We start from the raw sequence: 144,179 nt of genomic DNA on the forward strand, positions 1-144,179 counted from the left end.
ATTTCGACAATGTATTGCCAGTGGTTCAATGGCAATTGCAAACAGCAGTGGTGACAAAGGGCATCCTTGTCTTGTGCCACGCTCTAGTTTAAAGTAGTCTGAGCAAATGTTATTGATGCAAACTGAAGCTTCTGGGTTAGTATACAGTAATTTAATCCATGCACAAATGTTGGGCCAAACCCAAACTTCTCCAAAATAGTAAAAAGGTATTTCCATTCAATCATGTCGAATGCTTTTTCTGCATCCAATGATAATAATATTTCTGGGGTGTTTGATTTAGTTGGTGAGTATATTACATTAAACAGGCGTCGAAGATTTGAAGATAAGTGTCCCCTAATAAATCCAGTTTGGTCTTGTGATATTACGAGGGAGCACTTTCTCCATCCTTCTAGCTATGATTTTAGAGAGTATTTTAACGTCGTTATTCAGAAGTGAAATTGGTCTGTATGATGCACATTGTAATAAGTCCTTATTTTGTTTTGGAAAGACAGTGATTAGTGCTTGGCGAAAGGTTTGTGGAAGAGATTGGTTATCTCTGGCTTCTGTAAATGTTGCTAATAGGAGGGAGCTAGCTGAGCGAGAATTTCTTGTAAAACTCTGCAGGGTAGCCATCAGGGCCTGCTGCTTTTCCACCTTGGAGTGACTTTATAGCATCCAGTAATTCTGATAATGACAGAGGTTTATCAAGTTCCTCCACACTAAAATGTCAATTTGTGGTATCTGTAATGTATCCAGAAATGCATTAGATTGTATATTGTCTTCTTTAAACTCAGTAGTATATAGGATTTATAGTAGTCTCTAAAAGTGTGCATTATATTTTTGTGTTCGATGATTTTATCTCCATTCGTGTTAGTAATTACAGATTGCGTTGCACTTCTTGCTTGTGAATTTGTTGAGCTAAAAGCTTATTAGCTTTCTCTCCATGTTCATAATAATGATGTCTGGATTTGTAAATTAGTTGTTCAGTTTCTTTAGTTGTCAAGAGGTTTAATTCTGAATGTAGAGCCTGCCTCCTCTATGTAGAGTCTCACTTGGTAGTCTGGCATGTACTTCATCTATTTTAGTAATTTCGCTTTTTATCTCTGCTACTTTCTTGGTTTCTAATTTATTTCTGTGGGAAAGATATGAGATAATCTGTCCTCTTAAGAAGGCCTTAAGAGTTGCTCAGTATTCATGCAGAGATCTCAGAGGATGTATTTGTCTCTAGAAAACTGATTTGTTTGGATATAAATTCAGTACAATTCTCGTCAGCTAATAGAAGGGTTGAGACGCCATCTGCGGGTGAGTGTATGGGGCTTAGTAATTTCAGCTCCAAGATCAGAGGGCATGGTCTGAAATAACAATAGCATCGTATTTACAAGATTTAATCTTAGGCAAGAAATAATCAATCCTTGAGTAGCAATGATGTACTGGTGAGTAGAAAGAATATGTTCTTGAATTTGGGTTTAAAAACCTCCAGGGGTCTGATAAGTTGTGATAAGTTATAAACTTTGTAATTATCTTTGCGGTGTTAGATGTCATTCCCCCTGTGGAGGAAGTCTTATCTAAAAGTGGATTTAGAACACAATTGAAGTCCCCAGCCATTATAAGTTTATGAGTGTTCAGATTGGGAATGGATGCAAATAAATTTTGTATAAATTCCTTATCATCAACATTAGGTGCATAAACATTTATCAAAATCATTTTACAGTTAGATAAGTCTCCCATGACCATCACATATCTCCCTTCAGGATCCAATACTACATCTGATGCTACAAATGGTACTGTTCTATGTATGAGAATTCCCACACCTCTAGTTTTCTTTGTAAAACTAGAATGGAACATTTGGCCAGTCCAGTCTTTTTGCAGCCGGAACTGATCCTTGCTTAGTAAGTGGGTTTCCTGTAAAAATACTATTTTAGCATTTAAACCTGTTAGGTAAGAGAGTACTTTCTTTCTCTTTAATTCGTGATTCAGGCCTTTAACATTCCACCTCACAAAGTTAACTGTCCCATCATGGAGACATTGATTCTAAATTTTTGATGTCATTTTATAGTCTTAAATGCAAAATGCCAGGATTTGATGATTGCTCATTGACTGCTGCTGATTTTCACAGGAAGGTGATCGAAGGCTGCCATCAGAGTATGCTTCATGAGAAGGAAGGAAAGCAATCACAAAGACCATTTCCACACAGGCGGATCGGGCATAATTTTCCTGCTATGTATGATGACAAGAAGTATCAACCAGAATGCATTGTATTCAGCAATAGATTTCTGAAACAGTGGCGCCAGTACTACACATAATGCAAGAAGTGTAATGTGCCAATGCTTCAAACACTTCCATGCCTTGCAGGACTATGTAGGCCATGTACATGTAATAGATATGTGAAATGTGAAAAGAGAGGCTATTTCAATATGCAACACACTGACATTTGTCATAAATAAATATTTGTTGTTCATTCATGTATGAAACTATTGTTTTTTTTTTAAATATTCAGTCCTGGGGCAAAACTAGGAAAAACAAAATAATTAGCCCTCAACTACAAGGAGACATGATTGAAGTGTTTAAAATTATGAAGGGAATTAGAACTGTGGATCAAGAATGCTGTTTTAAAATGACTTAATCAAAATCACAGGGACCCAGCTGAAAACGTGTTAAGGGTAAATATAACAGAAACAGTAAGTTTTTTTTTCACACAGAGAACCAAAGACACATGGAATAAGTTACCCAGTAGTGTAGTAAATAGAACTTTAGGGAACTTGAAAACTAGACTTGATGTTATGTTGGAAGAATTAAAAGGGCAGGACTAGCGAGCTTTGTTGGACTGTTCTTGACTAGATTGTTCTAATGTTGTAATGCCTACTGTTGTGATCTGAAAATTGCATGTCTGTATTACTTAAGGCTTACTGCATACTCAACACCTCAGGAAGTGCACATCCTATTCTTTAATTTCTATCACACACCTTTTCCCTGAACTTCCTATAACTGCCTGTTGCAAAGTTAAATTTCTGCAAATTCAAATGTTCTGCACATAACATGGCACGTTACACTAATCCCTCCAAAACTATGTGACTCTGAAAGATTAAAAGTCACAAATTCATGCTGGCACTCTTCTCTAAAGATAATGCAGTGTGGATGGAATTTATACAGTATATTTGTACATTGTATATTTTTACTTGCAAAAGTATTCAGTACCTTTGCAAATTCTCTAATATTGCTGATTAATTAATCATACATTGAAATATTGTTCTCTGTGACAGTTTCATTTCAAAGCACTGAAACTCAAAATTATTCCTTAATGTGACATTGTATAATGTTAGGAAAAGTGTGAAGATTAAACTAAATGTCTTGTTAGCATAGGTATTCAATCTCCACCATTTCTGCACACTGATTAGCAGCTATTTTGCTCCAGGTTGCTCGGGTTAGATATATGATGCTTGTGAGTCACAGTTTTCAAATGGCGTCACAGATTCTCAGCCAGTATAGTATACATGCTATATACATAACTTACGTGGGTAGAGCAGCGAGACCCTACAGGATGCACTTTATTAATTTTATTACACATCTTGGTTCTGCTGTCAGTTTGTGGATCTTGGTCGTGTGGGATTTTTTTTCTTCTGGACAACGATTCTGGTTTCCTTCCTTTCATATTTAAAAGTCGTACTGTTGAGGTTGACTTGCAATTCTAAAGAAGCCCTCTGTGACAGTCGTCACGTCATTGTTGCTTCCTGCCTTGCACTCGATGCTGCCAGGATATGCTCGGCTTCTCACCACTATACAATTGAATTAAATATGTGTAGAAAATGGATGGATTCACGGGTATCTGTAGTTCTAATTACTTTTGTAATAACTTTTTTAACATGACATTTAGTTACAACTGACTTTCAAAAAAAGACCTTCGATTAATCCTTACTTTCAAAGGGCGTTGGCGGCAAAGCGTTTTTAGACAATCACAGTGACCAATCACATGGCAGAGTCAGTGACGTACACATACGTGTTCCTAACCTCCTTCCGTAGAGTGCACGCAGGCGTCGTTGCGCGCATGCGCCAAACGGCAGACGCAAGGTTGTGCTGTTAAGTGACTGTCTTGGCAGAAGGCAGCACGTTTCTTTGCTGCAGAATAATTGTTAGAAAGGCAGAAACATGGGTTCCGTTAGACTTCCAAGACAATGCTTTCTTTGGGGCATGTCGGTTATTTATTTATTTGCATTCTCCTCCCTATATGTGCAGATTCCGGGTAAGAAAAATCATCGCTTTGCACTGAAAATCTGTTTGTTTTCGATAATGCCGTAATGCCCGAATACACTGCAATTAATTGAGCAGTTATGTGAGTTTTCAGATTATGTCTCATGGATTTTGTGCTGGCGAGGTCCGCTTTGTAACGCGTTTTGCAGTCGCTTTTAAGTTTTAGGTTTTCGGAACTAATTAGAGGAACGGGAGTCAGACTTCTTTTTAAGTAGGCGCATGTCCCATGCCTTAATACAGATTGGCATCAAAGCAGCATGTTCACATAACCTGTCTGATATTTGTCTTTTTATAAAATTGGAAGGACAGTATTTGCAATTCAGTTAATTTGTGTCCTTTGTGTGTAAAAAATAAAATCGGTACGTTACTTCTTTCCATCCGTGAATAGACTTTAATGCCACGTGTATTGTGAGGATCTTTTGAAAGTCAGTGCCGTCATTTCCATCTCGTGCCTCTGATACAGTGCACTTCTTTTTTATGTAAGATTCAAATCATGGAACAAAAATGAGATTGCCAGACAGCAATCTATACAGGCAGTCACTTTAGGTATACAGTATAGTGGTCTCCACGGTAGGTATTCCGTTGCACGGTGTCCTTAATCGTAAGAGTCATTAAATAATGTGTATTCTAAAATGGCAGATAACCTTCTTGATGTTTAAATACTAAGATCACTACGGCTGTAGGGACTCGGAGAAATTCCCAACCTCCTGTTTTAAATAGTAACTGTCAGTTTTAACTAGTTGCAAGAAAGAAAAAAGTAAAAATGTGATTTTTCACATCCTCGCCTACATTTAACACAAGGAGGGATTTCAGACTCCAGCGGGGAATGAAAGTGTGTTTCTGATTCCAAATTCCGCAGTTTTAAAAACACTTCGATTTCAATATTTGAGGCAATTTTAATGTCACGATTTATTCTTTCTCATGTTTACAATAGTTTATAAAATAGATAAAGTTGAGTTGAACAGGTTATCAGCCTGTCATTCAAATAACATTTTATTTCTGCTATTTTAACTTGTCATATCATAGACCTGCTGAGGAAATGCTGCATCTGTAAGTGTAATTAAAAAATCCAAAGAATGTAAAATAGCCTGTGAAAAAGACCTTTTTTAATCCATACAATACTGTTTTCCTGTTAAGCTGTTTTCTGCAGCTTTTAGAGAGTTTAGCAGTGAACATAAGGCTGTCAGTGTGAATGCTTTTTATTTAATGCATATGAGGTAATTTGCTAATATATAGTTAAAACATTGTTATCTTTGGTGGCAGAGTAGTGCATACTGGGTTAGTACTGTCACTTTACTGTTCCAGCAATTTTCATTACGCAATATCAACGTGCAACGCAGGATGTTGGAGGAATTTGAACCGCCTGCAGTGCATAAGAACACGATCTCCCAAATCAACGAAATGTTTGACCGGACTGGTAGCGCCAATCACCCGAAATTGTATTGTTTTCCTGCATTGCATTAAGAGTTGCATAATTAGATCTGGACCACCCTGTACTAGGTACAAATCCAGCATCTGATTGTTTGTATGAAGTTAGCATGTTCTCCTTATGCCTGTTTTTTTTCTCGGCGGGTTTGAGAATGACTATAATTAGTTTGCCAGTGAACATATTTGCTTTCAGATTACCATGAACTGCTGACAAAACCAAACAACATTTCTGGACCATAAGAGAATGAAAAATGGAGTTGAGAAATTATTGAGAAAGGCATCCTATGAAGTCCTCACTGCTAGATTGCTGTTCTTGTCATAGAAGCAGCAACCTTATACAGCTGATTTTCACAATGTTAAGGTTATCCTTGAGTATTGTTTTGTAATCCATTTATTTGTGTCACTGATTTTTATGTTTTAGATTCAGTTTTAAAGGTAGTTAGCCCATTATTTACATTTTAAATAATGGGTGATTGTGTGTTTCTTTAAACTTCTCTACACAGCCATGAATTAACAGCTGTCATTTCCTTCTATATAAAAGCGGTCGGGATTGTCCTTCCGTCCGGTGAGTGCTACGCAGGCGCGGAGTTTCACACACCCGTCCATTTTGCAATGCACGATGGGATTTGTAGTTTCGTTTTTCCAGGTAAAAGATGATTTTTTTACTCCAGACTGTACGATATCTTCTTCTTTCTTACTATATAAAAGTGGTCGGGATTGTCCTTCCGTCATGTGAGTGGAAAGCGTAGCGGTATTCCGCTTATCACAGATACTACTTGCAGCTTGCGGTGCGAAGCGACATGATGTGAGCAGAGTTCTGGTGCTCCCATCGTTTCCTTGCTTTTGTGTGCGATGCGCTGAAAAAATAGACAAAATTATGTCACTGGAAATAATTAATGTTGATGGAGTATAAATGCCTCACGTGTAGTAAATATCAGGGGGGTTCAAAAGGGCGACCTCAATATAGAAAAAACGTTTAAATTTCATCACAAAAATAACAGAAGCAACGTGTGTTAAAGTAATACCGCTCAAATGCAATATAACCAAATTAATAAGTTTGTATAAAATATCAAATTGATCTACATATTGAATTGCCTTAAGAAGTGGTCAACTTAAAAGGCGGGTCAGCCTAGTTATCAAATAAAAATCGACGTACCTGAATATTACTTTAATAAGCAATCCAAGTCAGTTTCCTGAATTTCTGTATTACTTGCCCACAAAAGTATACTTCATCCTGTTTTTAGACTTAAAATTAAGAAAGTTTATTTGAGTTTCAGCAGTATTGAAATGTGTTTTATTTTACACCAGGATGTGGGGATAAAGTTATTATTACCTGAGGACTTCTGTAATTCTAGTCCTGTCTGAATTGCTCATGTCAGTAACGTTTCACAGACTGACTGACTGACTGACTGGTGTCTCAGAGCCAGTGTCTGGAGACTTTTACCTTGCATAATAGGTCCGTAAAAATAACCCCAAGTTAAATTGGTCCTTTGTGAATCGACATGTCAATAAATTTGTTATTTGAATGGGACTAAAATTGCAGAAGTCCTCTGGTAATAATTACTTTGCCCAGTGCCTGTAGTTGGGGGTGGGGGTGATAGAGGACGACCTTTTGTTATACTACTTTTTGTGCATGCTGATAAACAAGGGTGGGTAGGTGGTGTGTGTGTGTGTGTGTGAGAGAGAGTGAGAAGGGGTGTTGATATACACAGTTTATATGGAAAAGAGGGCGGGGTTTTGTCTGGGTTTGGATACGGTCCATCTGCAATGCCTCACCATCAAATAAAAAGTGTGGTATGAAGTACATCCATTATCCAACACCACTATGACCTAACTACAGGGTCACGGGGGTCTGCCGGAGCCAATCCCAGCCAACACAGGGTGCAAGGCAGGAAACAAACCCCGGGCAGGGTGCCAGCCCACTGCAGGGTGCACACACCCACACCCCAAGCACACACTAGGGACAATTTAGAATCGCCAATGCACCAACCTGCATGTCTTTGGACTGTGGGAGGAAACCCACGCAGACACTGGGAGAACATGCAAACTCCATGCAGGGAGAACCCGGGAAGCGAGCCCGAGTCTCATAACTGCGAGGCAGCAACGCTACCCACTGCGCCACCGTGCTGCCCGTGAAGTGAGGCAGCACGGCACCAAGTAAACGGCCAAATAGTGCTTGGAGGTATACCAGTTCATACCGAAAACCATTTTTTATTTTTGTTATGATATGGATTTTTCTTATACTGCAATACCGGTTTAAATAGTCTAAACATCATTCGGAACGTGGCGCAGCGGGAAACTGTTTAAAGGGGGTCTTTTTTTCACTGCTAGATCGCTAAACACGCATGCAACGGAATACATGCATTAGTGGAGGTATTGAGCGGTGAAAATGGACAGAGAACATTCCAAAACTGAAGCTGTAGCAGACGATAAAGTTGAACATGATGACACAGAAGAACTTTTGCCAAATAAAGGAGCTGCGTCTGTTGTCTGGAGATTTTGGTTTTAAATGGCTGGATGTGGCCCAAACAACTATTTAGTGCAAATGCTGTCGAGCTAAAGTTGTCGCCGGAGGCGGCAACACGAGCAATTTGCTACACCACCTTAGCTGTAAACATGCTTTGGAATACAATGAATGTATGGAACTAAGATTGGCATCCTCCACGTCCTCGGGTAAGCTGAAAAAGCTAGAGGACACTCAAGTCAGACTTTACTTGTAGACGCATTTACTAGAGGACTGCCTACGACAAAAAAAGCAAGCGATGTATCGAGATAACCAATGCCATTACAATCCATATAACTAACGTGTCAGTGGACAGCAATTGTTCACTTTAACAGAAAGTGTAGTTGGCTTACAAAAAATATTTACTATTTATTCCTTTTCTAACACATGTTCAGTGCAATACAACTTTTGACAAGTGCCTCTGGATGTTTTACTAAGTCTAAATGCCTCTTTGGATGGTTGAAAATATGTTGTCAAAATTATAGTTTAAGTGTTTTGCAAAATTTGTTCAGTAAAATGGTTCTATATTTTGCCTGCAACTGTAATGCAATGTGATTCCTTCTCTTCATTAGTGCCACCCCCTTGAAAACTATCACTTTATGGGTCCATGCAAACCTGTATTAATACTTGTGTACACATTAAAATGTTTTTTTGTATAATATACAATTCTCATGACAGTAGAATAGGTTATTCTTAGCCAGTCTACAGCAGTAATTGCAGTGGAAAATGTGGTTAACATCCACTCATGCATGGGGGGAAAAAATACAGTTGAATACCGTGAAACTGGTATAATATTGAAAAATACAGTGATATAGAATTTTGGTCACACTGCCCAGCCCATGCCCAAAATTAATAATTTGTGAGGATAATTTTGCTGAAAAATTTCCAGTGTTTAAAAAAGCTTTACCATTTGTTATTACATAGTGTATATCAGTGCTTCATTTGCTTCTTGACTTCTTCTGATTGCAGGTCTCTACGGTAATGATGGGATACTGCCTGCTAAGAGGATGTTGAAATATATGGGAAAACCACTACTGGAGCAATTGTGGGACTCTCCTACTTTTCTGTGGCTGGGGCCCAAGTTGGGCCTGGACACCCAACAGGGTATGGAACTAATTTGCCTTCTGGGAATCATCCTGTCATTTGGTGCTATGGTATTTGAAACACTGAGAGACAGTCTGGTTTTCTTCTTTCTTTGGACGCTGTATCTTTCTGTTTACCAGGTAGGTATCACTGAAATGTTCTAAATTAAAGCCATAATTGAAATGAGGGTAAACATTTTGTAGGTTTCATACTCATTCCTGCATCAGGGCTACATGCATTTTGGAGACTGTTGTGCTTTCTTTTTGTTTTTGTTTTTTGCAATTATTCAACTTTCTGCACTGGATAATTTGAAAAATTTTTGGTGTTTTTCAAATGCAAAGTGACTTTTTTATAATCATGGTACACGTCATTTGCAGTGGAAAAACTGCATTTTTAAAATTTTTTGAAAAGTATTGTGCCAATAGATCCTGTTAAAAGAAATCGAAGCACAGGCTTTTTTTATTCCATTCTCTCTTTTTGCTGACTGATGTAAGGCTGTAGTATGATGGAAGTATAGCCGTTTACTCATGGCAGAAGTACAATTGTGAATATTTTTCCTAGTCTTTCTGTGACTAAGTTCACTCACTGTAAATTATTCTTCTTCTTTTCATCTAAAATAAGGCTGTTAAATTAGCCTAAAATTAGGATTTGCATGTGTGTTTTTAAAAATAGATATATATTTTAAATACATTTAAATGGAGGTTAAAAGTTCTGTGTACTGCATTTACATTTGTATGGTATGGCTGTTTCTTTGTTGTCTTCATATTTTTAGTTTTGTGCTCATTAGTATGTTTATAAAGTATGAACTGCTTAATACTAGTGCAATGTAGATGCATTCAGACAAATTAACACTTGAAAACATGACCCCTCACCAAAGCAGTAGTGTATGTAAACCAAGTGAAGTGATCAAAGAGAAAATGGAACAGGGCACAGTGTTGTGTGCTTAAAAAAAACTCTTGACAAAATCCCTTGTGATTGCTCAAACATATTTAATGATTTAATGCAGTCAATAATTTATCTTAGTATAACTATAGTGCACCTATGTTGGTAATCATATTACATGGGAATTTAATAATCATATATTCTGGAAAGTGTATCTTCACAAAAATTATTTACCTGTTGTACCACAAAAGTTTGCTGACCTGCCAAAGGGTTTTTTTTTTGTTTTTTTATATAAATGTGTCCAGGTGGGTCTACAACCTCATTTAGAAAAAGTGGAGGCAGAAAGGAAAATGGCTAATAAAAATAAAACATATATAAACTTACTTTGACTTGTATTTGAACACTAGCAAAATTTTTATTAACAAGAAAAGTAAACTTTTTTAAACTGAGGGAAAATATGCCAATAATTGTTTGTTAAGGATCTCTTTGTATGCCACGTTGTCAGTTCGGCCCTCTGGTTGTAATCTGACCAAGCTGTGCGCTGAGCTTACTCTTGAGCATGCAACGTACAGTTGGCCATGTGAAAAGCAATCTTGTCTCAAATCTCATAGCTTGGATTGTTTTAATTACGTTAGTATTTGCAGGACTTGTTGTGGTGACATTTGGCATCTGTCAAGCATTGTAAGCATACAACCGGTTTCATCGATAACTTCGCATCCAGCTTTTGAGAGTTGAAACATTCATAAACATCAAAGTGTCCACTGCTCAAATCGTCACCTGTGAATCTACGATGTTTAAGAGGCATTGGCGGTTGTCCAAAGGTGTAAAATATTTGGCCATTTTGGTACACTTGAAATTTCAGCGACAACCGAAAAATTCAGCGGCAGCCATCAACTCACATGCAGAACCATAGGTGAAGGGCTTAAGCATTTCACTCTTATAGTGCTCCTGTGTAGTATAATTATCTCCTGTACCATCATCAGTCCACACCTTGAACCTGTCCCAGTCATTCAATACATAAGACACAATGTTCCTCTGGATATCAAGAGTGAGCCTGATATGGCCGTGTAATATGTAACACAGAGAATGGAAAAGGCAGGCGGCATCTCCGGACATGGAATCTACTCGGTAAGTGACAGTTCTTTGATTGATGGTGATCACCTCGAGAGACATGTTAATTGGGGTACGGTTGGAATGATAAAGGAAATGGGTACCTGAACAATGTAAACTAAGTCTAAAATACCTATACAATAGCTATAATCGTAATAAATAAACAATAAAACAGCGGAGAAGCCGTGGATTAAACAAAAAGGCTGCAGTTATCAGCAGGGAGATGTGAATACCATGGCGAAGCAAGGAAGGGAATGAAGAGACCGGAGCGACGGATGGCTTTATATAGACAGGCAGCTAACAACGTGGGAGGCGTGGGGATGCATATAAAATAAAATTACGAAAGCTTAGTTTAGGGTCATTCCATGTGAAATCAACCAATTGTCTGTGCCCTTTGGACTCAAAATATTCTGGAAAAATGACCAGGTACAGTATGAAGAGTATCCTTTTCACAGATATAGAAGATTATTCTAAAATGTTATCGATTAGATCCTGCTGTATTTTAAAGTTTTGAATAGATCCTCTGAGTGAGAATTAGATTTCTTCCAATTTCAGGGAGTATAGGACATCAGTTACCCACTAACTGAAAGGTGGTGGGTTGGGATTCTTCCAATTGAGCAAGATGTCTACATGATAGTAGTGAGGTAAAGGCAGTTATGATTGGTTTGTTCTTCTAGGACCGTTTGATTTCGGCAATGCGGAAAACACGGATGAAATCACGGAATTAACTCATTAAAACGGATGTTGGATTTAAAAATGGAAATGTACAGAATGTAGAGACTGAAGGGGTGACTGTAACAAAACTTCCCAATAAATTAAACAATTGAATAATCTGTAGTTCTGTCATTCAGATACTATTTTCTAGTTTGTTGTTTTTCAACCGAACGCAATTCTTTGTAGAAATTCAGTCGTGCCTCTGTCTGTTTGTGTGCTTGTTTCTTGTATGTTTTCTCATTAAAGGCATGAGAATTAGCTAGCTGCATGAGTCAGAAATGTCGAAGTGAGCAGTATCAGATACCCTAATACATCGAAAAAAGTAAGAAACACAAGATTAACTGCAAAATTGATGGCACGACAATATCCCGGCGACATTTACGAATCTGGACAACTTTTCTGAAAGTTTTGCCAGCATACCGTAGGCTGGACACAAAAAATATTGCAATGACCATGTCAAATCTAAAACCCATCTCAAGAACAAGGAGAAATTAAGATCAACAAGGGTTTCCCTTCAAGTAACAGAGGAAACAACAAAATCGTCAGATGATACACTTCAGTTTGTGGCCATGTGAGTCAGACATACCACTTAAAAAAATGACGAAGTTGCGTCCTTTCTTTATTAAGCATTTTAAACAAGGAGGTGCACTGCCAGAAGATAAGAGCAGTCTTCGTCAAACTCATTTGCCCCGTGTCTTTGAACAACATAGTTCTAAACACAGTGATAGTTGTAAGTAAACATTTGGCTGTATGGTAATTCTTTTATGTAGGCAGTTCTAATTGTACATGATGTATTTACTGTGAATCATTTAACCGATTTAAATTATATTGGTATTTAACCGGTATTAACAGTTTTTCCTATAGAAAAATATTATTAGTGAATGGCACTGGTTGTTAACGGGTTCCCTTTTAAAATTTAACAGTGCGGCTCGGGATCTGATAAATGTTTTGCCTCACGGTGACAAGCCATGCAAGGTCCACATTTGACTCTTCCGTTATAAACTTTGCACCTACAAACCTGGGCTTAAGAGCAGGCTTTTCCTCAGATGCAACAAGCCCTTAAAAGTGGGTCACTGTTTCTTTTTTCTAAAAGTGAAGCTAACCTTCATTTCCGAAGGATGCATCAAACTAGTAACAGTTCTTACAATTCTGGAAGGCACTTGCTGTCCTACGGCAATCTCTGCATACAGCATCGTGGAGGATCTGGGCTCCTACCTGATGAATGACTCTACAAAATAAGGTTCAATTGTACTAGTGTGCTGTTTCAGTAAAAGGAGTGTAAAATGCCATTTCATTAATGTTTATTTTGTTGTACTTGTTACTACTTTCTTACAGTAAAAAAATGTAAAAACCCAAAAATCCACATCAAGGAAAAATAAAACGGTGAAAACCGAAAATCAGAAAAAATAAAACAGAATTTGTGAAAAATATAAAACTGATTTCATAAGCCTCTACATTAGCCATAATGTTGTTAATCCTGTATGTTGTATATGATCAAAGTTTGTAAAATGTTTTTTTTTTGTATTCTCATAAATGGAAAACTTAACATTTAGCACAAGTATGTATATATCTTCATTTTTTTTTAATAGGTTGGACAAGTCTTTCTCTACTTTCAGTGGTAAGCACTTTTTAAAACTGTACAATGTAATTTAATTGGATCCATGTTTTGGACACAAGTCTGTTATGGTATATCTTAAATATTTAAGCATTACTTGATATACAGTTGTGCTTGAAAGTTTGTGAACCCTTTAGAATGTTCTATATTTTTGCATAAATATAACCTAAAATATCATCAGATTTTCACTCAAGTCCTAAAAGTAGATAAAGATAAGCCAGTTAAACAAATGAGATAAAAATATTATACTTGATCATTTATTTATTAAGGAAAATTATTGAATATTACATATTTGTGAGTGGCAAAAGTATATGAACCTCTAGGATTAGCAGTTAGTTTGAAGGTGAAATTAGAGTCGGTGTTTTCAATCAATGGGATGACAATCAGGTGTGAGTGGGCACCCTGTGTTATTTATAGAACAGGGATCTATCAAAGTCTGCTCTTCACAACACATGTTTGTAGAAGTGTATCATGGCACAAACAAAGGAGATTTCTGAGGACCTCAGCAAAATAGTTGTTAATGCTCATCAGACTGGAAAAGGTTACAAAACCATCTCTAAAGAGTTTGGACTCCACCAATCCACAATCAGACAGATAGTGTACAAATGGAGGAAATTCAAGACCATTGTTACCCTCCCCGAGAGTGGTCGACCAACAAAGATCACTCCAAGAGCAAGGCATGTAATAGTCAGCGAAGTCACAAAGGACCCCAGGGTAACTTCTAAGCAACTGAAGGCCTCTCTCACATTGGCTAATGTTCATGTTAATGAGTCCACCATCAGGAGAACACTGAACAACAATGGTGCGCATGGCAGGGTTGTAAGGAGAAAGCCACTGCTCTCCAGAAAAAACATTGCTGCTCATCTGCAGTTTGCTAAAGATCACATGGACAAACCAGAAGGCTATTGGAAGAATATTTTGTGGACGGATAAGACCAAAATAGAACTTTTTGGTTTAAATGAGAAGCGTTTTGTTTGGAGAAAGGAAAACATTGCATTCCAGCATAAGATCCTTATCCCATCTGTGAAACATGATGGTGGTAGTATCATGGTTTGGGCCTGTTTTGCTGCATCTGGGCCAGGACGGCTTGCCTTCATTGATGGAACAATGAATTCTGAATTATATCAGAGAATTCTAAAGGAAAATATCAGGACATCTGTCCATAAACTGAATCTCAAGAGAAGGTGGGTCATGCAGCAAGACAACGACCCTAAGCACACTAGTCGTTCTACCAAAGAATGATTAAAGAAGAATAAAGTTAATGTTTTGGAATGGCCAAGTCAAAGTCCTGACCTTAATCCAGTCGAAATGTTGTGGAAGGACCTGAAGCGAGCAGTTAATGTGAGGAAACCCACCAACATCCCAGAGTTGAAGCTGTTCTGTACGGAGGAACAGGCTAAAATTCCTCCAAGCCAGTATGCAAGAATGATCAAAAGTTACCGGAAACGTTTAGTTGCAGTTATTGCTGCAAAATGGGGTCACACCAGATACTGAAAGCAAAGGTTCACATACTTTTGCCACTCACTAATATGTAATATTAGATAATTTTCCTTAATAAATAAATGACAAAATATAATATTTTTGTCTCATTTGTTTTAACTGGTTTCTCTTTATCTACTTTTAGGATTTGAGTGAAAATCTGATGATGTTTTAGCTCACATTTATGCAGAAATTAGGGGTGGATGGTATGACCAAAATTCTATATCACGGTATTTTTCTAAATTATCCCGGTTTCATGGTATTCAACGGTATGTTTTTCCCATTCATGAGTGGATGTTAACCACATTTTCCACTGCAATTACTTTAGTAGACTGGCTAAGAATAACCTATTCCACTGTCAGGAGCATTGCACAAAAAAAATTTTAATGTGCACACAAGTATTAATACAGGTTTGCATGGCCCTATAAAATGATAGTTTTCAAGGGGGTGGCACTAATGAAGAGAAGGAATCACATTGCATGCAGTCAAAATATAGAACCTGTTTGTTGAACAAATTTTGCAAACACTTAAACTATAATTTGGACATCCAAAGAAGCATTTAAATATCCGGAGGTGCTTGTCAAAAGTTGTATTGCACTGGACATGTGTTAGAAAAGGAATAAATAGTAAATATTTTTTGTAAACCAACTACACTTTCTGTTGATGTTAACAATCTCTGTCCACTGACACGTTAAAGTGACTTTTTAAACAACTTTACCACTATTAAACTGCATGATATTTAAACTAACAAATAATAACAATAAAATAAATAATAGTGCAACTTCCAGTAATAATACTATTACTTCAAAACTTCAAACCCAGGTACCTTACACAGTATTCACCAAAATAAAACAAGTGCAAGTTGGTGATGACATCTTTACCAACTGAACCATTGTTAAGGCAAATTGCATTAATATGGACCTTGCTTCAAGTTATGTACATAAATAATAAAACTGCAACTTGCATTTATAATGCCATTTCTGGTATAGTGGGTCCGCAGCTTAAAAAAAAAAAAAAGGTCTGTTTTTAAATCCAGTTCGCCGTCTCCGTGGGCGCGAATGCACGACTGATGAGGTGATTAGGGCGAGTCGCATCTTATCGTTCTCTATTGCTTCATTGGCTTACTGCGGCATGTGAATAAGGTGCTGCGCCGACAGAGATGTATATTTATGGGCCAGCAGGATAGGGGGAAGCAAAAAAGAAAAGAGAGAACACAAGGAGGTTAAAGAAGGGAGAAGGCAGTCATGGACTGCATTTTAACCTCTATTTTAACAGATTTATTTATTATGGATTTTATCCCCACGTTTCACTGGTTTTATGGATTTGCTATTTATTTGGGTACTGTATTTTTCTGAACACTGCACAATGGACACTTTTGGTTTTACTTTGGACTGCTTTTAACAAAAGCACTCGAGTACTTTCCACCAACCCCTGACTTCAGTGAAATTTCTCAGCTCATCTAGGTCATAACTGTCGATGGTGTTGGTTCAATAGACTCCCATGTGGGAAGAGGGAGTCTGTAGGGAACCGGCATCGTCACACTATTTACACAGTAACCAGGTACATTACACAGTATTGAAAAAAAATAAAACAAGTACAACTTGGCTTGCAGTATTATCCAGTAGTATAGAAACAGTATTCACACATTTGAATATAATGGTCCGCATCTGAACTTTTAAAACCAAAGTATCTTCAGACAACAGACACTGCACCTTTTTTCATCAAAAGTTCTTCTGTGTCAACATGTTCAACTTTATCGTCTGCTACAGCTTCCGTTTAGGAATGTTCTCTGTCCATTTTCACTGCTCAATACCTCCACTAATGCATGTACTCTGCTGCATTCCTGTTTAGCGGTGCAGCAGTGAAAAAGGTCCCGCCTTAAACCGTTTCCCGCTGCGCCACATTCCAAACGTTGTTTAGGCTATTTAAACCGGTGTTCCAGTATAAAAAAAAAAATCCATATCATAACAAAAATAAAAAACGGTTTTCGATATGAACCGGTATACCGCCCAGCACTAGCAGAAATATAGACAATTCTAAAGGGTTCACAGCACAATTGTCAGCCAAATAGAGTATAGGTTATGTACTCCTCCTGCAATTGTGCGAGTAAATGTAAAATACAATGAAGATTATGATAGCTGACTGAAATGGTGTTAAAGAGTGTTATTCAACTGAGGATATGCAACCTGGTCTTTCCATGCATTGATTACAGATAATAGTTGCTTTTAAACTTGTTGATTTGGCCATCACTGTCATAAACACTTTTTGTTTATATGAGTTCTTTTTATTAGGTATTTAAATGTGGTAGCATTAGGATTAAAATGTTTGTGTCACTGTGTATGAATGGCTTAAACAGCCATTCACAGGGAAAAATGTGTTGCAGACTATGATAAATGAGCATGGTTCAGTTAAGGAAATTCTCACAGTAGCATATTGAAAAGTACACTTTGTTTAAAATGTAACTATTTTGGCAATATGTTTTGTAATACTAGTTTAATTTACTTTTCTGCATCCTGTTAAAGGGATAGCCTGTTGCTAGAGACTGGATTTCTGACTGCTTTGGTTGCGCCTTTACATCTTTTCAAATGGAAATCGACTCCAACCAAACATCATGATGGCATCACCTTCTGGCTTGTTCGCTGGCTTCTGTTTCGACTTATGTTTGCATCAGGAGTAGTAAAACTCAATAGTCGTTGTCCAACTTGGTGGAGCCTTACAGGTAATGTTGAAAATGTTTAAGATATGCTGAACATGCAAGTTAATTTCATACTGCTTCTGAAGTTCATTTATTAGGAAAAACTTGATTACATTTTTCCTTTCATTTTACTCCTTTTTTGTTTTTAATTTATTATGTGCGGGAAATAAACATCAACTGTGTGGTAATGTATTAGTGTTCAGAATAGGGTATCTGTTGGCGAAAAAATTTTGTTGTGTCAACAGCTTGTTTTCTCTTGATTTCCTTTTTTAACCCACAGGAGAGCAAAAATGACCAGCAACAACACCTTATTTGTGATGCAAATGTAAATTTAGTGGCCTGCAAAAAGATCTGCTAATTTTGTTGCTCTTGTCAAAATTAGCTATCCCCTTTACTGTTAGTGCCTAGGCTTTTATGATTTTAATTTATTTTTGAGTAAAATGAATTGCATCAATTTTTGTGTTTTGTTTTGTGCAATACAGCCTTAATGAAGCAAAAAAAAAAAAAATGAATTGCCATTGAGCAGCAATTTGTCACTGGTGATTTATATACTAAAATAGTCTCCATTATTTTTCTCACCTCTTCTTTAAAACCGTGACTTGGCTGACCTGGGGAAATGTATTTATTCTGAAATTAATTTGTGTTTAATTATTTTACCCTGCGATGCTTAAATAGATAAATGGGGTGAGAAATATTTCAGTGACAAAAGTGCTTATGGATACAGTTGCCTTATTCATTAGCTGGCAAATATGATTTCTTAAAGAATGTTGCACTATAATAATGCTGTACTTAGACATTAATAGCATATGTGCTTACAGCTTGTATTTTTGATTAAAAAAGGAGAAAGAATGCTCCTGGATATTTGTATTTTGCCTACGTATGTAAATGTATGTGTACAGTAATTAACCATTTTACAGCACCTAATTAAAAACTTTGAAATATTATGTTATTTATTTATTTCAAGCTTTGACATACCATTATGAAACCCAGTGTATCCCAACTCCTGTTGCCTGGTTTGCCCATCAGCTCCCTGACTGGTTTCAGAAACTGAGTGTTGTTGGCACTTACATCATTGAAATTGCTGTCCCCTTTTTATTCTTTATACCTCTTCGTCGTCTGCAGCTATTCTCGTTTTACTTGCAGGTATGTGTTTATTCTTTGTCCAAGAATATTTTTGACATGCCATTTGAGCTATTTCAGTCAGATACATTTAACAATTTTACTATAACTTAGGTTTTTTTATGTTTGAAAATGTAAATATTTTGATAACTGTTGGCCTAGATGATATATTGCTACTGTTGGCACTGTTGCAACTATGCCATTGTAAAATGTTGTCTATATTCAGGCATTTGGATTTGTTTTTGGTTCTCGAAATGTTTCGAATAAGAATGAACATGGTATAAAATAAGGCATTTTTAAGTATTGTCCTATAAGAGAGTATTCTTGCATTAATACAAACTAAGGCTCCCTCTCTGAACCAGTTGACAAGCACTTGAAGGCTAAGTTGTACTAAATTTAAAATCCTCTACACACAAAAAAATGAAGTTAAAGAAAAATATACAAGCGCACTTTCTTTCGCTGTTATTTATATTCTCTTAACACAAAAGATTTTGAGAAATTTGTGTCTACTACAAAATGAAACAAAAATCTTTGTTGACCACAGTTCTGATTGTTCAAACTTAATCTGCACTTAGTATGAATTTTTCTACACTGATATCCTGTAGGCAAAAAAAGTATGGTGGCAATGTATTGTGAGCATAATATTTTAAATGGGTTTTCATAATTCATCCCTCTTATTTCTTGTTTTACTTGTATGATTTGTTCTGGTTAGTTCAAGCAGAATGAAATATTTCATCATTTAAGATATAATTTTTAACTTCAAAATAGTCAAATAGAAAGGAATAATTGCATCATATCACAATATATAATACTGTATATTGGAAAACACCAAAAAATGGTGTATTATTACAGAAATTTCTTAACGTTTTTATCATGGTGTTAAAAAACTTGTGTTCTGTTACTTTTGAGAAATTAGCTGTCAGTTAAATTATTATGGCTAATAATGATTTAAATTTCAGATTAAATAGTTTCATGTTGGACAGATTGGCAGTGTACATAAGTTTGCTTAATTTGGGTTGCTTTTTATTCAGAAAATTTTAACTATTTAGTTTCCTGTTTATTTTTGAGATACATAATTTTAATATTTCAATTTATGAAAAAATATTTTTGCAGAAGCCTTGCAATGACTATTTGATAATACCTTGTTGCTTGGTGTCGGTCTTTATTATGTTTTTTTGTAGGTTTTGCTTCAGTTGCTTATTATATTGACAGGAAATTACAACTTCTTTAACCTGCTCACAATTGTATTAAGTCTGCCATTGCTGGATGATTTTCATGTTTACTTCTGGATGGGACAAAGCAAAAAGAAAAAATCTGAAAGTAAGTAAGACCATCCTCATTATGTAAATAATATTAACAGATTCATTTTCTGATATGAGTCTTAATATATGCATACCATGTACTGTATATGGTAATTTACTGTTAATTTTGTTTACTTTTTGCTAACTTTGTCCAGTCCTTTTGAGCTATGCCCTTGAAATCTGACAGTTCATGAAAGCAGCTTTATTATGTTTTTATTTTGATTGTGTAAATTTAACTTTTTAAAATGTCCAAATACTTATTGCAGAATTCTATTTCTGTGCACAACATTTAGATCACTGTTCAATGATGGCATTACTAAAGCACACAGTCAAAAGCGTGCAGTGACAACTGTTTGCAGGAAAAATGTGGACAATGAAAAATGTAGTCACATTTGATTTATCACCTTTACATGTTTGCCAAAATGTATCCTAATTTATTTTGGTGCATCAATCATTTTGCTTTTTACTAGTACAAACTGTCTCTTTGGAGAAAAGTGTAGGAATTTAATTTAGTGGAAACAAAAACTTGTAGTTCCTGACTTTTGCCCACTGTATGCTAGCACTTTCTCACATTTATCACCGCAAGCAAATGGCTCATGATTGAGTTCACCATTGATAACAATTGAAAATGGCTGCCAGACTTCACTTTTAGTGAGTTTTGCAGTCTTGTACTCTACTTTTTATTTTAGTTGTTTACACTGTTGTGGATGTAAGGCTGTTACTTGGCTCTGCCATTTTGGAAAGACTATGTGCAAGATTGTGTGTGTGTGACGTAGCTGCTTGGGTAAATGACATATATGTATATACACATGCTCACACATACAGTATGTATTAATGGATTTTACATGCATTCTGTTTTAAATTTTTTTTTCTGCTGGAATTTCACCTGCACATGGATGTTGACTCCTTCCACAATACTGGAAATCAGTCCTGCGGCATAAGAAATTGAATTAACTCCCATGGTAGTCCTGTGGGAGTTCAGAACTCTAGTTGGAGCACCAACTAGGTGAAACCTCTTTTAATGTTTAAACAAAAACATAATGGGTGCTCGATGTCACAACATAAGATGACTTTTATAGCCAAAGAACAATGCTCTCCTCGAGCGCTCTTGACAAGCAGACAGGGAGATACATCCTCTCAGATATTCAAGACTCCAATGTTCTCCTCCTTCCTGTTGGCATCCTTATTTTATAGCACTGGGTTCCAGAAGGGCCAGGCATATGCTAGAAGTCTAGGGAGGGACTAGGCATCTTCAATATGTGATTCTTCTGTGCAGTGGGCAAAGAAATATGTGACAACGCCCCCTCTCATCCCAGAGTGATATCCCTTACCTTGGCAGAATCCTGAAGGTGATTCCAGGCACATGTGTGTGAATATAGAGATAGGTATATAACTAGTTTTATACATACAGTGGCTTGCAAAACAAAGTAACATTTTGTCACATTACAGCCACAAACATGAATCAATTTTATTGGAATTCCACGTGAAAGACCAATACAAAGTGGTGTACATGTGAGAAGTGGAACGAAAATCATACCTGATTCCAAACATTTTTTTACAAATAAATAACTGAAAAGTGGGGTGTGCATAATTATTCAGCCCCCTGAGTCAATACTTCGTAGAACCATCTTTTGCTGCAATTACAGCTGCCAGTCTTTTAGAGTATGTCTCTACCAGCTTTGCACATCTAGACACTGAAATCCTTGCCCATTCTTCTTTGCAAAACAGCTCCAGCTCAGTCAGATTAGATAGACAGCGTTTATGAACAGCAGTTTTCAGATCTTGCCACAGATTCTCGATTGGATTTAGATCTGGATTTTGACTGGGCCATTCTAATACATGGATATGTTTTGTTTTAAACCATTCCATTGTTGCCCTTGATTTATGTTTAGGGTCATTGTCCTGCTGGAAGGTGAACCACCGCCCCAGTCTCAAGTCTTTTGCAGACTCCAAGAGGTTTTCTTCCAAGATTGCCCTGTATTTGGCTCCATCCATCTTCCCATCAACTCTGACCAGCTACCCTGTCCCTGCTGAAAAGAAGTACCCCCAGAGCAATGATGCTGCCACCACCATATTTGACAGTGGGGATGGTGTGTTCAGAGTGATGTGCAGTGTTAGTTTTCCGCCACACATAGCGTTTTGAATTTTGGCCAAAAAGTTCCATTTTGGTCTCATCTGACCAGAGCACCTTCTTCCACATGTTTGCTGTGTCCCCCACATGTGGCAAACTGCAAATGGGAATTCTTATGGTTTTCTGTTAACAGTGGCTTTCTTCTTGCCACTCTTCCATAAAGGCCAACTTTGTGCAGTGCATGACTAATAGTTGTCCTATGGACAGATTCCCCCACCTGAGCTGTAGATCTCTGCAGCTCGTCCAGAGTCACCATGGGCCTCTTGGCTGCATTTCTTATCAGCACTCTCCTTGTTCGGCCTGTGAGTTTAGGTGGATGGCCTTGTCTTGGTAGGTTTACAGTTGTGCCATACTCCTTCAATTTCTAAATGATCGCTTGAACAGTGCTCCGTGGGATGTTCAAGGCTTTGGAAATCTTTTTGCAGCCTGCTTGCTTTAAATTTCTCAATAACTTTATCCCTGACCTCTCTGGTGTGTTCTTTGGACTTCATGGTGTTGTTGCTCCCAATATTCTCTTAGACAACCTCTGAGGCCGTCACAGAGCAGCTGTATTTGTACTGACATTAGATTACACACAGGTGCACTCTATTTAGTCATTAGCACTCATCAGGCAATGTCTATGGGCAACTGACTGCACTCAGACCAAAGGGGGCTGAATAATTACGCACACCCCACTTTGCAGTTATTTATTTGTAAAAAATGTTTGGAATCATGTATGATTTTCATTCCACTTCTCAAGTGTACACCACTTTGTATTGGTCTTTCACGTGGAATTCCAATGAAATTGATGCATGTTTGTGGCTGTAATGTGACAAAATGTGGAAAAGTTCAAGGGAGCCGAATACTTTTGCAAGCCACTGTATATACTTGGACACATACAGTACATATCCACTAATATATTGCTATTATAGAACTAAGGATTTCTTTTTAGCCTCACTTAAAACATGATGTAGAATGAATCGCGTAATAAGCTGTGTACTTTAATTTTCTAACCTTCCTAGTAACTTTTTCACAGCCTTTAGAATGTTTTACTAATTGTTAGCTGTCTTTCTTACCTATGTCTATATAAGCCTAGGAATCTCATACATGCACTGTGCCTTTTGTAGAGTGACTTCGGAACAGTTTTTTTCAGAGTAATCCATAGCACCACATTTAAATCAAGAGATTGAATTCATATTGTTCTGACAGTGTTACAGGTTTTTTTTTAACTATTTAGACTAAACCTCCTTGTTTGAAAGTGTGAATATGTCTGTTCGGCAGACACCTGAATAATCACAATTTCTCTGTTTGCTGCCTTAATCCCATTTTGCAGTTTTACTTTATTTTGAACAATTTTTTTTTTTTAAATTCAAATTGAAGGAATAAAAACACAACTCTGTCAAATTACATACATCGTTTATATAATTTATCAGCTGATGCAAGTATTTGTAGGATGTATCCATTTTTAAATTATGTGGCTTTACTGTTTTTCCTTTCAAAGCTTGTTGCATTCTTGTGACATCAGTTTCCTTGGCTCTGATATGTGATGCTTTACCTTCCCACTTAGCTTGTTAACATGAATTATGGGACTGATTTGTTACTTGGGCTGCAAAAAAGACAATCAAAGAAACTGTATTTCTTGTGAAAATGAAATGCAAATTAAAGTTGTTAAATGTGAATCACTTTGCTCCAAACGGTGGATGCCAAAGCTCTAGAGAATTCCAGTAGTTTAGTTTTTTTGATTAGCCCAGACACTTAAGTGATGCTTAAGTTAGAGTAACTGAGCATATATCATTTATTTTCTTTGGTATTTTATTCTTAGATTCTTGAATAAAGTGTCATATTTTTTACAGGTCTGAAATAACTATGCTGTCTATTGTCCATTGAAACTGCTTTTGAAATGAGTATACTACCTAGTCTTGGTATGGGTGTAAGGTTTTACAAATTGTACTGTCTGGGCTATGAGCTTTTCCACCCTTAATTTATGATCTGATAGCATTAATATTATTCAGTTCCTCAGTTCAGTTCCTGCATCAGCTACAGTTTACGTTGCCCTGACAATTCAATAATATGAAACCAGTACTACTGTTAAGTAATCTGGGTTTACTGCAGCAATTTGTGCCCAAACTTGAAAAAGGCCATTAGCTGATTAAAGAGGATGCATGGAACAACTCTTCCTTTTTGTTATTGGATGCACAAGCAATGGTAATATCAAGATAAAGGAGTAAGTTAATAACCTTTATTAAACAAGTAAAATACAGTATAAGAAATCAAATTTTGTTCATATTATTGCAATAGTGTGGAAGAAATCAACATATTAATTAAAGAAAAAAGCTTATTCTGTACTAGGACAAGTTCAGAAACCAGGCAGTAGGAATTCTATTTATTGCATCCTTTATTATCGCTTCAGCAAATGCTGAAGAGGGCACATTCATCACAGCAGTCTCTTACAGAATGATCAAAAAAGTAAGGGCACAGGTCCATTTTATTAACAACTGAATTTGAATAAGAGTGCTGAATTAATGCTTACATATCATTTGGTGTTGGGATAGTTTTGATTTTGGGATTGGTGCAATTGTATCTTTTTCTTTTTCGTATATGCACACACTTAATTTTTTTTCTTGTGCTTTTTTTTTAATTTATTTTTTTCCCCGTTGGAGGAGCTTTTTAAGTCTGAGATAAAGGACAACCTTCATTGTTGGAGTGTGTGTTTGTGTGTGTAGTTTTTATAGGGGTGCACTGTTTTTGTAAATGCATCATATTTTTCCTTTTTTTGATGTTATTTATTTTTGGAGTGTCAATGCTCAAAGATTGTGAATCAAAGCCTGCCTGACACTACTGCATTTTTGTTGTACAGCACTCTTATCAATTAAACTTGCACCTTTTACCCTTCAATTTTTGTCTGTGTCTCTTCTCTATGCTGAACATTTTTGGTTCATGAACTATCAGATGTTCAGAGTGCAGGCTGGGGCCACTTTGCCACTACACGAGATATCACAATCATATTCTTATTAAGAGACATGAGGTGCTTTTAGCATAGAGCACAACCAGCCTAAAATAAGTCTTTTTTTTTAACCATCCCCTGGAACATTCCGCTTGTTTGCTTGACTATTTCAGAAATATCTTCATGACATTTCTAAACAAATGTGTATATATACTGCTCAAAAACAATTAAAGGAACACATTTTTTAATCGGAGTATAGCATCAAGTCAGTGAAACTTCTGAGATATCGATCGGTCAGTTAAGTAGCAGAGGGGGTTGTTAATCAGTTTCATCTGCTTTGGTGTTGATGAAATTAACAAGTACAGTAGAGGGGAAACAGACAACCCCCAAAACAGGAATTGCTTAACAGGTGGAGGCCACTGACATTTTTCCCTACTCATCTTTTCTGGCTGTTTTTTTTTCATTAGTTTTGCATTTGGCTATGGTCAGTGTCACTACTGGTAGCATGAGGTGATACCTGGAGCCTACAGAGGTTGCACAGGTAGCCCAACTTTTCCAGGATGGCACATGAATACGTGCCATTGCTGGAAGGTTTGCTGTGTCTCCCAGCACAGTCTCAAGGGCATGGAGGCAGTTACTCTAGGAGAGGTTGACAGGCCCATAGAAGGTCCTTAACCCATCAGCAGGACCGGTATCTTCTCCTTTGGTCAAGGAGGAACAGGATGAGCACTGCCAGAGCCCTACAAAATGACCACTAGCAGGCCACTGGAGTGAATGTCTCTGACCAAACAATCAGAAACAGACTTCATGAGGGTGTCCTCTAATGGGCCTTGTGCTCACTGCCCGGCACCGTGGAGCTCGATTGGCATTTGCCATAGAGCATCAGATTTGGCAGGTCCACCACTGGTGCCCTGTGCTTTTCACAGATGAGAGCAAGTTCACTTTGAACACATGTGACAGACGTGAAAGGGTTTGGAGAAGCCTTGGAGAACTTTATGCTGCCTGTAACATCATTTAGCATGACCTGTTTGGTGGTGGGTCAAGATGGTCTGGGGAGGCATAACCATGAAGGGACACACAGACACCCACAGGCTAGACAACGGCACCTTAACTGCCATTAGGTATCGGGATGAAATCCTTGGACCCATTGTCAGACCCTATGCTGCTACAGTGGGTCCTGGGTTCCTCCTGGTGCACGACAAAGTCTGGCCTACTGTGGCGAGAGTATGCAGGCAGTTCCTGGAGGATGAAGGAATTGATACCATTCACTGGCCCCTACACTCGCCTGACCTAAATCTAATAGAACACCTCTGGAACATTACGTTTCGGTCAATCCCACGCTGCCAGGTTGCACCTCAGACTCTCCAGGAGCTCAGTGATTCCCTGGTCCAGATCTGGGAGAAGATACCCCAGGACACCATCCGTTTTCTCATTAGGAGCATGCCCTGATGTTGTCAGGAATACATACAAGCACTTGGTGGCCATACAAACTACTGACTACGATTTTGAGTTGCTGCAATGAAATTTCGGCAAAATGGACTAGCCTGCCACATCATTTTTTCAGTTTGATTTTTGGGGTGTCTTTGAATTCAGGCCTCTGTAGGTTGATAATTTTCTTTTCCATCAAACAATGTGGAAACCTTTCGTTCCTAACACATTACCCAGTCCATATCAGTATAGATATCCAGCAGGATTTTTTTTCCATTCTGATGTGTTTTCGAAGTGTTCCTTTAGTTTTTTTGAGCAGTTTATATTTTGATATGCACTACAAACCAAAATACTTAACTGCTGTTCCCTCTAAATTATTCTCTCACACTAGTTACTTGAACTAGCCATTTTTATGCAATATTGTACATTACATATACATAAATAACTGCCCTCATTAGTCAGAAATATTTCATATCAAAAAATGAAGTTTTTAATTTGCTAGTGATGTCTTCAAAATCAGCTAATACATTGAGCTTCCCAATTCCTCTGTGTCACTTTTTATTTCATTTCTTTCACAATTGTCTTCTCCGTGCCTTCTTTTTACAGTAGCGTTTCTTCCGTGTATATCAGCACGCAGCCTCCAAACCTCTTTACCCAAGGCTCTTCATGCTTAACATTGATTTAAATAAACATTCACAAGATCTTTGACCTTTTTCCCCCTTCCATTAATTTTTCCAAATGTATAAACTTAAATAATTACACCTTAAGCTCTGCTTAACACATCCATAGATTTCTTTGAATCATAGTCTTTAATCGTAACCCTGCCAAGCTTACATTATATCATTACTGAAATACGCTCCAAATATTTCTGTAAATTGTTCATTGTCTCTTATCCTTATTTTCAAAATTTTTTTCCTCAATTTTTTTTCTGCCTGCCCCACATTCTTAGTTCAAATGTTTTATTCATTTGTGGTGCATTTGGGGAAATTGTATTCATTCTTTTGATTGATTTCATTTTCACAGAAATTAATTTAGCTGAAGACTGTTGCAATTGGGAGGAACTTTTTGGCAGTTAAATCAGAATAGCAGAAAATGGCAAAAATTGAGCACTGCTTACAGTATAAAGTTGACATTGATCTCTTGTACCACCGACCTTAATTTCTTGCCTATTTATTTTAAGTAACTTTTTTATTTTACCAGTTTGAATTTTTTACTACAGCATTTTAAATGCAGTTGAATTGTATACAATTGTAATTTCTTTCATCTTTGAATGTTTTGCAGATTTATTGTTGAAAGTTTTACAGTGAATTACACTTTGTTTTTTTAACATTATCTTATAGCCTATTTGGAAGTTTCAATTATTTACTTAATTTATTGTATACCTTTATGAATTTAATTGTATTTTTTATAGAAGTGATTTTTTTTCCCCCCTTATAGGATGGACACTAATGTCATGGATTGCATTTGTAATTGAACTTGCAGTGTATGGTGTACTTGTATACTTCACTATACTGTACTTTGAACTTGGAATAAATTGGGAACAAAAAGCTATAATGTCTTCTGTAGGTATGTGGACACTTTTTTTTTTTTTTTTCCTTTAGCTGGCAAAAACAGTTTGTCTTTTTATATAGCATGTCCCATGGTGGACAAGACCAGATATATTGACAATATTTATGATGTCTGCTTTTATTTTCTATTAAATTTATTATTTAAATTCTAAAAGTCAATAGTAAAACTATGGTGGTATAGTGGTGGCAATCTCATCCTAGTTATTTGCAGTGAAGGACTGGACATAAGGACAAACTGAGTCATTAAACGTGTTAGAGTGCAAAAGTATTAATAATTGGCAATGTCTTGCCTACTGTGAATACAGGTTCACTTTTTTCCAAAAAATCGGGGGGTTCATGGGTACCTTCTCTCCTCTCCTATCTTGTTTCACGTGTCTAACCGACCAAAAGTTGTTTGGCTGGAACTGCATCATGTACACTAGCAAAACATCCGGCTTCGCAGTGCCGAAGTACTGTATTAAAATTTTTATTAAGAAGAAAATTTAACCTTTTTAAACTGAGGGAAAATATGCCAATAATTATTTGTTAAGGATCTCTTTGTATACAATGTTGTCAGTTCGGCCCTCCGGTTGTAACATGACCAAGCTGTGCGCTGAGCTTACTCTTGAGCATGCAACTTACAGTTGGCCATGTGAACAGTAATCTTGTCTCAAATCTCACAGCTTGGATTGCTGCTGTCATAATCGGTTTGAGTTTCATGGTTTGTTTCAATTATGACAGTATTTCCAGGATTTGTTGTATTGAAGTGACATTCGGCATCTGTCAAGCGTTGTAAGCACACAACCGGTTTCAGCGATAAAATCACATCCAGCTTTTGAGAGTTTAAACATTCATAAACATCAAAGTCTCCACTACTGAAATCGTCACCTGTGAATCTAAGATGTTTAAGAGGCATTGGCGGTTGTCGAAAGGTGTAAAATATTTGGCCATTTCGGTACACTTGAAAACGACAACCGAACAATTCAGCGGCAGCCATCAACTCACATGCAGAACCATAGGTGAAGGGCTTAAGCATTTCACTCTTATAGTGCTCCTGTGTAGTATAATTATCTCCTGTACCGTCATCAGTCCACACCTTGAACCTGTCCCAGTCATTCAATACATAAGACACAATGTTCCTCTGAATATCAAGAGTGAGCCTGATATGGCCGTGCAATATGTAACAAAGAGAATGGAAAAGGTAGGTGGTATCTCCGGGCATGGAAACTACTCGGTAAGTGATAGTTCTTTGATCGATAGTGATCATCTCGATAGACATGGTAATGGGGGTTGGAATGATAAAGGAAATGGGTACCTGAGCAATGTAAAGTAAGTGTAAAATACCTATACAATAACTATAATTGTAATAAACAAACAATAAAACAGCGGAGAAGCTGTGGATTAAACAAAAAGGCTGCAGTTATCAGTAGGGAGATGTGAATCCCGTGGCGAAGCAAGGAAGGGAATGTAGAGACTGGAGCGACGGACGGCCTTATATAGGCAGGCAACCAACAACGTGGGAGGCGTTGGGATGGGGTTACCCAACGCCGCCTCACACGGTGACCGAGCTGCAGGCTATGGACGATATATATGTACGTAAGTAGGATTCAGTTAGCGTTAGGAACCTGTGTACCAAATTTCTTGAAGATGGGCCCATAAGTATCAAAGACTGCTGAAAAGTTCAATATGGCGGCCGACAGTGGCGTCATACCACCGAAATAAGTATGTACATTGGTTTCGGTTAGCGGAGGAAGCCGCCTACCAAATTTCGAGAAGATGGGGCCATAAATAAGAAAGTTCAACATGGCGGACGTTGTTGACCGTTATGACCGTTACGCCTAGAATTTCTAAATGAAACCTGCTTAACTTTTGTAAGTAAGCTGTAAGGAATGGGCCTGCCAAATTTCAGCCTTCTACCTACACGGGAAGTTGGAGAATTAGTGACGTTTGGAAAATTCAATATGGCGGCCGACAGTGGCATCATACCACCGAAATAAGTACGTACATCGGTTTTGGTTAGCGCAGGGAAGCCGCCTACCAAATTTCGTGAAGATGGGGCCATAAATAAGAAAGTTCAACATGGCGAACGTTGTCGACCGTTATGGACCATTATGTGTAGAATTTTGAAATGAAACCTGCTTAACTTTTGTAAGTAAGCTGTAAGGAATGAACCTGCCAAATTTCAGCTTTCTACCTAGATGGGAAGTTGGAGAATTAGTGATGAGGCAGTCAGTCAGTCAGTCTGAGGTCTTTGCCTTTTATTATTATAGATCTACTAGCAAAATACCCGCGCTTCGCAGTTGAGAAGTAGTGTGTTAAAGAAGCAATGAAAATGAAAAGGAAAAATTTTGAAAATAACGTAACATGATTGTCAATGTAATTGTTTTGTCACTGTTGTGAGTGATGAGTGTTGCTGTCATATATATATATACTAGCAAAATACCCGCGCTTCGCAGCGGAGAAGTAGTGTGTTAAAGAAGCAATGAAAAGAAAAGGAAACATTTTGAAAATAATGTAACCTGATTGTCAATGTAATTGTTTTGTCACTGTTGTGAGTGATGAGTGTTGTTGTCATATATATATATATATATTTACACACACACACATAAACATATATATATATATATATACATATCTATACATATACACATATATACATACATATATATCTACATATATACACACATATATACACACAAATACATATATATATACATACATACACACACACATATATAAACATATATATACATATACATACATATCTACATATATACACACACAGCTATTTCAGTATCAGTGCAATACGCTGTTTGTTAAAACGGTTGACTCCCGCTCTTACGTGCAATAACAAATCAAATCATTCAGTTGTCTTTGCTCATATGTCATTTTAGAGCTGGACGCCTGGCATCTTTTTGGCCACAAGTTCGTTTCTGTTTGGTGTGAGGTTCTGTGTTGTGGAGATTCTCAGGATGGATTGCAGGTGCTCATCAGTGAGGCGACGCCTGTGTGCTGTTTTGTTAGTCTTTATCACTGAGAAGAGCTTCTCACACAGATATGTGCTACCAAACATGCACAAGGTTCGAGCCGCATGTAGACGGACTTTTTTTGTTCTTCAAAGTCACCAAAGCGCCGTGCAAACTCAGTGCGCAATAACTCTAGTAAGCGGTAAGTGTTCGGCAAGGCAGCTGAAGCGCTGCATTATGGGATCTGTAGTTTATTGTGTTACCAGCGCTTCATATACCCGGCTTTAATAACAATAATACAGTATATAAAATGATCTCGGGCCGGATATAATTACACCGGGCGGATGTGGCCCGCGGCCCTTGAGTTTGACACATATGGACTAAATAGAACTTGAAAAGATATATTTTTTCAAATGTGATCGCGCAATTCAGATAGAGTTGACGCCAAGACTACAGCCTGCATGCCTCAATGAGTCATCCTCCTCGCTCTTACTTTTTACCGTTCATCTAATGAATACACTGAGTATGGCTTTACCAAAACAATCATTGATGGCGAATAAAGTATCCATTATTCGAGTATGTAGAGCGGGATATATATATATATACATATATATATACCCGCATATCGCAGCGGAGAAGTAGTGTGTTAAAAAAGGTAGAAAAGAAAAGGGAACATTTTAAAAATAACATAACATGACTGTCAATATACAGTATTTGTTTTGTGAGTGTTACTGAGTGTTGCTGTCATCAAGGATTTGATTATCATTATTTCTTTCAATCAGGTTCGTATTTGTAGGATGTGTTGTGTTCAAGTTACATTCCGTGTTTGTCAATCGTTGTAAAGATGACAGGTTTCATTCATCGATTCGTTTCTTACTGCATCAATAAACAGCTCGTCTTCTTCTTTATCTGAGACCTGACACACTGCATGCACGGGTTTTTTACACTGTCTTCCTTTAGCGGGACATTGACTTTTCCACCGTGTGCTTTGTTTCCACAGTAGCTGCATTTATGAATATGCTTATCAGACGCTTCATATTTTTTGCTGCCTTTTCAATTGTGTAATTCGGTTTTGTTCAGCTCTTTGGAACTGTTGCTTTTATCTGTGCACTGCGCCAGTTCACGTGAGCCACTCGGTGTACTTGCATCGAAGGTTCCCAGCTGTACAGGTGCCATCTCGTGCTATGTCCATAGCTTTATTTAATGTTACCTTAGTCCTGGCACTTAAAACTTTCTCTCGCAGTTTCGCTGAGTTTGTGTCAAACACCACCCTGACCATCTCATCTTCCTCTCCATAAGCACAGTCCTTCACCCGTGAATATTTACCCGTGGCAGTTTGCTATTGGATTGCCGCTGACGGACGGCCTTATATGAGCAGCCACTAAATTACAAACGCCAGTGGCAGCCTGTCTATGAACTTAATTTAAAGTGTAGGTTTACATCGTGCTTTGTTTCCGAAGTAGCAGAACTCATGAATATGGTTGTATATGTCACTCGCTCGCTTCTTATTGTTTCGCTGCCTTCTCAATTATATAATGCATGTTTTCTTGAGCGCTTTTTTGAGGTCTTCCTGGTTTTCTATGTACTGCGTGATTACGTGGGAGGCGTGATGATGTCACACTAAACTCCGCCCACGGCGTTGAAGCTCATCTCCATTACAGTAAATGGAGAAAAAATGCTTCCAGTTATGACCATTACGCGTAGAATTTCGATATAAAACCTGCCCAACTTTTGTAAGGAAGCTGTAAGGAATGAACCTGCCAAATTTCAGCCTTCCACCCACACGGGAAGTTGGAGAATTAGTGAGTGAGTCAGTGAGTGAGTGAGTGAGTGAGGGCTTTGCCTTTTATTAGTATAGATATATATATATATTTGCACACACACACATAAACATATATATATATATACATATCTATACATATACACATATATATATATATATATACACATAAACACACACACATACATATACATACATATCTACATATATACACACACAGCTATTTCGTATCAGTGCAATACGCTGCTTGTTAAAATGGATAACTCCCGCTCTTACGTGCTCTTACGTGGATATTATGAACTATCGTATTTGTTCAAGTTCTATTTAAATTTTAAATAGAAGGAATTTTTATTTAGTCGACAGAAATATCTTTGGTAGGAATGGTAAAAACAGACAGGAATATTATTCCTGAATAAATCAACTCAAACCTTAAACAACTTATAATATTTTGCTCTCCATAAAAATATATCCTGTCTAAATTATACAAGTTAGAAATAAAGTAAACGTTAAAAGAACAAACATTCAAATTTCTTTACTCTTATGTAATTTTATATAAAAAATAAACTTAGATTTTAAATATCCCAAAAGATTTTGCTCTCCATAAAAATATATCCTGTCAAAATTATACAAATTCAAATATGAACATGCTGCATAACAAAACCTGGAAATATAAATAAAATGTGTTCCTTTCAGCAATAACAAATCAAATCATTCAGTTGTCTTTGCTCATATGTCATTTTAGAGCTGGACGCCTGGCATCTTTTTTTGCCAACAAGTTCGTTTATGTTTGGTGTAAGGTTCTGTGTTGTGGAGATTCTCAGGATGGATTGCAGGTGCTCATCAGTGAGGTGACTCCTGTGTGCTGTTTTGTTAGTCTTTATCACTGAGAAGAGCTTCTCACACAGATATGTGCTACCAAACATGCACAAGGTTCGAGCCGCATGTAGACGGACTTTTTTTGTTCTTCAAAGTCACCAAAGCGCCGTGCAAACTCAGTGCGCTCAGTTTATCAGCAAAGTGCGTATTTGGGAACACCGTAGTGACGACTTGGTTCAACATTACTTGGCAACAGGGAAAGTGGGACAAGTTGCACTGGTGCATTTGTGTCTCCCATAAAAGCAGCTTCACTTGAAATCACTTTGTGATTGTGCACGGGTAAAACGTCCGCTGAAGTGTCAGATTCTTATTTAATTCTTCTGCTTTCTGTATCTTCTGCATTGCATTCAGGTTACCCTGATGTTTTGTCTCATAGTGCCGCTTTAGATTAAATTCTGTAATTACAGCCACATTAGCTCCACAAATGAGACACACGGGTTCAGTAAACATATACTCAGCCTCCCATCGGTTTTAAAGGCTCTATTTTCAGAATCAACTTTTCTCTTCAGCATCGTGTGAGCTAGCCGCAATAACTTGCAGCATCATAAGCTAGACTTGATTAACGCGTAAGTGTTCGCAAGGCAGCTGAAGCGCTGCATTATGGGATCTGTAGTTTATTGTGTTACCAGCGCTTCATATACCCGGGCCATAACAATAATACAGTATATAAAATGATCTCATGGCCCGGATGTGGCCCCTTGAGTTTGACACATATGGACTAAATAGAACTTGAAAAGATATATTTTTTCAAATGTGATCGCGCAATTCAGATAGAGTTGACGCAAGACTACAGCCTGCATGCCTCAATAAGTCATCCTCCCTCGCTCTTACTTTTTACCGCTCATCTAATGAATACACTGAGTATGGCTTTACCAAAACAATCATTGATGGCGAATAAAGTATCCATTATTCGAGTATGTAGATCGGGATATATATATACATATATATATACCGCATCGCAGCGAAAAGTAGTGTGTTAAAAAGCTAGAAAAGAAAAGGGAACATTTTAAAAATAACGTAACATGACTGTCAATATACAGTATTTGTTTTGTGAGTGTTACTGAGTGTTGCTGTCATCAAGGATTTGATTATCATTATTTCTTTCAATCAGGTTCGTATTTGTAGGATGTGTTGTGTTCAAGTTACATTCCGTGTTTGTCAATCGTTGTAAAGATGACAGGTTTCATTCATCGATTCGTTTCTTACTGCATCAATAAACAGCTCGTCTTTTCTTTATCTGAGACCTGACACATTGCATGCACGGGTTTTTTACACTGTCTTCCTTTAGCGGACATTGACTTTTCCACCGTGTGCTTTGTTTCCGCAGTAGCTGGATTTATGAATATGCTTGTATGTATCAGACGCTTCATATTTTTGCTGCCTTTTCAATTGTGTAATTCGGTTTTGTTCAGCGCTCTTTGGAACTGTTGCTTTTATCTGTGCACTTCGTCAGTTCACGTGAGCCGCTCGGTGTACATGCATCGAAGGTTCCCAGCTGTGCTGGTGCCATCTCGTGCTATGTCCATGGCTGTATTTAATGTTACCTTAGTCCTGGCACTTAAAACTTTCTCTCGCAGTTTCGCTGAGTTTGTGCCAAACACCACCCTGACCATCTCATCTTCCTCTGCATAAGCACAGTCCTTCACCCGTGAATATTTAGTGGGAGTTTGCTATTGGATTGCCGCTGACGGACGGCCTTATATGGGCAGGCACTAAATTACAAGCGCCAGCGCAGCCTGTCTATGAACTTAATTTAAAGTGTAGGTTTACATCGCTTTGTTTCTGAAGTAGCAGAACTCATGAATATGGTTGTATATGTCACTTTCTTCGCTTCTTATTGTTTAGCTGCCTTCTCAATTATATAATGCATGTTTTCTTCAGCGCTTTTGGAGGTCTTCCTGGTTTTCTATGTACTGCGTGATTACGTGGAAGGCGTGATGATGTCACATGAAACTCCGCCCCCACTGTGTTCAAGCTCATCTCCATTGCAGTAAATGGAGAAAAACAGCTTCAGTTATGACCATTACGCGTAGAATTTCGAAATAAAACCTGCCCAACTTTTGTAAGGAAGCTGTAAGGAATGAACCTGCCAAATTTCAGCCTTCCACCCACACGGGAAGTTGGAGAATTAGTGATGAGTCAGTGAGTGAGTGAGGGCTTTGCCTTTTATTAGTATAGATACTAATAAAAGGCAAAGCCCTGACTCATCACTAATTCTCCAAATTCCCATGTAGGTAGAAAAGTTGGGCAGGTTTCATTTCGAAATTCTATGCGTAATGGTCATAACTGGAAGGTGTTTTTCTCCATTTCTTGTAATGGAGTTGAGCTTGAAAGCCGTGGGGGGGCGGAGTTTCGTGTGACATCATCACGCCTCCCACGTAATCATGTGAACTGACTGTCAACGCAGTGCATAGAAAACCAGGAAGACCTCCAAAAAGCGCTGAAGAAAACATGCATTATATAATTGAGAAGGCAGCAAAACAATAAGAAGCGAGCGAGTGACATATACTACCATATTCATTATGTGCTGCTACTTTGGAAAGAAAGCAAGGTGTAAACCTAAACTTTAAATTAAGTTCATAGACAGGCTGCCGCTGGTGTTTCTCATGCCCACGGGTAATGCGGGATATAAGTTTAATGAGAGGACGAGGATATAAACGAGAGTTTTGATCACTTTGTAACTAAGTTAAAATTGCACGTGAAGGGCTGTGCTTATGCAAATTCCAAGAGACTGTGTTTGTGGGGGATTGACAGTTAAGGCGGGTGGGGAAGTCACGTCATCATCTCCCTCCCATTTACCTCATTTCGCTCTGAGCTGAGCTCCGTGGCTAACGCCGTCTTCCGAAGCAACTTCGTCACACTGCCACCAAATACTCACAGAAAAATCCACAAGTTAATACACACGCTGTCTCTAGAGTTTCTCGACACTGAATCCTCCAGGCACTACTTTTAAAAGGTTACATTGACAATCATGTTACGTTATTTTTAAAATCTTTCCTTTTCTTAGCACAAGCACAGCTGAGAAGGTTCGATGCATGTGCTCCATAACACGATAAAAAATAATGCATTTAATCACACTTTGCATTACAAACAAAGGGGAACTTTTGTTAATGCATGATTTCCTGGTACACCGATTACATTGATCAGCGCATTTTACCCTCGCACCCCCTTGGTTTGAGAAGAAGTATGAAAAAATATGAGGTTAACACAGAAAAACAGATCACCAATGCATGCTTTATGAATAATCGATTCGCCGTCAATAATTGATTTGGTAAAGCCATACTCAGTGTAATCCTCCTTCCATTTTATAATTCATATTTATTATATATATATATATATATATATATATATATATATATATATATATATGAATGACCTCCAAAGAGCGCTGAGACTTTTGATCAAGTGAGCGTGTCTGCAAAAACTGGGGTCTCCTGCCCGGCAAAACTCGAGCAGCCGGCGCGCGCATAGCTGTGCCGGCCTTTGAGATGCTGACTGCATTTCTGCCTTAAGTCAAAGTGAGCACTTTTGATTTTTTTTCATCCTCCACCTGAGCTTTAGCCCAGACAAGTGCAAACATGTGACCCCTTTTCTACATTGCGGCAAACTAATATTAAGGTGATTCGCATTTTCTTTTTGCACGTATACGATTGTTAGGTCGTCAGCTCGGATTATGAAGACATGCACACGAGTGGAGGACTGACAGTGCCATCACAGCCGATTAATGGCAGGGACGACTCACCAGTCTACACAAGACCCACCGCGACTGTCCCCAAAAGGCGATCATATCGTCAGCAAACACATCGCTCTATACTATATAAAAGAAAAAGGCAACTTTCCTTTCTTTACACCTTTTATCCCAAACCAAAGCCTTTCTCTCTTAACACTGCAGAGGACACAAAACTAATTTTCTTTAATTGCTGATAATGCCGTTAAGGCACATTACCAGAGGCAGAAATTTGAACGTTCACATAGAAAATGTCATTTCTATACCACAGCCGTCGTGTAGCGCCTTTCAAAAGGGATCTACTACCGAGAGATGATCCATATACATTTTAGCTGCTGTTAGTACTACTTACCTGTTGTGTTACACAGTCTTTAAAATGTAGTTTACCCAAACCACTCAGTAGTGCTCAATGTACCTGTACTTCTTAAAAGCGTTAATGTTTTACTGTTTAATAACTTATAGACTATATTTTATTATTTTTCCCTTGCACTCAGTGACCAAAGCTATACACACACACACACATATAGACACACACATATATATACACTGTGTCATGCCAAGATTCATATATATATATATATATATATATATACACACACACACAAATATATAATATTTTGTGTGTGTGTGTATATATGATGTAGATAGGTATGTGTGCGGATATGTATATAGATATGTATGTATGTACATCTACATATGTAGATATGTATGTGTACAGTATATATGTATTTTTATGGATACACCTTAATAAAATGGGAATGGTTGGTGATATTAACTTCCTGTTTGTGGCACATTAGTATATGTGAGGGGGGAAACTTTTCAAGATGGGTGGTGACCATGGTGGCCATTTGAAAGTCGGCCATTTTGGATCCAACTTTTGTTTTTTCAATAGGAAGAGGGTCATGTGACACATCAGACTTATTGGGAATTTCACAAGAAAAACAATGGTGTGCTTGGTTTTAACGTAACTTTATTCTTTCATGAGTTATTTACAAGTTTCTGACCACTTATAAAATGTGTTCAATGTGCTGCCCATTGTGTTGGATTGTTAATGCAAACCTCTTCTCCCACTTTTCACACACTGATAGCAACAGTGCAGGAGAAATGCTAGCACAGGCTTCCAGTATCCATAGTTTCAGGTGCCGCACATCTCGTATCTTCACAGCATAGACAATTGCCTTCAGATGACCCCAAAGATAAATGTCTAAGGGGGTCAGATCGGGAGACCTTGGGGGCCATTCAACTGGCCCATGATGACCAATCCACTTTCCAGGAAACTGTTCATCTAGGAATGCTCGGACCTGACACCCATAATGTGGTGGTGCACCATCTTGCTGGAAAAACTCGGGGAACGTGCCAGCTTCAGTGTATAAAGAGGGAAAAACATCATCATGTAGCAATTTCGCATATCCAGTGGCCTTGAGGTTTCCATTAATAAAGAATGGCCCCACTATCTTTGTACCCCATATACCACACCATACTATCAATTCATTTGTTCCAACAGTCTTGGAGGGATCTATCCAATGTGGGTTAGTGTCAGACCAATAGCGATGGTTTTGTTTGTTAACTTCACCATTCACATAAACGTTTGCCTCATCACTGAACAAAATCTTCTGCGTAAACTGAGGGTCCTGTTCCAATTTTTGTTTTGCCTATTCTGCAAATTCAGTGCGCTGATCTGGGTCATCCTCGTTAAGATGCTGCAGTAGCTGGAGTTTGTAAGCGTGCCATTTGTGAGTAGCTAATATCCGCTGAAGGGATGTTCAACTAATGCCACTCTCCAGTGACATGCTGCGAGTGCTACGCTGTGGGCTCTTGCTGAATGAAGCTAGGACAGCCACTGATGTTTCTTCATTAGTGACAGTTTTCATCCGTCCACATTTTGTATATATACACATACACAGTGGTGTGAAAAACAATTTGCCCCCTTCCTGATTTCTTATTCTTTTGCATGTTTGTCACACAAAATGTTTCTGATCATCAAACACATTTAACCATTAGTCAAATATAACATAATTAAACACAAAATGCAGTTTTTAAATGATGGTTTTTATTATTTAGGGAGAAAAAAAATCCAAACCTACATGGCCCTGTGTGAAAAGTAATTGCCCCCTTGTTAAAAAATAACCTAACTGTGGTGTATCACACCTGAGTGTAATTTCCGTAGCCACCCCCAGGCCTGATTACTGCCACACCTGTATCAATCAAGAAATCACTTAAATAGGAGCTGCCTGACACAGAGAAGTAGACCAAAAGCACCTCAAAAGCTAGACATCATGCCAAGATCCAAAGAAATTCAGGAACAAATGAGAACAGAAGTAATTGAGATCTATCAGTCTGGTAAAGGTTATAAAGCCATTTCTAAAGCTTTGGGACTCCAGCGAACCACAGTGAGAGCCATTATCCACAAATGGCAAAAACATGGAACAGTGGTGAACCTTCCCAGGAGTGGCCGGCCGACCAAAATTACCCCAAAAGGAGCAGAGGCGACTCATCCGAGAGGTCACAAAGACCCCAGGACAACGTCTAAAGAACTGCAGGCCTCACTTGCCTCAATTAAGGTCAGTGTTCACGACTCCACCATAAGAAAGAGACTGGGCAAAAACGGCCTGCATGGCAGTGGACGCAAACCACTGTTAAGCAAAAAGAACATTAGGGCTCGTCTCAATTTTGCTAAGAAACATCTCAATGATTTCCAAGACTTTTGGGAAAATACCTTGTGGACTGATGAGACAAAAGTTGAACTTTTTGGAAGGCAAATGTCCGTTACATCTGGCGTAAAAGGAACACAGCATTTCAGAAAAAGAACATCATCCCAACAGTAAAATATGGTGGTGGTAGTGTGATGGTCTGAGGTTGTTCTGCTGCTTCAGGACCTGGAAGGCTTGCTGTGATAGATGGAACCATGAATTCTACTGTCTACCAAAAAATCCTGAAGGAGAATGTCCGCCATCTGTTCGTCAACTCAAGCTGAAGCGATCTTGGGTGCTGCAATAGGACAATGACCCAAAACACACCAGCAAATCCACCTCTGAATGACTGAAGAAAAACAAAATGAAGACTTTGGAGTTGCCTACTCAAAGTCCTGACCTGAATCCTGCTAGAAAACCCTCAAAGCTGAATTACAACAATTCTGCAAAGATGAGTGGGCCAAAATTCCTCCAGAGCGCTGTAAAGACTCATTGCAAGTTATCGCAAATGCTTGATTGCAGTTATTGCTGCTAAGAGTGGCCCAACCAGCTATTAGGTTCAGGGGGCAATTCCTTTTTCACACAGGGCCATGTAGGTTTGGATTTTTTTTCTCCCTAAATAATAAAAACCATCATTTAAAAACTGCATTTTGTGTTTACTTGTGTTATATTTGTGTTAAATGTGTTTGATGATCAGAAACATTTTGTGTGACAAACATGAAAAAGAATAAGAAATCAGGAAGGGGCAAATAGTTTTTCACACCACTGTATGTATGTATATATACATATATATATATATATACATATACATATACATATACATATATATATATATATATATATATATATATATATATATATATATATACACATATATATATATATATATATATATATATATATATATATATATATATATATATATATATATATATATATATATATATATATATATATATATATATATATATATATATATATATATATATATATATATATATATATATATATATTAATTTCCTACCCATTAGATTATCATGGTAAACCACAGATTGATAATATGCAAAAAAATTTTAGAAATATAATTTCTTATATATTGACATAGAAGAAATAATGCAAGACATACCAACATGACACAGAAGAGTCTGTTCTTAGTTTTTTTTAGAGTTTTAATGGATTTTATTTTATTTATGGAAGCTTTTGCATTGAGTATTTCACTTTCGGAATTTTAAGAGTCAGAATTCTCCTGTTCTAAAGCACAGCTGTGGGTGAAACTGAGGATGTAGTTCAAGTATATTTTGTCCTCAGATTTATTTAAAGCCTGAAAAGTTATTTGACCAATACAGTTAACTATAACCATGTTACACAGTGATATACTTAACATAGGTCTTAAGATGGCTGTTTATCTATAATAATAAAAGGCAAAGCCCTCACTCACTCACTCACTCATCACTAATTCTCCAACTTCCCATGTAGGTAGAAAGCTGAAATTTGGCAGGCTTATTCCTTACAGCTTACTTACAAAAGTTAAGCAGGTTTCATTTCGAAATTTTACACGTAACGGTCATAACAGTCGATAACGGTCGACAACATCCGCCATGTTGAACTTTCTTATTTATGGCCCCATCTTTTCGAAATTTGGTAGGTGGCTTCCCTGCGCTAACTGAAACCGATGTACTTACTTATTTTGATGGTATGACGCCACTGTCGGCCCCCATATTGAACTTTCCAATGTCACCAATTTTCAAACTTCCCGTGTAGGTAGAAGTCTGACCCCATCTTCACGAAATTTGGTAGGTGGTTTCCCTGCGCTAACCAAAACCGATGTACGTACTTATTTCTGTGATATGATGCCACTGTCAGCCGCCATATTGAATTTTACAAATGTCACTAATTCTCCAACTTCCCATGTAGGTAGAAGGCTGAAATTTGGCAGGCCCATTCCTTACATCTTACTTACAAAAGTTAAGCAGGTTTCATTTCAAATTCGACGTAGAACGGTCATAACGGTCAACAACGTCCGCCATATTGAATTTTCTTATTCATGGCCCCATCTTCACGAAATTTGGTAGGTGGCTTCCCTCCGCTAACCGAAACCAATGTACATACTTATTTCGGTGGTATGACGCCACTGTCAGCCGCCATATTGAACTTTCCAACGTCACTAATTCTCCAACTTCCCGTGTAGGTAGAAGGCTGAAATTTGGTACTTATTTCAGTGGCATGATGCCACTGTCGGCCGCCATATTGAACTTTTAACGGAAACCGATGTCCGTACTTATTTCGTTGGTATGACACCACTGTCAGCCACCATATTGAACTTTCCAACGTCACTAATTCTCCAACTTCCCGTGTAGGTAGAAGGCCGAAATTTGGCAGGCTCATTCCTTACAGCTTACTTACAAAAGTTAAGCAGGTTTCATTTCGAAATTCTACGCGTAATGGTCATAACGATCAACAACTTCCGCCATGTTGAACTTTCTTATTTATGGCCCCATCTTCTCGAAATTTGGTAGGCGGCTTCCCTGCACTAACCGAAACCAATGTACGTACTTATTTCGGTGGTATGATGCTACTGTTGGCAGCCATATTGAACTTTTCAACAGTCTTTGTTACTTATGGGCCCATCTTCAAGAAATTTGGTACACGGGTTCCCAGCGTTGACTGAATCCTACTTACGTTCATATATACGCCCATAGCCTGCACCTCGTCACCGTGTGAGGTGGCGCTGGGTCCCCCATCCCAGCGCCTACCACTTTGTTGGCTGCCTGCCTATATAAGACCATCTGTCGCGCCGGTCTCTACATTCCCTTCCTTGCTTCGCCACGGGATTCACGTCTCCCTACTGATAACTACAGCCTTTTTGTTTAATCCACGGCTTCTCCCCTGTTTTATTGTTTGTTTATTACAATTATAGTTATTGTAGAGGTATTTTACACTTACTTTACATTGCTCAGGTACCCATTTCCTTTATCATTCCAACCCCCATTACCATGTCTATCGAGATGATCACCATCGATCAAAGAACTGTCACTTACCGAAAGTGGTTTCCACGCCCGGAGATGGCACCTGCCTTTTCCATTCTCTTTGTTACATATTGCACGGCCATATCAGGCTCACTCTTGCTATCCGGAGGAACATTCTGTCTTATGTATTGAATGACTGGGACAGGTTCAAGGTGTGGACTGATGACGGTACAGGAGATAATTATATTACACAGGAGCACTATAAGAGTGAAATGCTTAAGCCCTTCACCTATGGTTCTGCATGTTAGTTTATGGCTGCTGCTGAATTGTTCGGTTGTCGCTTTCAAGTGTACCGAAATGGCCAAATATTTTACACCTTTCGACAACCGCCAATGCCTCTTAAACATCTTAGATTCACAGGTGACGATTTCAGTAGTGGACACTTTGATGTTTATGAATGTTTAAACTCTCAAAAGCTGGATGTGATTTTATCGATGAAACCGTTGTGTGCTTACAACGCTTGACAGATGCCAAATGTCACTTCAACACAACAAATCCTGCAAATACTGTCGTAATTGAAACAAACCATGAAACTCAAACCGATTATGACAGCAGCAATCCAAGCTGTGAGATTTGAGACAAGATTACTGTTCACATGGCCAACTGTAAGTTACATGATCAAGAGTAAGCTCAGCGCACAGCTTGGTCATGTTACAACCGGAGGGCCGAACTGACAACATGGTATACAAAGAGATCCTTGACAAATAATTATTGGCATATTTTCCCTCAGTTTAAAAAGGTTTAATTTTCTTCTTAATAAAAATTTTAATGCAGTACTTCGCTGCTGCGAAGCGCGGGTATTTTGCTAGTTAGCTACTAAAGTAGTTTTATAGTATATTGCTTGTAAGGTTCATGTTCAGTGCTGTGCAGATTTTATTGTTCCAAGCTCAAGTGAAGAACCTTACTTGCAGTTTAGTGCACTCGTTGTGTTTGCATTGTGGTCATGTGTTTGAGTTTCCCTGCCTGTAGGCTCATGTGGAATTTTCTGTTGTTACTATGTTAAAGAATATTAAATGTTTCAGAATCTTCCTTCAGCAATTTTGTTTGGTTTTGAAAAAACAAACCCAATGCAAATAATAAATCTAAACATGTATGACTGGGAAATTTTTCTTTTACTTTGATTACTTTTAATTATCTCTAAGTATACATTCATGTGTTAGATTAGATGCAGTAAACCTTTAAGAATAAGTATACATTTAAACTCTTTGCAGTTTCTCTACTGAGATCATTTTGTGTTTTCTAATTCTGCAGGATTTACTTATCACGAATTTAACAGGTGGCTGAAAATGGCAACAATTTGCAGTATTTGGATTGGCGTTCTCTCTCTTACCTGGGAAATTATATCTGCTATGTTCAAGTAGGTCCTGTGTTGCATTGTTTTCTGAACAGAATAAAATTAGTGAGCCTGTGAGGAGGTGGACCACTTAGTAAGTGTAAAGAACATATGAAACAATTGATAAGTTTATACTGTAATTGCATTAAAAAACTCTAGTAGTGTAATTTATAGTCCTGTGTAACTCATATCATACATTGTGGATGCAGTTTCCCAATAGTATCTCATTCATTTCCTCTCAAACAATTTACAGCCAAATGTTTGTCAAAATAGTTTAAAATTATTTTATTATGATTATTTATTTGCTTGCAATATATGTTGGGTTGTTGGTGACCCTGAATGCGGCAAAGTGTCAGTATTTTTACATCCACATTTTGTATCTACTGTATCTATATATATATATATATATATATATATATATATATATATATATATTCATTACAGCTTTTTATTTAGTTTAGAGAGGTAAAGGATTAAAGAAATCCTGCGATGCTTTTCAGCCCAGCAAGTCAGTGAAAGAGCACCTGTCACTAATAGCAGGTTAAAGTCACAAAGAAACGCAGTGCAGAGTGATACTTCTGATGTCATTCAGATCATGAATTTTGTGGGGAGGAAACTGTTGATGGGCAGAGCTCAGATGAGGATAAAGAGAATAAAGGTGAAGGGAGTAAGCAGCTGTAACAGCTACAAAGTATGAAACTGTATAAACCACAATCATCTGAAACAGCTAGATTGGACACAAAAAAAATAAAAATGTGTCATTCTGGCTGTGTTCTTCTATGTCTGCTCTTCTCCATTCTTCACAAATAGACATTAGTGTTGATTCAGAAAGGCAGATTGACTGTTGTCATCATTTTGGAAAACTTAAACATGGTCTTGAAATTTATTTGTAAGCATTATGATTTTTCATTTGTAATTTGCTTATAATTAAACTTACTAGCTATGTGGATTAAATTAACATTTTTATTTACATAATATTTCAGACATAGACTTTTGTAAGTATTGCTATATGTAAATAGTACCTTTTGCTGAATATTATGTATACAATGGATCATCTTTGTCTAATCTGTAGATCCTTTGACAGCCACCAAAGGCCTAGCTATATTGCATCTAATACTCATAACTCAGTACAGTGTCTACTAACTGTTACAGTGATACTAAAGAAACTTTATGGAAGTGAAACACCTAGCTGGTTCCAGGTTAGACCCCATTTTGCCTTCAGAACTTCTGTAATTATTTCTGACATGTATTTCAGCAAGGTGCTGTGAAACATTCCTCAGGGATTTTGGCCCATGTTGACATGATAGCATCCTGCAGTTGCTGCAGATTTGTCGGCTGCACATCATTGATGCAAATTAGTGCTGGGCGGTATGACCAAAATTCTATATCACGGTATTTTTCAAAATTATATCGGTTTCACGGTATTCAACAGCATTTTTTTCCCATGCATGAGGATGTTAACCACATTTTCCACTGCAATTACTGCAGTAGACTGGCTAAGAATAACCTATTCCACTGTCATGACCATTGTACAAAAAACATTTTAATGTGCACACAAGTATTAATACAGGTTTGCATGGCACCATAAAGTGATAGTTTTCAAGGGGGTGGCACTAATGAAGAGAAGGAATCACATTGCATGACAGTTGCAGTTTAAAATATAGAACCTTTTTATTGAACACATTTTGTAAACAACTTAAACAAAAATTTGACAACATATTTTCAACCATCCAAAGAGGAATTTAGATTTAGTAAAATATCCAGAGGTGCTTGTGAAAAGTTCTATTGTACTAAACATGTCTTTGAAAAGGAATAAATAATAAATATTTTTTGTAAACCAACTACACTTTCTGTTAATGTTGAAAATCTCTGTCCACTGACATGTTAAAGTGACTTTTTAAACAACTTTACCATCATTAAACTGCATAATATTTAAACTAATAAATAGTAACAATAATATAAATAGTGCAACTTCCTGTAATATTACTATTACTTCAAGACTTCAAGCCCAGGCGCATTACACAGTATTCACCAAATAAAAATAAAACAAGTGCAACTTGGTGATGACATCTTTACCAACTGAACCATCATTAAGGCAAATTGCATTAATATGGACCTTGCTTCAAGCTAAGCTATATACATAAATAATCAAACAGCAACTTGCATTTATAATGCTATTTGTGGTATAGACCTACAGAAGCGTATTAGGGCCACGGTGAAGAAAAAAAAAATACCTGTCCAGAATAAAGTTGACATGTTGACTTTATTCTCGACATTTTCACTTTAATCTCATAGTTTATTTTGTCATTAAAGTAGAATGTCATAAACTAAACTTCATCCTAAAATCAATGTTTAATTTACTAGATTTTCTCAAACCCCATCATAAGTTAATGTAGCACATTAAATGCTTTATGTTAAGTGTTCCCCAACCCAGTTATTAATTGCTACATGCTTCTTAAACTGACTTCCTCTGCACTAAGGGGACGCGAAGGCAGTGAACGACACACAGAATACATTCACTTCATGATATTCCTGCTCTCTGAAAATTTAGAATGCTAAGATAAATACTTGATATCATTTTCATAATCAAATCCATTAAAGCAGGTATTAAACATGCACAGTAGTATGGGAGTAGTGCTGCTCCCTCGCAGTAAGGGGTCCCCAGTTGTACGTTCAGTGTAGAGAACTTTATGGCAGATGTGACAAGGCTCCAAAAAACTGGATGTATGAATGGGTATCGCACAGGTTAAACTTAAATATTGTGTAAATGTTGGGTTTGTGATCTGGTGATCAAAGACAAGAACACAGAATTCAATGATGGTTCTTCTGAGCGGGCTTTCTTTATTGCATGTGTGCTGTCTCTGTCTGCCGTACCACACCCCCAAGTTCCTATCCTTAATTTTTCTTTCTCCACATAACCAATCACCACACGATAAACGTCTTTGTGAAATTAAAACTAGTTATAAACTTAGACCACAGAGTGTTCAGAACTTTAAAAAAAATCTTCAATTATGCCATCCATTCAGGGTTACGCCCACCCCAGCAAGCATTGTGTGCGAGGCAAGAGCAAATGCTGAATGGGGCGCCAACACATCACAGGGTAAATTGAGCATTACATACATACATACATAGCATAACAAAACCCCACATCCTACATGACTTGGAAAGGAAACTGAAGCATGCTGAGTAAACCCTCCAGAAAAACATGCAAATTGAATTTGGAATTTGCAGGGAACACCTGGAACCCCCTTGCTGCGAGGCAGCGGTGCAACCTCCACGCAACTGTACCTCCACATGATTAATACATGCTTTAATGCATTTCATCATGAAAATTATATCAAGTATTTATCTTAGCATTCTAAACGTTTAGGAAGTAGCAATATCATGAAATTAATGTATTCTGTGTGATGATCGCTGCCTGCGCCTCCTCTTAGTGCAAGAGATGGTCAGTTTAAGATGCACATAGCGATTAACATGGCTCGGGGAACACTTAACATAAAGCATTTAATGTGCTACATAGTTTAAGTTTACGATGTTCTACAAATGACAATGACACATTACGAGAACAAATTCAACATGTTGACTTTAACTCGACATTAATGGTGAGAATAAAGTAGAAATGTCTGTTGCATGCGTGTTTAGCAGTGAAGCAGTGAAAAAGGTCCCCTCTTAAACAGTTTCCCACTGTGCCACGTTCTAAACGTTGTTTAGGCTGTTTAAACTGGTGTTGCGGTATAAGAAATCCATATAATAACAAAAATAAACGTTTTTTGGAATGAACCGGTATACCGCCCAGCACTAATGCAAATCTTCTGTTCCACCACATCCCAAAGGTGCTGTATTGGGTTGATTAAGATCTGGTGACCGTGATCTGAGTACAGTAAACTCATTGTCATGTTCAAGAAGCCAGTTTGAAATGATTTGAGCTTTGTGGCATGATGCATTATCCTGCTGGAAGTGGCAATTAAAAGATGGGTACACTGTGGACATAAAGGGATGGACATGGTCAGCAACAATACTTAGGTAGGCTGTGCCATTTAAGGTACTAAGGGACTCAATGTGCACCAAGAAAATATCCCTCACACCATTATACCACCACTACCGTTTGCTGAAAGACATACCTAAAAGTAACTTAATAAAACGTGTGTATTTATCTGGGAAACTTTATCCAATACATTCTTTTCTTGTGGCACTAAAAGATGGCAGGTGAAGAGTCGCACATTGCCAGTGTGAGATTCTTGTTCATAACAATTTTAAAAATATCTTCCACTGTTAAATGCAGACAGAGTAAAAAAAATAATAATGAAACTAGCACAACCATAATAACACCAGTATTTTCCCTGAGGGGCCAAAGGGAGAGACTCCCTTAGCTAAATTTAAAGAGGGGGAATGAAGTTTAAAAATATAAATTCATGAGCATTCTGACTTTGCATGCAAGAAGTATTCAATGTTCAGAAACAACAAACAAAATTCATATGTAGACAAATTTGGGGTACAACAGATTTTTTTTTTTATTTTAATGCTTCTGAAATCAAAAATATTTTTCTTAAGCATATATGACTGCAGAACTTGCATCTAACTTCAAGACTTAAAGTGTTAAAAAATATATAGTCATCACAGTAAAAAATAGACTCACTGGTAAGGTGTCTTGTGGGGTGCTTTTTAAAAGGCAGTATATAAAAGAAAGAATAACTGCTGTTGGATCTGGGGTCAAGGCTGTATGTGAGTGGGGCTGTGCAGTATTAACAGTTAAGACGTATTTAGAATGGAATTAGCATAAGGATAGCACATCATACTTTTCACTTTTTCCAGATGCTTCTTTAACATTGCCTCTGAAACAGTATAGTTTTTTATTTGATGCACAATATCAACATGATGCTTACACCACTCATATGTAAAAATTCTTGTACATTTTCTTGTATTGCCTTGCCTGCTTCACGATTTTCCCCTACATTTTCTCTGCCACTGTAGACTTTAAAATGGTTAAATGATTCCTTGACAGTCATTCAGATTCAAGTTGCAGTTGTGGCCAAAAGTTTTGGCAGTGACACAAATGTTGTGCTTTGCAAAATTTGTGGCTTCAGTCTTTGTGGTGGAAATTTGCAATGTTTTTATATTATTGTACCAAAACATATTAATTCATTGCAAAGAACTTTATTAACATAAACAGTTAACTTTATCACATTAACCCAGTTTCACTTATTTTGGCCGTGGCACAAAATGATCAGCTAAAAGTCCTAGCAGGCACCAGGACCATCTCCTCCTGAGGTGTCTGCTACAGAATCGTGTTGCCTCCAGTGCAGAGCTTGCACTGTATTGGTAGCAGGTGAGGGTGAGTGCATCTGCACATACACCGAGGCAAAGACATTTGGACAATGGCCTTTGTGTCAAGAAGAAAAACATCAAGGACAGACTGAAATTCTGCAGGAAGTGCTAGGATTGGACAGCAGAAGACTGGTGCAAAATATTTTTTTCAGATGAATCTTCCTTATGACTGTTTGGGACATCTGCAAAATTGATTGTCCAGAGAAGGAAAAGGTGAGTCCTGTGTCGTGCCTAAACAGTGAAGCATCCAGAGACAATCCATGTGTGAGGTTGCTTCTTATCCAAGGGAGTGGGTCCTCTCACAATTCTGCCCAAGAACATTGTCATAAATGAAGAATGGTATCAAAACATCCGCCAAGAGCAACTTCTCCCAATAATCCAGGTGCATTTTGGTGATGATCTGTGTATTTTCCAGCATGACAGAGCACCATGTCACAAGACAAAAGTGATAACTAAGTAGCTCGGAGATCATGTCTTTGAATGTTTGGACCAGTGGCCAAGAAACTCCCCAGATCTTTATTCCATTGAGAACCTGTGTTTAATTCTCAAAAAGCAGGTGGACAAGCACTAAAAAGGCAAGAATAGATCACCATCTGTTAGGATTTGGCACAGAAGCTGATATCTAGCATGGCAGAACGAACTGCAGAAGTTATGAAGAAGGGTCAACATTGTAAATATCGACTATTTTTCATAAGTATGATGTTTGCCAATAAAAGCCCTTGAAACTTATGGAAATGTTTATAATGAAAATACAGTATACCATAGAAACATATAAAAAATAATCTGAAAATCCTGAAGCAGTAAAGTTTGCAAAACACATTTATGTCGCTGCTAAACATTTGACCACTACTGTTCATTTAACTGATTAAACCCACTTACTCCAGTTCAGGGTAGGAAGAGACTGGAGTATATCCCAGCAGCCTCTGGCCAAGAAGGCAGACATACTAGGATAGAGTGATAGCCTTTTGCTGTTTGTGTTTCAGATGTGAGAGACAAGGAGTATATGTAAACTTTCATCAGAATGGGGCATCAAACACTGTGATATTACATTGCTAAATTCCAGTAGTAAATATACGAACATATACAATACAATGTTCAAAACAGAGTAACAAAAACATTGTTACAATTTGATTGTAAAGTGTAAGAAACTAATTGATGTCTAAGTAACTTTCAGCTAGGTATTGTCTAAGTTTAAAATGTAGAAAAAAGTAATTTCCACTGACATTGAATAAGTTTCCCTGTTTAAATTTAATTTCCATCAAACTTTCCAAGCATATTCTTGCTTTTCAGCTTGTACAGTAAGGAAAAGAGAATAGATGGAGGAAATAATTCTTCAAATGAGACCATACACTACTTGTGGAAATACTTTTGTGTGGTAACAAGATGAAAACTAATCCCACTTAGTTATCTGTTACATTGTGGATCAGTTTCCTACTTGCGAAAGAATGTCAATAACCCTTACCAAAATCTTAACTTAAGCATCTACAAGGTAGAGATGAGTCGATTGTGTGCAAACTGGTACACAACATACTGTCTCTCTGGGGTAGACAGGGCAGATTTTAAAAATTTTTGGCTCTGTCACATATTTTGCATGTTTTTTTAATTATATATAAACCATGCACTCTGCTTTTTTTCTCCTCTAATTACTTTATCTCTCTCATATATGATCGCAGCTTCTTCCCCAACCTGGTTAGCGTAGGGTTTCTGCAGTGCCTTGATATTTCTGCAGAATTTGACCAGACGTATTGTTTGTACAGTATGTGGGTTGTGCTGTAGGTGTTTCATGAATTTCAGTTTGTTTTGAGAAGCCTTGTTATTGGTGGTAGATTTAGTATAAGAGGAATATGGATTTGCATCATAATTTAGAGTAGGTGGCATTTCGGAGGGCATCATGTTGGTTATGCTGCCTACCACCTCTGTGTCACATGTCTAGTGACTTCGGCTGTATTTCAAAAAATCAGTAGGGTAAGAATTCCATGAAAAAATACTAAGTCCATGTCAGGAGATATAAAAAATAAATATAAAATTATAGTATATGTATGTGGTGATATTACTGCTTGCAAAGGGAATCTCAAAAATAAAAAAATTATTTTTGAAATTAAATACAGGGGGTCCTCGCGTTACGACATAGTTCCATTCCTACAACAGTGATGTAACCCGAATTTTGGTGTAAGTCGAAACACACCCTAGCCTAAGTCACTTATCTAGCCTAACACTTTTGCAAAATTATAATCTGAAACACAAAAACACAACTAAGCCACAGAAAAAAGAAAAGGACATAAATATACTGTACTGTAGTAACAGAAAAAATGAGTGTGTAAAAAAAAAAAAAAAAATTCTCCAAAAATAGCTGTTTACAATGTCTAATTTCACTTCCATCGTTATTGCTTTCCTCTTCTTCTAAGCACTACCATCTGAAGACTCTGACTTTCGTTTAGGATCCATGATAAGGACCACAGTGTTACCAAACAAAGCCACACAAACGGAACATTTCCTCCTCACGCAACGAAAGTAGTTCGCCAACTCCATCATTCATACACTGCATTACTGTTTATTCTTCCACTGCACATAGCCAAAATAGTGTGCCCACGTAGTCTGTAAGTATGACGCTAATGGCATAAGCTGAAACAATGATGTCTGAATTTTTTAAAGTTTTTATGGGAATGAGCATTGTAAACTCGAAACGTTGTTTACTCACTGCAGATGAGTGTTTGGCTGGGAGTGTAATTTAAAATGTGCGTTGAGATATCTCTGCAGTCGGAACGTTTTCGAACAAATAGTGCATTGAGAGACCTGTTTGGAATACGTTTGTTCAGTGCAGTGTGTGTTTAAATGTGCTTTGAGATATTTCTGGAGCGTGAATGTTTTTGAGCAAATGTTGCATTGAAATTCTGGTGTGAAATGCATTTGTAAATGTTTTTCAGTAAGAGGATAGTGGGAAGGTGACGTCACATCAGCATGGCTGCAGAAAAATGTTTGTGTTCAATGGATTTGCACATGGTTGAGGAGATCCGTCTCTGTAATGGCACTAGACTTTCTCTTACCAGCATTCACCGCAATGTACTGGAGTGTAAGACTATCACATCTGCTACCTCACAAACTGTCCTTATTCCCCGAATTTCACTGACCCCATCAGATTCAAATTTGCCTTTTACTTTTATACACAGACAATTTCCTGTTAGATTAGCGTTTGCAATGACAATTAATAAGGCACAGGGCCAAACTTTCAAAAAGATATGCTTGTATCTGCCAAAACCTGTTTTCAGTCACGGACAATTGTATGTTGCTCTCTCCAGAGTTCCATCTTTTCATTCACTGACAGTTGTATCCTCAAACCCTCCCCATTTGGACAACTGTGTCTTTCAGGAAGTGTTCACACATCAATAAATAATTATGCGGTGTATGCTGCGCCGCGTGTTGGCTAGTGTAATATAAATAACAAAGAATAAACAAAAACAAAAAAAAGAGTTGGGGCAACAACCCTGAATGGAAACATAATAAAATGTATTATAAACAATGAGTCAATTAGATGTCTCCATTTAGATAAAGTTCTTGAAAACTGCCCATTGAGGCAACACACACTTGGTCATTGATTTAAAGTAGCCCTAATAACTGTTCAGATGTGCAGTGTTTTCCTTCTTAAGTTGGTGGCGGGGGGAATGAAAGTTCTCTAGAGCATGATTTTAGTATCCATTGTGACCTAAGACGTAAACACATTTCATGCAAATGGTTTTTCTTAATACAGAAAACATTCATACATAAAATAAGTTGTTAAGCACTGTAGTAAATAGTACTTTGGAGATTCAAATCTTGATGATAATTGGCTAACATTAGGTGAACAAAGATTGAGTGTATATCTGATGTTCGATTGCCTTCCATGTGAATTGTTCCAATTTCATTACAAGTATTTTATTTTGAATGAGCTGTAAGATTGATCATACTGTTTCTGCAGTGAAAACAGAATGATGTTTGGTGTAGTCACTGCTCTCTTTATCCCAGCTATTAGTAATCCAAGGTTCCACTCTTGTACATGACATGTAGCACACATTGAACATTCCTTAATTTCATTGTTTGATATATGCAGCATAATATCTATACACATATACCCATATTGCCCAAATTTTTATTAAGGCATTTTCGTGTCATTGAAACTTACACATACACTTTGCCAATGAACACAGCTGAAATATATTGAATTGAGGTTGACATTTGTGCAGAAGCCAGTCAGTCTGTTGATTTTATTCTCCAGGGAATGCTGCCAATTCTCAAGTAAACAAAACTCTATAAGGTTATATAGAATATCTTTGTATCTTACCTTATGAATTCTTGCCTTATCAGAATATTTTTTTCCTCCAGTTGTGCTTGTGTAAAAGGATTCTTCTGGAAAATGTGGGCCACTATCCAGTGGGCTGTTTTTGCTGTTGCAGCTGCTAGCATGTTCACTGTTAGCTTGGTGAGAAACTTATTTTTATTTTTAATTTCATAGAGCATTTTAAATTAATGTTTTAAATTGTTTTTGCACTAATTATAGGAATAAAAAAACAAACTGATTCCAAAGATTACTGCCAGATTCAATTTATCAAGTAAAATTTGAAAATAGAGTGGAGAGAGTACAGTTTTATTTAATGACTGTCCCAAATGCCTAAATGAAAAGGTTAAATGTATGTAACATCAAATTATTAAAAAGACGGTCATTTTACAGTATTTTTTGGATTAATTTAGCGTTTTTATGTGAATTCCTTTTTCTTTCTCTTTTTTTTTTTTTCACAAATTTTAGGTTCCATTTACCTACATTGAATATGATGCCAATAGCAGACTTTGGCCAGCAGTAAGGAAAATGTATGAAGCTGTGGATCGCTACCAGTTGGTGAATTCATATGGTCTTTTCAGATCAATGACTGGCATTGGTGGTCGACCAGAAGTAGTACTGGAAGGCAGTTATGATAAGGAAACATGGACAGTAAGAGGAAAAAATTCTATACAAATAAATGAAAGCTTTTTAGAAGCGGTCATGCACAATTATTTAATACTTTATTCACACAGTATCACAAATTATAACTTTAATTTATTCAATTACCCTTTAAAGTATGAAGAAAATGTATAATAATAAAATTATAGAAGGATTATACAAACCTAAAGACGCATAACAATATTCTCTTTCAGAACTTGAGGCAGAGAATATGAAAGTATTATGGTGTTACTTTTGATGTATTTTTACTTGAATGGTAGAGATGCTCTAAGCAGGCTTTTTGGGGCTGTTCACGTTTTCATGTTGCTGGAATTGTCCTATTCTGATTTTTATTTTTTCTTTACCCTTTTTTTTGTTCTTTTTTTTTTTTTTTTTATAAAGTACTCCGCTCCTGCATATCCAGATTTGTCAAGTCTTATATTCATTATTAAAATATTAACCATGGCATTGCAGAATACAGGTTCTTACTTAATCATTTTTATTAAAAACAATTTATAGGCTTATTGTTCAATGAAGTTAAAATTAAAAACAGATAAATAAAATCCTCATAAAAATCTATACTGTAATAAAATAGGTACATAAAATGTTTATACGTAGTATATGGCATAAAAAGAAAATACCATAATTGCAGTCCTCAATTCTAATAAAGTTAGGTGCATAATGTGGTTTATAAGCAAATATGGCAATCAGATGCTTCTTCTCTGTGACTGTCAGCCTATAGGATTGATTAAAGGAACTATTGTTTTAATTTCTGCCCAAGATGCATCTCTTTTCTTCAACTTCAAGTTCAGTTGAACAATTTATGATTGAGGACGATATATATATGGTGCACTCAGCTCCTGTAATTTCTTTCCTAGACACTATTGTCCATACTGTTTTAAGGGCAGAACCTACACTTATTCAAATAAAAGCAGGCTATGTTTTGTCTAATATTTATCGTAATATTAAAGCCCCAGACCCAGTGGGATGTTATCAGTGGTGCTGAAAAACCTTCGATTGCCCTATCCATCTGTATAAATTCACAGCAGATTTGAGAGATTGTGTAATTGTTTTCAAACATTTTCACTCTCTTACTGTGCAGCATGAAGACTAGATGTGTAGAGAATTTGAGAATATTGTTTAACTGACAACTTCACTTTTAGCCAGAAAACAAGAAATAAGACACTTGCTTTGATGCTTGTTTCCAGTATTTACCTTGCCCTGGATAAGTTTCCAGATCTAGGCTTAGTAAAAGTAAGTTAGCCAAACTCATTTTATGAAACAGCATATTGATGCATTTTATTCATAAATACAATGATTACAAAAACAAGATAATTGCTCCTGCTTACTAAAAACAAACAGTAAAAACCAACAAAGCTAGAGTAGGAATGCAGAGCATGTCTTAAGCCCACATCTCACTACATGACTTGTCCAATGATTATTCAGTCAAAGGCTTCATTCACATAATCTAAAGAAAATCAGTGAAGACTATGGACAACTGTAATATGCATCTATGACCATATGTTTTATGATACCATCAGTGACAATATTTGTCTGTTGAGAAAAAAAAATAAATAGCCGGACTAAGATTGCGGCTGAACTTAACTATGGAAGTTCATATTGATTGTTCATCAAAATCTGATCGTCTTAAGATACCTTTGTGGCAAAATAACATACTTGAGATCATAAGGGAGTTAAGTAATCAGTCACCACCAACACAGTTTGGCGCATTTGGGGGCCACAAGTTTCTGTAAATGCAGTCATTAAATTTTATATGTTCTCAAACTAGACATCATGTTGATTCATGTAGCATGATACTGGTATTAGCAATACAGAATGTTGTGTATGTTTATGTCATGTCAGCTCTTGCTAACTGAGGCTCATGTCATTCATAAGTTTTCTTTATCATGTCTATTTGTAAATTCTGTGCTTTTCCTTGAGTTTTGGCTGTTCCGATTTCACCATTAAATGACATACTCTTGCTGTAGAGTAATTTTCGTATTCATGAGAAAAGTGGGAAAAAAAAAGATATTTTATATCATTCTCTTAGTACGCTTACAAAAAAGTACATAGCACTACAAAGCTCTTTTTATTAATTTCATGTTTCTTCTAAAGTATGTATTTGGAATATTATATTTGTGCTTATAAATGCACCTGTTTTATTATGTGTGTCTCCAGTCAGGCCCTATTTTCTAGCTACAGCATTTACAAATATGTTGAAATTGGTAAATAGTTTTGTGTCCAAAAAAAGTTTGATTTCTTTTATAATTCTAGACTTACACACAAGTTCTCTATGTTCTGGACGCCTTTACATTCTTAACCAAACACTTCCTGTCAACAGTTTTCATTTGCTGTATGTAAAATACTCTTTCCTGTCTAATAACATTTACTAGATAAAAAAAAAACAGTGTGAATGTTATCTTTACAAGTGATTTTATGTTGTCTTTACGAGTGATTTCCTCCTTTTCAGGAAATTGACTTCATGTATAAGCCTGGAAACGTAAGCATTACTACTCCAATAGTCATCCCTCATCAACCGCGTCTTGATTGGCAAATGTGGTTTGCTGCACTCGGCCCTCACACACGAAGTCCCTGGTTTTCTAGTCTTGTCCAGAGGCTCCTACAAGGAAAGAAAGATGGTAAATACAAATCTGCCATTTTTATTCCTATTTTATGTTTTATCATATTTTGAAGTACATTTTTAAATATTCATATTATAAATTGTGATAATTATGCACAGTTTCTGTATGATGGTGAGTTTGTCCAGCAGAAGTGAATAACCTGACATACTATGCTACTTAGTCAAACTAAGAGACATTTAATGCAGTAACTTTGGGAATTAAAATTTATATGAATAACTCTGGTATATTCATGCTACTCTGTCATTTGTGTATGGCGTTTACATGTGTGGGCAGTAGTTTATATCATCTAGGGCACTGAATTATATACTATAATTTAATCCCTCTTACTAAATCCTAAATGCAATGTCTCAGTATGATGAGTACCTTAGTTATGGGTTCATGGTATTAAATATATCATTCCCTGTCTTTGAGAACATTATGGTTTCGTTATTAAATTACAACAGGAAAAAAGCTCCACAAAGGCTTGTATAGTGCTCAGTGTTCATTTCTCTGTGTACACCAACTGATCATTTACTAGCAAGTTCTGCCAACTCTTTGTTTAGTAAAAAAAAAAAAAAATTTTAATGTGAAATATTGTCATCCGCACACTGTCCCTGTAGTGTAGCTGAGAAAATTGTAAGAGGGATTACACAAAATAAGAAGGTGACAGAATTAGATGGTGGTATACACAAAACAGAATTGCAGCAGGGCATCAGTGTGTAAAGAAAGATAGGTAGACGGTACTTTATTTGTTCCAAGAGTATTGGTAACGTTTGTAGATTGTTGAGAGAGAAAATAAGTCAGAAAAAACTCTGCCAAGAAAAATACACACAAGAAATAGAAAAAAGTGGGAGAAATTAAAAAAAAATCAATGGACTGTCAGAGCTGTCTCTGAGGCATTATAAAGACATATTGCTGTAGTTTTGAAGGAACCCCTATAATGTTTCTTGACGCAATTCTGCTGAATAATTTGCTGGCTAAAGTTACAAAATGATAGTGTAGTATAGAGAGGATGTATAGTATTATTTATAATGACACAAGTCTACAGGATACAAGTTTAAAATGAAAAGTGTGAAAGAATTGTGTAAAGAATTGCCAATCACCAGAATTAGAATATGGGTAATGTAGTTGTATGCAGAGATGAAAAAATTCAAACTGTATTTTTAGTTGAAATGTGTGGGTTTAATATATTTCACATCATGCAGAAAAAACTTAGTAAGTAATAAAGTCTTGAGCCATTGTTGTATGTGAACTTAAAACATGAACGTCCTTTATTTAAACAAACCAGTGGAGTCCTGGGTGCTCTTGTTAATACAGCGTAACAAACTGAAGAAATCTAACAGAAAGTTTCCTTTAATCAGCTTGGTTCATTTGCACATGATCAGTACAAAGCATTTTAAAAACACCAGTCAGCATAGAGCTAAATGGCATAATCTAAAAACACACCTCTAGTAATTATTATTACCGTATATACTTGTGTTTAAGTTTTCCCGCAGATAAGTCAGGACTTGATTTTACTGTATAATTTCTGGTATTTTATAATGTCGGTCGTATAACTCAAATGCGGAAAACTTGTGCTATTGGTCCAAGAGATTATGATATGCTAACACCCACCTGAGGGAGTAACCACGGAGCACAATGCCTTTTTTTCTATGTATTGTGCCTACTTGACAACAACATTTATTTTATATAATACATTTTCTTACAGATGATGTAGCTCAAAGTGCTTTACAGAATAAAGAAAGAGAAAAAAAGACAAAATATATAAGAAAATAAAATTAGGCAATACTAATTAACATAGTATAAAAGTAAGGTCCGATGGCCAGGGAGGACAGAAAAAACAAAAAAAAAATCCAGATGGCTAGAGAGAAAAAAATAAACTAAAATCTGCAGGGGTTCCGAGACCACGAGACCTCCCAGCCCCCTTTAGACATTCTACCTAACATAAATGACCTCAATCAGTCCTCATTGAAGAACATCAGAAAAAGTAGGGGTTAGTACAGATTCCAGAGCCACCATAAATGATAGTAATAATTAATTGAATATACAGAGTATCAAGATTAAAGTAAAATGAAGCTATGAGGAAGCCATGTTAAAGTAATGTGTTTTTAGCAATTCTTTAAAGTGCTCCACTATATTATCCTGGCAAATTCCTGTTGGCAAGCTATTCTAGATTTTGGGTGCATAACAGCAGAAGGCTACCTCACCACTTTTAAGTTTAGCACTTGGAATAATAACCAGACACTCATTTGAAGCTCTAAGGTTACGATTTGGAGTGTAAGGTGAAAGACATTCTAAAAAATAGGATGGAGCGAGATTATTTAAAGCTTTGTAAACCATTAGTAGTATTTTAAGTCAATTCTACATGGTACGGGTAACTAATGTAGTGACATCAAAACTGGAGAGATGTGCTCAGATTTTCTTTTCCTAGTTAAGATTTTAGCAACTGCATTCTGCATTAATTGCAATCGACTGATGTATTTTTTGGGTAGTCCTGAGAGGAGTGCGTTACAGTAATCTAGCCGACTGAAAACAAAAGCGTGAACTAATTTCTCAGCATCTTGCAATGTTATAAGAGGTTTAACTTTTGCTATATTTCTTAAGTGAAAAAATGCTGTCCTAGTCATCTGATTAATATGTTATTTAAAATTCAGGTCAGAGTCAATAGTTAACCCTAAATTCTTTACCTCCGTCTTGACTTTTAATTATAATGCATCAGGTTTATTTCTATTACAGTGATCCCACGCTATATCACGCTTCGACTTTCGCGGCTTCACTCCATTGCGTATTTTAAATGTAAGCATATCTAAATATATATCACGGATTTTTCGCTGGTTCGCAGATTTCTGCTGACAACGAGTCTTTTAATTTTTGGTACATGCTTCCTCAGTTGGTTTGCCCTGTTAATTTCATACAAGGGACGCTATTGGAGGATGGCTGAGAAGCTACCCAATCAGAACACGTATTACGTATTAAATAAAACTCCTCAATGATATACGATATGCTTCCCGCACGGTGCTTCACATACTTGAAAGCCCGAACAGCACGTATTGATTTTTGATTGTTTGCTTTTCTCTGTCTCTCACTCACTCTGACATGCTCTGCTCCCGATGGAGGGGGTGTGAGCAGAGGGGCTGTTCGCACACTGGCCTAGAGAATACGAATGCTCCTCTAAAAAATGCTGAAAGACTACCTTCGCATTGCTCCCTTCCTTGCAGATGCTTTGTCCGGCGTTGCTTCGCAGACTTAAAAGCCCGAACAGCCCTATTGATTTTTGATTGTTTGCTTTTGTCTCTCTTTCTCTCTCTCTCTCTCTGACATTCTCTGCTCCTGACGCGCACTCCTTTGAAGAGGAAGATATGTTTGCATTCTTTTAATTGTGAGACAGTACTGTCATCTCTGTCTTGTCATAGAGCACAGTTTAAACTTTTGACTAAGAGACCCCCATTTCCGGAGACCCCCATTTCCGGCGCCACACAAGTGGCAGCCATTCCAGCAGCTCCAAGTATGACTTTATCTTTTTACCTTTTTTTTTTTTTCCCCTTTTTCACTATTTCACTGATCACTTCTACCACTTTCTTTTATGTGGAATAACTCCCTGGACACTTTTTACTATTTTTAGATAGATAGATAGATGCTTTATTAATTCCAAGGGGAAATTCACATAATCCAGCAGCAGTATACTGATACAAAAAAACAATATTAAATTGAATAGTAATAAAAATGCATGTAAAAGCAGACAACAACAACATTTATTTATATAGCACATTTTCATACAAACAGTAGCTCAAAGTGCTTTACATAATAAAGAATAGAAAGATAAAAGACACAATAAGAAAACAAAATAAATCAAAATTAATTAACATCGAATAAGAGTAAGGTCCAATGGCCAGGGGGGACAGAAAAAACAAAAAAAACTCCAGAGGGCTGGAGAAAAAAATAAAATCTGTAGGGATTCCAGACCATGAGACTGCCCAGTCCCCTCTGGGCATTCTACCTAACATAAATGAAACAGTCCTCTTTGGATTTAGGGTTCTCACGGAAGGTCTTGATGATGATGGTCACGTAGACTTCTGCCTTTTAATCCATCATTGTTGGAGCATCATGAAACTTTGAGTAGGTGGAGGTGGCGCAGGCCACCACCACAAAGAAACCGGAAAAAGAAACAGAAAAAGAGAGTAGGGGTCAGTACGGATTTTAGAGCCACCATGAATAGTTATTATGAGGAAATTGAACATACAGAGTATCAGGATTAAGTTAAATTAAGTTAAATTGAAGTTATAAAAAGGCCATGTTAAAGTAATATGTTTTCAGCAATGTTTTAAACTGCTCTACCGTATTAGCCTGGCGAATTCCTATTGGCAGGCTATTCCAGATTTTAGGTGCATAGCAGCAGAAGGCCGCCTCACCACTTCTTTTAAGTTTTGTTCTTGGAATTCTAAGGAGACACTCATTTGAGGATCTAAGGTTACGGTTTTGAATATAAGGTATCAGACATTCCGATATATAAGATGGGGCGAGATTATTTAAGGCTTTATAAACCATGAGCAGAATTTTAAAGTCAATCCTGAATGACACTGGTAACCAGTGTAGTGCCATCAAAACTGAAGTAATGTGTTCAGATTTTCTTTTCCTAGTTAGGATTCTAGCAGCTGCATTCTGCACTAGTTGCAAACGATTTATGTCTTTCTTGGGTAGTCCTGAGAGGAGTGCATTACAGTAATCTAGTCTACTGAAAACATAGGCGTGAACTAATTTCTCAGCATCTTTCGGTGATATAAGAGGTCTAACTTTACTTAAGTTTCTTAAGTGAAAAAATGCTGTCCTAGTGATCTGATTAATATGCGATTTAAAATTCAGATTACAGTCAACAATTACCCCTAAACTTTTTACCTCCAATAACAATAACTTTGAGTAATGTTAGAATTTACTCCCCCTGGTGGAATTGAAGAGTCGCATAGTGTGGGGGAGGAACAATCTCCTCGGTCTGTCAGTGGAACAAGACAGTGACAAGTCTGTCACTGAAGCTACTCCTCTGCCTGGAAATGACACTGTTCAGTGGATGCAGTGGATTCTTCATGATTCACAGGAGTTTGCTTAATGCCTGTCGTTCTGCCACAGATGTTAAACTGTCCAACTTTACTCCTACAATAGAGCCTGCTTTCTTAACAAGTTTGTCCAGGTGTGAGGCGTCTTTCATCTTTATGCTGCCTCCCCAGCACACCACCGCTAGAAGAGGGCACTCACCACAACTGTCTGGTAGAACATCTGCAGCATCTTATTGCAGATGTTGAAGGACGCCAACCTTCTAAGAAAGTATAGTCGGCTCTGACCTTTCTTACACAGAGCATCAGTATTGGCAGTCCAGTCCAATTTGTCATCTAGCTGCACTCCCAGATATTTATAGGTCTGCACCCTCTGTACACAGTCACCTCTGATGATCACAGGGTCCATGAGGGGCCTGGGCCTCCTAAAATCCACCACCAGCTCCTTGGTCTTGCTGGTGTTAAGGTGTAAGTTGTTTGAATCACACCATTTAACAAAGTCTTTGATTAGCTTCCTGTACTCCTCCTCCTGCCCACTCCTGATGCAGCCCACAATAGCAGTGTCATCAGCGAACTTTTGCATGTGGCAGGACTCCGAATCGTATTGGAAGTCTGATGTATATAGGCTGAACAGGACCGGAGAAAGTACAGTCCCCTGCGGCGCTCCTGTGTTGCTGACCACAATGTCATACCTGCTGTTCCCAAGACGCACATATTGAGGTCTGTCTGTAAGATGGTCCACGATCCATGCCACCAGGTGTGAGTCTACTCCCATCTCAGTCAGCTTGTCTCTATGGAGCAGAGGTTGGATGGTGTTGAAGGCACTAGAGAAGTCCAAAATAATTCTTACAGCACCACTGCCTCTGTCCAAGTGGGAGAGGGATCGATGTAGCATATAGATGATGGCATCCCACCTTCTCCTGGTATTCGAACTGCAGAGGGTCGAGGGCGTGGCAGACCTGTGGCCTCAGGTGGTGAAGCAGCTGCCGCTCCATGGTCTTCATCACATGTGACGTCAGAGCAACAGGCCGGAAGTCATTCAGCTCACTAGGACGTGATACCTTTGGGACTGGGGTGATACAAGATGTTTTCCAAAGCCTTGGGACTCTCCCCTGTTTTAGGCTCAGGTTGAAGATGCGCTGTAGAGGACTACCCAGTTCCAACGCAGAGGCCTTCAGCAGTCATGGCGATACTCCATCTGGACCCGCTGGTTTGCTGGCACGAAATCTTCTCAGCTCTCTGGTCACACGGGCTGCTGTAATTGTGGGTGGGGATGTCTCACCTATGCTGGTATCAACAGAAGGATGGTTGGAGAATGCAGTACTCCGAGGTGAGAGTGGGTTAGGGTGATCAAACCTATTAAAGAAGTTGTTCATTTGGTTTTCTCTCTCCACGTCTGTCTCGATGGTGGCACCCCGCTCGAGCTGCAGCCAGTGATAATCTTCATCCCATCCCACACTTCCTTCATGCTGTTATTCTGCAACTTCTGCTCCAGCTTTCTCCTGTACTGCTCTTTCGCCGCCCTGAGCTGGACTCGGAGTTCCTTCTGCATGCGCTTGAGCTCATGCTGATCACGGTCTTTAAAATCCCTTTTCTTCTGGTTCAAAAGGCCTTTGATGTCACTTGTAATCCATGGCTTGTTAGCATAGCAGTGTACTGTTCTTACTGGAACTACAATGTCCATACAGAAGTTGATGTAATCAGTTGTGCAGTTAACAGCCCCTTCAGTGTTCTCACTATGTGACCCCAGCTGTATATTACAGTTTGTAGTTCCAAAGCAGTCTCTCAGAGCCTGCTCTGCCTCAGGGGACCACTTCTCGAGTGATTGGGTGGTTGTAGGCAGCGCCGTCACTCTTGGTTTGTAGTGAGGCTGAGGCAGAACCAGGTTATGATCTGCTTTTCCAAGCGCAGGCAGCAGGGTGGCGCTGTATGCGTCTTTAACATTTGTATACAGAAGGTCGATAGTCCTATTTCCCCGGGTGTTACAATCCACATACTGGGAGAAGGCAGGTAATGTTTTGGCCAGCGTCACATGGTTAAAGTCTCCAGATTAGCACAAGTGCCTCAGTGTACTGCTTTTGTAACTTAACAACTGCGGAATGGATGATGTCACTCGCTCTCTCCGCGTACGCTTGAGGGGGGATGTAAACAATAACAACAATCACACCTATCCTTGGCCAGTTTCGCCCATTCCTCTTTGCAGCATCTCTCAAGCTCCATCAGGCTGGATGGGAAGCATCAGTGCACAGCCATTTTAAGATCTCTCCAGAGATGTTCAATCGGATTCAAGTTTGGGCTCTGGCTGGGCCACTCAAGGACATTCATAGAGTTGTCCTGAAGCTACTCCTTTGATATCTTGGCTGTGTGCTTAGGGTCGTTGTCCTGCTGAATGATGAACCGTCGCCCCAGTCTGAGGTCAAGAGCGCTCTGGAGCAGGTTTTCATCCAGGATGTCTCTGTACATTGCTGCAGACATCTTTCCCTTTATCCTGACTCGTCTCCCAGTTCCTGCTGCTGAAAAACATCCCCACAACATGATGCTGCCACCACCATGCTTCACCGTAGGGATGGTATTGGCCTGGTGATGAGTGGTGCCTGGTTTCCTCCAAACGTGACGCCTGGCATTCACACCAAAGAGTTCAATCTTTGTCTCATCAGACCAGAGAATTTTGTCTGAGAGTCCTTCAGGTGCCTTTTGTCAAACTCCAGGCTGGCTTCCATGTGCCTTTTACTAAGGAGTGGCTTAAGTCTGGCCAATCTACCATACAGGCCTGTTTGGTGGATTGCTGCAGAGATGGTTGTCCTTCTGGAAGTTTCTCCTCTCTCCACAGAGGACCTCTGGAGCTCTGACAGAGTGACCATCGGGTTCTTGGTCACCTCCCTGACTAAGGCCCTTCTACCCCGATCGCTCTGTTTAGATGGCCGGCCAGCTCTAGAAAGAGTCCTAGTGGTTTCGAACTTCTTCTACTAGCAGATTATGGAGGCCACTGTGCTCATTGGGACCTTCAAAGCAGCAGAAATTTTTCTGTAACCTTCACCAGATTTGTGTCTCGAGACAATCCTGTCTCGGAGGTCTACAGACAATTCCTTTGACTTCATGCTTGGTTTGTGCTCTGACATGAACTGTCAACTATGGGACCTTATATAGACAGGTGTGTGCCTTTCCAAATCATGTCTAATCAACTGAATTTACCACAGGTGGACTCCCATTAAGCTGCAGAAACATCTCAAGGATGATCAGGGGAAACAGGATGCACCTGAGCTCAATTTTGAGCTTCATGGCAAAGGCTGTGAATACTTATGTACATGTGATGTCTCAGTTTTTTATCTATACTAATAAAAGGCAAAGCACTCACTCATCACTAATTCTCCAACTTCCCGTGTGGGTGGAAGGCTGAAATTTGGCAGGTTCATTCCTTACAGCTTCCTTACAAAAGTTGGGCAGGATTTATCTCGAAATTCTACGCGTAATGGTCATAACTGGAAGCAGTTTTTCTCCATTTACTGTAATGGAGATGAGCTTCAACGCCGGGGCGGAGTTTAGTGTGACATCATCACGCCTCCCACGTAATCACGCAGTACATAGAAAACCAGGAAGACCTCAAAAAAGCGCTAAGAAAACATGCATTATATAATTGAGAAGGCAGCGAAACAATAAGAAGCGGCAGTGACATATACAACCATATTCATGAGTTCTGCTACTTCGGAAACAAAGCACGATGTAAACCTACACTTTAAATTAAGTTCATAGACAGGCTGCCACTGGCGTTTGTAATTTAGTGCCTGCCCATATAAGGCCGTCCGTCAGCGGCAATCCAATAGCAAACTGCCACGGGTAAATATTCACGGGTGAAGGACTGTGCTTATGGAGAGGAAGATGAGATGGTCAGGGTGGTGTTTGACACAAACTCAGCGAAACTGCGAGAGAAAGTTTTAAGTGCCAGGACTAAGGTAACATTAAATACAGCCATGGACATAGCACGAGATGGCACCAGCACAGCTGGGAACCTTCGATGCATGTACACCGAGTGGCTCACGTGAACTGACGCAGTGCACAGATAAAAGCAACAGTTCCAAAGAGCTGAACAAAACCGAATTACACAATTGAAAAGGCAGCAAAAATATGAAGCGTCTGATACATACAAGCATATTCATAAATCCAACTACTGCGGAAACAAAGCACACTTGGAAAAAGTCAATGTCCCGCTAAAGGAAGACAGTGTAAAAAAAACCCGTGCATGCAGTGTGTCAGGTCTCAGATAAAGAAGAAGACGAGCTGTTTATTGATGCAGTAAGAAACGAATCGATGAATGAAACCTGTCATCTTTACAACGATTGACAAACACGGAATGTAACTTGAACACAACACATCCTACAAATACGAACCTGATTGAAAGAAATAATGATAATCAAATCCTTGATGACAGCAACACTCAGTAACACTCACAAAACAAATACTGTATATTGACAGTCATGTTACGTTATTTTTAAAATGTTCCCTTTTCTTTTCTAGCTTTTTAACACACTACTTCTCGCTGCGATACGCGGGTATATATATATGTATATATATATATCCCGATCTACATACTCGAATAATGGATACTTTATTCGCCATCAATGATTGTTTTGGTAAAGCCATACTCAGTGTATTCATTAGATGAGCGGTAAAAAGTAAGAGCGAGGGAGGATGACTTATTGAGGCATGCAGGCTGTAGTGCGTCAACTCTATCTGAATTGCGCGATCACATTTGAAAAATATATCTTTTCAAGTTCTATTTAGTCCATATGTGTCAAACTCAAGGGCGCGGGCCACATCCGCCCGGCATGTAATTATATCCGCCCGAGATCATTTTATATACTGTATTATTGTTATTAATGGCCCGGGTACATGAAGCGCTGGTAACACAATAAACTACAGATCCCATAATGCAGCGCTTCAGCTGCCTTGCCGAACACTTAACGCGTTAATCAAGTCTAGCTTATGATGCTGCAAGTTATTGCGAAGCTAGCTCACACGATGCTGAAGAGAAAAGTTGATTCTCAAAAAAAAAGAGCCTTTAAAACCGATGGGAGGCTGAGTATATGTTTACTGAACCCGTGTGTCTCATTTGTGGAGCTAATGTGGCTGTAATTACAGAATTTAATCTAAGACGGCACTATGAGACAAAACATCAGGGTAACCTGAATGCAATGCAGAAGATACAGAAAGCAGAAGAATTAAATAAGAATCTGACACTTCAGCGGACGTTTTACCCGTGCACAATCACAAAGTGATTTCAAGTGAAGCTGCTTTTATGGGAGACACAAATGCACCAGTGCAATTTGCCCCACTTTCCTGTTGCCAAGTAATGTTAAACCAAGTCGTCACTACGGTGTTCCCAACACGCACTTTGCTGATAAACTGGCGCACTGAGTTTGCACGGCGCTTTGGTGACTTTGAAGAACAAAAAGTCCTCTACATGCGCTCGAACCTTGTGCATGTTTGGTAGCACATATCTGTGTGAGAAGCTCTTCTCAGTGATAAAGACTAACAAAACAGCACACAGGAGTCGCCTCACTGATGAGCACCTGCAATCCATCCTGAGAATCTCCACAACACAGAACCTCACACCAAACATAAACGAACTTTGCCAAAAAGATGCCAGCCGTCCAGCTCTAAAATGACATATGAGCAAAGACAACTGAATGATTTGATTTGTTATTGCTGAAAGGAACACATTTTATTTATATTTCCAGGTTTTGTTATGCAGCATGTTCATATTTGAATTTGTATAATTTTGACAGGATATATTTTTATGGAGAGCAAAATCTTTTGGGATATTTAAAATCTAAGTTTATTTTTATATAAAATTACATAAGAGTAAAGAAATTTGAATGTTTGTTCTTTTAATGTTTACTTTATTTCTAACTTGTATAATTTAGACAGGATATATTTATATAGAAAATATTATAAGTTGTTTAAGGTTTGAGTTGATTTATTCAGAATAATATTCCTGTCTGTTTTTACCATTCCTACCAAAGATATTTCTGTCGACTAAATAAAAATTCCTTCTATTTAAAATTTAAATAGAACTTGAACAAATACGATAGTTCATAATATCCACGCAGACTTGCACGTAAGAGCGGAGTTATCCATTTTAACAAGCAGCGTATTGCACTGATACGAAATAGCTGTGTGTGTATATATGTAGATATGTACTGTATGTATATGTATATATGTTTATATATATATGTGTGTGTGTATGTGTATATATATATGTATGTGTATGTGTGTATATATATATATATATATTTTTTGTAACAGATTAGGGTTTTCTCGCACCCTTGTACCCTCAGACCACACGTCAGACACCAGATAAAAATCCAATAATTATTTATTATAATAATAATTGTGCACAAAGCACCACCACTCCACTATTCTTCAATAACCAATAATAAACAATACTCAATCACAATCCTTCACTCCCAGACGCTTAGCCACCCTGCCTCCCAACTCAGCTCATCGTCTGGGAGCTCCCACAGTCCTTTTATATTCCCTGACCCGGAGGTGTTCCTTCCCAACAGTCCACAAGTCCTTATTCCTTCCGGGTCAGTGTAAATAATGTTTTTCTCACCCCGGAAGCCCGTCGCTCTTCCTATGACGAACTTTCGGGTCATAGGGCATGAAGAACTCTTGGTCCTCCCTGCAGCTCCTCTCGTGGCCCCCATGGCATCCAGCATGGCGGTGCATAAAAACTACATGGTCCATAATGCCCTGCTGGTCTTCTGGGGACCTCCATGCTGCAAGGAGGGCTCCACCTGGCGGCTTGGGGGTATTGGCCGGGGTACATGGCCGGCCATATCTTACTATATATATATATATATATATATATGACAGCAACACTCATCACTCACAACAGTGACAAAACAATTACATTGACAATCATGTTACGTTATTTTCAAAATGTTTCCTTTTCTTTTTCATTGCTTCTTTAACACACTACTTCTCCGCTGCGAAGCGCGGGTATTTTGCTATTTTTAATAAATTTGCAAAAACCTCAAGTAGAGCTTTTTTCACGTCATTAAGGGGTGTGGTGTGTAGAATTCTGAGGAAAATAATGAATTTAATCCAGTTAGGAATAAGGATGTAACATAACAAAATGTGGAAAAGTGATGCGCTGTGAATACTTTCCGGATGCACTGTAGAATATCATGTGTCTTTGAAGTATAATTACCACAACTAATAAAGAATTTTCTACCTGCAGGACTTAAACCAATTTAAGACACTGCCAGAGAGGCCCACTAATTCACTAAGGCAATTTATAAGAATATTGTGATCAGTGGTATCAATTGCAGTGCTCATATCTAAGAGGATGAGAACAGATAAACAGCCTCTGTCTGCATTTACCCACAAGTCATTTACTACTTTAACGAGTATAGTTTCTGTAGTGTGATTTGTTCTGAAATTTATCAAGAATAGCATGTTTATTGAGGTGGTCATTTAGCTGCATAATGACTGCCTTCTCTAGGATTTTACTTAAAGTCAGGTTAGAAATGGGTCTAAAATTTTCAAAAGCAGAGTAGTCAAGATTATTTTTCTTGAGGAGGGGTTTAACTACAGCAGTCTTAAGACAGTCTGGGAAGACCCCCTTATCTAATGACAAGTTTACTATGTCAAGAATAGCATGCCGGATACTTCTTTGAAAAAACTTGTTATTGGGTCAAGGATGCAGATGGATGGTCTCAGTTGAGAAATTAGATAGATAGATAAGAACTTTATTTATCCCGAGGGAAATTCTTTTGTCATATACGTGCTCAGTGCAACAAGAGGAATAAAGATAAGGTAATAAAGAGTTAAGAAGATCAGTAGTAATAGTGCAAACAGAATAACTAAATAAACAGAATAACAACATAACTCTCAACAAAATATCAAATAACTATAACTATAACTAATAGTTTGTATTATAATTATATAACTCCTTTTATGCAAAGCAACAAACAACTATAACAAAAAACTATAACAGATATAATAAATTACAGATTATTAGTGCAAGTGGTGCATGTGATGATGGGAAGGATCACCTACAGAATGAGGAAAAATTATACAGTCTTATTGCCAAGGGTAGAAAAGATTTCCTGTGGCGTTCGGTTCTACACTTGGAGGCAATGAGTCTTTTGCTATGCGAGCTCCGATGACCCATCAAGGAGGCATGCATGGGGTGAGAGGGGTTGTCCATGATACCGAGAATCTTTTTCAGCATTCTCCTCTCAGACACCTCCGCCAGGTTCTCCAGTCTGACACCCAGAACAGAACCAGCCTTTTTAATCAGTTTGTTCGGCCTGTTGACCACTGCCCCAACACACAGCTGCAAAAAACACCACAATCTCTACCACAGAGTGATAGAACATATTCAGCATCTTCCTACAGACATTGAAAGACCTGAGCCTCCTCAATAGGTAAAGTCGGCTCTGCCCTTTCTTGAAAACCGTGTTGGTGTTCTTGGACCAGTCCAGTTTACAGTCAATGTGTACCCCCAGGTACCTATAGTCCTCAACCACCTAAACATCAGTTCCTCAGATGGTGACAGGGGTGGGAAAAGGATCCTGTTTTCTAAAGTCCACAACCAGTTCCTTTGTCTTTGTGATGTTTATCTGTAAAAAATTTAGCTCACACCACTCCACAAAGCTGTCCACCACCCTCCTGTATTCATCCTCCTGTCCTTCCCTGATACAGGCCACAATGGCAGAGTCCTCAGAGAATTTCTGCAGATGACATGACTGAGACCTGTACCTGAAGTCAGACGTATATTATATTATATTATTATATTATTATTATTATTATATAATAAATATAAATTATTTTATATAAATCGGGTAAATCTATCCTGGTGAAAGAATTTAATTTGTTTATAATGGAGTACCAGTGTTTAACTGGATCGGTATTGGGGAGATGTAGTATATTATTTCTAATATCATTAATTTTTTGATTAAAAAAATACAGCAAAACCCTCAAGTTTCACTGGAAGTTTTTTGGAGGCATTCCATTGAGTGACCTGGGTTTAGCAGACAATCATTTGTAGAGAATAAGACTTTAGGATTACTAGCATTGTTATTTATAATTCTAGAGAAATAACACTGCCTCTCAAGACGGACTAAGTTGTTGTATTCTGTTTTTTTAACCTTCAAATGTCATAGTAGATAATCAGTTTAGTTTTTCTCTATTTGTGCTCAGTTCTCTGGCATATTCTCTTTAGATCAGACACTCTTTGATTTGATTTTTTAACTGTCTTTTCAGGTGCGACTATGTCAGTAGCAGCTCTCACCTTAGTATTAAAATTTTCCACCTTACTGTTTACATTATCCTTGCTATTGTAGTAAGCACTACAAACGGACTGGTTGCTTAGAATGTTCGTAAATTTTGATGCTTCTAATGAATCAAAGAAGCATTTTTCAACAATATGCTTCTCGTGAATTTTTTCTATCATTATTTCTATATTAAATAGTAAGAGAAAATGGCCTAATAGACCAATATCAATGATCTGCTTCACATAAACTTTTAGTCCTTTAGTAATTACTGGGTTCAATGTATGCCCTGCTTTATGTGTTGGCTGGCTCAAATCAGGAGAGTCCAGGAGGTTCATGAATTCTTCTACTTTCTGGTCATACTGATTATCAATATGAAAGTTAGTCACCAACTATTAGGAACGTGTCATAGTTCGTAATTACAACTGACACCAAGTCTGAGAAATCCTCAAAGAAAGATTTTTTTAGGAGGTCTATACACGGACAATACTAGACACTGAGAAACTCCATGAATAACAATGGCAAGATACTGAAAGGACTTGAATTTACCAAAGCTGACATCTTTACACTTTAATCGACTCAAGTAAATTTTTGCTAAACCGCCGCCTTTCTTACCTTGGCGATCCGCATGAGCAAAGCTGTAATTTGGAGGCGCAGATTCAATTAAAACAGCTGCACCATCAGAGCTAAGCCACTTTTCACTTAGTTCAAAAAATCGATTTTCTTATCACTAATAAGATCGTTGATGGAAAACATCTTATTGGTTAATGCTCTAACTTTTAATAAAGCCATATTTAATATCTCGTAGGAGCAGAACTGAATTGCAGGAGCGTTCTGGGTATTCGAGATAGAAATTAAGATATTTTTATTAGAGCTGCTCTGTCCGTATTTTTTATTTAATCTGTAGTCTGTTTTTATAGTTTTAATACATTGTTCATCTAGAGGTGTAATTGTAATTAAATTATTCATATTTATGCTGCACAGTCTAGATTTTTTTATATGCATTTAGGTTAGTTATTACAGTATTAATGCAGTGCACTTTTGAGGAAGATTTTGTTACGAAATTATCATGTCCTAGCAAAGCATTACAGAAAGGGTTAGGAGTAATAATAGAGAGTCAAGAGAGACTAATTACCTTAGAGGTGTTTTCGGGGAGGACCCAGGTGCCGAATCTATTAGAATGCAGACCATCCCGCTTGAAGAAACACAGCCTCTCAGAAGAGGTCTCAGTTGTCTACGAACCCGATGTTTTGTCCCTCGCAGAAGCCTTTCTGCCAGATGTTTAATGCCAGCAGATGACTGTAATACTCGTTCGATCCTCTAACGAGAGGTAAGGGATCTGAGATGAAGATTCTTGCAGCCGGGGTCCTGTCCTTCGTGGATATAATTAATGCTGTAAAGTCTGCCTTGAGAATTTCCAATTGTTGGTATCTCACGTCATTTACCTCGGCGTGTATTACAGTGGATCCGACTGCCCTGTTCTTGTGCCTCTCGAAGACTGTCTGCGCTCTTCTCGTAATATCTCGAACACGAGCACCTAGAAAACAAGAGACAAAAGATTTCTGATTAGGGCATGAGATGTTTAGGTCTCGTACAATAGAATCTCCAATCACAAATACATCACCTGGGGTTGAAGGCAAACTGGGGAAACGGAGAGGGTTGAAACCGTACTGGGTGGAGATGTTTGCCTGGGCCGATGGAGGTGATCTAGCCTAAAACCTCGGCCTGCATAGCTGAAATAGGTCGAGTTCCTCATTGTTGACGTTTGGGGTTAAAACTCACTTGGCCTTGAAAGTGAGCGGCATGGCATGGAGTCGATGCTACTGAGCCATGATTTGCTGAGACGATTTCAGATGTTGGGGAGGATTTTTCCAGTAGATGAGCCTTCAAATCCCTCGGGTGCCTCCGTCTGGACAGTAGTTTCTGTATTTGGATGTCGAGAGCCTGGAGTTCTTCAACAACGCAGTCCATCTCACTATCGACAGTTGTCTGCTTCCGCTTCGATGCCTTAGGAAAGAATGAGAGAGAGAATGTTCAGCATGGTGTCTGCACGGTAATACCCAAACTATTCCAAAGCGACGTTTGTACTGTTTTGTGTTTTTTGTATCTCACACCCTGATACGCCTTTATCGTAATATCATCCCTTGTCTACAATAGACCAATACATCACACGAAAATAAGAAGCTGGTTTTAAATTAAAAGTCTTTGAAGTGGCGAAAGAAATTGGTAACTGCACTGCTGCAACAAAATTCACTGTGTCTGAGAAATTGGTGCGAGATTGGAGGAAGCAAGAAGATATAAAAAAAAATAAATAAATAAAAATAATTATCGTATTTTTGAATGGGCATATAAGTCGGGGTCTGATTTTATGATCGATTTTTCGTGTTTCAAGACCGACTTACATACGAGTATATACAGTATGTAAAGTGCCAAAATAGTTAAGAAGGAAGAGTCCTGGGTGAATACCTGGTTAAAAGACAGACTCTGACATGTGTGAGAGTCTCATAGTTATCACCAGACAGCATTTGTAAAGTCCTGAAGGGGTTTCAAGAGCCTTCTGGACTGCTTCCAGGACCTCTGTGTCCTGGCATGCAGGGACGATACCTGAATTTTTTTTTGTCAGAGGGCTAGACTTTTGTAAGTGCTCCCTGCTGCTTTTTTGCCTTAATCTGCCCTGTGTGTGGCTGTTTTAGTGATTATTTGGTGAACAGGTAGACCTCACTAAGTCTGGACCTCAGCCAGCTTTCTTCTTTTTCTCCAGCTAAAAAAAAAGCACAAAGCAATGACCCTGGTGATCATGATCAGGATGGTGGCCCTCATCCATGCTGTGTCCTGCAATACAAAACTGAAAAATATCATTTTTTTTCTTTTACTTTAAAGAGTCAAATCACTTAAAAACAAATTAAAAAATCATTTAACTCATAGTACTTAACCTAAATGAGCACCAGCAAATGAGTTTAAAAATTATTAAAACATGAAATAACATATTTTTTTTTTCATTATAGATAAAACTGTTATGCAGTAAATTTGTTTAACATTGCACACCCAAATGGCCAGATGAAGTCTGTGACCAAATCACTGCATCCTTAAGTCATTTTGTCAGTTGCACCGCTTTAACGACATTGCTCCCATTGTCGGTTGTTGCTGCAACTAGTCATTTTTCATTGATAATCCAGTTTGTAAGGGCATCCTGCAGGGCTTCGGCTTTATGCTCTCCAGTGTGATCTTGGGGCAGATAGGTAGTCTTTAGACATACATTTTTAATCTCCAACTCTTCAATGTAATTTGTATATGGCTCACATGTCCTGCTTGACCACAAATTGGTTGTCTATCCAAAGTGCATCACAATTGCAAGCCAAATGGTAAGATTCCGTATGAGTTCAGTGTAGATTTTTGGCAGTAATTTTATTTTTTCCTTTTTTTTTAAAGCCAGATCATCTTCAGCAGTTTTAAACCATGGTTATGTGAAATAGTAGGAGGTGCGGTTGCACGCAGAATGAGAGCATGGGAGAGATGCTAACATTGGCACGGCTTTACGGAATTAATTTTACAGAAACAAATAATGTATCTGAGCACATAATAAAAGCAGCTTGGTATAAACTGGATTGTTTAATCTTATATCCCCTTTGAAAATATATCAATATACCATTAAAAAGTCAATGAACTGCCCGGCCCTAATCCATACCCTACATCCTCTTAGCTAATACCACTACATCTTGCAGATGTTGAGAGTACATTCCATTCAGTGTTAGTTTCTGACTTGCACCAAGTGCTATTGGAATGCTGTTTGTCCTTCCAAACAACTCTGTGTTTGAATAATTATAAAGAGCAATAGATCCACATTATATAGCTAGAAAATAGTAAAGATAAATGGTGCAATCTTGTATTATATTAAACTCCCCCTGGACTAATTGTGCATTAAATTGCGTTAAAAGTAGGAATAGCAATCATTCTTTTATGAGATCAAGTACTCCATACTTTTTACAGGGACATGACAGGTAGTGAATTCTCTACACTGGAAAAGGTTGAGGCTGCAGTCTTGCCACGATGTGATGCAAAAAAGTATATATTTATACCATGGATTCCAGTCAAACTTTCCCCGTTCCATTTGAAATGACTGCATTTCCCGTTGACTCTATGCTTTATCATCATAAACACTATAAATAATAGGCATAATTCTCTGGTCAATCTCCTCCTCTCCCAAGTATTGTTATATGTTTAAGGGTTTGCTGCAGTAGGAATTGGATTTATTTCATGCCTATGACAAAGTATAAAACATTGCTTATTAAACTGCTTCCTGAATGGATTATTCAGTAATACTTCAGGTAATATATTTGTATTCTAAGACTTAAGAAACTTGTGGAGGTAAATTTACTAAGACAAATATGGATATGGTTGGGGGATCATGAGGTTCTTGCCGCCTTCCATCTCTTTCCTTGGCCTTCCCCCTGGCACTGGTGCCATTGCCTCGACTTTCCACAGTTCCTTCCATGTAGTTCCATATGCTCTTGCCTTTTTTTTCCATTGCCTGCCCATTGATGTCATTGACTCTGCCTCCCAGCTCTTTAATTACCTAAATAAATGTCAAAGGACAAAAATGATTAAGTGTGACTAAAATATTAAATTCTTCTTGAAAAATCATGTGTCCTTTTGACACCTGAACATAATACAGCTCTCAATTTTTTTTTTAAAGTATGTCCTAGTTTGTTTGTTTTTTAAATAAAATATACATTACACAGTGCTATTACATATTACTCTGGCAATGCTTTCTTAAAGAGCTAATGTGTGTGTATGTTGACAAGAATCCTCAAATGATTAGGCAGTTTTAATTTATTTTTTTTCTAAACAGCATATATTCTAATTCATTTACATTCTGTTTAGCGTATCATGATCAAAACAAACAAATCTTGTAGCATTCAGTGGATTTTCGGCTTAAATATGGTGTCTTGATAGTTAAATTGTTTAAATCATAATATTTTGTCAACTACATCAGGCCTTTAAGACTACCTCCCTATCTCTCTTTCTCTCCCTTCCCTCACAGTCATTGAGTTGATACAAGCAGATGGTTTCAAGTATCCCTTCAGTAAGAGTCCACCAACATTCATCCGAGCCAAGCTTTATAAGTATTGGTATACACTAGTAAATAAGGATGGGTAAGTATGTTCTATTTAACAACATACATATGGAGATATGAAATATAAAAATGAAAGGGATGTAATTATGACTTTATGTATCCACTATAAAAAAAAAAAAAAGAAAGAAACAGGGTGATAGAGGAAACTGTACTGTATTATGTATCCCAGATATGGTGCATGGTGTTCATTTCTTGGGGACATTTTGGGAAAGCTGTTTTAGATCGAAGCACCAGTATTCTGCAGAGGCAAAACAGTCTCTCAGGTGAAGGTTATGTAAGATCCCATATTATGTTGGATTATTTATGATCCAAAATTACACATCATGTCTTGAGTATGGGGATTGTTTGTGAGTGGTCCTTGCTGGTTTCACAGAATATAAGTAACAATTATTTTATTCATCACAAAGTCGTATATTTTGATCAATTTATCCTTGTGATGAGCAGCACAACACATTGTACTTCATTGTTTATTAAATAAAAAGTAAAGAAACTTGTGGGAGCCTTTTGAGTAAAGTGAGCACCCTACAGTCTCCATATCAATTAAGAAGGCAATTAGAGCCAGGTGGTGCCAGTGAAATGCCTTTGACTAGGTGAACAAGAAGTGCTGCCACCTCTATATATAGTACATTAAGTAGAATATTGGCAGTTCATTCTGGAGAATTCAAGTTTGTTGCAAGACCACGCCAAAGTCAAAGGCTTTTGCAGTTATAAAAGAGAAGCAATTGTTGCTGCTCATCAGTTTGTGAAGAGTTATAAGGCTATTTCTAAACATTTTAAATTTGTTATGTGCAACAGGAGGGATTATTTTCAAATTGGTAACTCTTGAATGTTATGGGTCCTCCCAGTAATGGGTGTCCCTGAAAATTTTCCAAACCCTTTGATTTGTGCGATGCTCTCAGAAATTATAACAACAAAGATACTTGAAGTGGTTTTGGATTGTGTATCACCTGTAGAGCATTCATACCATGCAGTCATTCATTCCACCATGAAGTTTTAGTCTTAGCAGAATTTTTTTAGAGAGATATTTGAGGCCATCTATCCAACAGTTAAAATGAATCAAACCCAAATCATACAACAGGGCAGTGATGCTAAGTTAACCGACATACATGTGAAAGAATCAAAGGTTTGGTATATCAAAAATCAAAGCCATCACTGAACTGGATCAGTGTTATAAGTACCAGTGGCCCAAAAATCTTTCTATATGATGTGTAAAAAAAAAAAAAAAAAAAGGTTATAAACTCATCCAGAAAACTATTTCTGCAAGTTAATGGTAAAGATAGATCTTTGCTGAATTACGTGGAATGCTTATCCACACTTTGCTTCTGGATGCTGCCTTATTTTATTTGTTAAATAATTATGACCAAGTAAAATCTCATGGTTTGTCATATGATGCTAGATTTACTATATCAAAATAGAATAATTTTTCAAAAATAATGATACACTGATACATAATTAAGCTTTATGTATTTTTTTTGTGTGCCTTTTTATAGCCTTTTTACTCACTCACACTGACACCAAGCAGTGTCCTGCCCTTTCTACCAGTTTGCATCAACTTACGAATAGTGTTGATCGGTGAAATTCGCCAAGTGTTTTTCACAGTGAATATTCTGTATTCACCATTAACCTTTTTCACCAGATATTTTCATAGAAATTTGCCATGCAGCTGGCTTAGGCAAAGATTTGTTTTCATAGCACCCCATGATGGTTTGTGAGCCCAGCATGACATCACAGAGCTATATGGCCATACACAGAACTTTCACAGGTGCATAGTGTAAGATTGTTAACACTCTGCTATGGACATGCATGATGTTGCGACTTGCTTAGTACTCCAGCCTCCCACACAGCATGCATAAAAAAGTATTAATTTCATTTGGGGGTTACATTAGCTGACCATAGTGAGAATATTAAGAGTGCAGGTATCCATTGACTTGTGTATGGATTATGTTCCAACACTGGGGTTGCAACTCAATATGGATGTATCTCATAAGATAAAATAGTATCACTCATATTTTTAATCATTGTCATTTTTGTAGAGTGGGACTAGTCAAAGTCACGTGCAATAACATTCAGTTTTTTGCCAGTTTCATATTGTTTGAAAACTTAAATTTGTGTAGCGACTTGACCTGTGGAAGGTATGAGTCTTTGCAGAGGGAGACATGTGGTGTGAAAACTCATAAGGACTGCGATGCCCCTTGAAGACAAAGAGGATGACTGAGATATCAATAAAAGCAGCAAGACTGTTTGTCTCATTAGGAAATGATCCTGATCAGCTGGTAACCTTGAGAAATGGCACTCATCTTCTTTGCCTTCAAGTGGAATTGGTGTTTTCATGAGTCTTCACACTTACCTCTTTCCTTTGCCAACCTGCTGCACTGTTCATCAGACCTTTTTTTAAACTTGAGCTGTTTAAAAGCCATGATGCAGTTGCTTTTCCGAAAATATAGGCGCTATGAAATAATAAATAAACAGAGGAGACACGAGTGCACATGATTTAATGCAAGGAGCTGGTGCCCTATAGGCTACTATGAGACTGGTAGCAAACTATTACATGGTACATTGTTCCTTTTTCTTAATAAATAAAGAAAATAATAACAGACTACTGTACAAATGTACATATCTGTTATAAATGTTAAATACATATACTATATGTATTATGTTAGATTTGTACTGTACCCTTATACAGCTGGCACCTCAGTCGGTTTTATTTGGAATGCACATGGTGCTTTAGGGTAGAAATATGGCACTAGCTATGGCCCATGGATATAAGTACAATCAGATGTAACTAAATAAGACATATGTCCATGGATATCTGTACTGTCATGGGATATACAGTATAATAGTGATTTCTGTGGAACTCTGGTCCACATTTCTAATTTGCATATGCAAGTAACTATATACTACAATTCCAACACAAAAAAAGCCTTAAAAGGCCTTCCCATCATCAGAAAACACATGACATCCAGTGAAATAATAAACAGAATGATTTATTACTATTTACAAGAAGTTTATTTCCTTTTGATGGAAGAAGAAAGTGTGAAGCATCTGCACAGGTACATATGAAACAGAAAAAAACATGCCAACTGCGCCGATGCAGCGACTTCATACAATGGAATTAGCCTCTCCATACAATGGAATTAGCCTCTCCAATGCCACTACTTTGTGGCATGGCCAGTGTGTGCATTAATACTAGAATTACCAGAGCCTACGAGAAAACTCATAAATCCGGCCCACCTCAAATCCGTTCACACCTCTCCGCCAGCATCATTTGTCCTGGAAATGTGTCGAAATTATAGCAGCGGCACTCCTGTAAACTGTTGTTTCTAGTCAATTAAGTTGGCTAATAATTCTGGATGAAAGTTAAATGGAGTAATTTTGTAGAATTAAGGAAAGTTGAAACATGCTTTTAGCAACAACAAATCATTCACATTTTCTCTATTCTCTTAGGTCACTTCCTCAGAACTGGTGGAGAAGACAGTATGTTGAAGAGTTTTTCCCAACTGTGTTCTTGGGGGATCCCAATTTGGAATCTATGCTTAGTCACTATGGTCTTAAGGTAATTTGCTTTATGGTGTAATTGTGATGCAAGTTTCTTAACACTAGAATTACCAGAGCCTATGAAAAACTCGTAAACCTGGCCCACCTTAAATCACAAAATATAATCACAAACTGGACTTTGCACCATACCTTGGTGAGCTCTGTAAGCTGTGCTTTATCTTTGAAGAATAGGTATGGAGTACACAGACTGGCAGGATGACGCCAGACCTCTTGCTGCATCCAAACGGTGCCATCTTTTACCTTTACGCCTGGTGCAGCAGCGTTGTTCTTACATGCGAGTGGACATTTCTTGCAGGGAGGGCTTCTGTTCTCTTTCTCCAATGTAGAACCCTCATCCTCATCTGAGTTCACCTCTGTTATAGCACATCTTTATTTGAAAATAGCAGTGTCAGATCGGGGAGAGCGTGAATGCGATTGAGAGAATAAAAATAAATAAAAAAAAGAACTTTAACCTTTATAAGCACCATACTTTTTCACTGACTGTTACAGACTCAAATCAAATGTACATTTTTATTGTGTAATATTAACAATAAGAGCAGCTCACTACTCAAAACATTTATTTTATGACGCTGCAAGGCTCGAACCTGCAACCTGTTGATTATGAGTCGGCAGCTCTTAACGCTGTACTACCAAAACAGACGTAATAGCGAAGTACACTAACCCAATTTCTTTTTCTTTGGTTATATTATAGAATAAAAGCACACTTGTTTTTTTATACTTGTACCTTTTGTGAAAGTGCTTATTTGATATTTGGACTTCAGTCTTCACACATTATATACACTTGATGTCAAAATTTTGTCATTAGTATTAAAACATGAAAAAAGTTTGTGTTTTAAGTATGTGTTCAACATTTCTGTCATGCTACACTTACATAGATCTTTGTAGACACGGAACACACATGAAATGCATGTGGTCCAATTAATGATATATTATTTACACTGTACAGCTCCCGATGCCTCACTTCCTGATAAACAAGGCTTGAGCTGGGAGAGCCTTTTGCTGTTTCTGTGACGGTGGGGGGGATGGGATAGTAGGCTACTTGTGTTGATCAAGACATTTACAACACAAAAGACGCTGACGGAGAGGTGCAAATGAATTTAAGGTAGGCCGGGTTACAAGTTTTTTTATAGGCTTTGGTAATTCTAGTAATAATACTAATTCTTTTATTCTTTTATATATTAGGTGTTTTTTTTCATTTTACTAAATTATCTTCCTAGTAAGCCTACAACACCATTTAATTATGATGATGATGTTGTCTAAGTCATATCTTTAAAACATTGGACATCTACACTAGTACATTGTTGGCATTGTTATCTTCAAATTTTGTTGCTTGGTGTCAGTTCTCTCTTAAGATAAAAGCAGCAAATATATCAGTCTGTATCTTCTTCCCTATATAAAATCCTTCAATAACTTATTTTCCTTTTCATTATTTATTTTAAAACACTTAGTGTTCTTAAATGGTATTTGTCCAGTACAGGATAGGGGAGAAGAATAGTATATAAGACATGATAACCTAATGGTTTACCATATGTTTGTTATTAAAATCCAAAGTACATATGCTTTTTTTCTTAAGTATAAGTAAAATGAACTATAAATAATTAGTTAACTGTAACCTTCCCAAGGCATAGCGTGGACAGAGAACATTGATTAAAACACATGAAGGATAAGTTTGATATTTTTCATAGTTGTTTTTTTTCAGAAATAGAGGTACAGTATACATTAATTTGGCATGGGAAACAGTGTTCTGAAGAAAAATTTTCTTATAAATTTAAAAACTACTTTGCCAGTGTTAGTGGTTTAAAATGTTATAATGCTGTATATGGGCTATTGGTGTAAACATTAAAAAAAAAGCATTAAACTTTGAGCTACTTTTTAAATATGCTATATAAATAAATGTTGTAGAACTAACTTAAATTTCTGGTATAATAAGCTGGAAGAAGTAATATGACAATCTTGGGGTAAATCAGAGTCAATAGTAACATCTAAATTGTAGGTTTGTTAAAATAAAAATGATCATTCATCCACTATTTTACACTAACAAAACAGTAAATTAATAATGCAATTTAAATAAGTACATTACAGTGAAAATTAACTTTGAGGTTATAAATTAAATCTCCCAATTGCAACATATTTAGAAAGAAGAGAAATTAATCCTCTGTATTATCATGTCTGACTGCAGATAGTAATGATGGTGGACTACCTTCAGACTTATGCGCATATTCAACTACAACCATAATATTGAATATTGTATTTCCTACTTTAAAGAAACGTGGAGTGGCATTTATTTATTTGTCTATTTACACAATCTAATTACAATTGAAATTGGTTTGCAATTCTTTAATCTGATCTCTTTAAAAGAGGTCTAGACAATAGATACATTTTAAAAATTGGTGTGCCAGAGGAGAAAGTAGGAGATTGAATCATTTTGACTACTTAGAGTCATTAATTATAGAAAATAAAGGGTTAAAAAATGGGAACAAGTTTGGAATGACAAGAGCAATTAATCATGTAATCATTTAGAAGACTAAAAGAAATTATGTGAAGCCACAACAGCCAAAACGTTAAGATTCATAGTTATTCAGTTGTTCAACTACATTCATTCCTCAGTATTTCTGTTGGCTTTTTCCATGTCATTCATGATGAAATGATGAAGATTTCGCAAAAATCCATGCTTATAAGTTTTTTTTCCAGTTCTAGTATAATCATGTATGAAATTCTCATTAAAACATTTGCATTCATTATTTATGCATCTATATTCATCTTTTGATAAATTATTGCTGTTTTACAGAGGAAACTGATACATAAAACATATACAGGGTGACACAGAAAAATGGTAACTTTTGAAAAACCCAATAAAAATAGAAGAAATCCAACAAAAAAATTTTATTGACTGCAATTGAACCACTACAACTTGCCTTTTAAGAGACAGTAATCCAAATTATCAATGTCTGAAAATTATGTCCTGTAGATGGCGTCCTCCTGTACGTATGCATTCTTCCAATCTGCTGTTGAGGTTCCCTATTGACCGCTGCAACATCTCAGCTGGGATACCATGAATTTCGTATTGAATTCTTTGTTTCAATTTATTCAGTGTCCTTGGCCGAGTCTTGTAGACCCGACTCTTAAGGTAGCCCCAGAAGAAAAAAATCACAAACGGACAAATCCGGTGATCTTGAGGGCCAGGGAATGTTACCGAATCTTGAGATGACACGGTTACCGAATGATTCTCGCACAGCTGCCATTGATTGCCTTGCAATAAATTACTAAATGGCGAGATTGTTTACAGCTCAAGGTCCCTGTTCCGTAGTGCTGCCAACTGTACATGGCAGCCACTACGCATTTCAAAAGTTCCCATTTTTCTGTGTCACCCTGTAGTATTATCTGTGATTCACATGAAGATAAAATTACTGTTGTATGAACAGTCTACAGTTGTGCTTGAAAGTTTGTGAACCCTTTAGAATTTAGTATATTTCTGCATAAATATGACCTAAAACATCATCAGATTTTCACTCAAGTCCTAAAACTAGATAACGAGAAACCAGTTAAACAAATGAGACAAAAAATATTATACTTGGTCATTTATTTATTAAGGAAAATGATCGAATATTACATATTTGTGAGTGGCAAAAGTATGTGAACCTTTGCTTTCAGTATCTGGTGTGACCCCATTTGCAGCAATAACTGCAACTAAACAATTCCGGTAACATTTTGATCATTCCTGCAAACCGGCTTGGAGAAATTTTAGCCCATTCCGCCGTACAGAACAGCTTCAACTCTGGGATGTTGGTGGGTTTCCTCACATTAACTGCTCGCTTCAGGTCCTTCCACAACATTTCGATTGGTTTAAGGTCAGGACTTTGACTTTATTCTTGACATTAACTTTATTCTTCTTTAACCAAGGGTTCACAAACTTTCAAGCATAACTGAATAGTCACATTTTTTAATAATCTATGTCAGTGACATTTTGTCCACTGCGTGCTGTTTCCTTTTATTTTTCCCTTTTATCTTCCACTTCAGCCTCCATAGTTAGTGTTGCTTTCTAAATGCTACCACATAATTCAGTTGATACTGTGTACGAATGCCTTGATCAGGAATTTCAAATTCCATTTTACTCCATTTTATATCAACAAACTATTGCTACATTTTCTTTACAAACGTACACAATGATGCCTCTCTACTCATCACAGTCATAAATTCCGCAGTGCATTTCTATTGATACTGTCTTCCCTTTTCATCTTCATTTTTTGCATTGAGTTAGAAAATTTACTAGGAACCAAAATCAGCACCGAATAGGGGAAAAAAAAAATTGTTGGCCTCTAAAGTACAGAGATGATGACTGTCTGAGCACCTCCAAGAATTTGCAGGCTAAGTAAAACCTATTTACAGCTGTACAGTGATCCCTCGCTATATCGCGCTTCGACTTTCGCGGCTTCACTCCATCGCAGATTTTAAATGTAAGCATATCTAAATATATATCACGGATTTTTCGCTGGTTCACAGATTTCTGCGGACGATGGGGCTTTTAATTTATGGTACATGCTTCCTCAGTTTGTTTGCCCAGTTGATTTCATACAAGGGACGCTATTGGCGGATGGCTTAGAAGCTACACAATCAGGGCATGTATTACGTATTAAATTAAACTCCTCAATGATATACAATATGCTTCCCACGCGGTGCTTGATTGTTTGCTTTTCTCTGTCTCTCTCACTCTCTGATATTCTTTGCGCCTGACGTAGGGGGTGTGAGCAGAGGGGCTGTTTGCAAAGAGGCTGTTTGCCTAGAGGATACGGACGCTCCTCTAAAAAATGCCGCGGTGCTTCGGCATACTTAAAAGCCCAAAAGCACGTATTGATTTTTTGATTGTTTGCTTTTCTCTCGCTCTCTCTCTGTCTGACATTCTCTGCTCCTGACACACATTCTTTGAAGAGGAAGATATGTTTGCATTCTTTTAATTATGAGAAAGAACTGTCATCTCTGTCTTGTCATGGAGCACAGTTTAAACTTTTGACTAAAGGGTGTTATTTCATGTCTAGAGAGCTCTAATAATGTTAACAGTGTGGGAGAGTTTATAAGGGCATAAAATATATAAAAATAACCATACAAACATATGGTTTCTACTTCGCGGATTTTCACCTATCGCGGGGGGTTCTGGAACGCAACTCCCGCGATCGAGGAGGGATTACTGTATTAACATGTTTCATGATTGGATGACATTTGGCCACATTAAAAGCCTGAATGTAAATGTGTATGTGGTGGATCACACAAATCACATTTAAAGTTTGTCAGAAATTAATATTGATCACATTTAACAGGAGTGGAAATGCAAAATTCCTGTTGTGATATATGTTGAGGGTTACTGTTAGATACAGTTATATAATTAATGTTTGCATTAAGTGAGCGTTTTTTCCTTTTTCTTATATATTTTTTCATTTTGTTGTGTGCTTCTTTAGGATCGAGTATCCACAAAACGAATTTCAGATGCATTTCTTCCTACTATTCTGAGGACTCTTCGTGAAAATGTTCAAACTCTGACTGGACCCCAGTTTGTATGGTCTCTCTTCTGCTCTGGAGCTGCAATATGTCTTCTGAAAGGTTTTTTCAGCAGCACCCGCAGCAATAAACATAAACCTGTCTTTGAGACAAAGAAAAGTAAAGGAAAGGATACAGGATCTGGCATGGCAAAGAATGAGCAAGTTAAGAAAAAAGCAGATAGATCCCAGGAGAGTTTGGAAGCTAAACAACCAGAAAGTTCTGAGGGTGGATTTGCAGATTCCGATAAAAGTACTAAAAAACGGAAATAGTGCCAATATTTGTAGTTTTGTCCCAGGTTTTACGATTTATTATATTCAGATTTCAAACAGATGCCAATAATGTGCCAACAGACTCCCCCCGTTTTCATTTTATTGGCCAATAACTAACATTTCTGTTTACCAAAATGAATGTTAAATATCCTGCACACACCAGAGTTTGCTGATTTAGTAGTCTGTCTTCCTCTTTCCAAGTCTTAACTGAATAATAACACTTTTGATTACCAAAGCAAATAATTTTTTTGCTCAGGACTATAAAAATAAAATAGTTGTCTTTTTTGAATACTGTATCTATGATAATGCAATCCTGAAATATTGAAAATTGTTTTAAAAAATGGTTTTTAATATTAAGTATGGTATGCTGATGCTGTTTTTTTTAATGTTCCTCTATATCTTGCTTTATTGAATACAGTAGCATCATATTTTATCATTCATTTTAAACCACTTTATCATTGCCATCCTTTTCCGATACAGTGATATTTATTACAGATGTTGATTTAGCACTTGCTGTTACAAATATATATATCTACTATGTGCAGGATTAGATATTTTCTGTAACCTTAACCTCCCATAAAAATGGTTTCATAAAAATAGCTTCATCATATTATTCTTTAAAAACTCTGCAAATTTAGTAGCTCTTATGCATTGTCTAAATAAATGAATTAATGATCATAATACCATCATGTATAACATACAAACATCTGTTTTTCAGGGAAAAAATGCTTGTTGCATTGTAGTTTAATCCTTCTATATTTTTGTTACTGTACTTTTGTAATTTTACACTTGATTGTTAAAAATGTTTAGTCCTATACAGAGTATCTTCTTAAATTGATAATCCTAAAGCTTCACTGCATTTTGCTAAGATATGGCCTACTAATATTTTGAAAAGAGGGGGAGATAATATGTGAGTCAATGAAAATATTCCTCATCAGAAGAAACCTTTTTTAGTAGTTTTTTTTTTATACATTTACATCATTAGTCTTCTCAATTAAATTATAAATATAATCAAAAACTAAGTGTCCTCAAGCTTAAAGCAATCTTTTGTAGCCACTGGAATCAAGTGTGATTAAACCCTTCCTATTATAGACGTCTCCGTCTATCGAGTGACCCACATTGCTAGTGATGTGTCATTTTTCTAAGAAATGACAGAATAGAGGAGTTTACAAAACAAAATTTAGCTTATGTCATAGGGACTGTTGAAATCATTGACTTCTGCTCAAGATTATAAGACACAATTATGCATTAAAGATTTTTCTCCTCCCCATTTATACTTTTGAGACATTGTTTTAGGACTTGAGCATTTAGTTCACTGTGCACATTGCTGTTTTTTCATTTGTGATTTCTATGTATTTAATGCAAAGAAAAACTATTCCACGAGTAAAAGTATTCCTATTAAGCGGATGTTGCTGATTTTTTTATATTCCATACAAGTTATGTATTCCTTATTTTTCCATACACTTTTACTAATCTAAGAGGTGTCTGTGTGTTTCCACTGTGTCTTTTTATCTGCAGTAATGCACCTGGTTCTTAATATAATGTTGATTGTGAGAGAGCAAAAGGTTCTTGTAACCTTTCTGTGGTCTTTTTGACAAACATCATTGGCCTCAACTTTACCTTAGAAGGCTTATGCCTGTTTTATGTCTCCAGGTTTGCCCCCATTTCATGATGTATTTGGTTATCTTTTTGATTTTTGGTGTAATTACTGGTGTATTGTCCTGTTCCAGGTAATGTATAAAATGAGCTGAAATGTCTTTTAAGCCAAACCTTCAATTATGAATATGTGGATTGCAAGAAGTTGTGAACAAATTATTATACTGTAGTTTCATGTTATGAAAAGTGTATAAATTCAGTGGGTTCTATGCAATATGGTTGTAATATTTAACATTTTTGATTTGAAACCCAAAGTATGGATAAGTTGTATATTTGTAATAAACTCTTCAATATGCTTATTTTGTTTCATTTTTAGATACACTGTATACTGTATACTACGTTGATAGTATAGTAAGGAACCAAAAAAATAAGAAAAAATAAAGAACAGCTCACTCTTTGTTCAGATGAACCTCGTCCCATGTTTTGAGGTTTTATTTATATTTTAAGTGTATAGTCTTTCTAATTTTCATCCCCCACAAAACAATAGAATTTTGATTTGTTTTTATTTTTTTGTTTTTAAATCTCCTCAGCTTCAGTTTTTTATGTTGTTCTTAAAACTCTCTTGGTTACAGGACCATGGAGGTAATTTTATGAGAACCTTGCCCCTTAGATTAAATATCTAATGAGAATCTGCAGTAATGAGTTGCTGTTTGCAATAGTCTGCCTTCCAATATTTAAGGATGACCTTAATGATTTTTGAAAGAATATAAAGTTTTTTGAACATCGGTAAGACAATGACTTGTGTTGGCTTTGAAGGGTTAGTGAGTAGGCTATTTCCTTCGAACGTCTGGATGTCCAGAATTGTTTGTAAATCATTTTGATTGTGTATCAAAAAAGAAGTAACTTTCAGTACTGTTTGGTGTTTTACTCTGTTATTAGTTAGTTGAGGGGAACAGATATGTCATCATAAGTAGTTTTAATGGTCAGTGTAAGGTTCTCTTCAAAACTTGTATACAGTGCATCCAGAAAGTATTCACAGTGCATCACTTTTTCCACATTTTGTTATGTTACAGCCTTATTCCAAAATGGATTAAATTCATTTTTTTCCTCAGAATTCTACACACAACACCCCATAATGACAACATGAAAAAAGTTTACTTGAGGTTTTTACAATTTATTAAAAATAAAAAAACTGAGAAAGCACATGTACATAAGTATTCACAGCCTTTGCTCAATACTTTGCCGATGCACCTTTGGCAGCAATTACAGCCTCAAGTCTTTTTGAATATGATGCCACATGCTTGGCACACCTATCCTTGGCCAGTTTCGCCCATCCCTCTTTGCAGCACCTCTCAAGCTCTATCAGGTTCACAGAGTTGTCCTGAAGCCACTCCTTTGATATCTTGGCTGTGTGCTTAGAGTCGTTGTCCTGCTGAAAGATGAACCGTCGCCCCAGTCTGAGGTCAAGAGCGCTCTGGAGCAGGTTTTCATCCAGGATGTCTCTGTACATTGCTGCAGACATCTTTCCCTTTATCCTGACTAGTCTCCCAGTTCCTGCCGCTGAAAAACATCCACACAGCATGATGCTGCCACCAGCACTGTAGGGATGGTATTGGCCTGGTGATGAGCAGTGCCTGGTTTCCTCCAAACGTGACGCCTGGCATTCACACCAAAGACTTCAATCTTTGTCTCATCAGACCAGAGAATTTTGTTTCTCATGGTCTGAGAGTCCTTCAGGTGCCTTTTGGCAAACTCCATAGGCTGCCATGTGCCTTTTACTAAGGAGTGGCTTCCGTCTGGCCACTCTACCATACAGGCCTGATTGGTGGATTGCTGCAGAGATGGTTGTCCTTCTGGAAGGTTCTCCTCTCTCCACAGAGGATCTCTGGAGCTCTGACAGAGTGACCATCTGGTTCTTGGTCACCTCCCTGACTAAGGCCCTTCTCCCCTGATCACTCAGTTTAGATGGCCGGCCAGCTCTAGGAAGAGTCCTGGTGGTTTCAAACTTCTTCCACTTACGGATGATGGAGGCCATTGTGCTCATTGGGACCTTCAAAGCAGCAGAAATTTTTCTGTAACCTTCCCCAGATTTGTGCCTCGAGACAATCCTGTCTCGGAGGTCTACAGACAATTCCTTTGACTTCATGCTTGGTTTGTGCTCTGACATGAATTGTCAACTGTGGGACCTTATATAGACAGGTGTGTGCCTTTCCAAATCATGTCCAATCAACTGAATTTACCACAGGTGGACTCCAATTAGGCTGCAGAAACATCTCAAGGATGATCAGGGGAAACCGGATGCACCTGAGCTCAATTTGGAGCTTCATGGCAAAGTCTGTGAATACTTATGTACATGTGCTTTCTCAGGTTTTTTATTTTTAATAAATTTGCAAAAACCTCAAGTAAACTTTTTTCACATTGTCATTATGGGGTGTTGTGTGTAGAATTCTGAGGAAAAAAATGAATTTAATCCATTTTGGAATAAGGCTGTAACATAACAAAATGTGGAAAAAGTGATGCGCTGTGAATACTTTCCGGATGCACTGTACATACTGTATTAGTTAAAGAAGATTTTTTTAGTGATTTTCTGTATTTCATTGGTACACAAATTGACTCCTGAGAATAACTGTGGGATCAGCTTTTCAGTAAATTGGAAAATAACCCTGAAGACTTTTACTTTTCGACTCTTGAGTTATGCACCTGTGTCTTTTAGGTATTGATCATTTCAAAACAAACTTTGGGCATTAACATCAAATGTTTCCAATTTACTAATCTTGGATGATTTTTTTTTTTTTTTCGCTTTAGGTTTAAAGTAATGCTTGTTTAATGGTGAACAATTGCAACCCATTGGTTAACATTGCAAGCTTTTTTTAGCACATCATGTTCTTTGTATGTGTATATGTGTAATTTAACATTTCAAGACAAAAGGTGATAAGAAAAACAATTTTGTGATTTCTTTATTCTATTCCATAATAAAGCAGGGATTTTCTTTTTTTTGGAAGATTTATATTCCACCATGAATATAGGATGTTTACTTGAACAGTTGTCTTTATCACTTTGCATTGCCATCTTCAGTAGAGTGTTGGCTCTTTCCATCTTAGAGACAGACTTTCTTCTCACCAGTGCAGTTTTCCAGGGCAATACTTATTAATGAGTGACTGATAGTATGGCTTGAGGCTCTTGACATCTGGCAGATCAGTACTCTTTGTATAAAGGTCAAATTGGCTGAGAAGACATTATGATGAAAGGAAAAAGAAAATTAATCACATTTTCCTGGTGCCATCTTACTGAGTGGGGCTATGCATGTAAAGTGAACACAACTGTAGTACTAAACTGTTAAAGTATTATTGCAACATTAGATAAACTTTGAGGGTGAAACTTACCAGGTGTTACATATTCTAACACAAAAAACAATTATACCTCTCACATTTATTAATCAAATGTTTACATTTTGACCATTTTTTTTTAATCAATGTATACAATTAGAAAAATGATTACTCGTTATTCACGTGTTAACTACACGTTTGCCTTTCTCTAATAAAGGCAACTTGATGCTAGTTTTTGTTTCTAAGTCAACACACAATTTGCATGCCTGCATGTTTTTTTTTTTTTAGTTTTTGTTTTTTTAAGCAGACATCCTATTGTCACTGTCTGGCTTGTTTGGGGCTTTGCTTTCATTACACGCCTACAACTAGCCTGACCACTCTATCGGCTGTTTTTCTGGAGTTGTTTCTTTTGTGTAATTCTTCAGTATGTTTTTCTCAAACATTTCCAAAATCACTGATGCATCATTTTACTCAATATTCAACTCACTTTATCAAAGTAAATCAGTTGTTCTCAACCTGTGGGGCAGGCCCCTAGGGGGGGCGCGAAGATGTGAAAAAAAGAAAACAAGAATCAAAAATATGAAAAAAAAAAAACATGTTGAAACCAAAACAAATTAACTTAAACTACATTCTGATACTAGAACAATAAATATAGAGTTAGATAAATGTCGATAAAAGTTAAGTAGGTATAATAAAATATGCATCTACATTTCAGTTGGGGGGGGGGGGGGGGGCACGGTTAAAACTGTTATGAAAACTCGGGTTGCAAATACTTAAAGGTTGAGAAACGCTGAAGTAAATGAATGTCACTCAGGCTGTTTTTCTTCCAAGGTGTTTTAGCACCTGAATTTTGTCAGAGATGGAGAGGAGCTTCTAGAGCTGTCACTTTGTTTAGGTAAGTGGACAAGCCATAGTCCTGTTATTAAATATTGATTCTAGAGTGTTCTTTTATACTTTAATGTTCACACCCAGTATTATTGTTCGTTTTATGTATGGGTGTACACCATGAATAGCTATAAAATATGAGCATCTGATCTGCTGATTATACTTAAGAGATGTTATTTTTACCCCTCAAGATTCTATGACTCGGTCCGTTTGTGTAATGAATTCTTGGACTAATTTAATCATAATGTCTGGCTCAAACCCATGTCAAGGGCTTTTTCCTGGTAGTTGATTTGGTAAGCTAGGGTTTCTCACTAATGTGAATTTAAGCACGAGTTAATAGGAAATCAAAATATTTATTTTACTCACTTGAACTCTTTCACCCAAGGTAGCATCTTCTGATCCTTTTCATTGCAAAGATGCATGTAATCTCCATGGGTATGCCAGGGGTAAAAGGAGTGGAAGCGAATCATATACAGACCCTGAAATAAATTACTACAGTCATATTTGTGGCAAGCATTTTTTTTTTTTTGTAATTTCTCATGTAAAATGCAACAGTTCTGTATAAAGAATTGTTCTTTGCTTATCTCTGCTTTTTGAAGTTTGTTTTGAGATTCTGTAAATTTCCAAAGATTTTCTGTCAAAAGATTACCTTTGTGTACATGTCTGAACATGAGCCAATATTACCAGTACACTTCTAAGAAAGTGTTCCACTTTTTGTATGCATTATATTTTAAAAATTTTCAACCACAATTCCAAAAAAGTTAGGATGCTATGTAAAAAGTAATTAAAACCAGAATGCAATGATTTGCAAATCTTATAAACCCATATTTTATTCACAATAGAACATATAAAACATATCAAATGTTGAAAGTGGGACATTTTCCTATTTCATGAAACAAAACATGCCCCAAAAAAGATGAGACGGGGTCAACAAAAGAATAGAAAAACAGCTGGAGGAACATTTTGCAGCTAATTAGGTTAATTGGCATCGGATCAGAACATGATTGGGTATAAAAAGAACATCTTAAAGAGGCAGAGTCTCTCAGTAAAGATTGGTGGCAGATTGGTGATGAGGTTCACCAATCTGCAAAAAAACTGCACCTACAAATTGTGGAACAATTTTAGGCTAATGCTGCTCAATGTATTTTTGACTATGTCATCATCTACAGTACATAATATCAAAAGAATCTGGAGAAATCTCTGTTCGCAAGGAACAAGGCCGAAAATCAATATTGGATGCCTCCGATCTTTGTGCCTTCAGGCAGCACTCGATTAAGAACAGGCCTGATTCTGTCATGGAAATCGCAGCATGGGCTCAGGAACACTTTCAGAAATCGTCTGTGAACACAGTTCACTGTGCCATCCACAAATGCATCTCTATTATGCAAAGAAGAAGCCGTATGTGAACATAATTCAGAAACTCCACCATCTTATCTGGGCCAAAGCTCATTTAATATGGAAGGGGACAAAGTAGAAAATTGCTCTGTGCTCAGACAAATTGAAATTAGAAATTCTATTTGGACAACTTGGATGGCGTGTCCTCCTGACGAGGAGAGGAGTCATCCGGTGTAATCACCACCCGGTTCAAAAGCCTGCATCTCTTATGGTATGGTGGTGCATTAGTGCCAGTTTGGCTGCTTACACATATGGAAAGGCACCATCAATGCTGAAAGGTATATATAGGTTTTAGATAAACATATTCGCCCATCCAGATGACATCTTTTTCAGAGAAGGTCTTGCATATTTCAGCAAGACAATGCTAAACTTCATCTATTACAACAATATGGCTTCATAGTAGAAGAGTCTGAGTGCTGAACTGACCTGCCTGCAGTCCAGACCGTTCACCAACTGAAAACATGAAACAAAAAATACGACAAAGATGACCCAGGACTGTTGAGCAGACAAGAATGGGACAACATTCCTCTCCCAAAAGTCTAGCATCTGGTCTCCTCAGTTTCCAGATGTTTACAAACTGTTGTTAAAAGAAGAGGGGATGCTAAACAGTGGTAAATATGGCCCTGTCCCAGAATGTTGCTGGCAGCAAATTCAAAATGACCTTCTTTTCTTAAAATGGTACATTTTCTCAGTTAAAATATTTGAAATGTTCTCTTAAGTTCTGTTGTGAATAAAATATGGGTTTATGAGATTCACACATCATTGAATTCTGTTTTTTACATTTTACACAGCGTCCCTAAACATTTGCTCACACTTGTTGAGCAATATCCTCGATTTTTCTGTCACTTTTCTTGAAGAACTGAAGTACATCTTACTTTATGTGAGATTTTATGAGACAATATCAACATTTTTTCCCCTTTGTGTTTCAAAACGTGGAATTAATTTTAACTATTTGTTCCTGTTTTCTTAATGTTGAGTATTGCAAGTATTCCTCTTGTATTTTATATTTATATAAACCCCTCCTAAAACAATTAGCATAATTGTCTCTTCCTCAGTGCATAAGGTAATGTCAAGTGGTAACACCTACAACATCCAACTGCCCTGAAGAATGAATTAAAATGGTCTTGATTGTGGTATTGAAATGCAGATTTTTTTTTTCCATTGGGAAATTTTGGAAAGTTTGACACTTGCAGAGACATTCTTTCCTGAAGAATAAACCAATTTTGCAGCATTTAAATCCATATTGTATGAACAGGTGATCACTTAAGTTCAGAAATCATTTTTAAAGCTTGAGCAAAAAAGAAAATACGTAGGACGTACAGTACAGGCCAAAAGTTTGGACACACCTCCTCATTCAATGTGTTCTCTTTATTTTCATGACCATTTACAGCACTCCATCACTCTCCTTCTTGGTCAAATAGCCCTTACACAGCCTGGAGGTGTGTTTGGGGTCATTGTCCTGTTGAAAAATAAATGATCGTCCAACTAACCTGACTTCTGCACAACTACTGGTCTACTGGTCCCAACCCCACTGATAAAGCAAGAAATTCCACTAAATAACCCTGATAAGGCACACCTGTGAAGTGAAAACCATTTCAGGTGACTACCTGTTGAAGCTCATCGAGAGAATGCCAAGAGTGTGCAAAGCAGTAATCAGAGCAAAGGGTAGCTATTTTGAAGAAACTAGAATATAAAACATGTTTTCAGTTATTTCACCTTTTTTTGTTAAGTACATAACTCCACATGTGTTCATTCATAGTTTTGATGCCTTCAGTGAGAATCTACCAATGGAAATGGTCATGAAAATAAAGAAAACACATTGAATGGGGAGGTGTGTCCAAACTTGCCTGTACTGTATATGTAAATTTTACGTCTGGTGGAAGCATTGTAATAAAATAAATAATTTTAATAATTGTATAGATTGTCTGTGTTTGGTTGAAAGAGTGTGCAGATAGCTAAAATAATATACTGTATATACAGCGGTACATAGTGTGCTTCTGTGCTTAAGTGTAGCATTTAACAAGCTGCTCAAGTTCCTCTGTTACAGCGCATCACTTTTTCCACATTTTGTTATGTTACAGCCTTATTCCAAAATGGATTGAATTCATTTTTTTCCTCAGAATTCTACACACAACACCCCATAACGACAATGTGAAAAAAGTTTACTTGAGGTTTTTGCAAATGTATTAAAAATAAAAAATCTGAGAAAGCACATGTACATAAGTATTCACAGCCTTTGCCGTGAAGCTCAAAATTGAGCTCAGGTGCATCCTGTTTCCCCTGATCATCCTTGAGATGTTTCTGCAGCTTAATTGGAGTCCACCTGTGGTAAATTCAGTTGATTGGACATGATTTAGAAAGGCACACATATGTATGGTAGAGTGGCCAGATGGAAGCAACTCATTAGTAAAAGGCACATGGCAGCCCACCTGGAGTTTGCCAAAAGGCACCTGAAGGACTCTCAGACCATGAGAAACAAAATTCTCTTGTCTGATGAGACAAAGATTGAAGTCTTTGGTGTGAATGCCAGGCATCATGTTGGGAGGAAACCAGGCATCGCTCATCACCAGGCCAATACCATCCCTACAGTGAAGCATGGTGGTGGCAGCAAAATTGAGCAAAGGCTGTGAATAGTTATGTACATGTGATTTCTCAGTTTTGTTATTTTTAATAAATTTGCAAAAACCTCAAGTAAACTTTTTTCATGTTGTCATTATGGGGTGTTGTGTGTAGAATTCTGAGGAAAAAAATGAATTCAATCCATTTTGGAATAAGGCTGTAACATAACAAAATGTGGAAAAAGTGATGCGCTGTAAAATACTTTCCGGATGCACTGTACCTCTTACAACACTGCATTGATGGAAAATGAAATATATGTAGCTCCTGTAGATTGATTCATTTTGTTAATGTTGAAGTAGGGACTGCATATGGCTATTCAAAATATTTTGAGGTGTTCATACTAAGTCTTAGTACTCCAGGTGTGGTTTGAGATCATTCGTATTATGTAGTTTTATGGTTTTCTCTGGTTACATGCAGGACATCTTTGCCTTTTTCTGCTGCTCTGGGAACTCTGCTATAACTTCACAGTTGAGGAATCTTCTGTCAATTTTAAGTAATCCAAAATGATTATCAAAAATAAAGGAAACAAATCATGTTAAAACTAAAGACGTTACAGGCTTTTTTTTTTTTTTAAACTTACTGTAAATTGCACTGACACCTAGATTTGTTATCTGCTTTAAATGTGTGTGCTTCCTCCACATCATCTCGAAAGTATTTATCAGATCAAATAAGTTGGTTCTTGGAATATAATGCTATTTATTAACATATTGTTAAACTATTTTGACATCCCTTTCCCAACTATATTTGACCACAGATAAGCTGCTTGTGAGTGCCATACAGTGTGAAGATAAAAATAAGGTTCTGAATAATTTCTGATCAAATGTTAATCAACATTGTAGGAAAATAATGTGCCCGTTTGTTTTGGGTTTTTTTTTTTTTGGCTATTTGTACCAACCACTGTTGCAAACTGTGGCATGGCCTTATTTGAAACAGAATGTTAGTACATCACAAGACATGCACCCTATCATACATGAAGCAATTTAGTCAGTCATTTTCCAACCCACTCTATCCTAACTACAGGGTCACAGGGATCTGCTGGGGCCAATCCCAGCCAACACAGGGCGCAAGGCAGGAACAAACCCCGGGCAGGGTGCTAACCCACCGCAGGGCACACACACACACACACACACCAGATACAATTTAGGATTGTCAATGCACCTAACCTGCATGTCTTTGGACTGTGGGAGGAAACTCACGCAGACATGGAGTGAACCCAGGTCTCCTTACTGTGAGGCACCAGCGCTACCACTGCACCTCCGCGCCACCCTGAAGCAAATAAGTCCTAATAAAAAGGGTAACAACTGGTGTGCACTCAGTCCATTTCTGTAGAACCTTGCATTAATTAATTTTGCTATACAAAGATCTAGAATTGCATTGAATTACACTATATATCCATGAAATATGGTTTGTGTTTAATTCAGTCATCCATGCCATTTTAGGAGGAGTAATACAATGGAGATGGCTAACATACTGTAACTGTGGGAAAACCTATTTAATTCCCAGCCATTCCAGCCCATTTGGTTTTTGTTTTTTGTTTTTTTTTTTTTTTTAAGAGAAATCTTTCTTCTCAATTTTCAAAGACCTGTGTATTAGGTCATTATCAACTCAAAATTGATGTACTTTAAAGAAGTATTAGAGATTGTATATGGTTTGGGATGAGATTGGCAATTTGGCAGCTAATGACCTGTTACTGTCTTGCTCATGTAAGGATGAGCTCTGCTTCTCATTTATCCTTTTATGGATAAAGCAGATTAAAAAAAATAAATGGATAGTATTAACATTTAAACTCCACATTGACAAAGAAAATGTGGTTCCCAGAGTCTGCTGCAGTATTGTCTTGTGTCAGATAAGCCACTGACACTGATAATGCTCTGCACCCTGATGGCAACTGGAAGCAGTTGGCAGCTCTTGCAAAATGTCGAGTTTGCCTAAAGTAATAAAATATTTTGTTGATTAACTGAATTTCCTTATCACAGATTTTTATGGCTGTCCAAAAGAAGCTCATTATGATAACTTGCTCAGAATGAAGCCCCGGAAAGTAAGTAAATGCATTTAGTTCAAACATATTTATTTTAAAGCTTTGTTGTGCAAAGGTTATCCAGCTTGGCATAGTAAAATATAAGCAAAGTGTTTTGTATTTGTTTTTGTGTGTGTTTGTTTTTTTTTGACAAACAATAGACATTCTTACCTCTTCAGGCAAAGGGCATTTATTGAAGGTCATTACTTGGTACATGTATTCTGTCAGATAGGAAATGACACAACAGGTGATTACTACTTTGTGACAAATAGCTATATACATTTACAACTTACTACTTAAGGATATATATTTTACTCAGCCTCAAGGTGTTTACAATACTCGGGTGTTACGGCAATTGATTTATTGCCAAATAAAAAAATAAGTTGTATTCCACTTATTTTAAAGAACTATTAGATTATTCAAAATATATGTAGGTGTGAGCATCCCATGTACTACTCCATGTATAAAAGACAAATCTGCAGCCTTTTCCTACTAGCACCAGAGCTCTTTTTGGACCTGTTACTACCTCATTCTTAAGCATTCTTATTGCGTTACCTTCACATATACAATGTCATTTTAACTTCATGTCCTCAAGTGTTTAAAACATTATTATATCTCAGTGTCACTTTTATCTGTGCAGTCACCAGAAAGGAACTAAACCATTGGAACTAGCCTAGTTTCAATCATGGGTCTATAACCTCACTTATGGCTCTTCCAGCACACAACACAATTACCCCATCTAACTAAAACAACATTTTGTTCACTTAGAAGGCCACTGATGCCCCTTTTTATAACCAGTTTCGCTGCCACTGCTGTTATCTATTACAGTTTTTGCCGGTATCTGCCTTACTCTCCAGACTAAACAAAACCTCAGTGTAGCCCAAATGCTGACAGCTCTACAAGATATGTATTTGAACTCCTTGCGTTTCCTTGCTCTATACCAGGGGTGGGCAGATTCAGTCCTAGAGGGCTGCAGGTTTTTGCTCCAACCCAATTGCTTAATAAGAAGCACTTCTTGCTCAAGTGACACCTCTCCTTCACTTTTGTTGTCTCGCTCCTTATGATTTTGAACCCTTATTGCTTATTTAAGTCTTAAACAGCTGTATTCTTCATTTTTAAATTGCTCCTTATTTCAATAAAATGCAAATAACAAAAGAAACCAGCAGTTCTCCAATTAGCTTGTTTGGTTTAATTAAATACTTGGAAGGAAAGTGAAAGAGAAAAACGTGAAGGACTGAGAATTACTCATCCATTTTAGCCTTCAAATCATTTGGATGATATGCTTACAAAGGAAATGACTTGACATAGCAGATTTAAAGCACTTAAAAGGCCATGAAATTAAATTATTGGCAACAATTGTTTTCTAATTAAGCAACTGGGTTGGAACAAAAACCTGCAACCACTGCGGCCCTCCAGGAACGACTTTGCTCACCCCTGCTCTATACAATTGAAATAAACGGTTTGAAAAGTGGATTGATACAATTGAATAATCTTAATTTAGAAAGGTTCTGCAGAGGTTCTGTGTGTCCTACCCGCATCAGCACTCCACAGATGGTAAACAGGTATAAAGGGGAGTCTGATAAGATCAAGTAAAGTCAGGAGGTTAAAAGAGCTGGGATTGTTGTGGAACTGGTGCTGTTATGGAGGAGAAGACAGACGGTCAAGAAGTGACCCCAAAATGAGTGTGCGATCAGCACTTGAGGGGCAGTGTTGCTCCTGCTAAGCTTCCTGGGAGCAGGAGTGACCAACCACTCCAAGTGCTGCCACAGAGGAATGGCAGCAGGAGACAGGAGCAGAGCTCTTGGGGTTCCCATAGGTGTTGAGGGGCATGAGCTGGGTTTGGGGTGTCCCAGCAGATACTGCCTGAGGTGGCAGGGGCCCAAGCTGAAGAGAAGGATGACTGAGCCTGTCAGTTTTAGAAGGAAGCGCTTAAGGCTCATGGTGGTTTTAAAAGAAAATCCTGACTGTGTTTTAACCTTGGGATTTTAACTGCTTCATTGATTTATTTACTTATTGGACTTTTTAACCTCCACTTTGACACTGTTTTTATAGATTATTTATTGAAGAAATTAGATTGCATGCCACTTAATTCTGAACTCTGCCTTTGTGTTAAATAAAATCATTTTGCACAAAAATAACTGAGAAGTTGCACTTAGGAAATCCATTATGTATGAATTTGCAAAATTGCACAGTCTGTACGTTATCCTCACCATCATGACCCCAGGACATCAGTACATTTTCTAATCCACAGTTTGGTTTGTACACACCATGCAGAGTGCTAAGAAGATAGAAAGATCAGTTAATGAAAAGTAAATTCATTAATATCTATTTAGCTTTCATAAAGAGGACTTCATAGCAGGCACAAAATAAGTGATAATCTATGATCAATGAATTCTGCTGTTCTGTTGAGATGGTTTGGATGGCACAATACCATGAAGGTTTATTGGCCATTCCCAGTTTTTAAGAGTTCCAAGCAAGAGCAATACATTACTGCATTTGTCAGTGCTTACTGCTGACAGAAACTGTGACAATGTCATGTGTACTGTGGCAGTAGTAGCTTAATGAGTGCCGTAATGGTTTTTCCTCTTTAAAGTAGTATGTATTTGACTCTTAAATGTGTTTAGAACTGGAATTTAAAGTTTACTGTGCAAATGAATGTCTCTTTGTCATGGTGTAATAAATTTGGTGATGGAAAATGCATTGCTACTTATTTTACTACTGTATAGTTAGAAAATGAGGACCTTTTATCGCTGAACAGAATACACCTACTAAGTACAGAATACAGCGACACTCTTCATTAGCATCTGTATACAAACCTAAAGTTAATACACGTCGATAAATAGTGCCTACTTACCAAAATTGACTCATTAAGTTTATCAGTTTGAGCTGATGTACTTCTGCTCATCAATTAACAAAATATGCATTCTAAGTTATGTTATTTTCTCCCAAATTTTATAGGAATATTGTAAATAAACACAATGAAGAAGGTGCTAGAATGTAGTTATGTCTCTGAACTTCAACATCAATCTTCAACCGAAAGACAGATGCTTCCATTGCCATATGTGCGTATACTGTATATTTCAGAAGGATGCCAGCACTCCTAAAATATGTTTTCATTAATAGTGTTTACTATTTTTTTTCATTCATATTTATGTATAAACAACTCTGACATTCTATAACCTTGGTTAATTAGCATAATTCCCAGCAAGCTTTAGACTCTCCCAAGGTCTTTTGCTTCACTTCCTTCAGAGATGGCGCCTTTTATCACCACAAACCCCTCTCTTCTGAAGCAGTCCTCAAATGGAGAGTGAGGAGATCAGGATCTCCAATTTTTCAATTCCTTTTTCGTACAGTTTAGCACAGTTGCCTGTGATTCTGTCTGTGACGTTGCCGTCTAGTTTTAATGCAAAAATGTTGACTTTGTGAGTAGTGGTTTGCATCCTTTTCCTTTATGTCGTCATGTTTAGTTTGACATGTACAACTGTAGCTTTGTCTGTATGATCTGAATGGCTTTATTATTGTGTTTCTAAGTTCTGTGAAGTTGTTGCATGTGTGAGCAGTGTCCATGTGGGTACAAGATATGTTTTAATGCCAGAATTACAACAGAGACATCAAAAATTTGAAAAAGATTAATTGTATATATGACTTGTTGTCTTTCATCCCCCATCCCCTCCACTCATTGGAGAAACTGTGGCGCGACTTCTGTCTTAAAAATCCAGAGGAGTGCAGTCCACTCTGGGAAATAATGGCAAGAGGAAAATTCAGTTGTAGCAGAACACTTATTACTGTAATACAGGTGTACAATGATGAACTAAGTATGTCCAGATATTCTCCTTTAAACAAAAGAGCAAGACAACTGTAATCTTGGTTATCAGTATGACCTCGGAGCATGGGATCAGGTTCTCAGTCTTTCTGGCTTTATGGATTTTAAGTAGGATGTGTCAGAAAAATTACTTGTGGCCAAGCGTTTATAGCAATTTTTTTTTTTTTTAAGTTTCAATGTCTTCTTATCCCTCAGTTGAGGAGACAAATTCACTAAAGGTTGAATTGTTATGTCGCTAACAAGGAATGTCAGATGGAAATCTTCTCTGTAGACATTTAAAGCAAGGTTTTTAGGCAGTAACTGGTAATAATATTTTAGCAAAAAATGCACGTTACAAACATTCAAATGGATATCAGATATGTGGTTTTTGCAACATGTTATGTGAGACTTTTTTTCCACATCGTTTGCTGTTGTCCAGTGTCAGACCATAGCATCCCATTCTATGAGAAATGTCCTTTTTTCACGAAAACATGAGATTACATTTTTTTTCTCAGCCACCAACACAAACTACATGGTGTAAGTAACATCAAAAAAATGATCTATGGTGGGGTATTCCTTTAAATTAGAGACATCAGTTGAGTTCAGACTGTGTGAAAAGTAACTAGAGCACCCAGGACAAAACAAACTGACCACAGATGTTGGTTAAGCCAGAGCTGTGAGGTAACTGTGGCAACTGGTAAATTATTAGAAATGCTTTTTAAATGCAATTTCATAACAAATCTGGTAAATCTAACTTAGAGTGACCAAAAACCTGGTCCTCTCCAGGCTGTTCTATCTGGATGACACACCAGTTCATTGCAATAAATAATACCATTTTTGAAATAGAATTTTTTCTGTTCTGCAAAATAGAATTATATAATCAAGTAGTTTTCATTTTAATGTAACATTTGTTTTAGTTGAATTTATTTTGATCTTTATGTCATTTTCAGTTGCAAGTATGTCAGCACATTGTGAGATTTATTTGGTTTAGCTCATACCATCACGTTAAATGCTATGCAAAATAATAACTAATGCTGTTTCCTGTTAAAGATGCTACATAAAGTAAGTGTTCGGTAGGATTGATAAGCTAAATTAGTTTATTAAATGGTCTAACCTAGTGCACCAATGCAGAAAGTTCATTGATGTAAAAGAACATCTCTTACTTGTAGCGTGGGTCTTTGTCATCAACATTTTCACTGAAGCTTGAATCTCTGAACACAATGGAGTTTTGGAATTTGCAGCCAACTGGGAAGGTATCTCCAACGACAGACCACTACAAACAAAAGTGACAGTTCTCATTAATTGCTTAAGGTGGACATGATGACCTTTCTAGTTTACATTGATTGTGCTCAGGCCTAACACATTCATCACTTGGGTGTGGAGACCATGTCAGAGGAAAACCTATAGACACCCAGACTTTGTGAGGCAGCAGTGCTTAAGAATGTTTCTAGTTAATATGACTATCCATCCATCCATTTTCTAACCCGCTGAATCCGAATACAGGGTCACGGGGGTCTGCTGGAGCCAATCCCGGGCAGGGTGCCAACCCACCACAGAACACACACCAAGCACACACTAGGGCCAATTTAGAATCGCCAATCCACCTAACCTGCATGTCTTTGGATTGTGGGAGGAAACCGGAGCGCCCGGAGGAAACCCACGCAGACACAGAGAGAACATGCAAACTCCACGCAGGGAGGACCCGGGAAGCGAACCCAGGTCTCCTAACTGCGAGGCAGCAGCGCTACCACTGCGCCACCGTGCCGCCCTTAATATGACTACTTCATTACAAAAAAAAAAGGAAATTTGGCATAAACATGGAACTCACAAGCTTCTGTGCATTTAGTTTTGGAATTGATGACTCCATATTGGAATGTTCCAGACCAGTCACTCTCTGTGTGGGTTTTGGATTGTTCTTCAGTGTCTGAGTGGAGGTACTCGAGTTTCCTCTCACATCTCATATTACCATTAATCAGCCACTTGTAACTTCTCCCTTTGGGCTGCTTCCTAAGCATTTTTTGATTACAGATTTTTATTAGTGTTGTACTTGTGTTTTGATGTGGACAGCATTCTATTGCAAAGTATTGACAGAAATGAAATGCTTATTCATATTGCATTTTCAAACATGCTTAAGCCAGCTGTGAGTTATGACTTCAGAGACTGTGCCAACTGGACTTGGTCCTGGATAGGATACCGGTCTATTGTGTGGTCTACTCATGAACAAATCAACAAGAAGTCAGTTCAGAGTTGTAAATTAACCTAATCAGCACATCTTTGAAGAGATGGAAAGGAAAACACACACATACACGGGGTGAACATGCAGAATCTACAAATGTGAGATGTGGATATGTTAGACAGCAATTCTAGCCACTGCTCTTTACCATCTCATTTTGACAGATCTAGAGTAGAAAAATCTCTGAAAGAAGGAGCAAAAAAAGTATTGTTTTTGTGAAGTGAGCAGGTTCTTTTCGGAGTTATTTCATCCTCTTATCTCAGTCTGCTGTTCCACTCGATTATCTGTGTACCTGAGGTTCTCCCCAGAGAGCCAAAATTTTCCCAATGTCATGCAGGAGTCCAACCAGTTGGAACCAATCTATGGGGAAAAAGAGACACAATTAACTGCTGTTTTTGTTTTTTTTACAGGCTTTACTGTCTGTGACTGCATAAACTTGAAGGGTTTTAAACAAGCAAGTTGGTTTCTTCCTTTATCATTTTTTATATGCTTAATTCTATGTTAATGAAAATAACATTAGTTAAACATCTGTTGTTACATTTTTATTGCTTTCGGTGGATACAACTACAAAAACTTAGCTGCAAATATTATACAATTTATTCAGTTTAAATGATAGCTGGGAGTGATGCAGCATATACAGTGACTGCTATTCATTAACACAGTGTTCTTATTCAGGATAATGAAGAACAAACCCCAATCCCAGTATCACTTGGCTCAATTCAGGCACCAAACTTAATAAACTAACAAGATAATGTGTACTACACAAAGATAAAATCTTGCATATGACATTAAATAGTTTTCATGTTGTTTTGATTTTAAAGCTTGTCTAAATGGTGTGGCACCGAGACATCCCTGCAGGACCTGCCATTCACCAGTTTTAAATGGTAATGAGTAATGTATGTTTAAAGAATATACATATATACTAAATCCATATTGTGTTTTATGCTGCTCCCGGAAAAGCACGTCTACAAATTGTTTACTTTGTTCCATTCAGTGTTACTAGTGCCTTTGATGAACATGTTGTTTTTAGACGTAGTCTCCTATCCCTGTCTTTTTCAGAGCAGGTGGAAGGTCATTCATAGATTTAGATTGCCAGAGGGTGCATCACTTTTTTTCCCACAGTCTTTGTTACTGGCTATGCAGACCTTTGTCTGGATGTGCTCTGCGGATCCCCTCTGCCGTTTGATAAGCATGATAGGAGTTTGGAAAATCAACATCAGGGTCAGATTGGTCAACCAGCTGGTCGAGAGCATCCAGGCTCTCCATTACTGTCATGTGAGCGTGATTGCAGTTTGACCATTCTCTTTGCTGAAACGAAAGTTTGAGGGGAAAAAAAAAATTAAAATTTCATTTTGTAAACCAACACAGTGAACAATACTTGAAGTGGCCTTCAGCATTAGGCTTCTAGTAACTGATTCCACTACATGCATTTTCAACAGTAAGTACAGTACATTGTTTTTGTATCCTTTTCTGTAATGAAAAATGAAATTGATAAGCTGATTCTCTTATACAAGTTAACTTACAGATGACAGTGCAAAGTGTAATTCATTACACATTTTTACCATTAAAATACATGCAAAATAAGTCACCTGCTCCTGGTCACAGAACATAGCATAGACAAAGAGAGAAATGTGCTACTTTCTTATTTCACTGACACCTATAACCAAGACAACATGCATGCTCAAAACAGATTAACTTGTACATGTATTGAAGCACAACCAGATGAAAAGACCTGCTCTTGATTGCATTCTAGATTAAGGTGAGAACTGAATAAATCCTATTGTCCTTTGATGACGAATGATGTTTACTGATGTTTACTGTCCTTCGATTGTTGGAAGTGCTGTTTTTATGCTGCTGTGATAGTAAAGAAGTTCTGAGAGAAGTGTGCTTCACCTGCCCCACTGATACTAAATTAATGCAGTTGGCAAGAAAGTGAGACAGAAATGTTGGTATATTTGGCTAGAATTGTTTATAAGTTGTGGAACGGGACCCAGACACAAACAGGCAGACATGTTGTAAATCCACCACCACACGTTTATTTACAATATATACAAAGTCAACAGTGCATCCAAAACCCCACAAGTCCCCAAAGTCCAGGCCTCTCACACACTCTGCCTTTCTCCTTCTTCAGGCCGCCTCCACTCTCGCTTCTCCTGCTTTGTCCTCTCCTTACCCGACCCCAGCCTCGAATGAAGGGAGGCGGCCCCTTTTATCCACACCCGGATGTGCTTCAGGTGCTTCCCGGCAATCTCCCGCCGACACGCCCCAGTGGAAGCACTCCGGGTGTCCCTGCTTCTCTTCCCCCCCAGCACTTCCTAGTGTGGTGGAAGTGGTGAGGTCCAGGGCTCCCAAGGCATTGGGGCGCCCTCTGGCGGTGACCACGGGCCCTTACAGGGTTGGGCTTCCAAGCCCTCTACCCGTGGCCCCCAACACAACAAGGGTGGTCGCCCTCTCATGGTCTGGAGGAGGCACAAACCCTCCTCCACTCCTCCTAGGCGTCCCGACTGGGTACCACCCCCAGCCGTCCACCACAAAGTCTTATGTATGTAACTGTCTCCTTAGTGAGCTTAGTATTTTGGGAACAACAACAACATTTACTGTATATACAGTACTCTCGTATAAGTCAGGTCTTGAAACCTGAAAATTTGATCATAAAATCAGACCCTGAATTATATGCCTGTTCAAAAATATGACGCTCAATTTTGTATCTTCTTGCTCCTCCAATCTCACATCAGTTTCTCGGACGCATCGAATTTTGTTGCAGCAGCGCAGTTACCAATTTTTTTTTTAATTTTATTGATTTCATTAAAATCAAATAACATTCCATACATATAACTATATAACAAGTTTTACAAACAAAAAAAAAAGGTTTCTTTCTCCACTTCAACAACTTTTAATTTAAAACCAGTTTCATATTTCTTTCTGAATGCTTCATCATAGATAAGGGATGCTCTTATGATAAAGGTGTATGAGGGTGTGAGATACACAAAACAGTGCAAACATCGCTTTAGAATGGTTCAGGTATTACCGTGTGGTCACGTAGGCACAATACATAGGAAAAAAAAGGCAGTGTTCTCTGTGGTTACTCTCTCAGGTTGGCGTTAGCATATCATAATCTCTTGGACCAACAGGGTGAGTTTTCCGCATTCAAATTATACGAGCAACATTATTAAAAAATGGAAACTATACAGTAAAATCAAGCCCCAACTTATCCGCGGGAGAACTTAAACGCGAGTATAAACGGTATTTCTATGGCATGTTTTCATACAAATGATGTAGCCCACCCAATACTAAATAAAAGTTGGAAATAGCCACTCAAATTATATATACACAAACTCCTTTGATCACTTTATGAATTCACGGTGTATCTAACAATGTTTTCAGAAACATACCTTTTGCTTCGCAAACTCATAGGTCTGGTAAGTGTGCATCTTTTTATAAACATTGTACACCCGATCCAGAAGGTCTCCACTCTGTGAAATGGAAATGTATGAAATAGGATGAGTGACATACACCAAGCAATGTAAAAATCATTTGTGTTCCATGACTTTTCTTATCTAAACCTGTGATTTTAGCAATGAAATACAGCAAACCAATGGGTTATGTGGAATTTAATGAAAGTATTATTTTTATATCTTGTTAAAAAAAAATTGTTCACTTTCCTCAGTTGTGCTACATTTGGGACATAAATATGCTTAAAAAACACAAAATTATTATCTTTCCAATTTGAATTCTACACTGTTATCAATTGAACCCAATGTAATCATTATTAGATGATTTTTTTTTTTAAATTGTGTCCAAAGACTCTCATCCTCACACTCCAACATATACAGGCGTCACTCCAAAAGTGGTCTGATTGTGTTTTCTGGTCTGGGAATACCAAAACATAAACTTAAAGTGGAAATTTTGATCTTGTCTCAGTATTTTCCCTTTACACAGGCATACCAGTAAAACTAACACAGGAAGAGCAGCTATTAGTAGGTTTGAATTTTTGACACCATTTCCTTCCACTCAGTTGCAGTTTGAAAAGTAAATGTCACTATGAACACACATGCAATATGTTGCACATATTCTTATATCATAGTGCATTGTGCCCTATACCAAACAAGTAAATTATTTAAATTTCAAGGCAATCTGTAGAGGCCGAAAGGTAATTTTGTTTTCACGATCTTTCAATTTTAAAAACTAATTCATATCAATGCAAAACTGCATTAGTGTAGAATGCATTGATTAACTTTTTGAAAATGGAAATTAACTTTTTTGTTTGAGCACTTCTACTTTTCCAGCTCAGTCACGCCCATTATGGAGGCTTAGCTTCCTTGTGACGCTTATACTGTCAAGCATGTAAACACACAAATATGTAGGTAAATTAGTAGGCAAATAAATAAATACAGTGAACCCTCGTTTATCACGGTTAATCCGTTCCAGACTTGACCGTGATAAATGAATTTTCGCGAAGTAGGATTCTTTATTTATAAATCGAATATTTTTGCAGTTAGAGTATAGAAAACCTGTTTACGACCTTCTAAATACGTTTTTTAACATTATTAGAAATCTTTATAGACATGAAATAACACACTTTAGTCACCATTACACTCGTATTACCCAATATATTTGACAAAATAAGAGAAAATAAGACATATTAGACGTTACAAATATATTATTACTAGGCTCACCTGCCTTTTAAGGCGACCGACTTTTATCTTCAATTTGTGTGCGCTCCTTGTGTACATCAGGCATGTAAGTGTAGGGAATGAGAACATTAAAGTGCCCATTCATAACATCTCCCAAAAACCTGCTTTTTTATCCCCTCGAGTGCCTGTCCAAAGTCGTACAATGTCAGCCCGAATGTGTACCGCTAAAGACGGAGTTTCATGCACTAAATAAGCTATAGATGAGAATAAGCAAGCACCATCTCCCCTGATATTTACTACGTGGTGAGGCATTTGTACTCCATCAACATTAATTATTTCCAGAGACATAATTTTGTCTATTTTTCCAGCGCATCGCGCACAAAAGCAAGGGAATGATGGAAGCAGCAGAACTCTGCTCATATCGCGTCACTTTGTACCGCAAGCCACAAGTAGTAAGTCTGTGATAAGCGGAATAGCGTTACGCTCTGCACTCACGGGACGGAAGGACAATCCCGAACGCTTTTATATAGTAGATTATTGTACTGTACATTTAATTACACACACACAGTTCTTACACACAACCACTAACCTATGAAGGCACAACCTCAGTAGGAGAGTCTTCAGGTGGTGCAGTATATTCAGCAGGTGCATCATTGTCTTCTTCCGCTGAAGGAGTACTAAGAGTAGGCAGTGGCTATCTGGGTGCGCGGCTGAAGAACATCTTGATAGGCAGTTGCTGGCGCTGTCTTTTCATATGCGTGAGGAGGCTTTTGTAGAGTATTGCCATCTTTGATCATATCCAAGAGTTTCACCTTCTCCTGGATAGCAAGCATCTTCCTCCGGCACTTAGTTTTATTGTCAGAAGGCTTAGAAAAAGCAGCACGTTTAGGAGCCATCGTGGGGCTTAGATAAAAGTTCTCAGAAAGCACATGCGTAGTGACGTAAGCTTGTATGAGAAAAAATCGCGATAGAGTGAAGCCGCGAAAGTCGAAGCGTGATATTGCGAGGGATCACTGTATACACTTACTGTACTTTGTTGTGAACACATACCCGCATTACTATAAAGAAAGTTCAGACTTGGTTGTCACAGTCCCAGTGAGGCATATTGCTGTTGGCATGAAGTAGTGTTTCTTGACACTCTCTTCTACTGAATAATTCTTTGGCTGAAAGTCCTCAGTGTATTGTGTCAGAGAGAGGATGTGCAGCATTGTTCATAATGGCACTCAGTTTTGTTTTAATTTGCTCCTTCACTACCACCTCTGGGGAGCCCTAGTGCATCCTGTAATTGAACCTGTCCTTTTAATTAGCTTGTTGATTCTGTGGGCCTTTTTTGAAGTGATGTTACCAGCTCAGCACACCACAGAGCAGAAAATCACACTTGGCCGTCACAGAATTATAGAAAATTTGAAGGATGTCACTTCCCACATTAAAGGAACACATTCTCCTAAGGAAAAAGAACCTGCTCTGTCCTTTCATATATAGTTTATCTGTGTTATGAGACTAGTCCAGCCTGTCATTAATGTGGACCTCCAATCACTTTTAGGACTGGATCACCTCTACATCCACTCCATGAATAGTGACTAGACATAGACGCTCTTTGGTGTGGTAAAAATCAATGACCAGTTGTTTGGTTTTGCCAATGTTAAGCTGCAGACAATTCTTTCTGCACTAGAAACAAGCTTCTCCACCTGACTCCTCTACCCTGACTCATCCCCCTTATCAATACGCCCCATAAGTGCAGAATCATCTGAAAATTTCTGCAAGTGCCATGACCTGCTGTGTTATATTTGTAGTCTGAGGTGTAGAGAGTAAAGAGAAAGGGGGCCAGGACTGTTCCTTGTGGTGCTCCACTGTTGCTCACATCCACGTCAGAAACACACTCCTTGACTCTGACAAACTGTGGCCTGCCTGTCAGATGGTTCATTACCCAGGATACCATGGGCTCCTCCACCTGCACATCTCTGAGTTATCTCTGAAGATATTTCACCACTCATCTAAAATTTCCTTAAGGAAACTTATGCGGACATAGTATGGGATTTTTGGGGAAGACGTGTTGTCTTGACACAGCCCAAGCTGAATACATTAGTATTGTAAGGAAGCTGCAGGACTAGCAGCACTCGACAGCAGGTAGGTATCGACATTGGACAGGAAATTTTTTTATTCACCCTTAATGATCCAGTTTACAAGTTGGCAGCAATCTAACTACTTGTCTGTGATCAGGAATTGGGATGGGTTTGGAGAAATCTGATGTAAAGATGCAGAGAAAATGCTCTGGGAAGAATCAAAACTGAACGGCAAGTGCTGGATGTCAGCAGCATTACCCAGTTTGCTGCTGTGCTATCCAGTTTTCTTCTTTGAATCCAGTGTTTCATAAATGACAGTGCATGTTTTGTTTTAAAGAAATATAGCAACATTATGTGGAATTTATATCAGTAACAGATTTTAATTCAGCCTTAAAAACAGACTAATGTCATTAAGATGTTTGTCCATCTGTCTACACATGGAATTTGGAACTGATAAACCAATTCCAGATATTCATTTGGAGATTGGTTGAGGAAAAAATGTAGCTTTGGAAATATTTATTTTTACTTTTAAACACAATAAATTGCTCTGTGTTTAAGAAAATTCAAAACAGCGCTATTTGTTTTATGTGTATATGAGCTTCGTGAGAAAGGTAGTGAAATAAAAACATGTTCTTGAGTTTACCAAATCCTGGATTTCCACTTCTGTTTACACTTTCCTGGGTGCTTTAAGAGCCAAATCTCTGCCTTGCTTCTTTTTGAAGCACAACATGTTGACATTTGTGTCTGGTTATGGATAATTAGCTGCCTTAACCAAATCATATTTCCTGTGAAGTAAACCCCATAAGTGTGTATTTTTTAAAGAAAGATATAGATTAGTGAGCTATTCTGCAAGATGATAAAGTTTAAATAGATGGGAAATTCTTTTTTGTTAGTTTCTTTTACTGCGGTGGATTGGCACCCTGCCCAGGATTAGTTCCTGCCTTGTGCCCTGTGTTGGCTGGGATTGGCTCCAGCAGACCCCCGTGACCCTGTGTTCGGATTCAGCGGGTTGGATAATGGATGGATGGATAGTTTCTTTTAGCTTCTCAACTTACCAATTCCAGTTATTATTATTATTATTATTATTATTATTATTTTTACAGATCTTGTCAGCATCAGGAACAAGTTGGCACCCATCTATCCCAGAGTGCCCTTACTCATACTGGGAGACTTTAGAGTCACCACCAGTCAACATACACTGCATGTCTTTGTGGTGTGAAGGCAACAATAGGATTTGGGGTGGAAGACATTGTGATTACTGTATGCCATGAACCGCACAGAGTCATTCAAAGGTGTATGGCATAAGGTAATAACAACATGGAAAGCTCCATTTTAGTGTAAGTTAAGTAAGTCAATTTTACTTACATAGCCCTTTTCAAGAACAAATGTCACAAAGTGCTCTACAAACAGTCATCATGGACATTCACACAAAAGCAAGTTAATAAAATAAATTGCATAGATGTACACAATAAACCCAGTCACATTCAAAAGCAAGGTTAAACAAAACAGACCAGGAAAAAAACATAGACATACACAGTAAAACACAGTAATTTCATAAAAGTGGATTGAAACAAATGAAAAACAAGGCAAAAAAGTATAAAATTACACAAAGGCAAGCTGGAATTAATGGGTTTTAAGTTTCTTTTTAAAAAATGTCCACAGTATCCATGGATCTCACATTTACAGGAAGAGAGGTCCACAATTTTTTAGAGGCAACCGACTCAAACACACGGCCTCCTTTATTCATAGGTCTGGTGCACGGGACAGCTAACAAATGCTGATCTGAAGAGCTTACAGACATGCATGTCATATAAGGCTGCAGTAGCTCAGCGAGTAGATAGGACTTTGACCATATAGAGCTCTAAAAGTGAAAACCAGGGTTTTAAAATAACCTCTGAATTTCCTGTGAAGTTGGGGCAAAGAAATCAGGAATGGTGTGATGGGAGCTTTATTAGATGATCTAGTCAGGAGCCTTGCAACAGCATTCTGGACTAGCTGTAGGTAATCCAATGAGGATGAATTTAACTTTGTGAACAGTGAGTTCAAGTAATCAAGCCAAGATGACACAAATGCATGCACTATCATCTCCAGCTCTGTTTGGGAAGCGATATGAATGCTCCTAAGTTGGAAGACGCAAGACAGTGTTACAAATTTGACATGACGGTCAGAGGTCAAACTCCTACATTTCTGACGGTGGATTTCACAAAAGAGGAAAGAGAGCCTAGGGCACGGGTGTCTAACTCTGGTCCTGGAGGACCGCAGTGGTTGCCGGTTTTCATTCTAACTATCTTCTCCGTTAGTGAACAGTTTTTGCTGCTAATTAACTTCTTTTGTCTTCATTTTAATTAAGTTTACTCAGACCCCTTTGTTGTTCCTTTTTCCCTTAATTAGCAGCCAAACAATAATGAGACACAAAACAAGCCACCACATGACCAGTTCACCTGTGCCCATCACACAATATCTGAAAATAAAGAAAAGTGAATTTCTCAGTAAGGCTGATCTCTCACGTCACCAAAATATTTTGACGGAGCTGTGGCAGAATGAGAGCAGCAACAAGCCATGGAATTAAATAACGAGTTTAATTAACAGCAAGAATCGGCTTCTCATTAACAAAGTGATTGGAGTGAAATTGGTTGGAGTTTACTGCCCCCGTTTTATCTGCTCATCTTTTGGCTCGTTTCACATCTCATTTCTGTTTGGCTGTCATTTAATGAAGAAATGAATCAATTGAGAGAACTGAATCCTTAAAAACAGAGCTATTAAAATGAAGGGGAAAAGAAGTTAATTAGCAGTGAAAACTAGTCACTGATTAGGAAAAGGGTTAGAATGAAAACCAGCAGCCACTGCGGCCCACCAGGCCTGGAGTTCAGCACCCCTGGCCTAGGGTATAGAGAATCTTTAGGATAAACCTGTCAGGCACACAAATTAAAAATTCAGTTTTGTCAGTATTTTGTTGCAAAAAACTCTCAGCCATTTTTTTTTTGTTTGTTTTTTAAACATTCGGTGCTGCCTTAGAAAGGCATTGAGGCTCGTAAGTCAGTGCCAGTGTGAAGTATCAAATGGGACATTTTGCAACCAACCAAAAAATAACAAAGAGCTGAGAAGTTGTGTTCCTTTGATAAGGACTAGATGATTCGGCTCAAGCCCACTGCGTCCAATCCCTTTTGCATTTTGGTTTTGACAGTTTCAAGGGCCAGTGGCACACAAGGCATGTACAATTACCACACCATGACAGTCGGATGGCCCTTTGATTTGTGGCTTGAATTATTTCTATGCAGAATTTGATCAACTTTCCCAGCCCCTAGAAACTGCTGCCAAATCATTTTGAATACATCTTTTGAGAAATCCTTTATGGGTGCTGTGATAGACTTATGTCCTTTCTTCTGCCTGTTTTACTAAGGGTGAGCAATTGCTTCCCTGACCACACCCTGAGAAAATGACATTTAGAGATTAATGGAAGTCTTGATGAGCTATCGCAAAATACTGTTAACATTTATCAAACATTTGAATTCACTTTTAACCCTAACAGCGTCTTCAAATGTTAAAATACTCAATGCTTATTTTTGCTCTGATTTTTGCCATTTTTTTTTTTTCTGCCCTTGTGTTAGATTTTTTTTTATCCTAAACCTACAAGGGTAAATCAAAAAGTAAAGGCAATTTGAAAATTGCACGGAACCGCAATGAATAAAAGCTGACTCAGTACCTCAAGTTTGCTGTGTCTTCTGGGTAGTTAAAACAGGTACAGCATAGCACGCTGCAATTGATCTAGTTGAAGCCAAAGTCAAATGAACATGGATGCCCATTTTGAACAATGCACTGCAGTAGAATTTATCTGGGCAGGAGTGAAATTCACCAAATTTACAAAAGCCTTCACAAAATCCATTAAAGTGAACCGTGACTCAAAGGACATGGTAGTGTGTAGTTGTACAGAAGTGTGTTATTTGAGAACTGTTTTGCTTTCCGTAAAGTAAGGGTGCTTTACTGAAAGCCTTTGCCATTATGAGCTTAAAGGATGACATTTAGGATGGTTTTATGGGATGTGAACAAACAATCCAGCCTAAATTCAGTGGAAAACCCATTAAAGTCAAAGGTGGGTCAAAACTGATCCAAAAGATGTGTCAAGAGATTTAAAAAAAATTAGAAGCTGTACAAATTACGGGATATTTTCTTTTTATTTTTCATATTCATTAATTTGTGGCAGTACGTTTACCCTGAATGGATAAAATTTTGTGTGGTCTTCCTGATTTCAAACACAAAAACAGGTCAGATTTGACCCAAATATGTTCCAAATTTCCCATCTGTCAGAACATACCTCAAAATTTCTGAATCCAGTTTTCTTCTCTTGTTCTGGACGATAAACATCAGAAGGGTCTGGTCCCTGTCACAGCAGCCATGTGAGAGAAAAAAAATAATATTAAAGGTGAGATCTGCTGCTCTGCAAGTGAAGCATGATATAAATATACTATCTCTCTCTAATCATATCTATAATATCTCTCTATGTCACTCACTTACAGAAAATAGATTCTGTAATGTTAATTAAGTCCACCCCAAAGTAATGCTCTACTAATTATTACCTACCTCTTCTCTCTTGGTTTATTAAGCTGAGAAATGGACTCAACTTGGCGTTACTATGCATAGCTACTCTTGCTTCAGTTGATTGCTCAAGTTCTAGTTGGCTCCTTTCCAAATGCCTCCCAATATTTTGTTTCTAATTGTACTACGTTGCAAAGTGCATTAAATGTAAAAGTACCGGTTGTCATCATTGTTGTTTCTCTCTGTCTATTTCTTGCTGCATGAAAAACATGGCTCACAGTGAACTGATTTTGATGAAGTTTGGTACATCTGTTCTTCAAGGAAATTTGTTGGGAAAGTTCCATTTTTGTTTAGATAAATAAAGTATGCTGTGTACATTTTTTAGATTTTAAAAGCTGCCTTTTAATAAGCATTCGTGAGTTGTTGTTTTTTTTTAATTGTCAATCTTAAAATACAGAGGTGTTCTGTATGACCTCAGATACTATTAACTTACTGTTCTTAATCTTCCACTCAGAGAGGTTATTTCAATTTGTGTGCTTCTTTCACACATATGATAGAAGTCAAGCAAAATGACACCTTTTATTGGCTAACTAGAAAGGCAGCTCAGGCCCCTTCTTCAGGCTCCCTTCTGCTTCATTTTGCCTGTCGAAAGTGTCATTTTGCTTGACTTCTTACCACATCCATAATGGTTAACATGGTACAACACCCTAGTATTACACACATCTGATAGCAAATTCAGATTCCCAATACAAGTTATTGAAACACCAGCGGAGTTGCAAGTGGTCCTTACTGTAGAATGTAACTGTCCACCTGCTAGTTCTAAACGCCCTCCACCTCCAACCATAACAATAATTTACAGCACTCAGCCAATTTTTGTATCATTTGAGTTCGAATTTGTTGCCTGTGAAAACTGTTTTATCTTCCACAAGCTTATTTGAGTTTGGTTTTTAATCTCAAGATATTATAAAATGTTATTACAAAAATGTATTATATGTACTGTCTTAATATACTTACATTCTATTACTGGTTATTTTGGAATATGACCCGCTGTTTCACAAATATTTAAAAATATGTTTTATATGATAAAATGAATCATAAAAATTAGAAATGCCCAAATGTTGTCCCCAAATGCACCTAATTACCTGTTAAAAGTGTTCTATTAATAATCACATAACTTTCCCTATTTAACTTTATTTTGTTCAATCTTTTTGCATTTAATGATGAAGCTTTTGATGCTGTAACTATTGTTAGACCACAACACAAAGTACTGTATATAAGCATGGAAATCCGAGGAAACAACAGAATACAAGGGTGGATGAAACACATGGAGAACACAATGATCCGATAATGAACACAATGTTGTTCTCTCTGGCCCTTACTCTACAAGTTGTTTAATGTCTGTTTGGAGGGCAGTTTCATCAACTTGCCTTATTACATTAATACATAAGTATTATGTTTCTCACCTACAATTTCTCTTTCTACACCATGGCCCTTGGAGAATTTAGTACAAGAAGATGGGGAGGAGGTGGTCCTGACTCCATTTATTCCCATCATGTGGCTACTGTTGGGATCAGTGGTGGTTCTCCTATTTCTATAAGAACACCAATCTACCATTTCCTCCAGTATCCCCTGGTGTCCACACTCCTCTGAGCTTCAGTTGCGCTTAACACTAGAATTCCTGAAGCCTATGAAAAAACTCGTAATCCTGGCCCACCTTAAATCCCTTCGCACCTCTACCTTCAGCATCTTTTGTTTTGTAAATGCGTTGATCAGCACAAGCAGCCTGCTGCCCCATCCCCTGCCTTGACGGAGCTCAGCTTGGGCAATAAATTCTCCCAGCTCAAGCCAAGGCTACTTATCTGCGTGTGAGATCTGAAGTTGTATAGGGTAAATAATACAGTACATCATTATTTGGAACACATGCATTTTATGTGTGTTCTGTGTCTTCAAAGATCTGGGTTAGTGTAAGATGAAAGGAAATGCAAGAAATGCTAAACACATACCTAAAGCAGAAACTTTATCCATGTTATACTAATAATTACGTGAAGTGTATAATGTGTGAAGACTTTAGTCCAAATATAGAATAAACAAGTGCGCTTTTATTGAAGAATATACAGTAACCAAAGAACAAAAAAGGATTTGGTTTACATGTGGCTGTCAATGAATTAAAAACTCAAGCTCAAACGTCAATCGAAAGGGAATTTACACGTATTCTTGAATGGTGCCAAGGTAAGAACTGTTGCCTTATAACCCCAAGGCCCCGAGTTTGAGACTGGGTGCTCTGTGTTTTGAGTAGTGAGGTGCTATTATTATTATTATTATTATTATTATTATTACTATAATTATTACTATAATATAATAAAAACATACTATTTATTTGAGTCTGTAACACGCAGTGTAAATTTTGACTACCTGTAAAAGTTAGCGCTTGTTTTTTTATTATTCAGTTTTATTCTCTCAGTGACATTCTCGTGGTACAACGAACTTGCCTCTTCCCCTCTGAGTTTATGGCATTTTTCTCCATTCTTTTCACAAGAGCAGCACTGTGGCTGATGCCTGCTCAGTACTATTTGTTGTGCCGGCAATCAAAGATACAATGTCCTGTGACCGCTATCAGACTGGACAAAGGCAGGGCCGTAATAACAGACAGCTTCCTCACAGCACTTTCTCCAGCTAATAGACTGCTCTGCACCACAACGCAACTCTGCTTGGCACCATAAGTAAAATTGGACCCTAACCTGCAGTTAAAGTCACTTCAGTACGCGAGCAATTTGCCAAGCTAGTGTTTAGATCTGACAGTGCCGTGCTGATGGTGTATGTGCCTAAAAAGAAGAAACCTTTGATTTCAGTCTGTAACAGCTGGAGTAAAGTTTGGGCGCATACGCAGTCAGCATGGCGCTGTCAGATCTAAACATATTCGCATATTCACCCATGCCAAGATGTCAGTTAACCTGAGGCGCATTTTAAGATGAGTGATAAGGATCCCATACAGACCTGAGGAGAATTTGCAGACACCATGCAGATGGTGACCATGTAAGGATTTAAATCCATTTATGTGGTGATAAGGCCCATGTTAAAAAAAAAAAAAAAGTAAAAAGATATCTGCGGACGAGTGGGCAAGGTGCTGAATGAAGTTGGGCTGTACAGATATGCCAGTACTGTGCAGCTTTAATCCTTTTGCTACACAAACTCCTTCTGAAGGTTTTGTGCCCCAGTCATCCTGCTAAAGCTCAGTTAAGCTTCAGATGTGTAAAAGGCTCAGACATCACATGATAGTGCGTGTGTTATTTTTTTTTTTTTTTCCCTGGGAATCATGTTGAAAGCAGTTTAAACAATTTAAGACAATTATGCCCCAAATGTACAGCAGCCTGAGATCCCAGACTGTAATCTTTATCTCAACAAGAGTCCACACCCCTAATTGCTTTGCTGTCCTGGAGACAGCTGCTCATTCCATCAAGAAAAGGCTATCATTTTAAAAAAAGGGAAAATGTATACTTTATAATTAACATGCACAGGGGGTGAGAATCTGTAAGTGTTTTCCTTGATTTGAGTCTTATCATAAAATTAGCTTTGAAATGACAAAAGTGAAGGCTTGGCTTAAATGCAGTTTATCCACATACCATCTCATATTTTCCAACAGCGCCTTTGGTTTCTAATTGACCTTTTGCCACAGACGTTAGCTGGGCCAGCTGCTTTATTGCTGATGCTTTCTTTCCTTGTGGCCAGATCTTCCCAGGGACACTCAGTACATTACTGAGGAAAAATGGATGATATGGCCGTTTATGTCTGTGTGTTATCGGTCAAAGGTAATTTCCAGGGTGCCTGTGGCTAGAAGTCGATAGATGACTCTGCAAAGTTGTTTAAAGCAACACCAAGATGTCTAGAAAAATAGTCGTCCTCATCAGGCTTTCACAAATGAGTGCACATGGCTCTCAGAGCACGCCGCTGCCTGCCAAAGAGCATTTCTCTTGTGAATGAAGCAGCTAGTACAATTTGGGCCTGTCACTATTTAATTAAAACTGTTTTCATGCTGTTTCTGTTTTTGTGCTCATTCCATTAATTACTAACTGTATTATATTCATATAAACAAACTAGCAATTTCATAAAACACCTTTCTTTAATTACAAGTAGCAGCGACTTGCTTAAGGTTATTGAAGAAGAAGCCTTGTGGGTTACAGCCCAGAGAAAACAACTCTACAAAACTACAGGCTGCAAAACTACTCTCTCAATTACGATTGTAATTAATGAGTTAACAGCCTCTGTCCCTGCAGAACACAGATTAGGTTTAATACAGTCGCTTTCTCATTGACCACTGGGGAACAATTTTAGAAAACAGGCACACAAATGAAGGAAACACTGCAAGGTTTCTCCACATTCTTACTCTGCCTGGTTTCTCTCTGGCACCTTGTCCAGAGCTGGTTCCATCCTTGCACGTCATGCTGCCAAGATAACCAAATAGCTCTCCATGACACTGAACTGGCGACAAAGGATGGACTGAAGATTTTTTTTGTACTACTTTTAAATTATTAAATCATAATGTGATATGCATATTAATTGGTTAGTGTATATTCCTTGCAATGGACTGGTATCCACCGCTACCTCTCCTGCCTTATTCTGTTCTGCTGAGAAACTACACAGTGCCGCACAGCCCCTCATCTGGATTAAGCAGAGGTCTGATAACAGATAGACAGGTGGTTTGATGGACCAGTGGCAATATGCATTCATATTTTAAGCAATTTTATTAATGTATTTAGAGTTTCTTTAATGATCACAAAGAATCCTGTGTCGAAGTTCAAATATTACAGCGTTAACTTAAAGCTTTTATAATGCTGCCTGGAATTCTAATTTATGAGAACTCACCGTTTCGATGATCTTCATTTCAATTCTGTTGTGTTGAAATATAGTAGAACCTTCCTTTTAATTTGATTTCTGTTATAAATATTTTTTTACAGATGCTACTACTATGCAGGACGACCAGCCTTTAGAAGACTGGTGGTGAAGATCAATAACTCATTTATAGCACCCGTGAAAAGAGAAAAAAACAGGACACGTGGGCTCTACATGGAGGTAAGAAGTGACCAATGGATAACACTTTAACTGGGGCCTGTTAAATTACTGCAGTTTCTTAGAATTTTCCTTCATGGTTCACCTCTTAGGAAACTGCTTACTAATTTTTTAAAATGTGAAACGTGGCCCTTAACTAAGGGAAAAACTGAAGCCAAGTTGAAAGCCAGGGCATGCTTGGGTAAAGCAGAGATTAAACTCTTCCCAACAGTGAAATCAATGTGGAAAATGGACATGTAACCCATATAGGCAGTGTGGCTAAGGTGTGAAGGTCTGTATGATGTTCATATTTCTGCCAGCATTCATATGCATTTCCTTTTGGGATTCGGGTTTTCTCTCATATCTTAAAAACATAAAGGTAAGGTTGGCTGGCTGTGCTACAGTGAGTAAGTGTGCCTTGTGCTGGACTGGCACACCACCCTGGATTGGTTTATGTGTTGCTTGTGATGCCATTTAAACAGGCTCCAACACATCATTTTTGAAATTATAATTGTTAGCTTCTGCAAATGAATGTACTATATAGATGGATGGTCATTTGTTTGGTTAATTGCTGTATTTTCTGTGATTATTTGCCCCTAGTGACAAAGCCTACTTCTTAGCTATTTCAGTGGCAGCAAAGCAAACTGTGAAGCATTACTAAATAGACCCAATTATTTCCACTTCATTAGGTTTTAATTAACACACATCTGCCTGAAAAGCTGTAAACAGGTAGAGTTTCTGCCTTCAAAACAGCTCAGAGTTTTCAGTGATACCTGGCAACTCGCTCTGTTAGAACATGATCTGCCAATTTTGTCACACACTGTGCGTTTAAGAGCCGAACACAGCGTTCAGGATGAAACCCCATCCCTGGTTCACTATGTGATCTGCCTGCGGTGTCAAACCATGACTAGTATTCTGTGGAGGCTAAAAGTGCTTTGCTAAGGTAGTTTCACAATGAAAAGTGCTATAGGTGTTCCATCAGCACCCGTCTATCTCAAAAGATAATGGTAGCGCTTTGAATAGTCTTGATCAGTCCTGTTGCTGGCAGAATCTGGAGTGGCTCAGTAACCAAATCTTGACGTGGCAGTCTCTCCCGCAGTTGCTGCAGACCAAGGCTGAATATGTATCAGAGGGCTGAGTTTGCATTGTGGAAGGAGATCTGCAAGGAAGACAGGAATAGTTCAATCAATCAGCTTTTATTCAGTCACAGATGAGTAAATGGATTAATGCTTTTCAAAGCAGCAGAGCAAATTTCACTTCTTTTTGTCGGCTCTTTTTATATTCATTTTCCTCCCTCCCCCTTACTTATGAAACAGCATCTAAGTATTTTCATTTTATATTGCGCATATCAGCCAACCGTTTCCTTTTTTTTGTGTACGTGCCAGAGGGGCCACTAAAGAAGGAAAGGTCATCTTTCCTGTGTCTAACAGACACGTTCTTAAAAAAAGGAAGTTGTCTTATGTCGGCTTACTACAACCTGTCTTATGACAGACGCCTGCCGTTATGGCAAAACAGCTTTTAACCCTTAATAGCTTGCAAGCAATTACATTTTCTTTCACAGCAGTCTCTGCTTTCTGCATTGTTTTCTTTCCTCCAGCTGTTGATTGTGCTTTTCCTCGCCCCTCTTGACTCCCTCTCAAATAGTGTTTCGCCAGACACCACAGCCATTGGCAAGATGTTCCCAGCTCATGGGGTCAATGCCTGCAAGTTTCAGGTCACTTTTGCAGATATCTTTATATCTCATTGTTGGTATGCAGTCATCTTTCATTCATTTTACATGTCCTTCCTATTGCAGTCACCGTGACAAAGAAGAAGATGAATGCTCAGAGAGCTAGCCTGCTTCAATACTTGTTACTTTGTCACACCATGTGATGCAAAGCATTTACCTTAAGTAGTGAAGATGAAAGCTTTCCAGATGGTTATCCTGTCTGGCGTAAGATGTCCAGGATTCACTGCCATACAGCAGGGTACTAAGGATACATGCCTCGTACACCTTACGTTTTGTGTTCAAGGTCACATGGATGTTATCCCAAACTGTCTTGCTTAATTTGGCCATCCTACCAGCAGCCTTGGCTATTCGCTTGTCTGTTTCCTTGTCAAGCAATTCATTTTTTGTTAAACGTAGAGCCCAGGTAAGTAAAGCTGTCAGTCAATTCATGCACTACATTGTCAATGCTGATTGATGGTGGTGTTTTTTTACATTTTTTTTTTATGTTAATAGTCAGCCCCAACTCTGCAGGCATGGGAAAACTGATTCATAAGTTGTTGGAAGTCCTCTGCAGTATGCAAGACCAGTGCTGCATTATCAGCGAATAGAAATTCTCTAAGAAGGACTGTGAGAACCTTGGTCCCTGGCTCTCAGGTGTGCCAAAATAAACAGCTTTCCATCATTTCTAGTGTGTAGGCGGACACCTTTTGTACAGTGTCTGAATGTGAAGTTCAGCAGGAGCGAAAAAAAGATGCATAACAAAGTTTTTTTATGTACACGTTCTTGATCAACCCCACTCTTGGTAGTGAATGGCTCTGACGTTTCACCACCATAGAGGACCATACCCTGCATATATTCATGGAAATAGATGTTAAGCAACTGTATGGGTGGGGGTGGGGGGTCAATCTTGTTCAATAGCTGGAACAAACCTCTCCTGCTCACAAGGTCGAATACCTCAGTGAGATCAATGAAGGCAATGTATAAAGGCATCTGCTGTTCTCGGCATTTCTCTTAGAGCTGACATAGAGAGAAACTGTGGATATGTCAGCCCTGAATCTGCATTGAGATTCAGGGAAAATGTGATCAGCAAGAATTTGGAGTCGAGGCAGGACCACTCACCAAAAACTTTGATCACAGTGCTCAACAAAGAAATACCACTGTAGTGATCACCTATATTCTTATACAGAGTGACCATCTTGGCATTGCTCATATCCTGGGGCACAAGAGACACAGTAGCTCATATAGCAGTTCTAGTAGGGCTGACTTTCCACATTTGATGATCTCAGACGGTATGCCATTCTCTGAGGGTTCTTTTCCACATATTAGGACATCAATACCTTTGTTTAGCTCTTCAACCGTGGGTGGTTTTCTCTTCTAGAACAGGTGGGTTTTTGATACTGTCGAGAGCTTCTTGGGAGACAGAGTTTTCTATGGAATCTTTGTCCTTGATCACTTCCATTGTGTTTGATTTCAGATGCACAGGCTTCTTTGCTGGTTTGTCTATAGCATGCATGATTCCCTCATACATCTTTCTAATTGTACTGGTTTCTGATGCTTGCTGAATGTTATTTAACAATTTGAGGAAATAGTTATTTGCACAGTGAAGTGCAGTCTGTTGGGCCTTGCTGCAAGCTGCTTTTAGGTATTTCTGGTTTTGAAGACTTGGGTCACATTTATACCTTATCAGTGCAATGCACTTCATATTGATGGCAGGCTTACGTTAAGGGATGGTGGCCTTAAACCAGTCTGCGCTAGCATATTCTTGCCATAATTTGTGACTGTAGCAGTATGGTATTTTGAGTAGAGTTCCATCTGTCTTCTACACATTGTGTTTTGTCTTTGGATAGGGTCTTGTCAAGGTGCTTGATGAACTCTTTGTTTTGTCTGGGTAAGCAGCCTTGATGATGTTGATTCTTGGCTGAGCTTCCATTTTAGAATGGTAGAGTTTCTTCAGTTTAAGTTTTTTAAGAGTCAATCAGGGTGTGGTCAGTGTCACAGTTGGTGTTGTCAGACTCTGGTTTTGCTGACACTGCTTAGTCAGTCTTGTCTGGTAATTAACAAGTCCAGCTGATGCCAATGATTGGACATTAGATTTCTTCGGGAAGCTTTATGGGATATCTTGTTCTGAAAGCAGGTGTTTAACACACACAGGTTGGAATGACAACAGCATTCTAAAAGCCTCTGGCCACTTTCATTGAAATTCCCTAAGCTGTGGTGACCTATGATGTTTGGCCATGACCCATGGTCTGCATCCACCCTAGCACTGAAGTCTCAAAGAAGATAAGATAGATAGATAGATAGATACTTTATTAATCCCAAGGGGAAATTCACATACTCCAGCAGCAGCAAACTGATAAAAAAAACAATATTAAATTAAAGAGTGATAAAAATGCAAGTAAAACAGACAACAAGTTTGTATAATGTTAACTTTTACCCCCGCCGGGTGCAATTGAAGAGTCGCATAGTGTGGGGGAGGAACGATCTCCTCAGTCTGTCAGTGGAGCAGTACAGTCACAGCAGTCTGTCACTGAAGCTGCTCCTCTGTCTGGAGATGATCCTGTTCAGTGGATGCATTGGATTCTCCATGATTGACAGGAGCCTGCTCAGTGCCCATCGCTCTGCATTCCTCACCAGTTTGTCCAGGCATGAGGCGTCCTTCTTCTTTATGCTGCCTCCCCAGCACACCACCGCATAGAAGAGGGCACTCGCCACAACTGTCTGCATCATCTTATTGCAGATATTGAAGGACACCAGTCTTCTATGGAAGTATAGTCAGCTCTGTCCTCTCATGCACAGAGCATCAGTATTGGCAGTCCAGTTCAATTTGTCATCCAGCTGCACTCCCAGGTATTTATAAGTCTGTACCCTCTGCACACAGTCACCTCTGATAATCACGGGGTCCAGGAGGGGCCTGGGTCTCCTAAAATCCACCACCAGCTCCTTGGTTTTGCTGGTGTTCAGGTGTAAGTGGTTTGAGTCGCACCATTTAACAAAGTCTTTGATTAGCTTCCTGTACTCCTCCTCCTTCCCACTCCTGATGCAGCCCACAATAGCAGTGTCGTCAGAGAACTTTTGCACGTGGCAGGACTCCGAGTTGTATTGGAAGTCTGATGTATATAGATTGAACAGGACCGGAGAAAGTACAGTCCCCTGCGGCGCTCCTGTGTTGCTGACCATAATGTCAGACCTGCAGTTCCCGAGAAGCACATGCTGAGGTCTGTCTGTAAGATAGTCCACAATCCATGCCACCAGATATGAAACTATTCCCATCTCTGTCAGCTTGTCCCTAAGGAGCAGAGTTTGGATGGTGCTGAAGGCACTAGAGAAGTCCAAAAACATAATTCTTACATCACCACTGCCTCTGTCCAAGTGGGAGAAGGATCGGTATAGCATATAGATGATGGCATCCTCCGCTCCCACCTTCTCTTGGTATGCGAGCTGCAGTGGGTCGAGGGCGTGGCGGACCTGTGGCCTCAGGTGGTGAAACATAGCGGCTCCATGGTCTTCATTACATGTGACGTCAGGGCGACAGGCCGGAAGTCATTCAGCTCACTAGGACGTGATACCTTTGGGACTGGGGTAATGCAAGATGTTTTCCAAAGCCTCGGGACTCTCCCCTGTTCCAGGCTCAGGTTGAAGATGCGCTGTAGAGGACTCCCCAACTCCAGCACACAGGCCTTCAGCAGTCGTGGCGATACTCCATCTGGACCCGCTGCTTTGCTGGCACAAAGTCTCCTCAGCTCTCTGCTCACCTGTGCTGCTGTAGTCGTGGGTGGGGATGTCTAACCTATGCTGGTATCAGCAGAAGGATGGTTGGAGGATGAAGTACTTTGAGGTGAAAGTGGGTTAGGGTGGTCAAACCTGTTAAAGAAGTTGTTCATTTGGTTTCCTCTCTCCATGTCTATTTCGGTGGTGGCACCCCGCTTCAAGCTGCAGCCAGTGATGTTCTTCATCCCATTCCACACTTCCTTCATGCTGTTATTCTGCAACTTCTGCTCCAGCTTTCTCCTGTACTGCTCCTTCGCTCCCCTGAGCTGGACTCAGAGTTCCTTCTGCATGCGCTTGAGCTCATGCTGATCACTGCCTTTAAAAGCCTTTTTCTTCTGGTTCAAAAGGCCCTTGATGTCACTTGTAATCCATGGCTTGTTGTTAGCATAGCAACATACTGTTCTTATTGGAACTACAATGTCCATACAGAAGTTGATGTAGTCAGTATTGCAGTCAACAACCTCCTCAATGTTCTCACTATATGACCCCTGTAGGATATCCCAGTTAGGATTTTATGGACGACAAAGTGTTTGCAAAACTGGTCTTTACTTTCTGTTGTAGCTTGCATTGTTGGTGTGTAAATGAACATTAGGTTCACTAAGCCTTCAAGTGTAGAGAGGTGTAATTTGTGGAGTCTCTCTGTGCCACCTGTTGGGGATTCAGCCATTGGGATCAGAGTATTGCTAATGGCAAAGCCAACTCTGTGTTCCCTGGTTTCCTCAGCACTTTTCCCTTGCCAAAACAGGTAAAATGTTCCTCATTTAGGGAACCACTATCTGGAAGTCATGTTTCCTGCAGGGCAGCTATGTCAATGTTCAGTCTGTACATCTCATGAATTATCACTGTGGATGTGCAAGCATTGTTGATCTCTTGCAGGTCATCCAACAGGCCAGTATGCATGGTGTGCACCTTCGAACTTGCAAAGTGAAAGGCTGGAGCCTTCAGTTTTATCTTTCTCTTTTTGCCTGATGCACAATTAATGATCTGCTTGTTGAGCTAAGGGCTGTGAGATCCAGGCACCCACTGAAGCAAACAGATAATGATGGGTCAACACCTTAGTGGCTGGGGGCTGCTAAGCTTGAAGCGGGCGATAGTTGACCAATGGGATGCAAGCATTCCTCCCATAGTTGGAGACAGCCTGTGGTGTCCAGCGCTACACTATTGAGCACTGATTTACAATCCATAACTGCTCTCTTCAGTATTTTATTCTCACCTGGTAGTGAGACTGGAGTGGCCTCTCAAGGACACAAGCCTGGGCCATATATATGGAGGCTTTGTGATTCCCAAATGATAAGGTCTACGACAAGGTCCAGAGGAATGCAGAACATTTCATTTGGAGTCGGCTTGGCTGCCAGAAAGAGGTCAGTACTGACAACCAACCATCTCAGGGGGCTGTACTCCGGGTTTTTTTGTCATGATTTACTTCTTTAGCCTCTTCTATATGAAGATATGGCCACAAGATAGCAGATGTTTAGAATCAGGGTTTTCCTTCTCCTAGAGGCTTTGAACTGAGACCAAGTTGCCTTAGGAGACCATACCAGGAGCTTCTAATCTGGACAACATAGCTCCCAGGGTCACATGAGTACACAAATCTCACCACCACGACAAGAAGGAAATTCTTAGAGAAGCTATATGCATTATAATCTCATTAAGCGGGTAGAATAATTGGAGCAGCATTGAACAGGAGCAACATATGGAAATGGCATAATATTGTAATTAGTATTGCCACTAGGTTTTCTATGTGAGTACACAAAATTATGAAAGAAAGAGAGAGACTTCTAAAACACCTTGGGCTTTTGTGCTGTTTTCTGTTAAGTTTAATCCTTTGTTACTCTGTTTTTATGTCCTCTGTGGTGTTTAGGTCATATGAGGAAACATTTCTTTTTGTTGGTTGTGTTTGCATTCTTGGAGTAAGATTCTGATTTCTGGGAGAATCACAGAAAATCTGTAAAACCCGAGATGTAAGCAGTAATACAGTTAACATCTTACTAAATAACCTGAGCTTTCCATTGTACAATAAAGAAAATTTTTATTATTTGATTTACTAATTCTGTTGTATAATATGTTTCCTACCCTTATTTCCATTTTCTGAAATTTGACTGAATTATACAAATGGAAATAAATTACTGTATAGACAAGTTGGTCAAGAAAGGGAATTGTTAGGCTTCACCAGACAATCTAGATAGATAGATAGATAGACACAGACAGGCGGACATGTTAAAATACCACCACACGTTTATTCACAAACAATATTTACAATAATTGGTCACTCAGACCCAGTCCAATGGTCACTAAGACCCAGTCACGTGCACAATACCCCAAACACAGTCCTGGCCACACAATGCCTTGTCTTCGGGCCGCCTCCACACTCTCTTCTTGCCTCGTCCTGCTTCCACCCGACTCCAGCCTCGAATGAAGGGAGACGGCCCCTTTTATACAGGACCCGGATGAGCCCCAGGTGTTCCCGGCATTCCTCCTCTAGCCACGCCCCAGCGTGGTGGAAGTGCCGGCTGTCCTCCCTGCAGCTCTTCGGGCGCCGTCCTAATTCTTCCCCCCCAGCACTTCCTGGTGTGGCGGAAGTGCTGGGGTAACAGGTCCCCAAGGCATTGGGGCGCCTCCTGGCGGTAACCACGGGCCCCTACAAGGTGGAGCTTCCATGCCCTGTACCCGTGGCCCCCAGAGCAACCAGGAAGGCGACCCCCACGTGATCCAGGGTGGGAGCAGACCCACATCCGGTCCCTCATGGCGTCCTGGCCGGGTCATGGCCCCTGGCATTCCTGACAATAGATAGATAGATAGATACTTTATTAATCCCAAGGGGAAATTCAGATACTCCAGCAGCAGCATACTGATAAAAAAACAATATTAAATTAAAGAGTGATAAACAATAATTTTGTATAATATTAACGTTTACCCCCCCGGGTGGAATTGAAGAGTTGCATAGTGTGGGGGAGGAATGATCTCCTCAGTCTGTCAGTGACAGCAGTCTGTCACTGAAGCTGCTCCTCTGTCTGGAGATGATCCTGTTCAGTGGATGCATTGGATTTAAATTATTGACAGGAGCCTGCTCAGAGCCCGTCGCTCTGCCACGGATGTCAAACTGTCCAGCTCCATGTCGACAATAGAGCCTGCTTATTCTGCCTCCCCAGCACACCACTGCGTAGAATAGGGCACTTGCCACAACCGTCTGATAGAACATCTGCAGCATCTTATTGCAAATGTTGAAGGACGCCAGCCTTCTAAGGAAGTATAGTTGGCTCTGTCCTTTCTTACACAGAGCATCAGTATTGGCAGTCCAGTCCAATTTATCATCCAGCTGCACTCCCAGATATTTATAGGTCTGCACACAGTCACCTCTGATGATCACGGGGTCCATAAGGGCCCTGGTCCTCCTAAAATCCACCATCAGCTCCTTGGTTTTGCTGGTGTTCAGTTGTAGGTGGTTTGAGTCGCACCATTTAACAAAGTCCATGATTAGGTTCCTATACTCCTCCTCCTGCCCACTCCTCATGCAGCCCACGATAGCAGTGACGTCTGCAAACTTTTGCACGTGGCAGGACTCCAAGTTGTTTTGGAAGTCTGTTGTATATAGGCTGAACAGGACTGGAGAAAGTACAGTCCCCTGTGTCGCTCCTGTGTTGCTGACCACAATGTCAGACCTGCATATCCCGAGACGCACATACTGAGGTCTGTCTAGGCCATATGTGTTAAGTTGTAGTTGTACCACTGCACTAAGAGACAGATATGGTAACGCAGACTGTGACATTGACATACAGTAGCTTTTTCTTCTGCAGTGGCTCCATCTTGGCTACTCCTGCATTGGCCGCCAGCCACAACATTCAAGTCCATTCCCTTTTCATGTAAAAATTGTATATGCTCTCCATTTTATTTTAGGTATGCTATGGTTACTCTAAGTTTCTTACATATTCCTGAGCCATTCATGTTGGGTAAATTATTGACTCTAAAAGTATTAGTGAATAAAGAAGATTTAATTGATTAAAATTCCATCCAGGTTTGACTGCATCTAGCACTACTGTAATACAGTCTGATTTTGCTTGACCTTAGAATGGAAAAAAGTGGGTTCCTAGAATGGAAGGAGATATAGGTCATGTATTAAATATTTGTAGAAAATATGTTGGCAGCAAAAAGTGTGTTGTGCATTGTCACAGCAGTGTTTACATATCATGTGACCATTGTTAGTCTTGTTGTTGGTAGTACAAAACCAAATGTGTAGCTGTATAAAAATAAATTACTGGCAGTTATGTATGGTTAAACTTTTTAAACATAACATTAGATTATTCCAAAATGGATTCAGTTTCTTAATATGCTAAAGCTTGAAAAGCTAGTTGATTTATCTGTTTAAAATCATGCATTTTCTGCTATAGAGTTACTTTGTCCTTATAAGAAATTTGTTCTTATAACTATCTCTCCATCCATCCATCATCAAACCCTCTCATTTCCATTTATGGTAGGGGTGACCATATTAACAACATTGCTTGGTGGCATTACAGCTGGGTGTCGATTACGATCTCAGGATGCAGGCCTCTTTAAAAGCAGAAAAGGCAAAGCCTTAACTACAGGGAATCACTCCATGCCCTGTCCGTTTTCTTTTGACATCCTCACACAGAGAGGATGGATGTGATCTCTTGGCCTCCAAGTCTGAAAGAACTTACTTATCCATTCGAACTAAAGGAACCCCCGATGCTCAAGTGAGAAGTAAGTGGATTTCTGACATCTAAGTGCAACTGCAAGGGTGTCACATTGTACAATGGCAGGTTCTCTTTCTCTGTGTTGCTGCTCCTCATAGCATTTAAATCAAGGCTGAAGACTCAGGATTTCAATGTAATGTTAAAATTGTGGGAAAGACTTGTCACCCTGACATTTAGCACTTTGTGGTATTCTTTTTAAAAGCCCTTCCCTGTGCTTTTTCTCTTCTTACTGTCCCTTGAAGTCACTGCCATTTTGATCATGTTATTGTAATGGAGCCATAAAGAGAATGTGTGGTCACCAACAATAAATCGGGCATTGGACTTGTGCGGTTTATTGTCATCATAATTTGCTGGTGTGTTATACCATAACCAGAGAAGGGATGGATGGGTCTTTTGCTGGGTTCATTTTAATTTGTTTTTGCCATTATTTTGGACAACCAGTCTTACAGTATATTTTCATATTTTTTCCACCTAAATGTTAATAAGTTGTCACAATAAATAATAATTAAAAGTCTTCAGGTTATCTGTACAATGATCCTTTGCCTTGCTTTCTCCAATTCTGTGGAGAGTGTAACTGCGGTTCAGCTTCTCTTTCTTATTTCATAAATGGTATTAACAGTATTATGCCAGATAAAACCCAGTTCGCTTCACTCGAAAATATAAATGGTTTTAATCTTACAATCTTATAATAAACAATAACAATTTACTTCTCTGTAGTTCTTTCCACAAATGGCATGTCACCGATCACCAGATCCAAAACAATAAACCATTATTTGCTAACCCAGATAGATTTATTCTTGGTTACTACTGCAGAAGGTGTTCGTCTTATAGCAGGACTCTGCACTATTTGCTTGAGTCGTAGGTGCCAAGACTTCCAGCTTCTTTAATGGCCATTGTGGATTGTTAAAGCTTCCAACAGCCTTCAGACAGAAATCGGTTTATAAGTGAAACTTCTGCCAAGACAGACATGGATGGGAATAGTCAAAGTTGCAATAGTGGTGGGTCTGAACATGAATCACAGAATTGATGGATGATCCGTGTTTAAACAGAATTTTGATATCGTTAGAAATATTGTGGTTTATAAATCAATTTTAGCACATTGCTTCAGAACGAAATTAGTTGATTTCACCACAGAAAGACACATGGTGTATTTTTAAAAGTTGTTTAATTGGGCCCCATAAAAACAACCTAAAGTTAATTTCAAAGTACTGACTATAAGATAATGATAATGTGTGTGCACAGCTACAGTTTTAAAGCTGATTTGATTCTGAAAGTACTACATCGTTGTGTTTTATTTCTTGCAGTTGTACTGTTGTACTTACAGTATAGCATGAATTTTATGTGCAATGTGTGAACGCTTTTTTTTTGTCATAACTGTGCTCTTAATACATAGAAATTTCACAAAGTGCTATATGGAGCATTCCACGATATTTCCTTAACAGATAAGGACATACATATTCAACCTAGATGGCACTGTTGCAACTGTTTTGTTTTTTTTTTTTTTCTTCTGGGGTGCCCCATGTAATGTGATCTTTACTGAAACGATAAAGGACTATTTCAATTTTCTTAAATTGCACTGCCTTCAGTCAAAGCACCTTATAACTTTTTTTTAATTAGGGAGGGAACTCTTATGAACTCACAGGTTAAAGTAGAGCATCAAACAAACTGGGAATATCATAGTCAGAAAGGCAAGTTAGAATTTCACTGGACTCTGTACATGTTACATAACATCTTCTACTCCTACTGTCCTTCTCCAGAATGACAATACAGAGGCTAAAATGTATATGAAAACTTTATTGATCAAATAAGCAAAGATGAGTGGGATAAATAAAGAAAGAATGCAAACGTAGCCAATAAGTAGAGGATAATAAAACCCTACAAGGTCTCCAGCCCTACTTCCATAGGTCTTAAACCCAGGCTAACAGATGGGTAGCTAGTCCACTTGTCGAACCTTGTGGAATACCAACACAGTACTCTTTTCTTACACCTCATCCACCATCTTCCTCAAATGTATTCCTTCTTCAACATCATACCGAGTATAGACTTGGACGGATTTCTGTTCCAAGGAGGCTTTATCCTCCAGCAGTGCCTGGGGTCCTTCTCACCAGCAGTATGTCATGTTAAAACTGAAATCCAATCCCTGTTTTTCTACCATGGAACCACGTGCTGCCCAATAATGTTTAGAAGGTCTGTTCTCCAATACAAAGTCCTCAATCTCTAATTTCACATGACGGTCAATCATCTCTGGCAACTACAAAGTTACCTGACAACAATCACCCTACAGAGACATTGCATACTTCTGTGCAGTCCTCATCTTACCCTGTAACTCCTACTACTCCTTGTTCTTAGCCCTTTTGGAACAACCTTTGTATTTATTGGGCTTACTACCTTTTTGACAGTCTCTTCTTCTTGAACTGTCATACCAACATGTAGTTTCATTCACTATGAGAACACCTTTCAGTATTTTTGCTTTAAAGGAACAGTCAAGGAGGAGATGAAGTTCATCAGGAGTAGTAAAGGGAAATGACAGTTGCTTTAAACTCACATTTTTCTGAGCTCTTCACAAGTGAGAAAGTGGATAACCTCCCAGTGGTAAATGGGACTCCTAAGGAGGTACTGAAGGATTTGGAAATTGTAGAGAGAGAAGTACTGCTCAGATTAAATAGTCGGAAATCAAACAAATCACCAGAACCAGGTAATGTTTATTCTCGAGTTCTTAAGGAGGTCAGCTAGCACATATAAACCCTTGACACATATTTTTAGGAAGTCACTGTGCACTGGAGAAATTCCAAAGGACTGGAAAATGGCAAATATCATTATGTTAGGGTGATCGGGCAGATCCAAGCAACTGTAGGCCAGTAAGCTTAAAGTGTTGTGAATGTGTGTTGTAAATTAACATAGTAAAATCAGAATTTGGTTAAAATTCCATTGGATGTATTGCAATGAGAGGTCAAGCAAAATGACACCTTTTATTGGTGAACTGAACCAATTACAATATGCAAGTTTTTGAGCCACCTAAGGCACCTTCTTCAGGCAGGTTGTAATGTGATTTAGTTAAATAAAAAAAATAAATAAATGAAAATTTTCTTGACAGAGGTGTTTTCAAATTCTTCCCGTGTCTGTGTTGGCTTTCTCGAATCTACTTCAGTTTTCTTACTGTATCCTAAAGATATGTATTTTGGTTTAATTGGTAACTTTAAATGGCTGCAGTGTGCATGGCTGAATGTCCCCTACTACTGTTTCTCCTTGCACCCAATACAGTGGTGATAGATTCCAACCCAAATCTCTGGGATCCTGAGCAGGAATATGTTGATGAGAAAATAAACGTACGCATGAAATATATATCCCTCACACGAAGTTCAGTTTTGTCAGATTTTACAGATAAGCAGATGCTCTGTTCACGGTCTAATTATATTTTTGGCCATTAACTAATGGTGTAAGATGATGAGTTCAATTAGAAGAAAATGAACCTGAGTGTCAACGTTGTGTATGAAGGTCAGTTCTACCTTTAGTTTCCTTTCTCTGGATAAAACGAAGGACAAGATGGAAACATAATAACTTTAAACGTTATAAATAGCCAATGCTGTATGTCTAACATTACTATCATTCTAGGGAAACATAAGAATACATGGCATATTTGAGGTCACAAATGCAAATTAAAATGAGAAACGTTCAAGCTAAACAGATGTGAAAGTACAAATTTGGTTTCTTTCATATCAGCACATTTCTTGGTAATTATTTGAAGTAATAATTACATTTATTGTAAACAGAAATGGAAACTTTAGAAAGAACTGTTTGGCAATGACCAAGCTGGAGGAGGAAATAGATGTAAAATAAATCCATGTTTAAAAACAGAAACAAAGAAGCACAAAGTATTAGAGTTTGAGACTTAATTGAAGGTTTACATTTTCTCCCTTTAGGTATGTATAATATTAACAGTTGTCTGACAGAGTTAAGAAACTCACTAAAATATTTGTGCCCTAATTTCATGAACATGCATGCTAGTGCTAAAAGTCTTATAATTTGTGCAGTCAGTGTAAAGTCACCTACCTCGAGATGAGAAGTATAAGAAGTAGCAGACAGGGACCAGCGCCATCTCCATCAAATCTCTCCCTCTAAAGGAAATTCCACTGCAGATATAATACATGCCAATCTACTCTGGTGAACAAGAAGCCAAACTAGTTATGATAGTTCTGCAAAAGACAAGTCCTAAATTAAAATTGAACCATCACTTTTTCCTACAATGCATGCTAAAAAGAAAATGTTGTTGTATGAAGTTAGGTCTGAGTAAGCAAGAGATTTGTCTTAGAATATTTTAATGGGTTCTAAGGGATAGTTATGGATTTTAAACTCAAAGCAAAAGTCAAAGTAGTATGTTAAATGCCACTTATGCTAGATATGACTTTCGAGGAGAGACTGAAGGACTTGAACCCTTTTGGTTTAAGTAAACAGAAATTAAAAGGTCATATTTTTTCAAATTATGAGAGAAATTAGTGTAGACGATGCAGTCTTTAAAAGGAGTTCAAGAAGAACACAGGGACATTGATGGAAGCTCCATGAGGGCAAATTTGTCACAACTGTTAGGAAGTTTTCTTAATGCAAAGAACCATAGACATAAAGAATAAATTACCAAGTAGTGTGGTAGAGAATAGGACTTTAGGGATCTTCAAAACCTGATCTTATTTTGGAGAAATGATCTTAATAGGAATTGGGGGGCTTATTGGGCTAAATAGCCTGTTCTGTTAAAAATTGTCTGCTACACTTTTCACATGCATTATCAGTGATCATTACTGATTTATTCAGCTTTATACAAGTAATTATTTACTAACGCTAAAGGCACTGTGTGTGCTCATGTTTCTTATATAAAGATGAGCAAATAATAAAGAGTAAAGGACTATAAAAGGAGAATCACAGTGGTACCAGACACTAATAGTTGCACCAAATCCATATAATTAAAGCAAGGTTTAGTTTACCAGTATGGTGCATTCAAAAAATCCCTTGGTGTTTTTGCTCACAACATGTAATAAACTTATTGATTTGCAATTCTATACTTGTTTTTGCCAACTGTCAGGCTTTACAGCTGGCTGAGCACATCTTTGCACTTTGTTTTCCTGCCATCTGTCTATCAGGCAATCTCCTGTTTTCTTCCATGTTTCAAGATGATTGCACCATCATGTCCTCATACTCTCACACTTTGTGGGATTTTGGCAGGCTCTGGTGTGTGATATCATAGCAGCCATTTACCCCTAAAAAATGAAAGCAGAAATAAGAGAAGCAGTTAGTGTTTTTGATCACCCACCATTCAAGTAAAATATAATTTACATTTTAATGAGATCATTTTCGTGTTTCAGTTGTTTTGCATTTTATTTTTGTGTGCTCTATGCTTTTGTGTTTGGGTCAGTTTTCTGCATAGATATTTGTTTTCCCCAGCTTTTTGGTTGTTTAGTACCCACTATAGTTGCTAGTTGATTAAGCAAACACTTGCTTTTGGCTGCATAGGTCAGAGATAAAAAAAGCAAACCCTTGTGGAATCGACTATTCAGCTATTTTAACGGTGTATGTGGAGGACCTATTAGGGATTTTGGAACACCACATACTGGTTTACCTTTTTTGTCTTCTATGTACTATTATATCTTTGACATTTCAGTGACATTATTGGGAAATATATATATATATATATATATATATATATATATATATATATATATATATATATATATATATATATATATATATATATATATATATATATATATATATATATATATATATATATATATATTTTGTACATAATGAATCGTGATAGAATGTGGACACTTAAGTTGTCTAATGCAGACCATAGACGGTAATTAAATCGGGAAAGTGCCAACAGAAGTTAGAGCGAGAATAAGAAAACAATGCAAGGTTAAAGAATAATGATCTACAGTACATAAAAATGAACAGCCTATATTGCTTGAGGTTAGACCCTTTGCTTTTGTATTAATATTAGTGGAAACTGTTATATCATAAATCAATTGGTTCACATGCTTCACAAGGAATTGCCCAGTGCTTTCAAACTGTAAAAATGGATAACTGGTATAAAGAATTCTGTGTTGTGTGTTAAGTGAAAAAAATGATTTCTTATTTAAAAATGAATGATAAATATTGTGGCCCTGGCACTTGATATGCCGTGAAGAAAAGGGTGAAACTTTGGTTGGAGCCGTTGACTTCTTCCAGAAATAAATACTCACCCATATTTCTGAAACCAGTTTAACATATCAGCAGTGGGTTTTTGCAGGTTTTTCCAGTATTCAGCCGGCTTCAGTAGCCCACTGACAATACTTTTACAATTCCCAGCCCATCTTTAGGTAGCACCACCTTTGAACTGTCCATCCAAGAGCAATAGGTTAATTGTCTGCTGTAGGTGAACTAAATAGATGAAATTGACAATAAAATATGTCACATTTACTAATGGCACCATTACCGTTTCTTCAAGGTCTTTCCTTTCTTGGCCTGCCTCTTCATTTACTTAAGGACAGAACGTTCAGTAATGTACAGAGTTCTCCAACTATTCAAGACAAGGCCTTTGCTACTGATGTGAATTTCCAGCAATAACTTCTAATTGACTCTAGATGGCAGCAGGCCATAGCTGTTAGATTAACAGATCTCCAGTAGGCAATGACCAAACAGGACTGTGTTTCTGATACCGATGTGAGCAACCCGGGCACCACAAGGAACAGTCCTTTCTCCTGTACTTCACTCTGTACACCTCTGATTACAAATATAACACCAGGTTCAATCACTTGCAAAAATTCTCAGATGACTCTATGTGACTGTATTGTTAAGGGGAATGAGACAGAATATACAGTAGGTGTCCGGTGGAGAACTTTGTTTTTAGAGCAGAAAGAATTGTTTGCAGCTTAACATCAGAAAAACCAAGGAGCTGATTATTGGCTTTCACCACACCAAAGAGCTTCTATGTCCGGTCACTATTCAGGGAGAGAAAGTCTAGGTGGTGCACTCCTACAAGTACTTGGGGATCCACATCAGTGACAGGCTGGATTATTCTAATAACACAGAGGAACTATGTAAGAAAGGGCTGAGCAGGCTCTTTTTCCTAGGAGACTGCATTCCATTGATACATCTTCTATAACTCTGCAATGACCAGAACAATTCTATATGCTGTGGTGAGCTGTCGCAGTAACATCACTTGAATTAAAAGGGCAGGCAGAAGCAGTGGGTGCACTTTGGACTCCCTGGAGGTGGTAGCAAAGGAGAGAAATAGAAGCAAAACTGATTGACATTATGAACAATGCTTCTCATCCTCTCTGTGACACACTAACACTGAGGACTTTCAGGCAGTTACTTATTCAGCCGAGGTATGTCAAGAAACGCTACTGGGGCTCCTACATACCAAAAGCAATATGTCTGCATAATGTCTTACTGTGACTGAGACTGCCAGGTCAGAAGTTTTTCTTTCTTTTTAATTTTCTGTTTTTATTCTAGTGTGTATTCAGACCATTATCTATCCTATCCTGTCCATCAATCTATCTGATCGATCCATCTATCTATCTATCTGATCGATCCATCTATCTAATCTAATCCATCTATCCATATCTATGAATAAAACACCCCATCAGTCTGATCCTTAGCAGTGTAGACATTTTTGTGCTTAACGCAGTTTATTCAGGTGGAACTGAATGCAAAATGTATGGCCCAATTTTAAGACAAGTGCAGCACCGTGTGTCAGTGAAATCCTTATGTTTTATGCCATTCATTATGATGTTTCTCTTTTACATTATTACCTGTAATATTACTATTGTTATTGGCCTCAAGCCAACATTAAAGCAAAATAAGTATCCCAGCTATATTCTATTGCTGAATAGTCACTGGGTTTGAGGTGAAAAATATACCTAGACTGTTTCCAGTTTTTAATTGTTCTACTTTTCATGCAGTGACCCCATATTATCATTTGAGCACTGGATCACATAACTCAACAGATATTTAATACTCCTTCAACTATTTCCCAAGCATCTACACACACAAACATTTCACATTCCTAATGAGAAAGAGGACAGAATCCAGAGTGAAAGTAGAAGAGGTTAGTTTGAGTAATTCGAGTACTACCATACATCAAAACATTTCCTGAACCTACCTTATGCACTATTGTATTATTTGGAGCCGTAGCCTCCTATCCTGACAGCATCAAGTGTAAGAAGAGATGGGTCTCTATGTACATTTTCTGTTACCCAAAAAAAATCCCGTATAGACATGTTAACACCAAACAGACAATATGTAACCAAGGAATTGGGCCTATTTCACAGAATAATGCACCTCCTTGTTATGCACTCTTGACACCACTTAAAGATTATTCAGGTTTTTTTTTTTTTTGGTGTTAGAGTGTCCATTAGTGACTCATATAATAAGAAACTGAGAAAAGAAGTGGACCACTGTGAACAGAAAATGAAACCCAGAATGCTTACCTTCACACAAATGATTATGGAAATCTGCATCCGAGTTCTCAGATTTGTAGTTGACTGATTACTTATTAAAAACAAAAATAACCTGAATGATCTTCTGTCGATTTCTAAAATTTCTCCTGCAGGGTTTCATCACCAGTGTCGTGTAGGATGATATTGTGGGCAGTGCTGATGCCCAGGACTCTAGTTGTCATGTAATATGCTTGGCTGTGCCTTCTGTACCACCCCTTGTTCCAATTTTAATCAAAGCTACTTTCTCAGTTGTCTTTCAAAGTTTCTTGTTTATCTTTTGTTTCTCCTTATCTTGTGTTTTATAATTTTTGATTTCAGCTTTTGGCTGAATGCATTCTCTTTGTTTTTTCCAGTGTTGGATTTTGCACTTTTTCTGACTTTTTGACTTCGGTGGCACCCTTTTTCCTTTATTTCACTGTATAATTATAATAATAATAATAATAATACATTTTATTTATATATTGCCTTTCCCATTCTCAAGGCACTTCACAGAGTTTAAGAAAGAACGACAGGGTATACAGTATATAGCATTGTACTAAACCAGATAAATAAATAGAGTAAGACAGTAAATTCAGAGAAGAAGCCTAACAGACAACATAATTGATGGTCTAGCACACACACACAGGATATATGAGCATCTTGACATGGAGGTAAACTGAGAGAAGGGTAATGAAGTCAAGTAGAGCTAAAAGCCTTCCTGAACTGATGAGTTTTGAGTTGTTTTTTAAAAGAATTGAGAAAGCTCTGATGAAGTTCCACTTTTAACATTGAAATAGAGTTGAGTATCATCTGCATATAAATGATAGCCCAGTCCAAAGCTGCCAATAATATGGGCAAGGAGAAGCATATAAATACAGAAGAGAAGAGGGCCGAGGACAGAGCCCTGAGGAACTCCTTGTGTGACTGGCGCTGAGCTGGATCTGCTGTTGCCAAGACTAACAAACTCTTGTCATTAAGTCAGATAGGACTTGAACCACTGGAGGGCAGTGCCAGACATGTCTGCTGAATGTTTGTTCATCTGAATATCATCTTCGTAAATATTAACTGTCTATCCTTTCAATATAAGTTCATCTTTACCTGGATACTGTCACCTTTATATGCTTAATCAACCCCTGCAATTTAAGTTTCCCATTCAAAAGAGTTAACCATACATGCACAAAACTGGGGTGAAAATACTGTAAAAATGTCAACTTGCTTAGGTAGGCAGTGAAATGCCAATACTAGTATTTTTTTTTTTAGTATAAACTGTAAGATGATGCCAGGACAGAGCTGATATTTGCAGTGAACTTAATACCATACTGTACAGAAACAGGGTCCTTACAAGTGTTTTGCAGTAAAGCATGTAGCTAAGTTGATGATGGAAATTGCTGTGACAGCAGCATAATGGGTTACTACCTGGGGGTACTGAGAACTCTGGAAGTTGATACATGCAGGCTAACTGGAATTTGAAGGATACTGCAGACACCGACAAGTGATGAATAGTAGCAGAGACCATCTAGCGTTTGAGTGTCTTCCCTTTACCAGGTTTATTGGATTGGTATTTTGGGAATTACTTGCTATTGTATGGAGTGGTAGTGCCATCCAGGAATGATGTGACAGTTGGGACCAGTAAGGGGGAGAACTAGGAAGAAGTCTCCAAGAGTTATTCCCTAAAATGAAGTCCTAGCTGGGACTTAAAAACTTCAACCTCACCAACAGATAGGCAAATGTGGATACAGAAGGTGGGATGCGGCAAGAGTTCAAAGGAAGGGAATAAACTAACTAAGAAAGTAAAATAGGTAGTGGTGCTGAAATGGAGAACAACATCTTAATAATTATAGGCTGTCAAATTCAGGAGGCAATCCACCAAACAGACGAAAGTGCAAATCCTGTATTAGCTAGACCCAATGGTCCTGTGAGGGTTTAGTCTTGTCTGTTCTGTTTTGTAACCTCATTCCTCTTTGTTTTGACTGCCATCCTTGTGTAATTGTGTTTATTAATAAAAACATTGTTTTTTCAGTACATTGGCCCCATTTGTATCTATTTTACAGTCAGGAATGACATGCGATTTAAAGAAATAACAATATTGCTTTACTCACAGTGTTCGTTTGGAAACCAGGTCCATTGTGATTCTACGGCCTTCCTACTGTACGTGTAAGTGTCCTTTGGTCATTTCTATTTTTCTCACTGTCCAAAATATACAGTTAGTTCACTAATGACATCTCATCTTAGGCAACTTCTTAATCAGTGACCACTTACACCAACTAGAAAACCAGTGTTCCAGGAAGAAGATAATAATTGAGTGTGTTTAAAAATGACACCTGTCCGCAACATTGAGCGTAAGACAGGAACCAAACATGGATGTTATGCATTTCATGCTACATGGTATGCTGTCTTACTCCAGGCCAATTTAGAGTTGGCAATTATTATTACAGCATGTCCTTGGACTAGGAGTTGGCACCATATTCTCGGTAAAATACACATGAATGAAGGGATGTCATGCAGACTCCAAGTAGAAGTCCCTCCAGACACAAATTAGGCTTCGGTTTAGGTTCTGTAAGACAAGAATGCTGTCAGCTGCACAGCCATTTCCCCTCTATCCATTACATTTTCTGTAAAGGTGTTATGGATAATGTTATTACTCAAAAGAAACTTTGAAGCCTGACAGGAAAGGCAGCATGAAAAATAACCGTGTGCGTAAAACTAGCGTTTGGTGAGCCTAAGCAGAATTCTTCTGAATGGCTGTCATGGGTAAATTGTATTTTAAATTGTAATGTCTTGCATTCTAGTTTTCTTTGTTAAGTGCCTTGAGATGGCGTCTGCTGGGACTAAATGAGTGACAAAGCAGTTTCAATGTGAACAGAAAAGGGGCCTGTGATAACTGATGGCTCATTGCAAATATCATTTCTTGTTTAAATAGCAACAGAATTTCTAATATTCCTCTAGTATCTATCTATCTATCTATCTATCTATCTATCTATCTATCTATCTATCTATCTATCTATCTATCTATCTATCTATCTATCTATCTATCTATCTATCTATCTATCTATCTATCTATCTATCTAAGCATCATCTTTTAATGTTCTAGTATAAAGAATGTATGATTGAGTAAGTGGCATTTTCAGTTATACATTATACATTTTTCAAGTGTGGCCTGGCCAGTTTTGTGTGATTTATAGCAGACCACATCTTTATCACAGATATACGCTTTTCTTCTCTTCCAACATAAACCCAACTGGGCCTGACCTTTTAAGTTCCAGAGTAAAGCACATACAGCAGCTACCTGCCTTTGCCTACGTTTGTGCAAGGGGATGTTCTTTAGAATTACCTAGAGATTTTACAAAGTGTATGGAAGGCTGAAGAATGCAACTTATATCTTGTATAGCATTTGAATTCCTTGTAGTAGAAGCACTAAATGATAAGGAGCAGAAATTTGGTGGCACCGAAAGAGTTGGAATAAAAGAGTTAGAATATGGGTGACAGTTATTTGAGTAGAGAAAATGCTAATATATTCACTTTGTCTGTCTGTTAACTTTTATAACTTGTAAATGGAGTGGCCATGAGTGAGCCTACCTTCGGAAATGTGTCTTCGATTTCTTGTTACCTATCTCCTGAGTTCCTTTTGATCCCACTGGTCCTGGTCATGGATCATCCTTAACCTGTTTGTGCTGCCTGGCAAAGTATTCTAGACAGCACTCAAAAGACGACGCTGTAAGATTTAAAATGTAGCGCTGTCCTTTGTAGGGTGTTCTAGCATTGTGCCTGATAGCCTTAGAAGCAGAAAATCTTTAATTCAGCTTTCTTTTTTTTGGTAGCTAGTATTTATTGAATTTTTGATTGATTCTTGTCTTGTGTCTGATTTTGCCAGGATACACCCTGGAATTTTGTGACCGTGCATAAAAGCAAACAAGTTCAGTGAACAGATGGATGGATGAACAATATCTCGAATTTTAGCAAAGTCTGAGCACAGCCTCTTCTGTTACAGTATGAATCATAACTGCAGGGCACAGACTTTGGACTGTTGGTTTGCTTTGATTGAACGGAGTGTTGTGGTTATGCTCATCCATGAACAAGTTTGCTATACATTATGAATGGATGTTGAAAGTGAGAATCTAGAGGGCTAGCTTTTAACTCTAGCCCTAGGACCTACCTATGAAAGCAAGTTGCTGTTTCATGCCGTCATTGAATTGTAACCAGATGTTGCATATTTCCATTAAAACACAGTTAATTGTAAATAGGAATTTCACTATATTCTAAGGCAGTGGTTCCCAAACTCAGTCCTGGGGAATCACTGTGGCTACAGGTTTTTGTTTCAACTAGATTTTCAATCTGTGATTATTACTGATCTAATTTAATTAGTTGGTCTTTTTTTTTCTTCTTCTCTTATTCTGCATTTAGAAAAGCATAGCAGTATGAATTTTACATTTATAAAACATTTAGAAATATATCTATTTTTGCTGTAGCTTTACATGCTTAGCTCTCTTTTGTTGTTTTACTGTTAATGTTGCTTATTTTCTGTGTCGTTCGCTCCCTACATTGTATCGTATTAATGACCGTTAAAAACAAGCAGAGCAGACCCCCAGGCAAGCAACACTGAATGATGAAAGGCTGCAACTACTTCAGCATCAGACCCACTAATTAGCAAATAATGGATTAAATAACCAGATCCCCTGGAAAAGCAGAATGAAAATATTGTTTAACTGCTGAGCACATTTTAATACCAAAAATGCCAAACTTAGTTTTATAATTTCTGCATTGACCCCCAAAACACAGAAACTGGGAAATAATAGCTCACTTACTGTAATTGGGAGTCCAATTTAAAACTGAAGTTGTTTGGAACAAAAACCTGTAGCCACAGGATTGGGTTTGGGAACCGAGAACTAAGGTGGATATAAATTAACCTTGTAATGTTTCTTGCGCGGTAAGGATTTCAAAACACTGACCAGAAATCATAGTCTGGGAAAAGCGAGGGTCAATCAATCAAATGAACTTTCGAAATCAAAGCTTAGAGCGCTTAGTCAGAAACCTGAAGTACTCAACGTGAGTCATTCTTTTAAATTCTTTTTCAAAAAAAGATTATCTATTATTTTTTAAGTACAAGTCAG

General features: G+C 38.0%; 2 protein-coding genes across 2 annotated transcripts; one reads left to right on the forward strand and one right to left on the reverse strand.

Moving 5' to 3' along the window:
* Nucleotides 1–4,022: 4,022 nt before the first annotated feature.
* lmf2a (lipase maturation factor 2a) lies at nt 4,023–88,355 on the forward strand. The gene is made up of 14 exons (XM_039761600.1): nt 4,023–4,216; nt 9,125–9,378; nt 13,534–13,562; nt 17,561–17,757; nt 18,698–18,876; nt 20,034–20,172; nt 28,073–28,201; nt 44,499–44,604; nt 54,262–54,358; nt 54,683–54,865; nt 57,324–57,492; nt 76,842–76,953; nt 80,379–80,487; nt 85,940–88,355. Exons 1-14 carry the CDS (start codon nt 4,123–4,125, stop codon nt 86,288–86,290), a joined length of 2,148 nt encoding a protein of 715 aa, XP_039617534.1. The 5' UTR covers nt 4,023–4,122; the 3' UTR covers nt 86,291–88,355.
* Nucleotides 88,356–90,668: 2,313 nt separating this feature from the next.
* Nucleotides 90,669–120,364, reverse strand: miox (myo-inositol oxygenase). The gene is made up of 10 exons (XM_039761601.1): nt 120,254–120,364; nt 115,173–115,238; nt 107,556–107,636; nt 105,309–105,471; nt 104,456–104,523; nt 103,094–103,203; nt 100,339–100,406; nt 98,300–98,349; nt 92,464–92,576; nt 90,669–91,111 (listed from the first exon to the last, which is right to left on the reverse strand). The coding sequence occupies exons 1-10, from the start codon at nt 120,269–120,271 to the stop codon at nt 91,003–91,005; spliced, it is 846 nt and encodes a 281-aa protein (XP_039617535.1). The 5' UTR covers nt 120,272–120,364; the 3' UTR covers nt 90,669–91,002.
* Between the last annotated feature and the right edge of the window lie 23,815 nt (nt 120,365–144,179).

The sequence above is a fragment of the Polypterus senegalus genome, chromosome 8 (genome assembly GCF_016835505.1).
Source record: "Polypterus senegalus isolate Bchr_013 chromosome 8, ASM1683550v1, whole genome shotgun sequence".
Classification (NCBI taxonomy): domain Eukaryota; kingdom Metazoa; phylum Chordata; class Cladistia; order Polypteriformes; family Polypteridae; genus Polypterus; species Polypterus senegalus.

What these genes read in the sequence shown, in the direction of transcription:
- lmf2a (XM_039761600.1), top strand. Translation starts at nt 4,123, where the DNA reads ATGGGTTCCGTTAGACTTCCAAGACAATGCTTTCTTTGGGGCATGTCG. An exon ending in ATTATATCTGCTATGTTCAA is followed by an intron (nt 44,605 to 54,261) that starts GTAGGTCCTGTG and finishes TTTTTCCTCCAG; the next exon opens with TTGTGCTTGTGTAAAAGGAT. An exon ending in TTAGTCACTATGGTCTTAAG is followed by an intron (nt 80,488 to 85,939) that starts GTAATTTGCTTT and finishes GTGCTTCTTTAG; the next exon opens with GATCGAGTATCCACAAAACG.
- miox (XM_039761601.1), bottom strand. An exon ending in CTCTCTGGGGAGAACCTCAG is followed by an intron (nt 103,204 to 104,455) that starts GTACACAGATAA and finishes TTTTGTTTGTAG; the next exon opens with TGGTCTGTCGTTGGAGATAC. An exon ending in GACAAAGACCCACGCTACAA is followed by an intron (nt 100,407 to 103,093) that starts GTAAGAGATGTT and finishes CTATCTTCTTAG; the next exon opens with CACTCTGCATGGTGTGTACA.